The 121,413-nt window shown below is 44.1% G+C and overlaps 5 protein-coding genes across 11 annotated transcripts in view; 1 reads left to right on the top strand and 4 right to left on the bottom strand.

The window, feature by feature from the left end:
- Window positions 1-13,537: 13,537 nt before the first annotated feature.
- Window positions 13,538-32,670, bottom strand: KPNA7 (karyopherin subunit alpha 7). 3 transcript variants are annotated; one of them, XM_069983618.1, is made up of 11 exons: window positions 32,619-32,670; window positions 25,041-25,127; window positions 22,069-22,203; window positions 21,771-21,856; window positions 20,844-21,112; window positions 18,245-18,327; window positions 17,748-18,011; window positions 17,260-17,493; window positions 16,118-16,300; window positions 14,864-15,013; window positions 13,538-13,662 (listed from the first exon to the last, which is right to left on the bottom strand). In XM_069983618.1, exons 2-11 carry the CDS (start codon window positions 25,104-25,106, stop codon window positions 13,567-13,569), a joined length of 1,566 nt encoding a protein of 521 aa, XP_069839719.1. In that variant the 5' UTR covers window positions 25,107-25,127; window positions 32,619-32,670; the 3' UTR covers window positions 13,538-13,566. The 3 variants fall into 3 exon arrangements, with proteins under 3 accessions (XP_069839719.1, XP_069839718.1, XP_069839717.1); XM_069983617.1 differs by lacking the exon at window positions 32,619-32,670 and adding an exon at window positions 26,750-26,774; XM_069983616.1 differs by lacking the exon at window positions 32,619-32,670 and adding an exon at window positions 26,455-26,527.
- A 70-nt stretch (window positions 32,671-32,740) lies between these two features.
- On the top strand, window positions 32,741-47,415 carry ARPC1A (actin related protein 2/3 complex subunit 1A). Its single transcript, XM_069983622.1, has 10 exons — window positions 32,741-32,850; window positions 40,359-40,456; window positions 41,804-41,908; window positions 42,390-42,612; window positions 42,878-42,985; window positions 43,316-43,528; window positions 43,648-43,723; window positions 44,072-44,265; window positions 44,715-44,805; window positions 47,156-47,415. The coding sequence occupies exons 2-10, from the start codon at window positions 40,393-40,395 to the stop codon at window positions 47,192-47,194; spliced, it is 1,113 nt and encodes a 370-aa protein (XP_069839723.1). The 5' UTR covers window positions 32,741-32,850; window positions 40,359-40,392; the 3' UTR covers window positions 47,195-47,415.
- A 16,246-nt stretch (window positions 47,416-63,661) lies between these two features.
- On the bottom strand, window positions 63,662-77,343 carry LOC138802177 (acyl-coenzyme A amino acid N-acyltransferase 1-like). The gene is made up of 4 exons (XM_069985352.1): window positions 77,269-77,343; window positions 70,389-70,883; window positions 69,023-69,228; window positions 63,662-64,449 (listed from the first exon to the last, which is right to left on the bottom strand). The coding sequence occupies exons 2-4, from the start codon at window positions 70,849-70,851 to the stop codon at window positions 63,871-63,873; spliced, it is 1,248 nt and encodes a 415-aa protein (XP_069841453.1). The 5' UTR covers window positions 70,852-70,883; window positions 77,269-77,343; the 3' UTR covers window positions 63,662-63,870.
- A 2,593-nt stretch (window positions 77,344-79,936) lies between these two features.
- On the bottom strand, window positions 79,937-82,635 carry LOC138801791 (zinc finger MYM-type protein 1-like). Its single transcript, XM_069984890.1, has 2 exons — window positions 82,023-82,635; window positions 79,937-81,951 (listed from the first exon to the last, which is right to left on the bottom strand). The coding sequence occupies exons 1-2, from the start codon at window positions 82,633-82,635 to the stop codon at window positions 79,937-79,939; spliced, it is 2,628 nt and encodes an 875-aa protein (XP_069840991.1).
- Window positions 82,636-119,756: 37,121 nt separating this feature from the next.
- Window positions 119,757-121,413, bottom strand: part of USP22 (ubiquitin specific peptidase 22) — a 50,721-nt gene continuing 49,064 nt past the window's right edge. For all 5 annotated transcript variants that reach the window (XM_069983624.1, XM_069983627.1, XM_069983623.1 and 2 more), the window contains one exon: window positions 119,757-120,333. In XM_069983624.1, coding sequence (XP_069839725.1) covers window positions 120,291-120,333 — 43 coding nt within the window. In that variant the 3' untranslated portion in view covers window positions 119,757-120,290. The remainder of the gene's footprint in view (window positions 120,334-121,413) is intronic.

Consider the following 121,413-nt stretch of genomic DNA (forward strand, 5'->3'; position numbering starts at 1 on the left):
ATCCTGAGAAGGTTTTATTTCCAAGGAGCCTTAAAACAATAAAATCATTTTGGTCTATTATAGTAAATTTATTTTGCCCGGTAAAAACTCTTTCAGTACATTCCTGTGGTTTATTCTTTTATTTATGTAATGCCAGAGCTGACTAGCACAAGTAAAATACCCAGCGCAGTAGAATATGCTGACGCTACCTCAACACAGAATAATATATACATTAACCCTTTCATGACCAAGGATTTGTGGGGCCTTTGTTACAACAAGAAAATGTTACCTTTTGGAATACTGCATACCAAGCATATGGAATGGTGAACTAAAAAATACCTTCTTTAGGAGAGTTACGTTTTCATTTTAAAACTTATTTACACAAACATAACACATGTGTATGATGCCCCATATCCTATCATCGTAGAACACCACAATAGAAGCCATTGCTGTCCATAAAAACTATTGTGGCTCATCTCAAGTTTGAGAGTCCCTGGATATTCCACAATGCTTCTGGGAAAATGATTTATTGAAAAAGAACACTGCAGGCCAATACCAAAAGTGGCCAACCAATGAATTGCTAAGTAAGGGCCCTATTACACGGAAACATTAGCATGCGAAAAATTGTTATATTGTTCAAATTTAGGCAATTTAGACAATCTTTCCATGTGTATGCAGGCAACAATCAAACAAGTTAACAATTTTGAGCTGACTATAGAATCATTGTTAATCGTTCAATAATTGTTCACAAACATTTTGGTGTAAGTACACATCGTTCATTCGTAATTACGATTGTTCGTATATTGGAGTATATAAATGAACACAATTGCGATCGTAACTAACGATTATCGTTTCATGTATTATGGTCGTTCCCAAAAGCGCTAGCTTTTAATGGTTTATCATAATCAGTGGAAATGAAAAATTGCCTCATCTAATAGGACCCTTAGAGTCTTAACCTAAACTGTATAGAGATGCTACAGCATGACCCAAAGAGAGCTGGGTTGCAAGGAATATTAAAAATATCAAAGAGATTTGCATTTCCAGGGAAATACATAGTGCTTGAAAAGAACGCCCCTTTAACAGTAACTTCCCTTTAAGAGAAACTTTAACCCTTGATACCCTACCTTTAAGAGCGACTTTGGTACAGTCCCTTTAAGAGCGACTTGGGTACCGTCCCTTTAAGAGAGATTTGCTACACGGCTGCCTCGACTCTGCTACGTAGTGCAGGTGTTGGCTCTGCTACACGGCTGGCTCAGCTCTGCTACGTAGTGCGAGTATCGGCTCTGCTACATGGCTGGCTCAGCTCCGCTACTTTACTGACTGAACTCTGCTCATAATGGTAAAGATCATTGCTTGGTTACCATGGCAATCTTACTCATGTCAGTGAGACAAAATAGTTAAGGACCTTCCATCTTCTACATCTTCTATTGGCCAATAGTGGACATGTGACTGTGTGGATGTTGTAAGGCATTGGCTGACAAGACCTTAGAATTTCTATTGGCTGCTATATTTCAGCTATTTGCATATGTGCTGTGATTGGCTGTTAGCGTTTACAGTGTGGCCATTATTTCCAATGAGCCATTATTTCCTATGGGAAATTAGGGGTCTTTAAATGATAGCCACCTGTCACCGCCGAGGGCTTCGAAATGCAGTTTGAACGGAGTCAGTGTGCAAAGCTGTTCAGACTGTATTGATCGCAGAAGAATGTCTTGAAGAAGCGGAAGAAGAAGAATACGGATTACAATATCGTGATTTTTCAAGCACTATAATGAAGTGAAACACTGTCACATTAATTAACTGTCAAATGATCAAAACCAGAAAGACAGACAGAATACCAGGTCCGGCAGGCTGGGTCATAACCAGGAGGTCTGCGTCAGGTGATAATCGTTAGACAAGGCAAAGGTCAGAACATAGGCTGGAAATAAGAGGCAATTGTGGCCTGCAAGTGGCCTGATTTGATACGCACGAGCTATGGAGGCACGTAATGCAAGCACAGACCTGATTGGTGAGACACTCTTGCCTCCACACACTCTTTCCCCTGATAACTTGGGGAAGCATTGCGTCTTTCTTAAGCATTGGCACAGGGTCAGGAAAGTTTCTACCCCTTCTACAAAGAGCCTCAAGACCCTGAATACTATGAGTCCTCTCCTCAGGACTATAACCTCCAATGGGACCAGACACTGCAGAGCTGCCTAAGTTTTTTTGACGTCAATGATCCAATATACTTCATACTCAAGTTCCCCAAAATGATTACTGGAGCAAGAGATCTCCTGGTAGACACAATACATGAAATATATGTATTTAACAATAAAAAATGAATTGCACGTATGGCAGTAATAAGGCAACGTAAGACGATAAGAAACAAGATTAATGCATGATTTTTATGCTCTTATCTCTATCAGGACTTTTAAGGCCCTATTACACATACAGATATCGGACAGATTGACAGATTTTGAGACTAAAGCCAAGAATGGATTTTAAAAAAGGACAAATCAAGTCTTTCTTTTGTGACATGTTTCCTGTTTATAATCCGTTCCTGGCTTTGGCTTTAATGAGCTGTCAGATAAATCTGTGTATAATAGGGCCCCCTGCCCACTAGAGATAGTAGTGGGCAGAGAAAAAAACCTAGGGTAATATCGATAATTACAGAAAAATTACAGAGAAAGTATCTGAAGATCTTCTTCTGTTATAGTTGATTGCAAATTGTACCAGAGACAAATACAACGTCTAATCAAATTGTTTATCAGAGATAAATATGGTTCCACAGACTGATTCAAATAATATGTCTGGCAATTCATTTTGGGCAGAAATGCAGATGAAAAAAAATAAAAAAATCTTCCAATTTTTAAAAAGGAATTTCCAAAATTTCTTGTCAGGTTTGACAATATAATCAGTAAATAACATAATTAACATCTAAGTGTTAGGCAAACCGTTCAAGGGAATAAAGTGGCACATCTTGCTAAACCTGCCAATAACCACTCAAACCACAGATTTTCCATTGGATATAGGTGGACTCCATAGTGCATAACTCCTTTGCTAGATGTACTCTAGGGGTGGTCTCACATCACACATGCCGAGATATAGGCTTTGACATCTCTACCCAAGGTAGGCCACCAGAATTATCTAGAATTTGAGTACCAAAAAAAAAAAGAAATGTATAGTATAGTAAGTATAGTAAGCAGTATGGAGTGATATCATATATTTTGCCTGTATGTACATATATGATAACAATGTTACATATTATGCAATGCAGTACTGGCTGCACTCACTAATGCGCATGGTCAATGTTTATCGTACCACTATCTATTGTGCAGTTTATTTGTCATATATATATATTCCTGATGGTATACATATATGTTATTGCATGGCTATTTATTTCATGGCACTGTTTGTTCTTTTATATTCTTTTCTTTCTCATTGCGCTTAGATGTGTTGAACTAAATATTTAGAGGAATCTGTGATGAGTGACATATTGGCAGCATATTTCTACATATGAATATTATTAGATTTTAGATATTTTGTTATTAAACCTTTTATCTGTATAAGATCCATATATAATCAGATGCAGATGTACAACAGCAGAGCCATATTCTGTTCTGGGTTTAGGGGTCTTCCATATGAGTACCTCCCTCTCATGTCTTATATTGGATAACACTTTAGAATCTACATATATAAAGACGCAATGGCTCAGAATCAGATACATTTAGCATTTAGCTAATGGAAGGCGTAGGGCAGGGTCTGGTGCAGGGACCGCTCTTCTTTTCCGTCCCAGTATACTGGTATAATTATCTCTCTTAGGCATGTTGCTAATAGTGTAATATTACTAAAATATTAAAAGTAATTAAATTATATTTTTATGTTCATACATATTGGTTTATTGTGCACATAGTACATCTATATACAATACAATCTATATATACATGGTTTGGGTTATAGAGAATAGCTATATGTTACAGTTGTGCGGTGGTTTTCCCGGCATAGAAGTGTGGCTTATCATGGTTTCTCCCCTTTGAACACTTCTGTATACATCTGTGTTTTAAACCCCTTAAGGACAGAGCCAATTTCGATTTTTGTGTTTTCGGTTTTTCCTCCTTGTGCTTAAAAGGCCATAGCACTTGCATTTTTCCACCTAGAGACCCACATGAGCCCTTATTTTTTGCGTCACTAAGTGTACTTTGCAATGACAGGCTGAATTTTTGCATAAAGTACACTGCGAAACCAGAAAAAAATTCAAAGTGTGGTGAAATTGAAAAAAAAACGCATTTTGTTTATTTGGGGGAAATGTGTTTTTACGCCATTCGCCCTGGGGTAAAACTGACTTGTTATATATGTTCCTCAAGTCGTTACGATTAAAACGATATATAACATGTATAACTTATATTGTATCTGATGGCCTGTAAAAAATTTAAACCATTGTCAACAAATATACGTCACTTAAAACCGCTCCATTCCCAGGCTTATAACGCTTTTATCCTTTGGTCTATGGGGATATGTGAGGTGTCATTTTTTGCGCCATGATATGTTCTTTCTATCGGTACCTTGATTGCGCATATACAACTTTTTGATCGCTTTTTATTACAATTTTTCTGGATTTGATGCAACCAAAAATGCGCAATTTTGCACTTTGCGATTTTTTTGCGCTGACGCCGTTTACCGTGCGAGATCAGGAATGTGAGTAATTAATAGTTCGGGCGATTACGCATGCTACGATAGCAAACATGTTTATTTATTTATTTACTTTTATTTATAACCTGGGAAAAGGGGGTGATTCAGACTTTTATTAGGGGAGGGGGCTTTTTACTAATAATGACACTTTTTTTTTACTTTTATACTTATACTAGAAGCCCCCCTGGGGGACTTCTAGTATAAGTGCTTTAATCTCTCATTGAGATCTCTGCAGCATAGATATGCTGCAGAGATCCATGAGATCGTCACTCGTTTGCTTTCGGCTGCTGCAGCCGGAAACAAACGAGTGCCGAGCCGGGGACGGCGCCATCTTGGAGCGGTCCCCGGCCGGCTTCAGTTACGGAGATCGCTCCTCGAGCGATCTCCCCACTAGACACCAGGGATGACGCTGCGTCCGGTAATCAGATGCAGCTGCCATGTTTGACAGCTGCATCTGATTACTGTATTAGCGGGCACGGCGATCGGACCGTGCCCGCTAATACCAGCGGTCCCAGGCTACAAGTGGCACCCGGGACCGCCGCGGTTCAGAGCGGGGTCGCCGCGCGGCCCCGCTCTGAACTCCCTTACCGGCATCAGGGCGTAAATTTACGCCCGATGTCGTTAAGGGGTTAAAGTCTTTGGTTCTAATAAAAATTGTTCTTCTTATGCATATATTGTTTAAAGTGTCACTGTCATTTACATTTTTTTAAATAAACTTTTTAAGAAACTTTTCAATTGGGTAGCTGAAAAAAGCATTTTTATCATCAAAAATAAATTTAAAGCTCTCCCCCTGTCTTCATGGTTCTCTTATGGAGAGGGGAGGGGTAAAGGAAGATGAGGCACCAAAACAGGACAACAAAGAGTTAATATACAGCTACATCAACAGGTTATCGCCTCTGAGGTCAGCTCTGACCTCTGAATACCAGCTCTCACACAGCTGTGTAATGCTTTGTTCTCTGCTCTCTGCTGGTGACTAATCTCTCTCCTCCCCTCTCCCCTCTCCATAGAACAGACAGGGCTCGACTGATGTAAAAGAGTGGAGATTTCCTGATAATGAGCAGTGAATGTGGGACAGAGAAGGGGAAGGGGGAACGAGGGAAAGTTTTTTGAATGCAGATAATGGCATATTTGCCTAATAAACCCAACCCTTAAAAACGCCTGGACTAAAAAAACTAAAAAAACACAACATGACAGTGACACATTAAGTGTTGTGCATTTTTTTTTATATACATCACAGGCTTATTTCGTCTTTGGAAATTTCAGAACAATTGTTACTCATTTCAAAAGGCATGACAAAGAAATCAAAATAGTCTTCCAGGGTATTAAATGCTATTTTCCATTCATTTCTATTTCCCTGATCACTAACATTATAAAATCTGTCTCCCATGGGAGAAACTGATGGGTGGATATGTCCTTTTTTCAAACTTTCATATATGTTATTCTTCATAGGCCACCTCAAAGGCCCAAACAGGTTAACATTTCTTCCCTTGGGATACTTGACCATTGGCAACAAAACTTGATTTATCTCCACATTGAGAACAGTGAGTTTTGCAGATCAAACAATTTCCCAATTGTGTTTAAGTAGGACAGAATATACAAAACTCAGGGCTAAACGGTACTAACAAGCAGGGAGCTGCACAGGAAGACATGGAAGAGGCCACTGTTCAGAGGCAGAGAACACTGACTTCTAGATGAGCAGTCGGACCCTGGTTGAACCTTTGTGTTACCCCACAGATTTCTGAACAAATGCAGAATATATTGCATCAAGTACATTCGTCCTCCATCCATACTGTACCTATCCCTTTGGAGCACACAATCATAGATGTTCTGGAAAGTAAAAGAGAATCCTAGGGCTCAGGAATATTACAAATGATTTTCCCATTGCTGCAGTCACTTCTGATAAAGGTATTTTATCATTACACATTTAGGGTAGGTTCATACTGACCGCGCACCTTTCCGCCGGCTCCATAGACACCATTCTATGTCACTTCTTTCGGCGGATAGCGGAATATGCCGGCCCATGGAATGGGGTCTATGGAGCCGGCGGAAAGGCGCGCGGACAGCCGACGGAATTCCTCAGGGTTAATCCACGAAAATTCCTCAGTGTGAACCCACCCAAATAATGAATCTCACCTATAAGACTGACCATAAATATACAATTTCATGCTTCCACACTCATTTTACTTGGAAGGCAGACTAGGAACCAAACGTACCATATTTTGGAGCAATAAAGCGATTGCACAAAGATTTTTGACACAAAAATCCACCACTTCTCTATTGATCCCTAATTCCCTATGTGGGTTTTCCAATGTGTGCTGTCAATTCTGTCTGCACTGGGTTTGACACTAAACAGTGGAAACAGACTTCAACAAATGAAGATAGTTGCCATGGATACAGTAGTTGCCTAGCTACAGGGTTTTTCATATTCACAATGTATAAAAGAACCCTCTGTAGTCCAGAGAAACTCCCAGCTCCAGGTATTCCGCTCCAGAATGTTATAAAGTATCAGGTAGGTATCAGTCTTAACCTCTTAAAAAACTTCTGCAGATTGACCAGTAAATAAGTTTCTCATAGCAACCAACCAGAATATGTCTTTCATTTCAGAAAGGCCTCTAAAAATGAAAGCTGTAATGAAAGTTGGTTACTATGGACAACTGCCCCACCGTTCCTCTGCACAAGGATTTGACCTCCCCACCAGTGCTTACTGACTGCTGTGTACACAGTTTAGCAGGGAGCTATGAGGCTTCATGCTTTTAAACCTTAGAGTGGGTATAAATCAGGCAAAATGAGAAAAAAAACGCATACCCCATAATTATGCTGAAATATCATAGCAGTTTTCAGAAACACTCTACCTTGTCCAAAGTTGTTGTGTTGGGCCAAAAATGCAGAAGGAACTTTTTTTTTTGTAAATCCAAGAAGAAAAAAAAAAGCAGAAGGAACTTTACGGGGAACAGTCCGCAGCAGCAAATCCAAAAGTGAAAAAATGTTCCAGCAAAAAAAAGTCCTTAAAAACACTATTGTAGAAAAAACTTCCATAAAAAACAGCATGTAAACAAGTACGTATAAGCTAGCTTATATGTACTTGTTCACATGCTGTTTTTAAGGAAGTTTTTTCTACAATAAAGTAAGTGTTTGTAGGGACTTTTTTGCTGGAACATTTTTTCACTTTTGGATTTGCTGCTGCGGACTGTTCCCCGTTCCCCTGCTTTAGCTTCAATGGAAGTGAGCTGGAGACAGAAGTGGTGCTGTTTCTAGAAGAAATGTTTTATAAGCCTGGTTAACCCCTTTAAAGTGTACCTGTCATGAAGTACACTGACCCAGTCGGTGTAAAATCTATTCTGCTGTATCCATGGATACGACCATACGGGGCTGTAACTGTGTGCGAGCCCCATTCTGATCCAACAGGGCTTGTGCACGGAACTGACCCAACGCGGTCATATCCATGGATTCCCAAACTTTTGACTGCAGAATGAATTTCACGCTGATCAGGTCAGTGTACATCATGACAGGTACATTTTAATAGATCCAGATTAGCTCTGCAGTAAGTGTCAGAATGCTACATAGAAAAAAAACTTGAAAATATATTAAAGGGAGTCTGACAGGTCCAGAACTGCAGATACAGGTAGATAGCTGTGGCACTTCAACTTTCAAGGAAAAATGCTATTTTTTTTTACTTTGCCATCAGAAAAGACAAAAGCATCACTTGTTTTATTCCCCTCTCATCTATTTCCCTGTGTCTGCAGCTCTGTACCTGGTACAAACCAGCCTGGTTCCCTTTAAGCTTTTTCAAATTCAAATTTTTAATTGAAATAACAATTCAGTCATAAAAATTAAATACAAAGGGTCAGCATATTATAGCATCATCACGGCAATAACAGATCTCCACCGACATCAGGAAAATCCTAAATAACTGACAAGCTGTTTGACCTTCTATACAAACTAAATGGAGTCTACAGCTCACTGCAACAAAGCAGTGCTGTCACAAAAGGAATAATAAAACAAGGGAAAATAGAAGATCCACCGCCTGGGAATCACCCTATGTGCGCCTGTAATGAGATAATGCACTATTTTAGTTGATGCGACATGCATTAGTTGCCTGACATTTTTATTGCTATTTCCCGCTGAGTTTCCATTAATGTGTCTCTATTTGCAGAGATCTAGTAAGGCCTCATTCACACGTTCAGTTATTTTTCTGGACCGCAAAACATCCCGCTATTTTTACTTCGTGGTCCATATAAACTCATCTGTATTTGCATCAGTTTCTGTAAAATGTGAATAGTACTAGTTTGTATAGATTTGATCTGTGTTGTTTTGCGGACGTCGTGGATGTGATATCTGTGACGTTGGTAAAAAAAATACAAAAAACGGATCCCATAGACTTTAATTGGTAATCTGTACCGCAATCACGGTCCATACTAGGACCTTTTTTTTACGGAATAGAATACGAATCAAAATTAAAACGGACTGTGTGAATAGCCCAATATACATCAATGTGCTCTAAGTTGAACTGTGATTACAGATCCGCAATTACAGCCAACTTTACTGAACATGTGAATAAGGCCTAAGTGGAGTCTTATTCTGGGTTTTATGTAAGTGCAGCAAGTAAGATTAATCAGGGACATAGAACTTCTGGCCTAAAGCTTACATTGTAGTAATATTGCTGCAGTCTCCTTTTCTCCCTGACACTATAGCTCACATACACAGAGCAGTGTCGGGCTTCATCACACAGGATATTAGACTATCTCCTCACAGCACATAGAGACAGGCGTATAACCGCAGCTAATCACTGGAGAGATTCACAGACCAACTTTGCTTTTCTCCTTCACACAACCATATACTATTTGTTCATAAGGGATAGTATAGAATCAATTGGTTTCTATGTGGCAATGCACACAGATTTTTTTTTTTTTTTTTTTTGGATATTTGGAGAAAGTCCTGTGGGTAAAATTGTTTGGACCCATTTGTTAAAGAAAAACTCACAATGGTCATTGAAACTACTTGAAACTAACAATATGGATGGCATACAGATTCCATTTGGAGGCAGTCTTTATTTGTGGATTGTTTCTCTGGGTGAGGCTAACCATCGCTGACCAGAATTTCTCAACAAGTAATGCATGGCAGCTGATTGTCACCTTTAGATAGACATCCATCTTGAGAGTACGTTCACACTTACTAAATCCGCAGCATATTTTCCGCTGCAGATTTCATTTAAATAACTGAACACCGCAACAAATCTGCACCATCAAATCTGCTGCAGATCACCTACAGGATCCGCAGCAAATTTGATGGTGCAGATTTGATCCTGTGTTCAGTTATTTAAATGAAATCTGCTGCGGATCCACAGCAGAAAATACGTTGCGGGTCTGGTAAGTGTGAACGTACCCTTAGGAGGATTTTGTGCCAGGTGAGAAACAATGAGGATGGAGTGAGGAGGGGTCTGATAGCTGATAATGTAATCCTGATGTTCTAGAGAAATCAGTAACAAGAGACAGATTAGTATCGTCTCTACACAGTAGTCATACCAGAAATCACATAGCCTAGCAGCAGTTATAAGATACACAGGATATAGCTGAAAAGGAAAAAAGTTAGCTCCACAGGAATACTGGTGGAGAGTTAGTAAAATATGATTTGGGGTGTGTGCTACTTTAATAACTGGAAACTCTGGCTTTATGAAACATAAACAAATTAAAGGAAATTTTTTATTAAAATACTGTTGTCTCCAGTTTGGGTGGAGTTTTGAAACTCAGTTCCATTCAAGTAAATGGAGCTTAATTGCAAACTGCACCTGACCTGAACTGGAGACAAGAGAGGGGAGAAGGTTTTTTTTTTCTTTTTCCAGAACGAGCAATGGAAAGAATTGTAAAGTTACTGAGGAAAATTTCTGCAGCCAAAAGTAGGCCTTACAGACCTTGCCAAGTTGTTGGAATTGGCTTATTGAAAGAAAATACAGCCCCAAGGGAGCAGTCAAATAAAACAATGTAGGGGTATGTGCACACTGAGGAAAAGGCAAGGAATTAGGTGAGGAATTGAAGAGGAATCTTTGGGGATTCTGCTAGAGAAATCCTATAGAAGTCAATGGGGGCTTAAATTCTGCTTGCATTCTGCTTCAATTCCTCGATAATTGCTCAGTGTGCATATACCCTAAAGGATTAGAAAACTTCAAAATAGAACTCCAACATAAAGTGTGGCAAATTGGTTATTTCTTAGCTGTTTTAGTGCACATATAAAAATCATTGGAGGATACACTTAAAAAGGAAAACAAATTGGTAGACCAAGGAAGAAGTCTAAAGTATCAGGATAAAAAAAGAAATGCCTTGAAAATAGAACAGGCACAAAACACATGAAAAACTGGTAGAAAATATCTTTCTAAATAGAATGGTGAAAACCGGAATCAGTGTTTGTGACAAAATACGGTATGAAATCTGAAATTGAGTATACTTTACAAAATCAAACACTTCAAAGATAAGAAAAACATAGCAGATTTCTTCCAAAAGCAGTGCAATACCTGTCCTCAGGTTGTGTGGCAATGGCAAATTTAAGGTTTAAGAGCTCCCTGTACTGGGTGGGAGGGCGAGTGGCATGGTCTGCATAGCGGGGTCTACAGAACTGTACTCTGACCAAGAAAGTCTCCCTTACCTTCCAAACCATATTAGATCCACTTTAGGCTCAGGGGACAGAACTGTGGAGGTAATCTCTTCATAGCTGTAACCCCTCTCTCCCTGGACAGAGTACTGCTATACTGTGTCCACATTTGCCCTGCTCATTACTTCATGCTCCCTGCAGTCCGTCAGCCCTTGTGTTTCCCATACTCTCCATTCCTGCTATAATGTGCCTGCACTTGCACTCAGCCATTCACACTGCTGTATAGAAAAATCTGTCACTGTTCTCCTGCACAGCTATGTGATTCTCACTTCCCGATTGGTCCATGCTGAACACAAACACACACCTGACTACAAGCTCAGTCCCAGTATGAATTATGCTAGTAAACCAGGGCACCACTGTAGATGTAATGTACATTATAGGGTTGAACTGTAAGAATACAAAAAAAAAAAAAAAAAAAAAAAAAAAAAAATCAGTTGCAAACAGTTGTGCAGGTACTCATCTGCTCTGGTTATCACAGTCAAGTCAACCAAATGTGCCTTTTATCTTATAGATCAGTCTTCTATGGGGCTGCAGATGTATTAGGGATACACCATTTGGTAGGGAATACCAATGCAAGTTATTAAAAATAAATAAATAAATAAATAAATCACCCGCAGTACAGAGGATATACAGTATAGAACATAAAGTTATACAACTTACAAAAATTGTTCAGACGACAAGTTTCCCAGCTCATTCTTTTTTTCTAAGCTCTTCTGAAACTTGTCCTGTGCTCTTCACAGATAAGAGCAGGTTCACACTGAGCATTTGTGACAGACATAACCTAGTTTAGAGACACCGTGGAGAATGTTCTGCTGCCTCCAACATGACCAGTTTGGCAGTGGGTAAGGCCACATTCACAAGTTCCGTGTTCTGCACAGAACACAGACTGATTGTATGTAACAATGCTGGGAGCGGGGGAACTGTATTCATATGTGCCGCACTGTAATGACAGCCGATTCGTTACAGCGCGGTACATATGAATACAGTTCCCCTGCTCCCAGCATATAATCACGGATTACAACAAATAATGGGAGTTGTAGTTCTGCAGCAGATTAAGGAATGACAATGCCTGAGGGGGGATATGGTGGCCATGTGGGTACATGTGAGCTATATGGAATACTAGACCATATTTAAACCTTATTTTTCCCTGATCAGGAACTCTTTAAAGCATTTCCTGATGATTTATGGAAGGTAAAAAAAAAAAACAAAAAAAAAACAACACATTACGGACAAGAAGTCCTGATGCTTTCCTGAAGCCTTTTGTGGCCTCTTGATCGGGATTTCCTGACCGTAAAAACTGACAAGGGGTCCTAAATCTGGACCACTGTTTCGATAGTTCATTGGAAATAAGTTTCTCCAACCCAATGATGAATTTGCTAGTCTTTATACATTACATGTATTGTGTTCTATCCACAATTTGGGAGTAGTGTTAAGAACTTAAAAGAAATTCCCTATGGCATATCGGAACATTATTTTTTTTGTGAAATATTCTGATTCAGTGTCATAGTATATAGAAATTCTGGCAGATCCAAAATTATAGTTTGCAGAAACTGGTTATGGCCAAGCTAGTATAAGCCACCCTACAGTACAGAGTGCAAGCAATTTTCAGGATTAAAAAAAGGGGTATACCAGCAAAAAAGTTTTTGTTCAAATCAACTGGTTTTAGAAAGTTATATAGATTTGTAATTTACTTCTATTTAAAAATCTCCAGGCTTCCAGTACTTACCAGCTATTGTATATGTCCTGTAGAAGGGGTGTTTTCTTTCCAGTCTGACAGTGATCTCTGCTGCCACCTCTGTCCAAGGCAGGAACTGTCCAGAGAAGAAGGTTTTCTATGGGGTTTTACAACTACTCTGGACAGTTCCTGTCTCAGACAGAGGTGGCAGCAGAGAGCACTGTCAGCCTGAAGAATATACCACTTCCTGCAGGACATACAACAGCTGATAAGTTTTTGAAGACTCAGATTTTTACATAGATGTAGTTTACAAATCTATAGAGTTTTCTGAAACCAGTTCCTAGGCTTTTTGTAGGAGTACCACTTTAAAGCACTAGAAGTGAGCCCTATACATTCTTACTTGATGTAGGAACATAGGGGTGCAAGGGAGTTGCCAACAGTACTTACCAGGCAACAGAATGCCCAGACGCCTTTAGCTAGAAAATACACAGAACTCTCAAATGCATAAACTGTTATTTTATCAAGAGCAAGCTATAGATACAAATAGCAATTATGATTTAAACAAATTTACATAATACTGTATTTTGTCAACCATTGTATAAAGTTTAGAAATTGAAAGCCTCTTTGTGCACATTTGGTGCTTGGAATGTGTAGGTGTCCTTAGTAGCTTCTGGTTCCAGTATAGCCATGTCATCCACCTCCTAAAATAAAATACAAAACATGAAAAGTAGGTTCAAAAGTAGCCATGTTAAGACAGAAGCATGCATTTTTGGACCTGCAAGGAAATTTTAATATACAGTGGTACCTTGGTTTAAGAGCTCTCCGTTTTTCCAAAATTGTGACTTGGTTTAAGAGTATTGTTTTGATTTAAGAGCTCCATGTATTGGGTGGGAGAGTAGGAGAGGGGCATGGTCTGCTTTGTGGGGTCTACAGCCCTGTACTCTGACCCAGGGAGTCTCCCTCACCTTCCAAATCATAGCAGATCCACTTCAGGCTGGGGCTTGCATCAGGGACAGGACTGTGGAGGTAATCTCTCCATAGCTGTAACCCCTCTCTCCCTGCAGTTTCTATCAGTCCTGATTGAACACACACCCCTTTCCCATTGCAGTCAAGTGACCACACAGACCTCTGACAGCAGCCCTGCTTCTCTCTTCTACCCTGTTGTACTACGCTACTGCATTATGGGGATCTGCAGTTCCATCCTGTATCTACAAACTGCTGCTGTGTTTTAAAGTTCATGCAATTACTAACACCACATGCTGATCGCTATATTGTACAGTAACTTAATATCACATATTCAGCTGTTTCATTGTTTGTTTCATCTGTTCTGCATGTTATTTAGAATATAACAATTATTTTTGGGGTGTGGAACCAATTGACTGCGTATCAGTGATTTCATATGGGAAAAATTTGCTTTGGTTTAAGAGTAAGGATTACAAGCACGGTCCCAAAACGAATTATGCTCGTAATCCAAGGCATCACTGTATATAAATCACACAGATGACATTTGCAAAATGCAGATTTAGAAAACCTACGGACCTCTACCTGAACATCTAAAGGGTCACTGGTTTGTTTACGACTAATAAAATTGGGCCTAAATCCCATCAGCACTATTAGCTCCCCCATTATCTGCCCCAGAACAAAGCCTACAAATCATGTCTGTATGAAAGTCACTCCTAGCACCATCTTCCTGTTGTGTTTGCTAACAATTCAGTACGAAAATGCTATCCTTATAGGCCATATTCAGTGTTCTCACTGCAAACCAAAATGTATGAGTTACTAAATTTCAGATGTGGATTTTGGCTTCACAATCTGAATTACAATTTACTAAGTGAACATAATGGAGTGCAAAAAAATAAATAAATACAATAGGACACAATGAAAAGATGCGACAGACCATACCTCGCCTGAGAAGTATTTCTCTATGAGTGCCAAAGCAGCATTATAAACCATGTGGTTGTCATGTGTCTGTAGAGCTTCAATCTTTTCCAGTCCTCCCAACTCCTCTACAACAAGACATAGTTTTTCCAACTCACCCAGTTTTTCAGCAGCCTGAAAGATATAGCAAATAATTTGTTGGCATAAGCAATGAACATGCTGCACTAGTTTACACATGTCTCAGGGGCTCTCATTAAAGTTACACACAAAAGGTCTGATACATTGAATAAGAGGCATTCCAAGTTTCATCTAGCTCCAGAAGATATAGCAAGGGTTATACACAAATCCATTAGAGTGAAACTTAGAATAGAATATGTTGGGAAACTCGAAAGCTCTTTTAAAAAGGCATAATTAAAGCCCCTATTACATGGGGCGATGTTGAGGAACAAACAAGCGCTGTCAGCGCTCACTTGCTCAACGTTCCCTGTGTTATAACATGCGTCGGCAGTGAGTGGTTGAGAGTCGGGGGCCTCTAGATCGTCCAGGCAGCCCATAGAAGATAGCAGTGGTCTGCTGTCACCACTACTACTTCATGGCCCCCTGACGAAGTGTGTTCTGAAACGTGCGTTGGGTTTTACAGTGAGCCACTCTCCACTTGGTTAAGTATATCATTATGTGTTATTTTTTGTGTTTTGCACTTGCCTTGATTTGTGTGCAGCCTGTATAATAGGTGTACATTTTTTGCACATCCCTCTCTGTGAGGATCTTCCTGTGGCAATAGCATTAGGGATTAGTGCAATTTACGTTATACTATTTTGGCAACTGCGGGTTTTGTGCAATTCACAGGCATTTTGACAGTGCATTCTAAGTGGTTTTATTTATATATGGCTGCTAGTTTATCATTATATTGTCTGTTTATTCCAATTTGTTTGCTAATGAAGTTTGATCATTTTTTTTTTTTGGAGGGGTATATATATTTTTTGTGTGTATATTAATTGATTTGGTACCTCTTTTTTCCCCTCCAATTCTTTGGGTGTGTATGCATGGAGCAATGGCAGCAGATTGTTGCTATATTAGTCATTGTCTTTCAACATGTTAAAAGACAAACAGCAAGGTCAGTCGACATTGTTCATGACGGCTTATCGTTGTCTATCACACAAGACGATTATCTTTTGTAATGGCAGATAATCGTTTCGTGTAAAAGGGCCTTAAGAGTGGGGCAGCCTGGCAACTACCCTTAATTCCACAGTCATGTTTAGTGCTGCAGTTTAAACTTACCAGAAAAATGTTGGAGATAGCATCTAAGATAACCAAGATAGTTTTGCTGTCCTTGACTGTTAGAAGGTTGAGAAGAGGCTCCAGTACTCCATTATGCACCAGCTGTACTACCTGCTCCACAGTGCCCCCACTAGTGTAGTTTGTCACTGCCCAAACAGCTTCCTTCTGTGCTTTAAAGTCACCCTGAGGCAAAAGCAACATGCACGTAGAATTGTAAATACTAGTAATGTACTATAGAAGATGTGCACTATGTGCAGAAAAACAGGATGAAGGGATAAAAACTAGCTTACCTGGTAGGGTTGTGCATAGGGCACTGATAGAAGTATTGGGAGGAGTGGGGTTATAAGGAGCTGCAGCCAAGGTCACAATCCAGTTTGGGGAATTCCTCTGGTTCAGAATCAGTTTGGCACATTGAGAAAAAATGAGGACCACAATCGGCGCTGCTCTTGTGGACGGAATCTTTATTAAGACAGCACAATACAAACTAGAACTTGTTATCCAGCTAGTGTAGTTTTCAAAGTTCAATTGATTCCTCCATCAGATAAGTGTCTGACTTTAAAAGTCATTGATGTCACTCCCTTTGCCATTAAAAAAAGGTATCAAGTACTTTAAAAGTTGGGCACAGTCTTAATGTTGCTGTCTTAATAAAGATTCCGTCCACAAGATCAGCGCTGATCGTGTTCCTCCTTTTTCTCCATGTGCCAAACTTTGTAATGTACACATTACACAGTTTAAATTTTCCATTTTAAAAATAATCCTGAAGTATTGCCATTTTCACATCCAGGCCACTAAACTTACTGGGCTGTTCTAGAGAAAACTTCTCTCCAGTCTTAGCATCACAGGCAGATTTATGGTACAGTGAAGAAGAAACAGGTAAGTTGAGATCAGGCCATTAACGATAGCTGATAGTCACAGCCTCCCTGCCCAGGTCATGCCTACAAAACTCCCCCATACAAGAGACTGAATCCCCTGCCATATCTATGTAGCTGATTAAATCATTGACAACACACGCACAAACATGTTTCAGTATTTGGCTCTTATCAGTTCAAAATAAATAAAGTCTTGGTGACACATTCCCTTTAATCTTGGAATAGGGAGTGGAAGCAGGAGAGAAAAGAGGTCTAGCACAGCATCACCTTTACCTTATTGAGAAGTTCCACTAGTGGTGGTAGGAGGCCACAAGTAATAAGTTGTTGAATCTGTGGAGCTGGGCCTGCTGCAATATTACTAAGCGCCCATGCAGCTTCCCTCTGAACACTTGGCTTTGGATGCCGAAGGAGATGAGGCAGGATAGACAGGACTCCAGCATCTATGGCCACTTGAGTCTGTTTATCTGTTCCAGTGACTATGTTCCCAACAGTACGTAGTGCTGGTGTCTAAAAAAAAAAAAAAAAAAAAAAGATTAGGAATAAGATTATTTTATCTGCATTTGGCACTAAAATATTTCCCCTCGCTCGCTATGTGCATAGCAAGGAATGGAGGCCAAATTTTAGTTCTGGTACATAAGGTTTAGGGAAAAAAAAAAAAAACTGGGCTGGCTGAGCCACAATCCTGTGTTGTGGCTTTAGTCATTTATATAGCTTAGCTAATAAGCATTTGCGGATGTAGTGTTGTTCCATGATTCACTCACCAGAATGCTGAGCTCTTGGTTTAACATTAACTGTACCAGTCTGTCCACAGCCCCAGTTTTAACCACCACATCAATTCTATCATTGGCACCATCCGTGAGATAGGACATAGCCCAACATGTATCTGACAAGATGTCCTTGTCCTCATGGTGTAGGAGCTGTGTCAGAGTTGGCAGGATCTGAAGAACAGCTTGCATAGGTGGATATGGGTTTTTGTTTCGACATAGGTTGGACAGGGTCCATGTAATGTTTCGGAGAAAACCAATCTAGAGATTAAAAAGGAAAAAAAAAAAAAAAAAAAAAAAAAAAAAGACAGGGGGGAGGAAGGGTTAAGTAGGCAATAGACAAGAGCAAAAAGGTGTCAGGCTTTATGTAACTGAAACAAACAGAAACCTTCCCGACAATGTCTGGTAATCCCCATTGTGATGTCTTCCCTATATAAATTTAGAACATACATTTAACACAAGGATATGGGGGGGGGGGGGGGGAGAGAATGTACCGGAGTCTGTGGCGTAACCAAGGCTAGAAGTGGTGGAATCACATTACAGTTGATCAGTGCATCTCGGTACATTGGACCATCACCTAGGGGGGGAAAGAAAAAAAAAATTCAATGATACATTTTTAGCTATAGAGTGTAGAATGGGACCCTTTTCCATGAAGAGATTGTGTCTAAACTGAGTAGTCCAATTAAATGGGACTTGAATTTGAATGAATGGGAACTGGGAGCCTTCCAGGTTTAAGTTATTAGCTAGGTTCTAGTAGCTACAATTCAGTTTTCTTTAGAGGGAACCAATCAGCACATTTGTTCTGATTGGGCTTCCAGAACAGCTGCAAGCACCCAGCAGCAAGCCCTCCAGAGGTGTCAGTGGATCCGGGCTCAGTAGGCTTCATGTGCAACTGCTAACGGCCTCCTTCTTCCCTATCAATCACCCCGCAGAGCGTGCTGACCAGACAGAGCTATGACTAGTCTCTAGTCACAGCCCACATGACTAGTTCACGGATCTCCCCCTGCCTCACTTGTGGTATTAAAATGCATTACCACACGGAGCCCAAATCCCCCTCCACCACCGGAGAGCTGGCTGCCAGGTATGTGCAGGCATTCTGAGAGCCCAATGAGCACAAATGTGCTGATTGGTTCCATTTAAATGGAGCCAAACAAGTTAAAATTCTAATGTTGTGTTATGTTCCCAAAATGCACAGGGCACCAAGGATGAAAGTAATTTTCTTACCTTTATCGTCAGTTTTTGGGAAATCGTAACTTCATTCAATATGAAAATGAGGTGCTTAGGTAGTACTACCCCTCCCAGTGCACCAATCTGCCCCACCCCTCCTAATGAATATTCATTTGGTGCTCTGCAGTGATGAACGCCATAGTGATATCACCACAGTACTGCCCCAATAGTCATTAGAAGGGGTGGGTCGGATCAGTGCACTAACCTACTGTTTCCCTTTAGATAACTTTTTAGCATATTACTGCACATTGAGAAGATAAGTCATGTATGCACTACAATGATGGGTATCCGTTTGTACAGGCCATTTCACTAGATGCTCCTGATAAGCAGGGCCGGATTAAAGAGAGGGCACCTGGGGCACGTGCCCAGGGGCCTCCACCACTTGGGGGCCCCCACCAGCCTAAACCCGGAAGCAGGGTTCCGGGTTCAGGCTGGTGGATCTATAACAACCCCCAGCAGAGCCCAAGCGGTGGGGGTGCGTGGGGGCCATGGGGCTGGAGTTGATCACAGCACCCCACATCCATGCTGTGCCACACAGGAAAGCCCCAGAGATCAGAGCTCCCTCACCTGCTTCTCCAGGATGTGACTGAACTAGTCCCTCCAAAAGAAACCTGCTGTAATGCTTTTGAAGGGATGAGTTCAGCCACATCCAGGAGAATCAGGTGCAGGAGCTCTGATCTCTGGGACTCTCCTGTGTGGCAGGACGGCACACAGTCTCCTGCGGGTCGCGCGATGATGTAATTTCATTGTGCCCCGCCTGAAGGAGAAGACCTGCACATTCCACTAGGGACTGCAGGAAGATGAAGAGGCCAGGCAACATCAGAACACAGGACAGGTGAGTGGGACTTAATATTTTTTAATTAGCACAGACCAGGGGCATTTATTTGGGGGTCCCCTGGAGGGAAGGGGGTAACTACAATACTAGGGGCATTCTCGAAGGGGGGGGGGTTAACTACAGTACTAGGGGCATTCTGGGAGTGGTTACCTACAAAACTAGAGGGCGTCCTGGCAGGAGAGGGGTTAGCTAAAATACTAGGGGGAATCCTGGCAATTGAAAGGTTAACTACAGTACTAGGGGCATCCAGACAGTGGAGTGGGATAACACCCCCCTCCCAGGATGCCCCTAGTATTGTAGTTAACCCCTCCACTGCCAGAATGCCCCCTAGTATTGTAGTTAACCTGTGTCCTGCCAGGATGCCTCTAGTCTTGTAGTTAACCCCTACATGGGCATCCTGGCAGTAGAGGCATTAACTACACTAGTAGGGGCATTATTACTATATGGAGGACACAGCAGGGACATTATTACCATATGGAGGACACAGCGGGGACATTATTACCATATGGAGGACACAGCAGGGACATTATTACCATACGGAGGACACAGCGGGGACATTACTACTATATGGGGGCACAGCAGGGACATTACTATATGGAGGGCACAGCAGGGGACATTATTACTATATGGGGCACTGCACTGACATAATTATTTAGGGACACAGCATGGGACATTATTATTTGGGGACACAATACAGGGGATAACTAACATACCCGTCATCTGAAATCTCTAGGCCTGACATCTTCCTCAAGTGACCATCACATGCACAACAGAGGAGGATGCTGAGCCTTACAGCCAGGAGTGAAGAGGGGTACATGCCAAGTCCCCAACAGTAAGCAGCCATCTGTATAGTTTATTTTCGGAGGGGAAAAAATGGGGGGCCCCAAACAAAATTGTCACCTAGGGCCTCCACCAACCTTAATCCGGCCCTGCTGATAAGTCTATGCAAAGTGCTGCATAATCAGTTGATGCATATATTTTTATCATTATTCCTTTGAAGATTTCAGTAGTAATCTTTGTCCGAGTCTTACCAGCAATGTTTCCTAATGCCCATACTGCTTGTTCGCTGATCTGCATGTGTGGGGAGGATACCAGAGATATGAAAGCAGGAATGGCTCCTCCATCAACCACAGCTTTCGTCTGTTCAGAGGTGCCAGAAGCAATATTTGTAAGTGCCCAAGCGGCTTCAAACTGCAGAGTGCTGTTATCATTGTAGCTCAAAAAATCCACCAGCTTTGGTATTAGTCCAGCTTCAATTATGTCATTTAGTGGAGGATTCCTTTCCCGAGACAGCATTTTCCTGCAAGAGTAAATTTTGACCATAACACCTGATAATTCCACCACCATATCTCAGCTTTTCTACAATGGGAATTTTCTGATAGATAGATTAGATAGATATTTTTTTTATTTTATTTTATTTTTTTATTTCTTTTAAGACACATTGACCCAGACTAAAGCAATAGCCCTCAGATTCCAGTGCATTTTGTATAAAGTAAGTGTTTTGGTGCAAGTTGTCTCTTTACCAGCACTCAATGATGGTTCGTGATCAGTCCCACATGCCCTATATAACTAACGTGTCCCCCAGACATTTTGCATGTTTTTTTTGTTTTGGGTTTTTTTTTTGTTTTTGGGGGGGGGGGGGGGGGGGGGAGGGACCTGGAAAAAACAAACAAAACAAAAAAAATGTCTTGTCGGTATTGCTTTCATTAAACCCACCCCACTCCCCTTTGACTCCCAGCCAACATCTGGCCACAACATTCACGCCAAAAAAAATGCCATTCCTGTTTTTTTTTTTTGTTTTTTTTAACAGCCCAAGTCTGAGTCCTCCCTGACAGTCTTAGAGGGGCCAGTTACTGTGAGCAAGTATTCTAAGGAAAACTCATTTTCCCATGCAAAAAAAAAAAAAAAGGGTTTACTGTCAGTTGGGACAATACGTGGGCTATTGAGTTTTTGGTTACCTTGCAGATTGTGTGCACTTCAGTTCAAGATCTGGGTTTTCAGAATTAATTCCCTCCACTATTTCATCTAGGGAAAGAGAGGGCACCTTAAAAAAAAAAAAAAAAAAAAAAAAAGTTGTGACATATCTGATGCAGATATTCTTAAAGGGAAAATATTAAACAAAAAAAAAAAAAAAAGAAGTCCCTTACAGGCATTCCACGTCTGTTCTTTGCGGAACGTGTGAATGCAGCCTTAATCTACAACTCTGAGATTACCATTTCTAGGTTGCAGTTTAGAAAAATAAAAGGTTAACATCACCTGCTGACATTTCTGTTCCGGGGAGAGGGCCTCATCTTCTGGAAATGAAGTAACATTCCTTCTCTTAAGGATCTGTTCATCTTTCTTTGCTTTTCTGAGCTCCACGCTAACTTCTACTCGACGTCGTCTTAGTTCCTACAATGATTTAAAAGTGTGTTCTGTAAAAAGGTGTATATAAATATAGATTTTTGTAAACTGTAGACAGTCTTCACTGGGGAGTGTGGACAGGTACGTATAAATCTTTATTATGTTCTATACACGCAAGAATACCCTGGCAAGGGCTGCATGGATATTGTCTGTGCTTCCTGATAAAGTGTTAATCGCCTACCCAACACATCGGGCCATGTAATATGGCAGAAACAGATCTTGGTGCGACTTAGGGCCCTATTCCACCGGACGATTATTGTTTGCATAATCGTTAATGATTAACGATCTCAAACGAAAGACCTGAAACCGTTCACTCATTTCCATGGAACGATAATAGTTACTTTTTTTCGCTATTGCTTTCGTATTTATTGCGAATGACCGAACAATGTCTTATTCAATGCGAACGATTTGCGAACGAGCAACAATAAAAATAGTTCCAGGTCTTATAAAGCGATCCAACTATTTCTCGTTCGGTCGTTAACGGCATTTCAACCGAACGATCATCGTTTAGATTAACGATTTAACGATAATTGTCCGGTGGAATAGGGCCCTTATGGTGGTTTTACACGGAAGATTTATCGTTCGAATTTTGCACAAATTTGCATTAGGGCCCTATTCCACCGGACAATTATCGTTCAGATTATCGTTAAATCGTTCGAATCTAAACGATAATCGTTCGGTTGAAATGCAAACGATTTAACGATAATTGTCCGGTGGAATAGGGCCCTAATAGAAATTTGTGCAAAATTCGAACGATAAATCGTTCCGTGTAAAACCACCATAAGGGCCCTATTCCACCAGACGATTACCGTTCAGATTATCGTTAAATCATTCGAATCTAACCGATAATCGTTCGGTTGAAATGCAGTTAACGATTAACGACCGAAAGAGAAATCGTTGATTGCTTTATAGGACCTGCACCTATTTTTATCGTTGCTAGTTCGCAAATCGTTCGCATTGAATAAGACATTGTTCGTTCGTAATAGATACGAACGCAATAGCGAATAAATAGCGAAGAAAAAAAAACTATGCAAACGATAATCGTCCGGTGGAATAGGGCCCTTATGGTGGTTTTACACGGAACGATTTATCGTTCGAATGCGAACGATAATCGTACGTGTAAACACAGCGAACGATGAAGCGACGAGCGAGAAATCGTTCATTTTGATCTTTCAACAACTTCTCAAATCATCGTTGATCGTTCGCAAAAAATTAGATCGTTCCATGTAAACAGTCTTTCAACGATTTCACCTATGTATGAGATAGGCTTAAGCGATCGCAAAACGATTTTTCCGAACGATGTATCGTTCAGTCTAAATGCTGATCGTTATTAAAAAAAAAAAAAAAAAAAAAAAAGGTTCATTCAAAATCATTAATCGGGGGAGTTATCGCTCCGTGTAAAACCACCATTAGAGTCCTATTAGATGGCACAATGTGTCAGGTCAGCACTCACTTGCTCCTTGTTCAATGCTCACTGTCTGTGCTATTACGCACAGACATTGAGCGGAGAGGAGTGGGTGGGCTGCAGGGAGCTGCCTCACGATCTTTAGATCTTCCGGGTAGCCTACAGAAGTCAGCGGCGGTCTGCTGCCTCTGTTCCTATTACACAGCGACAGCAAGCAGACCATCGTGATTATAGGTCAGGTTTTTAATCAACTATCAGCCAACAAGAGTCCAGAACATCTGATAATAGATTGGGGTAATAGGGCCCGTAGGCCTCATACCCTTTACAAACCCAGTGAAAGGGCGTCTAAAACCTCTAACGAAATGTATAGGAAAGAACTGCGAGACACTTTTCGGACAGAATTCTGGCACACATTAGTATCTTTTACCCACTGTGAAAAAAACATAGCAAAACATGAGTTAACAGTCTTTCTGTGTTATACCTGATCTGGTCATGCTGATCACACTCCCTTTTGCATGTAAACAAAAAAAAGTTCAAGCATGGGAACACAAAGGTCGGGAACACAAAATTCCCACATTGTATGAGGGCATAGCCTCTTGCCATGGCTCCTGCCTATCGTGAATGGTGTTGGAGAGCTGACCAAATTTGTCTTTTTGCATAGTCTCTACTTGCACCAGTAACCATGCAGTAGTGGTGGTAATATGTACTTGTCACAGTACTGCATTATTTCAGTAAAAACACTACCCAACCACAGTATTGCAGTAAATCTGCAATATGTGTGAACACCGCTTTAGGCAAAGTTCACACAGCGACAGGGTACGACAAAGGACAAACAGTGCCCTGCATGCTTAGTTGACTCTTCGTGTCTGTTGGGTATCTTGCTTGCATCTGTCATTTTACAGGATAGTAATAGGACAGAGTAATGCTGCATGCAGCTTTTTATCCAGTAATTATGAGCAGACTCTGCAAACTGACTCAGACAGTGTAAACTACAGTAGGCTTCACCAGTGATTGTTCTAATCATCTAATACATGTGGTTTTGTTCGCATTCCCACATTGCAGTCACCAAGTGACCTCAATCCATGCTCCATGCAGTCAGAGCCATGCAGAGTTGCAGGGTTCGATTTATTTCTTTTACAACATGTAATGTCACTCCTAACCAGAGTACAGGAGTTACAACACCTTCATTACTTCAATATCTAAACTGCAATACCACACACAAACTGAGGTAAAAAGGGGCAAAAAAGCTTTGTTTTTCTAATCCTGTACAACAGTGGAAGACTTTTTGCAGCTTCTTAATAAACTTGGTACATCTTTGACCATTAATGCACTACAGGGTGGCATAGATTTTTGCCATCACAGAAGAAAGTTATATATGTATGATTTTTTTTTTCCTCAGTAGCAGAAGATATATACTTACTGCTGTGTCCTTGCCCTTGTTCTTGAATTTTTTCATACGATCATCCGCTTCATTTGCAGGTGGCATTTTTTTCAACACTTAACTGTGCTATAAAGAAAGCATGTACATCACAATCACTAACAAAGACAACTCTTGTAGCAGGTTCTAGAACTTCCAAATATTAATTCCCCCTAAATAGGTAGACCACCGATCACATGGTTACCAGATAATATTGCTAGTATTATCAGTAGCGGACCACAATAGGTCCATTTCGGGCGGTAGCCCGGGGCCCAGAGCTCCTGGGGAGCCCATGGCCACCCAAAAAAGACATACTTTTAGTGGTGTAATGTCTCCTGTCTCCTGGCCACAGTTCTGCCATGATTTGCAAAAAATCTCAGCTTTTTTTTTACAGCAATTTTGCACAATTCAGGGCGTCATGACATTATCTATCCTGTACTATGAACACCACACTAGTGCTGCTATAGTTACTGTGGGTTGGGGGGCCCAAGCTTGGTGAACAGCCCAGGGCCTATGGTAAAGTTAATCCACCCCTGAGTATTATAAATATGTATCTAGTCTGCCTAGCAAGTTCAGTGCACAAGCCTTTTTCAGGTGAAAGTGGCCTTGCCAACCCAATGACCATGGTTTTCACTTAATTCATAATGTGGATGCAGCGCCTTCAGCCCTGTTTACAGACCATAATATGCAGCTGTAATTTGAGGCAAAAGATACAGCCAAGTTGTTATTATAATAGACCCTATTGAACTTAAGAAAATGGTCAGCAGTTCATGCATTGTATAGTACAATGTCTGTCATTAGGACCTTCTAAATTACGGACACTCGTCATTTACCACCTGCTTTCACAAAATAGGATGACCCTAGTTTTATGAACACTCGGGTCTGTTTAACATGAAAAGCTCAACATGGTTGTTAGGTTGGGTTCAAACCGCAGTTTTGCAATCCATTTAACATATATATATATGTTTTGTGGAGAAATCAGAAGCAAAAACGGATGCAGTTTTGTGTCATCCGTTTGGACCCGGTTTTTCCGTTAACTCCATTATTAAGGATGCTTTTTTTTTTAATTATTATTATTACGTTTTTCTGTTTCTTAAAAGTAACCAATCAAAAACAAATCAGTTGAACGGATTGCAAAAACACAAACCTGTACAAAAAAAGCTTGTCTGGCACCTGCTGGAAATAGAATGTGTGGTTTATGCCTGCACTAGGAACAGCACTAAGGGTACAAACACACACAGCAGATACGCAGCAGATTTGATACAGTTATTTAGATCTAATCTGCTGCGTATCTGCTGCGTATCGCAGCAGTAAATGCGCAGCGTATAAGCAGTGTGTGTTTGTACCCTAAAAGTGTTTCTTAAGTTGTACTAGTCTCAAGATTTTGTCATTCCTTTTAAAGTTTATAAAAACTCACCATGTAGTAACACATGAATGACAAGTATTGCAAAAACTAACATCTCATATACACAATGTAAAATAAGTTACTTGATGTGGTTTGCACTTCATTTAGGCCATAGGTAGTATATGCACAGACAGCATAGCCAGGTATCTAGTAGCAATGTAGATTTGTCTTATTTATTTGTAGAAGAGAGAAATGTAGCATTCACATTCCTCTATAGTGTAATGAAAGATACAGGAGCACATAAAGACATATAGAAGGAGCCTCAGATTATTATATCATCCAGAACTTCTAGTGTGACACACCTTACCTACACAGCACACCAGAACTTTGACCAGCAAAACAAAAAAAAAAGTACACCTAGGCACACCTACTAAGGCATGTGTCTTATAAAACTAAGAAGGGTGTGGTTATAACATGATGAGAACACATCACCTGCCAAAGAACTTCGGCCATTATTTCATGCAGTGTATAAAGTTTGTTAGGCTCAAACTGCATTTTTGTGTATATTTCACTGTTTCCATTTAAACATATAAAATAATTATATATATATATTTTTTTTTCGCTGCATAAAAAAGCGTGTTCAACCTTGTATTTTTGTATCCAGTAAAAAAAATAATAGACCCAATGGAAAACGGATCCTGCTCTATGGCATAAAATGTGTATGTTAAATGTACACAAAAACTTAGCGTGAACCTAACTTAATGGTGCATTTACACAGGCAGATTTATCTGACAGATTTTTGAAGCCAAAGCCAGAAACAGACATTAAACTGGGAACGGGTCATAAAGGAAAGACTGAGATTTCTCCCCTTTTCAAATCCATTCCTGGCTTTGGCTTCCAAAATCTGTCATATAAATCTGCCTGTGTAAACGCACCATTAGGCGTGGTCCACACTGCATCAGAGGTGGATTAACTTTACCATAGGCCCCCGGCTGTTCACTAAGTTTGCCCCCCCCCCCCAATCCATTGTAACTATGGCAGCATTAGCGTGGTGTTCATAGTACAGGATAGATAACGTCATGATGCCCTGATTTGTGCAAAATCGAAGTAAAAACGCAGCGATTATTTGCAAACCATGGCAGAATTGTAGCCAGGAGACAATACACTACTGAAAGTATGTTTGGGTGGCTATGGGCCCCCCAGGAGCTTTGGGCCCCAGGCTACTGCCCGAAACGTACCTGTTATAATCCGCTTCTGGGTTCCATCCATTTCAAATTACATGAGTCAAAAACCCAGTTAAAGTAAATGGGGTCTGTTGGTGCAATTCATGTCCACTGGGGCAGCAGTTTGTTTAGCTCCATTTGTTAGTACCAAATAGAGCGTCTGATGCAGTGCAGACCTAGCCTGACGGTATGTGCACACTACGGAATACGCAGAGATTTCTTCTTTGGGCAGATGGCAGAATTCGCTGGAGAATATCATTGAGTCTATGGATTAAGAGGAAATTCAAGTGGAGGCCGCAAGGCGGAATCCGCTTGAAGTCTCCGTGTGTATTCCATAGTGTGCACATACCCTTATTCTAGGACTCCACAAGGGTTTATTTACATGTTGCATTAGAGAGACGTTTTTGCCATCAATTTTAAAAATCTCGGCAATAAAATGGGTGAATAAACCCTGAGGCTTTTTCTATTTTCTTTTCTATATGCTGTATGCAAAAAATGTTGTCAACCATGTTTTAAAGTGTCACTGTCGTTTCATTTTTTTGCAGAAATCAATAGTCCAGGCAATTTAAAAAAAAACTTTGTAATTGGGTTTATTAGGCAAATATGCCATTATCTGCATTCAAAAAGACTTTTCCCAGGTCTCCCCCTCCTCTCCTCTCTTTCATCCACTGCTCATTATCAGGAAATCTCGACTCTTTTACATTAGTCGGGCTCTGTCTGTTCTATGGAGAAGGGAGATTAGTTGGCAGCAGAGAGCAGAGAACAAAGGATTACACAGTGGGAGTATTGATTTCTGCAAAAAAAATTTAAACAACAGTAACACTTTAGGTATCCAGAAAAAAATGTACACATTGCAATCTATTTATCATTATATGGGATGGGAAACGGATCCTGCTGTATGGCATAAGGCAGCATCTTTTTAACGTGCACATTTTATTCTTTTCAACAGTATTAGGCTATGTTCCCACACAGTATTTTTGCACAGTATTTTGGTCAGTATTTTGTAACCAAAACCAGGAATGGATTAAAAACACACCCTGTTAAGGATGGCTGCCATTTAGGACACAGAGCAAAAGTGGCGGAATTCTTCAGCGCGGAGAGAGGAGCCGCGTGAGCCTCCCATAGAGTGCCGATTCTGCCGCATTTGCTCTGTGTGCACGAAGCCTTAAAGGGAACCTTACAGGTCTCTACCAGGTAGAACTGCAGACGGGTGTGGCAATTCAGCTTGCAAGGAAAATGCTACAAGCATTTTGAGGAAAAATGCAATTTTATAACTTTGCAAATGGCCATCAGCAAAGACAAAAGCATCACTTGTTTTACCTCCCTATCACCTATCTGCCAGAGTCTGCACTTCTGTACCTGGTACAGACCTGACAGATTCCGACTGAGCCAATTTTCGTTTTTGCGTTTTTTTTTTTTTTTTTTCTTGTGTTTAAAAGGCCATAGCAGTTGCATTTTTCCACCTAGAGACCCACATGAGCCCTTATTTTTTGCGTCACTAACTGTACTTCGCAATGACAGGCTGAACGTTTGCATAAAGTACACTGCAAAACCAGAAAAAAATTCAATGTGTGATATAATTAAACAAAAAAAACGCATTTTGTTTATTTGGGAGGTATTTGTTTTTATGCCATTCTCCCTGGGGTAAAACTGACTTGTTATGCATGTTCCTCAAGTCGTTACAATTAAAACGATATATAACATGTATAACTTATATATTATCTGATGGCTTGTAAAAAATTCAAACCATTGTTAACAAATATATGTTCCTTAAAATCTCTCTATTCCCAGGCTTATAGCGCTTTTATCCTTTGGTCTATGGGGCTGTGTTGGGTGTCATTTTTTGCGCCATGATGTGTTCTTTCTATCGGCACCTTGATTGCGCATATGCGACTTTTTGATTGCTTTTTATTACATTTTTTCTGAATTTGATGCGACTAAAAATGCGCAATTTTTGCGCTGACGGCGTTTACCGTACGAGATCAGGATTGTCATAAATTAATAGTTTGGGCGATTATGCACGCAGCGATAGCAAACATGTTTGTTTATTTATTTTTATTTATAACATGGGGAAAGGGGGGGTGATTCAAACTTTTATTAGGGGAGGGGGCTTTTTATTAACAACACTTTTTTTTTTTTTTTTTTTTTACACTTATACTTGAAGCCCCCCTGGGGAACTTCTAGTATATAGACTCTGATCTCTCATTGATCTATGCTGTATATAGTTATACAGCATAGATCGATGAGATAGGCACTTGATTGCTTTCAACTGCTGCAGCCGAAAACAACCAAGTGCCGAGCCGGGATCAGCGCCATTTTGGCGAAGACCCCAGCAGGTAACTGACACGAAGATCGCTCCTTTGGGACAAAGTCCCGGGGGGCGATCTCCGCCACTAGACACCAGTGACGGCTGCATACAAGTGATCAGGTGCAGCTGTCAACTTGCTTCAATGGGATTTCTCTTGCGCATTTGCTCTCTGCTTAAAGAATAAACATGTTAATTCTTTGAGTGGAGAACAGAGGCTCACAAGGATTCCCATTGAAGCAATAGGACAGGCAGAATGACAAGCAGAATCTGCAGTGCGGACTCCACTCGTAAATTCTGCCTATTTTACTCAGTGTGCAAGGGCCCTTAAACAGGTTATCCAGGCAAAATTAACTTGTCCCCTATGCACACAATAGGGGACAAGTAAGAGATTACGGGGGACTGACCTCCGTACCCGCCCCCTGCTGATCTCCTTATCAGGGCCCTGGCTTTTTTGTTAATAATACAGCCGTGGGTATGGCATGTGACCCACAGCTCTATTCATTCCTATGGAGCTGTCGGAAAGTGCTTATTCCGCTCTTTCCGGCAGCTCCATAGGAATGAATAGAGGTAAGGGTCATGTGCTGTACTGACAGCTGTATTCATAACAAACAAGCAAGGAGCCTGATATGGGGGGGGGACACAAGTGGTCGGATCCCCTGTGGTCTATTGCTTGTCCTCTATTCTGTGTATGGGAGACAAGCTAATTTTTCCTGGTCAACGTCTTTAAATGTACACAAAAATAAAGTGTGAGCTTAACGCCACATTTACACATCCGTGATATACGGTCCGTAAGCTGACAGTATATAAAAGACTGAACTCTTCAACTCTTATGGAACTCTCTGAATCATAATTTGTTATGATACAATGAGCTCCGAAACTTAAAGGGAATCTGTCAATAAGTTTATGCTGCCTTAAATGAGGGCAGCATAAACTAGTGACAGAAATGATGAACAGATCAGTGTATTACTTACATCATTCTGTTCAGCCGTTCTCCTAATTTGCAGGAGAATAAGATTCGTGCTGCACCACTCCTTCCGTCCTCCAACTGCTGACAGTTGACTGCCTATACACAGCATGGATAGATTAATGCCACTCAGCAGCTGGTGGGTGGAGTTTGCTGGTGCTTATGAATATCCAGGACTACTGAGCACACACATAATGGAGAGGACTACTTATTATCAAAATAGCTCAATTCTGGCAAGTAATATTTAAAGTGAATGTACCCTCAGGTACATTGTTTGTGTTTTTTTACATTAACGGATTAGTGCCAGCATGGGGCTTCTTTGAACCCCTGCCCGGCCCCCAGTGTGACGAAATCCCTTGCCGTGTCACAGAGGGGAGTGGAGATCGTCACACTAGAGGTCGGGGTGCTCGAGGGTGGGCCAGTGCTCCTGAAAAGACCGGCACTGTGCACAGGAATCGGGCAGCAGTTTTAAAAAAAAGGCCGTGCCAGTGGCATCCCTTAATTTAAAAAAACAGAAGCTCTTGTTATTAAGCTCTAATATATTTAGCATATATACTCTGTATTGATAATGTTATTTGTTTTAATGTTTTTCTTGTTGGCCTAAATAAATGGCCTTTGTTTTATTTGTTTAATAGAGTGGAACGCGAGGTTGCTGCCCTCTCTCTCCGGCTATATCTCCTGATCACTGCGGGTCTTAGCCTGATGACATGTCAAAAGCTATTTTTAATGACAGGTATTCTTTAAATACTACATGCAAATGTGAGTAAGCTCTGCATTTTACTATAGGCTAGACCTAGTGCGCTTACAGTTAAAAGCGGTGCTTATGTTCTGGGAAGCAGGAGGTCCTCTTCCTGAGGGATGTATGTGTATGATGATGTCACCCATGTAAAGACTGCATTCTGGGGCGTTCCAGCCTGAGTACCCCTTTAACCTATATGTTTGCAAAATAGTCAGTCACTAGTTGACGACATTGGTCTTTGGACCTGTGATAAGTAGGCTGTGGTATACACTGGTAACCTTTTCTTTGACATGTTGCATTATCATACATTCCCAGGATCACTCATTCACTAGGTAATTGGCTCATGTAATGCTGCGTTTACACGTAACGATTATCGCGCGTTAACGATCGAATTCGAACGATAATCGTACGTGTAAACGCAGCGAACGATCAAACGACGAGCGAGAAATCGTTCATTTTGATCTTTGAACATGTTCTCAATTCGTCGTTGGTCGTTCGCAAAAAATTCGCAGATTGTTCCATGTAAACAGTCTTTCAACGATTTCACCTATGTGTGAGATAGGCTTGAACGATCGCAAAACGATCGCATAGCGAATTTTCTGTACGATGTATCGTTCCGTCTAAATGATGGTCTTTTTAAAAAAAACATAGTTCATTCAAAATCGTTAATCGTGCAATCGGGCGAATTATCGCTCCGTGTAAAAGTACCATAAGTGATAATCAGCCTGTGTAAAAGGGCCTTAAAATGATCATCAGCTGCACATCTGTCTAAATGGGATATGTATTTTAATGGCCGCACAAGTGATCCAGCGATTGTTTGTGCAGCCCGGCTGTGTGATTAATTGATGTGTTATAGGATTCTTATGCTACCAGCATATGACCAAAACGTGATGGGAGCGGAACCTTCAGTTTCCTGCTATTGGCCCATAATAACTTACTATACCGATTGTACACTATTCAGATACTATATTATACTGGCTGACATCACACATAATACCATACACGGTAAGCTGCTTTCCCTTCCAATGAGTTACTACACTCCGCATGTATTACACCACTCCCAGCACCTATACAGCGAGCCCCCTGGCGAGCATGCGCAGATAGGCAGACTGTAGCGGGCAGGGCCCCGCCCGGCTCTGCGCATGCTCAGTGCTTCTCCTCTGTTCTCGGCAGTCTCCATTCCATTGCTTGGTTCGCGTTGACTGACCAGAGTCCGCGAATCACTGTCGCCCGGGTAAGTGGCACAGCGGGCATCATACTGCGGGGTGACAGGGCAGAGCCCGCCGTGAGGGGAGGCCGGGCTACATGTAATAGGCTCCGGTACAGAGAAGTGCGGCCGGGGAGGAGGAAGGGCCGCGGCTCCGCTAATTTCCGGGTTCCAGCAAAATGGACCTGATAGGATTAGGAGGCTGCTCATTCAAACGCAGAATGACGGTACCGCACATAGGTGTGAACTGACTGCTCAGGGGCATGCTGCCACTGTATACATACCAGACGTGGACATCTGTATAGTGCAGTGGTCCCCAACCTGTGGCTACCAGCTAGTGTGGAACTACAACTCCCAGCATGCTGACAGCAGGGGAGGCACAGGTAGAGGAACACTGTAGTAAGGGATGGAACTCAGGAGTACAGCCATATATACCAGGTGCGGCCATATATACCAGGTGCGGCCATATATACCAGGTGCGGCCATATATACCAGGTGCGGCCATATACCAGGTGTGGTCATGTACATGGTGCGGCCATATATACCAGGTGCGGCCATATACCAGGTGTGGTCATGTACATGGTGCGGCCATATACCAGGTGTGGTCATGTACATGGTGCGGCCATATACCAGGTGTGGTCATGTACATGGTGCGGCCATATACCAGGTGTGGTCATGTACATGGTGCGGCCATATACCAGGTGCGGCCATATACCAGGTGTGGTCATGTACATGGTGCGGCCATATACCAGGTGTAGTTGTATACATGGTGCGGCCATATACCAGGTGTAGTTGTATACATGGTGCGGCCATATACCAGGTGTGGTCATGTACATGGTGCGGCCATATATACATGGTGCGGCCATATACGGTCATGTACATGGTGCGGCCATATATACATGGTGCGGCCATATACCAGGTGTAGTTGTATACCAGGTAGGGCTGGGCGATATTGGCCTAAATCAATATCGCGGTTTATCGCATATGTAGCTGCGGTAACGATAAATGGACGATAACTATGACACGCCCCTTTGTAAGCAACACCCCCTTTTACAAGCCACACCCACTTGGCCATACCAAACTGGGAATATTATGTTTTTAAAAAAGTACAGTAACTCAAACTATGTACACACCACAGGTCGTGTATATACAGCATACAGCTATGGACACACCACAGGACATGTATATACAGGTATATAGCTATGTACTATAGGGACTCAGAGTGTATACAGTATGATGTGTATGTAGTATATACAGGTTTATCTATCATCTATCTATCTATCTCCTATCTATCTATCATCTATTTCCTCTGCCTATCTATCTCCTATCTATCTATCCATCTATCTCCTTGATCGATCAATATAGATAGATAGATAGGAGATAGATATAGATAGATAGGAGATAGATATAGATAGGAGAAAGATAGGAGATAGATAGGAGATGATAGATAGATAGATAGATCTCAGATCTATCTATCTATCATCTATTGATCGATCAAGGAGATAGATGGATAGATAGATAGAGATAGATACAGATAGATAGGAGATAGATAGATAGGAGATAGATAGGAGATAGATCTATCTATCTCCTATCTATCTATCTATCTCCTATCTATCTCTATCTATCTATCCATCTATCTCCTTGATCGATCAATAGATGATAGATAGATAGATCTGAGATCTATCTATCTATCTCCTATCTATCTCCTATCTATCTCCTATCTATCTATATCCATCTATCTATCTGTATCCATCTATCTATCTGTATCCATCTATCTATCTGTATCCATCTATCTATCTGTATCTATCTATCTCTGTATCTATCTATCTATCTATCTGTATCTATCTATCTATCTGTATCTATCTATCTATCTGTATCTATCTATCTATCTGTATCTTTCTATCTATCTATCTATCTGTATCTATCTATCTATTATCTATTGATCAATCAAGGAGATAGATGGATAGATAGATAGACAGACAGGAGATAGACAGGAGATAGATAGGAGATAGATAGGAGATAGATAGGAGATAGATAGGAGATAGATAGGAGATAGATAGGAGATAGATAGGAGATAGATAGGAGATAGATAGGAGATAGATAGGAGGTAGATATAGGAGATAGATCTTTCTATCTCTTCTATCTCTATTCATATAGTAGCAGCATTCCAGTTGGACTGTGAATAAATCTCCACCTTTTTACATTTATGTTGAAAACAGTGATGTTTCTGACCACAATCGTGGTCTTTTCTTAAGCCAAATGTTATTTGGCTTGAGAAAAGACCACGGTTGTGGTCAGAAACGTTGCTCTTTTTCTCATGTGTTGCTGAACAGGTTGGAGGATGTCTCGTGTGTTGTGTGTGCAGGGACGCACAGACAGCACATAGAAGACTGGCCGTGATGCTCGTGCAGGTGGCGGGGGGCACTGTGGCGTGCAGGTGGCGGGGGGCACTTGGGCGTGCAGGTGGCGGGGGGCACTGTGCTGTGCCGGGCCGTTGAGAGGCATGTACTTGCCGCAGAAACTGGCTGAGACGAGAAGGGTGGTGTGCCGTGCCGGGCGGGTGACGCGGGGCGCTCTGACACGCCGAGAGGTTGGGAGACGCAGGGGCGGGCGGGTGGCGGCTCCGTTGTGCTGTGCCGGGCGATCTGACACGCCGGGGGGTTGGGGGACGTGGGGACGGGCGGGTGGCGGCTTTGTTGTTGCTGTGCCGGGCGGGTGATGCGGGGCGCTCTGACACACAGTGCCAGTCTCTTATGTGCTGTCTGTGCGTCCCTGCACACACAGCACACGAGACATCCTTCAACCTGTGCAGCTTAGGGCTCAGACGGGTAGATGAAAGTGAAAATACCGCAGATACCGTCCTGGCAAAGTTGAGGTCGGTTAACCGACGCCAGTGACGGTATCGGTATTTTCACGGTATACCGCCCAGCCCTAATACCAGGTGCGGCCATATATACATGGTGCGGCCGTATACTAGGTGTGGTCATGTACATGGTGCGGTCATGTACATGGTGCGGCCATATATACATGGTGCGGCCATATATACATGGTGCGGCCATATATACATGGTGCGGCCATATATACATGGTGCGGCCATATATACATGGTGCGGCCATATATACATGGTGCGGCCATATATACCAGGTGCGGCCATATATACCAGGTGCGGCCATATATACCAGGTGCGGCCATATATACATGGTGCGGCCATATATACATGGTGCGGCCATATATACATGATGCGGCCATATATACATGGTGCGGCCATATATACATGGTTCGGCCATATATACATGGTGCGGCCATATATACATGGTGCGGCCATATATACATGGTGCGGCCATATATACATGGTGCGGCCATATATACATGGTGCGGCCATATATACCTGGTGCGGCCATATATACCAGGTGCGGCCATATATACCAGGTGCGGCCATATATACCAGGTGCGGCCATATATACCAGGTGCGGCCATATATACCAGGTGCGGCCATATATACCAGGTGCGGCCATATATACCAGGTGCGGCCATATATACCAGGTGCGGCCATATATACCAGGTGCGGCCATATATACCAGGTGCGGCCATATATACCAGGTGCGGCCATATATACCAGGTGCGGCCATATATACCAGGTGCGGCCATATATACCAGGTGCGGCCATATATACCAGGTGCGGCCATATATACCAGGTGCGGCCATATATACCAGGTGCGGCCATATATACCAGGTGCGGCCATGTACATGGTTTGGCCGTATACCAGGTGTGGTCATGTACATGGTGCGGCCATATACCAGGTGTAGCCATATATACATGGTGCGGCCATATACCAGGTGTAGCCATATATACATGGTGCGGCCATATACCAGGTGTAGCCATATATACATGGTGCGGCCATATATCAGGTGCAGCCATGTACCAGGTGCGGCCATGTACCAGGTGCGGCCATGTACCAGGTGCGGCCATGTACCAGGTGCGGCCATGTACCAGGTGCGGCCATGTACCAGGTGCGGCCATGTACCAGGTGCGGCCATGTACCAGGTGCGGCCATGTACCAGGTGCGGCCATGTACATGGTGCGGCCATGTACATGGTGCGGCCATGTACATGGTGCGGCCATGTACATGGTGCGGCCATGTACATGGTGCGGCCATGTACATGGTGCGGCCATGTACATGGTGCGGCCATGTACATGGTGCGGTCATGTACATGGTGCGGTCATGTACATGGTGCGGTCATGTACATGGTGCGGTCATGTACATGGTGCGGTCATGTACATGGTGCGGTCATGTACATGGTGCGGTCATGTACATGGTGCGGTCATGTACATGGTGCGGTCATGTACATGGTGCGGTCATGTACATGGTGCGGTCATGTACATGGTGCGGCCATGTACATGGTGCGGCCATGTACATGGTGCGGCCATATACCAGGTGTAGCCATATATACATGGTGCGGCCATATACCAGATGCGGCCATGTACATGGTGCGGCCATATACCAGGTGTGGCCATATATCAGGTGCGGCCATGTACATGGTGCGGCCATATACCAGATGCGGCCATATACCAGGTGTGGTCATGTACATGGTGCGGCCATATACCAGATGCGGCCATATACCAGGTGTGGTCATGTACATGGTGCGGCCATATACCAGGTGTGGCCATATATCAGGTGCGGCCATATACCAGGTGCAGTCATGTGCATGGTGCGGCCATATATCAGGTGCGGCCATGTACCTGGTGTTGTCATGTACATGGTGTGGCTATATACCAGGTGCGGTCATGTACATGGTGTGGCCATGTACATGGTGCGGCCATATACCAGGTGCGGTCATGTATATGGTGCGGCCATATACCAGGTGCGGTCATGTACATGGTGCGGCCATATACCAGGTGCGGTCATGTACATGGTGCGGTCATGTACATGGTGCGGTCATGTACATGGTGCGGTCATGTACATGGTGCGGTCATGTACATGGTGCGGCCATATACCAGGTGCGGTCATGTACATGGTGCGGCCATATACCAGGTTCGGTCATGTACATGGTGTGGACATATACCAGGTGCGGTCATGTACATGGAGCGGCCATATACCAGGTGCGGTCATGTACATGGTGCGGCCATATACCATGTGTGGCCATGTACTTTAGTCTGTTGCAGGCCCATTGTGTATACTGTATGGTATCTTCTGGGATTAAATTATTTGAGGCAGTCGCCATTAACCCTTTGAGGACCAGGCCCAAAATGACCCAGTGGACCGCGCAAATTTTGATCTTAGTGCTTTCGTTTTTCCCTCCTCCCCTTCTAAGAGCTCTAGCACTCTCAGTTTTCTATCTACAAGCCATGTAAGTGCTTGTTTTTTACAGGAATAGTTGTACTTTGTAATGGCGTCATTCATTTTACCATAACATGTATGATGGAATTCCAAATATATTATTTATGAAGATATAAATAGGTGAAATCGTAAGAAAGAATGCAATATGGTAACGTTTGGGGGGTTCCTGTGTCTACGTAATGCACTATATGGTAACAGCGACATGACACTATTATTCTATAGGTCAGTCCGAACACAACCATATACAGGTTACACAGATTCTCTAATGTTATATATATTTTTTTTTATGAAATCCTTTTTTTTGGCAATTAAATATTAATAAAATGGGCCTATTGTGACGCTTATAACGGTTTTATTTTTTCACCTATGGGGCTGTATGGGGTGTCATTTTTTCCGCCATGATCTCTAGTTTTTATTAATACCATATTTGTGAAGATCGGACGTTTTGATCACTTTTTATTGATTTTTTTTAATATATAATGTAACATAAAATCGGTAATCTGCGCACTTTTTCCCTTCTTTTCGTGTACGCCGTTCACCGTTCACAATGACGCTTGTTATATTTTAATAGATCGGACAATTACGCACGCTACGGTATATTATATGTTTATCTATTTATTTATTTTTATATGTTTTATTTATATAATGGGAAAGGGGGGTGATTTAGACTTTTATTGGGGGAGGGGTTTTGGGGTTGTGTGTTAGTGTTTTGAACTTTTTTTTTTTACACTTTTGAAGTCCCTTTGGGGGACTTGTACATACATTAGTTTGATTTATACACTGATGATTGCTATGCCATAGGCATAGCATTGATCAGTGTTATCGGCGCTCTGCTCATTGAGCCTGCCTGTGCAGGCTCAGTGTAGCAGATCGCCGATCGGACCGCATGGAGGCAGGTAAGAGACCTCCAGCAGTCCGTTTCAACGATCGGGACCCCCGCAGTCACACTGCGGGGGTCCCGATCGGTAAGTGACAGGGGACTCCCCCTGTCACTTACACTTAAACGCTGCGGTCGCGCCGCGATCGCGGCGTTTAAGGGGTTAATGACACGCGGCAGCGCGATCGCCGCAGCGTGTCATTACCGGTGAGGTCCCGGCTGCTCACTGCAGCCGGCCCCCACCTCCTATGAAGCGCGCTCCGCTCCGGAGCGCGCTTCATAGCGGGAATACCACCCATGACGTAAGGTTACGTCATGGGTCGTCTGGGGACAGACTTCCATGACGTAACCCTACGTCCAGGGTCGTCTAGGGGTTAATAGAGCTGACTTGCAGTTTTGGACATAGTCACCCCATACAGATGAGCAGATGTGCCTGATAGATGTTGAAAAGGCAATTACACACTACAACCAAGGTGAAGATTTAAAAATATTTTTCAAATTTTATTAACATGATCATTAAAAAATCTCCAACTTAATTAAACAGTGTAAAAGGATCCAGTAGTATAGACAACCACAGGCCACCTATTTCATACATAAGTTCAGATGGTCCCAGTAAGCACATAAGTCATGTTCACTACAGTCATGTAATGTATCTACATGGCCTCCTGAATCAGGAAAGCACAAGTGTGCAGCACATTACCAAGAGCCCATCAATATACAATAGGCTTACCCATAGTAGCAGTGTGGCGTCCGTACCCTGACGCGCATTTGCTTTATTCAATCTACGTTTGAATAAAGCAAACACACGCAAAACACTTAGGAGGCCATGTAGATACATTACATGACTGTAGTGAACATGACTTATGTGCTTACTGGGACCATCTGAACTTATGTATGAAATAGGTGGCATGTGGTTGTCTATACTACTGGATCCTTTTACACTGTTTAATTAAGTTGGAGATTTTTTAATGATCATGTTAATAAAATTTGAAAAATATTTTTACATCTACGCCTTGGTTGTAGTGTGTAATTGTGTTTTGTAAAGGCTAGATAGTAATAGCATTGTGGACAGAAGATATGAGGTTAAGTAATTCTGGGAGATAAAGACCCTGCTATAAATTTGTGTGTCCATTGGAACTATTGTATATAAAATGTTGAAAAGGCAGCAGCCCCTTTCCCCTGCTGATTGGGAAATTGGGGTGTCAGAAGTCAGACCCTCTCTGTTCCAACATCTAAAGGTGGGCTATCAATGTTCTAGGTAATCCCTTTACCACTGCATGCAATAGCTATCTGCTTTACATATATTCTTCTGTTTTTAGTTTTGTAGGTTTCCCAACGAAAAAAGAAACCAGAATGTCTCTTCACCAGTTCTTGCTAGAACCCATCAGCTGCCATGCTTGGAATAAAGATCGTACTCGTAAGCATCCTCCTCCTCTTCTATTTCCAGGGGTCATTCTGGTTCTAGTATGCCTTATTTTGAAAGACTTTCTGAAATAAAGTGTACTTCATTAAATATTTGCAAAGGTAAAAGTTATGGTGCGTTTACACAGACAGATTTATCTGACAGATCTTTGAAGCCAAACCCAGGAACAGACTATAAACAGGGATCAGGTCATAAAGGAAAGACTGGGATCTATCCTCTTTTCAAATCCACTCCTGGCTTTGGCTTCCAAAATCTGTCAGATAAATCTTTCTGTGTAAATGCACCCTTATGGTGCGTTTACACCAAGAGATTAATCTGACAGATTTTTGAAGCCGAAGCCAGGAACAGACTATACACAGAGAACAGGTCATAAAAGGAAAGACTGAAATTTCTCCTCTTTTCAAATCCATTCCTGGCTTTGGCTTCAAAAATCTGTCAGATAAATCTCTTGGTGTAAACACACCATTAGTCACTCACATTATGTCTTGTTGAACATGATGTGAACACCTGTCCTCAGTTTTAAGCAGTGGAAACCATCTATGCCATCACTTGGAAACACTGCAGCATAATCCTGACATGGGGCTTTGAGTCATGGGGGCGGTCCCGGTTAGCTTTTCCCCTCTTTTTTACTTGTGTTGTTTGTAATCTTTGATTTCTACAGGAATCACTGCAGGATTTCAGAATAAATGATAAACGGCTGCAGTAGGAAAGCCTGACCCTGCTACCTGTGGTCTGGGCAGCGTGAAACTAGTAACGGGTTCTTTTATATCTTTAAAGTTTTTTGCAGATAAGAAACAAACTTTCGGCTACACTGAGTAGCATACTGTCACCATCAGATTTCTTAGGATCATATTAGATGGCCCGATCACTATAGTAAACGATCGCCGATCTGATACATCAGCACTGGTTTACTGAGCCTATAACATGGCTCAATTATCGTGCAGCATGGGCTTTAAAATTGAAGTTCATACATTACCTGTATCGGACTGATTTGGCAGATTATCACTCCATGTAAGGGCTAGTTCACAAATCGGCGGAAATCCACACTGCGGAGTCCCACCTGCCTCAATGTCATACAGTCTATGGGACTCTCTTCGGTATGTCTTATTAGTGCATTTGAATGTCAAAGAGTCCTCTAACTGCCTGTGAACCAGAATAAATAGCCATTATGTGGCTAACACGAGTATTACGTTTTAGACATATGTTTGTAGGAGGGTCCCACGTAATTTAGGATAGAGGTGACCTAAATAAGACAACCACTTTTAATGAAGTGCTCTTTCTTCTTGTACTACATGTAATATGTGTAAATGCTTATATGCCTCTATTTATTGATCTCCACAGAAATTGCATTAAGTCCTAATAACCACGAGGTTCATATCTACAAACAAAACGGAAACCAGTGGGTGAAAGTTCATGAGTTAAAAGAGCATAATGGTCACATTACAGGTAAGAGGTTGTTAGCTGTAGTGTCACTGGTCATCGTTTGACAATACAACTCTTAGATATGAGAAAGTAATGGGGCTAAACTATGTTACCATTAACCATAGTAAATCAATAGAAAACAGATCCAAAACAGATAAGTTAAACAGACTGCAAAAACGCAGTGTGAGCCTAGCCTTACTAAGAAAACAGTCGGCCAATGGATTTATTTAGAACCGTCCTTGAGTTTCCTATATACAGCCCTTATTCTAGCCAGTTAAAAAAAAAAAAACTAGTTTGAAAATTTAAAGGGAATGTATCGTCTAAGTTTCCTTTTTCCCCTCATTAGAGCCATATACTAAAACATGTTATTTCTTCTATTTTCTGATTGTGATTTATATTTATTTTATTTCATTTTCTGTACCTAGCTCTGATCAGTCTTTTATGCAATCTGCTACAAGTTAATGTATCCTAAAGAATCTGTTCTTTCACTGCTTTATTGCTCTAGGCATTGACTGGGCTCCTAAAAGTGACCGTATAGTGACCTGTGGAGCAGATCGTAATGCATATGTGTGGAGCCAGAAGGATGGAGTGTGGAAACCGACACTTGTCATCCTACGTATAAACCGGGCAGCAACTTTTGTCAAATGGTCTCCCACGGAGAATAAGTTTGCTGTTGGAAGTGGAGCAAGACTCATATCTGTGTGTTACTTTGAGTCAGAAAATGACTGGTAAGCAATATGATTTGCTTTTGTAGTAATGACAGAATACATAAACTATTGAGTCTGGTGTATTTATGAGTACTCTGTATTCAGTGGGTGACATCACTCAGATGTGAGGAGGGTAGGGAAATAAAGCGGCCATACTTTACCCATGAATATGCCTTACAATAAATCCACTTTACAAAAAGATTTGGTTTAGCCAGTCAACTAACATATTTTCTCCTATTACAAAATGCAACAATCCTTTTCTGAAACGTTTGTGGTTTTACTATAGGTGGGTGAGTAAACACATCAAGAAGCCGATCCGTTCCACTGTGCTGAGCCTTGACTGGCACCCCAATAATGTGCTTCTAGCCGCTGGATCTTGTGACTTTAAGACCAGGTACAGTATTTAGGTAGACTGTAGTGATTCAGATGTTTAAATAGAAGTGCATTACAAATCTGTATAACTTTTTTTTTTTTTTTTACCCCTGTTGATTTAAAAGAAAAGATTTTCTCAGGAGTACCCCTTTAACATAGATATTTGCATGCTGACACTCTAGGGCAGGGACAGAGCTCACTGTTATCTGAAGCTTTGACATGTCTCTCTATGTTAAAAGTTTTCTTTAAATGACAGTAATGCTTTAGTTTTCATGATCTTTTAGCCGTCTGTTCCATTTCCTTAGGGCTGTGACTCCATCTACACTCTAAAATTTACTGTTTTTGTTTACAGGGTGTTTTCTGCATACATCAAGGAGGTGGATGAGAAGCCTGCTAGTACGCCATGGGGTTCAAAAATGCCTTTTGGTCAGCTAATGTCAGAATTTGGAGGAGCTGGCAGTGGTGGCTGGGTTCACAGTGTCAGCTTTTCTGCTAGTGGAAATCGCTTGGCTTGGGTCAGCCATGACAGCATTGTGTCTGTAGTTGATGCATCGAAAAACATGAGGTAGGTTACCTGGTCAAGTCCTTCAAACTTTTAATAAAACCGTATTTTTCTCAAACTTTTGTGAACAAATTTTTTTTTTTTTAATTTTCTGAATTTTAATATTTTATCTTTCTTTCTAGTGTTTCCCAGCTTAAGACTGAGTTCTTACCTCTTCTGAGTGTCACCTTTGTATCAGAGAACAGTGTCATTGCCGCTGTAAGTACCTTTCTTATTTTATGGTTCATTTTATTGCTTAAGTGTCAACTGGGTGGGGCTTCACAGCAGCTGGGCCTCATCTCTGGGGAGAGGGCCAAACTGTCCTGAAGCCCCCCCTAGTCAGCACTGTCCAATGCTGAAATAAATCATTTTTTGAGCAGAAAGAAATTTTATATCGAATGTGCAGCATCTAAGATTGTGGATGGTGTGGAGAACCGCGCATTGAATAAGGGAGGGGGGGGTTACAGTATCACTTTAATACATGAAAGGGCTAAATGCATACAGTCACTGAACTTTCAATATTATTTTATTCTTTTACAAGTGCCTAATCCAGATTTTTTCTTTTAGGGGCATGATTGCTGTCCCATGCTTTTCACCTATGATGACCATGGCTCTTTGACGTTTGTTTCAAAACTGGACATTCCCAAGCAAAGCACTCAGCGAAATATATCGGCTATGGAGCGCTTTAGAAACATGGATAAGAGAGCGACCACAGAAGACCGCAATACTGCCCTGGAGACTCTTCACCAGAACAGCATAACGTAGGTGTAACAGTGCCTATGCACCTTCAATAACTGTTGTCTCTGCTAGCCTCCCCATACATATGAGAACAAAAAGGTCAGACAATAAAAATCCATAGCAAACAACCCTGTCGTTTGGCTGCTTTTAATGAAATAATATGGTCAATTTTTTGCATCTGTGTCCACGAGTTTTGGCCTCACTGTTGGTCTCATTAGACCTGTGATTGGGCTGGAACTTGAAAAGTATTGTGGATGCAAAAATAGTAACTGGATGTAGGGGGGGTGTTGGGGGGGGGGTGTTGGGGGTCAGGCTTGAGGTACTATCAGGGGACTGATCCAGCACCACTGTTATTTTTGTTGTTTGATTTGTGTGACAGCAGAACACTGGAATAACAATGCTGATGTGAACAAGCTCTAAGCTTTATAAGTGGAAGCAATTTAAATAACACATTTCTGCTGTTGTCTTACAGCCAGGTGTCCATTTATGATGGGGATAAATCTGACTGCCGCAAGTTTTGTACCACAGGCATTGATGGTGCTATGACTATTTGGGACTTTAAGGTGAGTTTCAGCAATTGATACAAAAAAATGACTATCAGGGTACAATGTGAATGTTTAATAAGTTACATTGTTACAATTAACCCCTTAATGATGCATGACTAGTATACCCGTCATGCAACCGTTAAGGGTAAACATAGAGGGCTCCCAGCTTGAGCACTCTCTGCAGCTTGCAGTGCCTGGTTTCTATGGGTATTAGATGGCACGGCCGATCACCGCTCCCGGCTAATTAACTATTTAAATGCAGCTGTCAAAGCTGATAGCTTCATTTAAATAGTCCTTGGCCCCCTGTCCCTGGTGTCTAGATGGGGGGATCTCCCCCGCGATGCGATTGCGGAGGGGAGATCCCTTCTATTGAGCCAGCCGGGGCTCAGCGTCAGAATGACTCTGATGCCGGCTTGGCAATTGGTGCATCTGGTGTGCTGCAGACCAGAATAATAGAACACTGATCTGATGGATCAGTGCTCTAATATATACATAGCATTGATCTCAATGGGAGATCAGTGCTGTGTATATAGAGGTCCCCCAGGGAAATTCTATTTTTTTTATTAATAAAAATCCCCTCCCCTAATAAGTTTAAATTACCCCCCTTTTCCAATTTTATAAATAAAAACATATTTCTGATCTTGCACGGTAAACTGCGTAAGCGCAAAAAAAACCGCCAAAGTGCAAAATTGCGCATTTTTGTTTACACCAAATCCAGAATTTTTTTTTATAAAAAGCAATCAAAAGTCGCATATATGCAAACAAGGTACTGAAAGAACAGTTTGTGGTGCAAAAATTACACCTCACACAGCCCCATAGACTAAACAATAAAAGTGTTATAAGATGGGAATAGAGCAATGTTAAACAGTTTTGTTTGTTTTTTTTTTTGTTTGTTTTTTTTAAAGGTTTTTAATTTTTTAAAAGCTAACAAATAAAATAAAAGTTATATAAGTTTCCTATTGTTGTAATCGTACTGACTTGAGGAACATAGCTAACATGTCTGTTTTACCAACATGTCTGTTTTAGCAAACGGCGTAAACACGAAACCCATCAAAATAATAAGGAATTGCACCTTTTTTTCCAATTTCACTGCACTTAGAATTTTTTTCTCGTTTTGCAGCATATTTTATAGAAAAATTTAAGTCTGTAATTGCAAAGTATATTTGGTGTTGCAAAAAATTAGGGCTTACGTGGGTCTGTAGGGGAAAATATGCAAGTGCAGTGGCCTTTTAAACACGAGGAGGAAAAAACGAAAGCTCAAAAATGAAAACTGACTCTGTCCTTAAATGGTTCAAATCCATTCCAAGCACAATAAATATTATACACAAGAAAACATTCACATAAAATAACTTTTCCATGAGATGGATATAAAATATGCTGTCTCCAATTAATAGAACTAATAAGAAGTGTTATCCAAATAGTCTATATCATGTTTTTAAATATTGACTTGACAGCTTGGTCTCTGCTTTCTGCTTCCCACTGTACAGTATATAAAGGAACAGTGATTTGTTGCTGTAAGGGCCCTATTACACGGGACAATTACTGTGGGAAGAATCGTTATATTGTTCAAATTTGAGCGATAATTGTTTTGTGTGAATGAAGGCAGCGATCAAAGAACTAACATATTGTTCTGTGTAATATAGTGATTGATTTCATGTAGTTCTTGTTTGTGATTGTTTATTGTTAAACGCTAAAAATTTGCTTTGTCTAATAGGACCCTTAGTCTGTGCTTGACAACCTCTAAGGATATCTGGTGTAATCTATTGTATCGCTGTTAGGAGGCCACTGATTTGTTTAAATTCGTTGAGCAGAGTCCATGTAAATTATTACGGGTGGACAACTCCTATAATGGATACTAATAACTAGCTAACTGGTAGACATTAATGCCAGTAATTATTTAATTTCTTGTAAAAAAACAAACAAATAATTCATTTGCTGTTTGAGGTGCCATTGTACATGCATTTGCCATATGTGTGGCCTTTAAAAGGGTCATCTCTAAAAAAAAAAAAAAAAAATTCCAAAGGATTGGTAAGAATTGTATAATCAGGGGTGAACGTCCTCACTCTCAGTATTATCATTCCACTTTTCAGTAGGATGTTGACTGCTGACCATGTCAGACTGTGTACAGAGTGCTAGAGACACAGGAGAGGTGACAGGCCTTTATTATTAAAGGGGTTGTCTGACAGAGGATCAAACAAGTGGGTATCCCTTATTTGGTTTTATTTTTAAGACTGCATAAGCCCTTAGTTTTGACCCCTTTTAGTTGGTCATTCGGGTATGTAGAGGTGCCTTGTCATGTACTAAAATTTGCTTCTTATAGATTATTTGTTAAAATGAACTATCTTGTCATTTACTTTCAAAATGATAGACCCTGGAGTCTTACATTCAAGGCCTGAGAATCATGTAACTGAAGAACAACCTTCACTAAAACGACATGAACAAGCTTCAGGATGTCCATCAACCTACAAGAAATGTGAACTTCACTGGCCTATCTAGCAGTGAATGAAAACAGTCTTTCCTATTATTTAAAATCTAACTGGCAAATGTATTTCCCATTACTATATATGTGAAACCTACAGCTTGTCACTGAAAAAGATCTATACAAATTAAAGTGAGACATGTTCTTGATTGCTTGTGATTTATTCATTATGCATAGAAAGTTATGTAAATAGAATGATTATTTTTTTTAAATACCTGGATGGGTGATGATTAGACATGAGCAAACCTCAAGCACATTGCATTTGATTACTGGCTGAAGAAGTTGGATGCCGTCCTAGGGTGTCCTGTATCCATATTTTCTGCAGCCACTGTTCATTAAATGCAGGCTTGAGTTTTGACAAACCTGAGCATGCTTGAGGTTCACTCATCTCCAATGGTAATATAATGATTACATTTGGGTCATTTCCCAGCAGTATATGTTTACAATGCAGGACTCAAGTGTGGTCTGCTGTATATTAAACATACAAGTGGAAATGTATAATGAAATCTAGAAATGTATGCTAGGAAAAACCTAAAAACAAACAAAAACCTCCTGACAGATAATACACATTTCCAGCATAGGACAGAGGTTTAGAGGGGTCTCTGACAGACTCAACATTTGACACAACAACTGATTTACAGGTGACGTCTTCACTGACATTTATTTTCTTCTCCATCCTTGACTTCCTTTATGTCTTATTTCTGCAGAGTTTGATGCCTGGACATCTTCCGCTCCTTACTTTTGCACCACATAACATACTTTAAACTAAGAAAAGCTCCTCTTACTGTCACACACTGCATCCTATGGATATATTACTACTTTATAATATGGATATAATATAATATAATAGGATATAATATGCCCCATTACATTACATCTCTTTATGGTTTTTCACATGAATAGACCGGCGTTAGCACAGGGATGCCTGTGCCTCAGACATTTTTTTTTTTTTTAATTGTACACAGTACCGTTTTATTCCCAAGCACTGGCCCGTCATGATACTTTGGGGGCTGGACCGCCGCCCCCCTGTGGGACGATCTATTCTCCCTTCTGATTCGGCTCCATTGTAATCAATGAAGCCGAGTCACAGAGGAGAGGAGAGATCGTCACAGCCCCCAGTGCTTCATGCCGGGCCAGTGCTTTGGAATAAACAGTCACCGTGCGTGGGAACCGGGCCGCAGTTAAAAAAAAACAAAAAAACCCCAGCATTGGCATCCCCATGCCAGCGCTGGTCTATTCATGTGAAAAACCACAAAGCATTCCTGATGATGAAGAGGGCGGGGAGGAGGGACAGAGAGGAGGTGCAAGTCTAATACACAGACACTCTAGGCCACACCAATTTGACACAGGGCTGCAAGTTTAAAAGTAATCACCTTTCGAATGGACCCCAGGACAGATCTTGGATTAAAAGCAGCTATCTGAAGGTACAAGCGGTTTGGGGAGGGCATATTGTGGGTGCAGAGTTGCTTTAAGTTTCTTCAAAGGAGAAGTCCCATGAAACAAACATCTCAGGTTTTATTTTATAAGTAAAAAAATATATACATGCATAATCACCCAATCTATTAAATAAATCAAAAAGAAATTCGATAGCTAAAAAGAAACACATGTAAAGAAGAAAACACAACTTAGACTCTGCACAAAGAGAGGTGGAAAAGTGTCCATGTTTTTGTAGAGCTGGATACCCCCTTTAATTGGGCACCAACCCCACAGCTTAAGAGGGACATGTTCCCCACATTCTCGTGACCACTGGGACCCCCACTAGTCAGCTGGATATTCCCTATCCTATGGATTTTAGGGGGGTACAGCTACCTAGGCCACACCTGGATGTATGTGTGAGGGGGTGCAATACTTTGTCTTGTTCCTGATGCTGACCACACACACATCCTACTTGCGCTCATTGTGCAGGTGATAGATCTGTGTAGCGGGCAGATGTCCAGCTTTATGAATCTGCACTATGTGATGGATCCCCAACTCCCAAGCACAATAAGATAAACCATATAACACAAAATAAAGACACAACACGTAGTACTCAGGTGTCAAAGGGTCCAAATTTTATTTAAAATTACATGACACCGAAAATGGTAGAACCCCGGCTCACAAAGAGTCACCCTCCAGCACTCAGGCGAGGAAAAAACCCCTGTGGGGGAAACCTCGAGGGAGCCATGGCTGGAGAGTTGCCCCTCCCCTGGGCTTAGAGGGTAATACCATACAATAAATATAATAAACTAGATGTGAGAGAAATCTGGCTGAAATATGTCACCTTATTGATGGTGGATGTATCTCTTCTCCCTCACAGATCCAGGTCCACTTCTCAAGAAGGTGGAGACTTGATGAAGGGGTAGTCTAAAGCAGATCACCCCCCCCTGCTAGAACCTCCAACTTACATCAAGGGTAGGGGGCAGTAAAGTAATCAAGCTCAAGGTCCTCTGGCACATCCAAGATGGCACTGATCAGGGCGCGGTGCATTGCTTTATGGAACCTTCTTTATGACATAAGCGCTTGTCACCACAGTGCATGGTTGCCATGGTAACTGCAGGTAAACACATCTGATGCATTAACCCATTAATGACTGGCGATGCGCTTTACTGCAGAGGTCACTAAACACACGTGACCAAGCAAACAACTTATGGTTAGGCCACATTAAGAACACTAAATAATATGGTTTGATGTTGCCCATAGCAACCAATCACAGTTCTGCTTTCCTTTCTCAAATTACTCTGGTAAAATAAAAGCTGAACTGTGATTGGTTGTCATGCGAAACTTGGACAGTCTAACTTGCCCATAGCAACCAATCAAAGCTCAGCTTTAATTTCATAAGAGCTTGTCAAGATATACAAGGTGAGCTGTGATTGGTTGCTATGGACAAATCAGACTGTGTTTTGTGTCTGGCAGATTGATAATGCTGCTCCATTGCTGTAAAGCTTATGATGATGATGATGTTAATGACTGAAAACACATGACATCAAGCTTCCCCATAATGGTTATATGGTTATATACGGCTAATTTGTTAACATGAAGGAGACTGCTGACAATCTGATTAATTGTATGTTGAAAGGGCGGCCAAAGAGTATGATAAATAAAGCTGTTGAAATGAATAGAGAAGGTAATCCTATAAAGTAAAGACAAGCATTGTGGGTGTCATGTAAAACTAAATTCTTTCCAGTTTGACACCTCTGTTCATGTCAGGAACTGTCCAGAGTGAGTTCCTGACATGGACAGAGGTGGCAGCATAGAGCACTGTCAGACAGGAAATAATATACCACTTTCTGCAGGACATACAGCAGCTTATAAGTACTGGAAAACTGGAGATTTTTAAAGAAGTAAAATACTGTATATATATATATATATATATATATATATATATATATATATATATATATATATATATACACAACTTCCTGACACCACTTGATTTGAAAAAAAAAAAAATCGCTGGATTAAACCTTTCGCCCGACCAGTGTCAAACTGGGGTACTTTGAGCCCGCCTGGGAATTTGATTCTTGGGGCCCTACATATAACAGGCACTAAATCTTTCACATTACCATAGCAACTTTGCACAGCGCTGTGTATGTGACCTGCTGTGCCAGCTCACCACTAGGAACTTGTCAGTCATTCTATGCGAACAGCATTACGTGCCTCTTACGTTTCTTGAAAGGAGTCTCGTGAAACTAACACATCTCAGGTAGGCAAGGGGGTTCAGGAAATAATAAAGAATGTATACTTACCCTTCCCCATGCCCCCATAGCTCTTCCTTAATGATATCCAATAGCCACCAGCCTCGTCACATACTGATGGGTCTATCAGCCAACTATGCCATATTGCAGTTAAAGGAGCTGGGGCCATGACATACAAGGAACCTGGTCGAAAATGACTTCCAGTGGCTGCGGGAGAGAGAGCGACGCAGGGGTACGGGGGCTGGTGAGTATAGTTTCTTTGTTATCTTCCCTTACCACCTGCCTGCCTGTCATTTGTTAGTTTCACAAGACTTCTCCTTTAGGGTGGGTTCACACAGGAATCTGCACGGACAAGTTTCTGCGGATTCCTTAGCTTGCGCCCCCGTGCGCATTTCCGCTCGTCCCATAGACTCCATTTTATGGTCAGGGGAATTTCGCCATCCACTGAAAGAATTGACATGTCAATTCTTTTGCTGGACCGGGGAATCTGCCTGTGCATAGAGGGGGACAAGCGACGGAATTCGCAGGAGCTTCTCTGCGCAGATTCCTCAGTGTGAACCCATCCTTAAAGGGAATTTGTCAGCTGTAATTCATGTTAAACTGCTGACACTGTTAGATGGTGATAGCCAGCAGAAGCCAGCACATGAAGACGCGCCTCCATCAGGCACCCTCTCACAGACGGCAGATGTCTCAGCATCTCTGAGACCTCACAGCAGACTCAGTGCACGCTCCGCAGCCCATCACTCTGCAGGAGAAAAACTATCTGTATCAAACTAACTACATCTGTTTACTAACACCATCTGGGAACTGAGATTGCTGGTTACTTATCTACTACAGTTCGTATTAATACTACACAGTTGACCACACTGTAATGGCAGAAAACAACTAACACACAAGACCAGACACAAATCTGGATAAAGTGACCACAACTTGTCCACCAGACGTATCTTTATACATACAACGGTAATCCCCTACAACCGACTGGATAAACGGAAGAAGGGATTTCAGAACCACGACTAAAAAACATCTACACCTGCCTTTCATATGCTACACACCTTGTATATTACCTTATTACCAAACACAGTGACAACCCTAGCACAGGGTCAGTCCCTCCTGTTGTTTGGGGACGCCTAAACCAGGGGGTCCCATTTCAGCAATAGGCAGGGTTAAACCAGAGGTAACCTATCTCATACCTTTACCCTTTATATCTTTACCTACAATCATCTAATCATAAAACCTGTTTTTCATGTTTGTGTTTAATGTACATATTAATAAATACATGCTATAAGACGTATTATAGCATTTCACCACAGTCCCTCCACTTTGTTTATTTATTTAAAAGCCTAGGACAGGGGTACTCAACAACTTTTAGTGAAGGTCCACTTACCGGGGTCTATTGTCAGGTGAAGGTCCGAGCTGAACATCAGTAGGAAACGTGTTTTGTTACTTTGTCACAAACGTTCAACTTTATATACAGAATTGCTGCTTATTAGCGGGAAAACTGGCATTTTTTTCTCTCTCACCAGGCCTTTGATATTAGGTACAAAGGGGGTGACTGCCCTGGTAGTATATAGCCCCCCTGTTGCTCCCCCAGTAGTGTATAGCCCCCCCTGTGCGCTCTCCTTCAGTAGTATATAGCCCCCCTGTTGCTCCCCCAGTAGTGTATAGCCCCCCCTGTGCGCTCTCCCTCAGTAGTATATAGCCCCCTGTTGCTCCCCCAGTAGTATATAGCCCCCCTGTGCGCTCTCCCCCTGTAGTATATAGCCCCCTGTGAGCTCCCCCCAGTAGTATATAGCCTCCCCGCGCTCTCCCCCTGTAGAATATAGCCCCCTGTGAGCTCCCCCCAGTAGTATATAGCCCCCCTGTGCGCTCTCCCCCTGTAGTATATAGCCCCCTGTGCGCTGTCCCCCAGTAGTATATAGCCCCCTGTGAGCTCCCCCCAGTAGTATATAGCCCCCCTGTGCTCTCCCCCTGTAGTATATAGACCCCTGTGAGCTCCCCCCAGTAGTATATAGCCCCCGTGAGCTCCCCCCAAGTAGTATATAGCCCCCCTGTGAGCTCCCCCCTGTAGTATATAGCCCCCTGTGAGCTCCCCCTGTAGTATATAGCCCCCCGTGCGCTTTCCCCCTGTAGTATATAGCCCCCTGTGAGCTCCCCCCAGTAGTATATAGCGCCCCTGTGCTCTCCCCCCAGTAGTATATAGCCCCCTGTGAGGTCCCCCCCAGTAGTATATAGCCCCCCTTGTGCTTTCCCCCTGTAGTATATAGCCCCTGTGAGGTCCCCCCTGTAGTATATAACCCCCTGTGCGCTCCCCCCAGTAGTATATAGCCCCCTCAGTAGTATATAGCCCCCTGTGAGGTCCCCCCTGTAGTCTATAGCCCCCTGTGCGCTCCCCCCAGTAGTATATAGCCCCCTCAGTAGTATATAGCCCCCTGTGAGGTCCCCCCTGTAGTATATAGTCCACCTGTGCGCTCTCCCCTTGTAGATGCCCCCCAAACAGAAAAAAAAAAATAACAAAAACTCACCTAGCACCTCGTTCCCCGCTGCGGCTGTCTTCTTCTCTTCCCGTCGGTCCGGCCCCGGCTGATACGCGCTCTGTAGGGATGTCCCGGGGATTCCCCAGCAGAGTGCGCATCAGTGACCTCAGCGTACGCCGCCGGCCTGCACTTCCGGGAAGGACAGGCCGGCAGTGTACACTGAGGTCTGTGGTGCGCGCTCTGCTGGGGAATCCCTGGGACATCCCCAGAGCGCGTATCAGCCTGGGGCCGGACCGACACTGCCCCCAGCCCCACAGGCGTACTGACATCTAAGGACAGTACGCCTGTGGGGCGGGAGGCAGTGCGGTGGGGAGCGGGACCTCCTAACCGCCCCGGGACGGACCGGATCCGGGGCGGTTAGGAGGTCTGACCAGGGGTCCGGACAGCTGGCCTCCGCGGTCCGGGTTCGGACCGCGGTCCGACAGTTGAGGACCCCTGGCCTAGGACTATGGGAACTCTTTACCTAAGTTTAATCATTAGGTTCCTCGACCCAACCGCTAAGCTAGATGCTGATAGGTCAAGAAGACACATGGTACCTTAAATATATTTGTCTCCGCTTCCATAGCATAGAATATGTTTTTATTCTCTGGTACAAAGAGTCAGAGAGGTGTCTCCAAGCTCCTGAATAGCTACAAGCTAGAAAGTCTCCTCTCTCCTTCCTCCCTGCTTGTCAGGCTTTATAACTTTCAAAATCAAATCAACAGAAGATGTGATATAAAGCAAGTTTGCAATTTACATTACTTTTTTTTTTAGTTATCATGGAAAACACGACACTTCCTGTTTTTTGACTCTTTTTTTCTCAAAAAGAGGAAACAGTCAGAAAACAGGAAGTCCTGTGTATCCCAGGCCATCTGAGCGCTTACAGAGAGAAGGCAGTCATGTGATTAACAGCAGGTTAAGGTATGGGGGGGGGGGAGTTACAAGTGAGTGCACATAACGTGTACATACATATTACATACAAATATGCACAATATATATACATCATGCACAGATAGAAAGAAATGCACATTACTTATATGCATAGATAGTACACACACACACATTCATAATACATGCACCGTACCCAGATATAAAGAAATTACCTATATGCATACATAGTATGTACGCACGCACACACACTACGCACATCTAAACAAACGCACATTACATATATGCATAGATAATACAGGCACATATGCACCATTCACACAGACTGACATAATATACATACTTCACATCCACACACACAGATTTACCTCTGGTACTGGAAAGCACCAGGTACAGCTCACACAACAGATTTGCAGCTCCAGGGCTACACTGTGCTGGCTGGAGCCCCTCTCCCTCCTCTCCTCCTGTGTCCTGACTGCCAGCTGCAGCACACAGAGCAGATGGAGCCAGTCTTAGAGGAGGAAGCAGCGGAGGGTCCCATGCGAGAGAAATGGGGCTGCGCTAAATCTGCACACTACATGCTGCTGCCTGTCACCCCAGTCACTCCCTGCCTAATATCTAATATGATGAAACCCCAGGTTACTAGATAGAGGCAGTGAGTGACTGGTTGAAAGGCATGTGCAACAGTAGAGGGGGATTATATGTCGTCCTGGAGCTGCTAATCAGGGAGGCCCACCTCCTACTCAGGGGCCCATCGGGGGATTCCTCTGCTCCCCTGTGGGCCAGTCCAAGCCTGTTCAGTAATCACTTCTGTATTGTTTTGAATTTTTTGAGCAGGAGTCTCTTTGTATGAGGCAAAATTTACAGTTGTTTTGCAAAATTCATACATTCATCATTAGAAGCAAGTGCCTTGATACATCTTGCACGATTTATGCCTATTAAGGCTGCAAACAAAAAAAGAAAAAGAAAAAAAAAAAATCAAAACACATCTTTTTTTTTAGTGTATACAAAACTTGGTCAACCACATTTTTTATGTACGCTAAAAAAAGGATGCGCTTTGATCAGATTTTTATTACAGAAGTCAAAAATTATAAAAGTCCTTTTGTTTTTTTTCAAGATTCAGTATATGTGGACTTTTATTATATTTAATTCTCATTTAAAAGTATTGACATACATATTAACCTATTGACATATAACCATATTAACCTTAAGTCAATGAAAAATTCTGGATAATAAATATCATATTACTGCTTGAATATATATAAACAATTCAGAAAATGGTTGGATAATGAACAATACCTAAATTAAAAAAAAACTACATTGTACCAAGTACATCTGAGTTTGAATAAACAGCAGCATTTATTTAATTAAGACTCAATGGATATTGCCTGCTATTCGTTTTTAGAGATTGCTAGAAAGTTTAACATGTTGATTAAAGAACAACTGGATTTCTTTCCAGATGGATCATCTCTCCACCCCATACAAGTGGTATACTGTGGCCCCTTAGATGTGAGGCCCAGCAAAAAGGGAATCCTGGGGGTTCTATTAGATGACCAGCTCCTGGATATAAGATCATTTTTCCATTGTTCCGGCCATGTTTCCTCATTCTAGAAAAAGCCAATTCAGCAAAATGTTTACTGTTGTAGTATTGATCCGCTTCCCCAGCCACAAAGAGCAAATGCCCTTGTGCTCTCTCTACTGGAATAGATGACGCTGGGGACTCCTCATAAAATCCGGCAGTTTTCAGCAGACCTTCTGCAGTAATCAGCATCTTCTCCTGCTTGTAAGGTGTTCCTTTAATGAGAGCTTTACCTTCATGGTAAATTGTGCCACCATATACGTTGCAAGTTCCATTAATGCTGACTGTAGCCCCTACTTGTGGTAAAAAAGAAGCCAGTACGAGAGCAATCTCTGCGCCTTTTGAGACACCTACAACTCCAACTTTTGGCTTAGAAACCTAAAATAAATCAGATCATGGAAATTGAATACATTTTTTGTCGAAAGATTGAAGGAGTAGTCTGGCCAGGAGGACCCTTTTTTTCAGAATTCCTAGAGGAGGGGTGGCTGAAAGTAATAGCATCCACTTACCTTCCTGGTACCTGCGCTTCCACCTGCATTCCACCGCTCTGGTCCCCCAGTGTTCATTCGCTTCCTGGTATTGAGACGTGAAGTTGGCCCACTCAGCCATTTAGCAGCTGTAGTGGTGTCCTGCAGCCCCCTATCCCCCCACAGCATCCCCTGCAGCCCCCCTATCTCCCCCACAGCATCCCCTGCAGCCCCCCTAACCCCCGCCACAGCAGCCCCCCTATCCCCCCACATCATTCCCTGCAGCCCCCTTATCCCCCCCAGAGCAGCCCCCCTATCCCCCCCACACAGCATCCACTTCAGCCCCCCATCCCCCCCACACAGCATCCCCTGCAGCCCCCCAACCTCCCACACACAGCATCTCCTGCAGCCCCCTATACCCCATCACACAGCATCCCCTGCAGCCCCCCTATCCCCCCACAGCATCCCCTGCAATCCCCCCATCCTCCCACACACAAAAGCTCCTGCAGCCCCCCCATCCTCCCACACACAGCAGCTCCTACAGCCACCCCATCCCCCCACAGCAGCTCCTGCAGCCCCCCATCCCCCCACAGCATCCCCTGCAGCCCCCCTATCCCCCACACACAGCAGCTCCTGCAATCCCCCTATCCCCCACACACAGCAGCTCCTGCAATCCCCCTATCCCCCACACACAGCAGCTCCTGCAATCCCCTATCTCCCACACACAGCATCCCCTGCAGCCCCCCTATCTCCCCACATCATCCCCTGCAGCCCCCTTATCCCCCCCCAGAGCATCCCCTGCAGCCCCCCTATCCCCCACACACAGCATCCACTTCAGCCCCCCATCCCCCCCACACAGCATCCCCTGCAGCCCCCCAACCTCCCACACACAGCATCTCCTGCAGCCCCCTATACCCCATCACACAGCATCCCCTGCAGCCCCCCTATCCCCCACACAGCATCCCCTGCAGCCACCCCAACCCCCCACACACATCATCCCCTGCATCCCCTCTATACCCAGGGCCGGCGTTAGGGGGGGCAAAGTAGGCACTTGCCCAGGGCCCCCATCCCCCAGGGGCCCCCTAGCTCCTTCGTTCATTAGTGGAGCAGGAAGCAGAGCAGCACAAGCAGCTCCCCTGCTCCACTAATGAACGAAGGAGCTGAGCTGTGAGGACGGAGCGCCCCTCCTGCAGAGCTGCCTGTGCCCTACAGAAGAGGAGGAACGGCAAGCCCAGGTAAAGAAATAGAGGGAGGGGGGGGGGTGTTGGGGAGGCGCGGGCGGGGGGGGGGGGGGTTAGAGGGTCACGGAGACTGGGGGCGGGACTTGCGGCCAGGGGGCGGTGCTTACGGACGTGGGTGGGCGGAGCCTCGGGTGTCTTTATAAAACAGTAACCCCCTCCCCATATACTAGCCTAGCGAACAGTATACAGGAAGGGGGCAGGGGTTCTTGTATGATGCAGTCCCCCCTTCCACCATATACTGTTCAGGGCCCTCCTCCCTCTGTATCTATGGGCACCAGGCCCTGAGCAGTACATGATGGAGGTGGGTGCTGAATCACACAGTATCCTGTATGATAAAGTACCCCCATATCTCTCCTCTGCTCTACTACTACCCCCAATACTACTCCTAATACTGCTCTACTACTACCCCCAATACTACTCCTAATACTGCCCTACTATTACCCCCAATAGTGCCCTACTACTACCCCAATACTACTCCTAATACTGCCCTACTACTACCCCCAATACTACTCCTAATACTGCCCTACTACTACCCCCAATAGTGCCCTACTACTACCACCATCAATACTACTCCTAATACTGCTCTACTACTACCCCCAATAGTGCCCTACTATTACCCCCAATACTACTCCTAATACTGCCCTACTACTACCCCCAATAGTGCCCTACTATTACCCCCAATACTACTCCTAATACTGCCCTACTACTACCCCCAATAGTGCCCTACTATTACCCCCAATACTACTCCTAATACTGCTCTACTACTCCGAATACTACTCCTAATACTGCTCTACTATTACCCCCAATAGTGCCCTACTACTTCCCCCAATACTACTCCTAATACTGCCCTACTACTACCCCCAATAGTGCCCTACTACTACCACCATCAATACTACTCCTAATACTGCTCTACTACCCCCAATAGTGCCCTACTACTACCACCATCAATACTACTCCTAATACTGCTCTACTACCCCCAATAGTGCCCTACTACTACCACCATCAATACTACTCCTAATACTGCTCTACTACCCCCAATAGTGCCCTCCTACTACCACCATCAATACTACTCCTAATACTGCTCTACTACTACCCCCAATAGTGCCCTACTACTACCACCATCAATACTACTCCTAATACTGCTCTACTACTACCCCCAATAGTGCCCTACTACTACCACCATCAATACTACTCCTAATACTGCTCTACTACTACCCCCAATAGTGCCTTACTACTACCCCAATACTACTCCTAATACTGCCCTACTACTACCCCCAGTAGTGCCCTACTACTACCCCCAATACTACTCCTAATATTGCTCTACTACTACCCCCAATAGTGCCCTACTATTACCCCAATACTACTCCTAATACTGCCCTACTACTACCCCCAATAGTGCCCTACTATTACCCCCAATACTACTCCTAATACTGCTCTACTACTACCCTCAATACTACTCCTAATACTGCCCTACTACTACCCCCAATAGTGCCCTACTACTACCACCATCAATACTACTCCTAATACTGCTCTACTACTACCCCCAATAGTGCCCTACTATTACCCCCAATACTACTCCAAATACTGCTCTACTACCCCCAATACTGCCCTACTACTACCACAAATACTGCCCTACTACTACCCCAATACTACTCCTAATACTGCTCTACTACTACTCCCAATACTGCCCTACTACTACTCCTAATACTGCTCTACTACTACCCCCAATACTGCTCTACTACTACCCCCATACTGCCCTACTACTACCCCCAATACTACTCCTAATACTGCTCTACTACTACCCCCAATACTGCTCTACTACTACCCCTAATACTGCTATACTACTACCCCCATACTGCCCTACTACTACCCCCAATACTACTCCTAATACTGCTCTACTACTACCCCAATACTGCTCTACTACTACCCCCAATACTGCTCTACTACTACTACTCCCAATACTACTCTACTACTACCCCTAATACTGCTCTACTACTACCCCCAATACTGCTCTACTACTACCCCCAATACTGCTCTACTACCATTGCTATTATTACCTCCACTCCTGATACTACTACTACTCCCAAAACTGCTACTCCCCTTATCTACTACTACACCCCTCATCTTATATGCTTCTACTATTGCTACACCCCTTATCCACTATGCCTATACTACTACACCCATCAAAAAATAAATAAAAAAAATCGAGAAAAGAAAAAACAAGATTTTATTTTTTGCCCACATCACCCCAGCCCTAGGAGATGCTATGTGCTGGGGGCGGGGGGGGCATTTAACTATCAGTGGAGATGCTATCTGCTGAGGGGGCAACTATCAGTGGAGATGCTATGTGCTGGGGGGGGGGGGGGAACAGGGGAGATGCTATGTGCTGGGGGGGAGGGGTAACTATCAGGGGAGCTGCTATCTGCTGAGGGGGCAACTATCAGGGGGCTAGCTAACAGGTGTAAAACCTACAGTGAGATGCCTCCTATATTGGTGGATACTACATACTGGGTGGTGGAGGTAACTACCAGAAGAATTACCTACAGAGGGATACCGACTATATGTACTATGGAGGCACAGAGGGACCTACCTACTATATAGGGCACAGAGGGGTCTTATTTAAGGTCACAGAAGATCACCCCACCTCGAGCAGCGCGCCAACCGCTGACAAAAAAGTATCGGGACCTTAAATTGCTGCTACAATGTTTAAGCATTTGGGGCCCCACCTTCAACTTTGCCCAGGGCCACATTTTGTCTAAAACCGGCTCTGTCTATACCCCATCACACAGCATCCCATGCAGCCCCCCTATGCCCCCACACAGCATCCCCTGCAGCCCCCCAACCTCCCACACACAGCATCCCCTGCAGCCCCCCTATCCCCCACACACAGCAGCTCCTGCAATCCCCCTATCCCCCACACACAGCATCCCCTGCAGCCCCCCTATCCCCCCACATCATCCCCTGCAGCCCCCTTATCCCCCCAGAGCATCCCCTGCAGCCCCCTATCCCCCCCACACACAGCATCCCCTTCAGCCCCCCATCCCCCAAACACAGCATCCCCTTTAGCCCCCCCATCCCCCGCACACAGCATCCCCTGCAGCCCCCCCCAGCATCCCCTGCAGCCCCCCTATACCCCATCACACAGCATCCCCTGCAGGCTGCAGCCCCCCTATCCCCCCCACACAACCTCCCACACACAGCATCTCCTGCAGCCCCCCTATCCCCACACACAGCATCCCCTGCAGCCCCCCTATCCCCCACACACAGCATCCCCTGCAGCCCCCCTATCCCCCACACACAGCATCCCTGCAGCCCCCATCCCCCCCAACACAGCATTCCTGTAGCCCCCCCATCCCCCCCCCCCCCCACATGCAGCATCCCCTGCAGCCCCCCCCCCCCCATCCCCACACACACAGCAGCCCCCCCCCCCCATCCCCTCACACACAGCATCCCCTACGGCACCCCTTCATCCCCCCCACACACAAATCATAACCCCCATCTTCCCCATCATCCCCCCCCTTCACAGTATCCCAGGTCCATCCACTCCCTTCCCCCCACCAACCAAGGGCAGCAGCCACACAGGATCAGATCAGAGGAGATTAGAGATTGACACAGTATAGGAGGGGGGAAGCTGTGGAACAGTAGTACTACATACCCCAGCATGGTGTATAGGGTAGGCTGTAGAACTACATCTCCCAGCATGATCCTGTGTGGCTGTGGTAGAACAACAACTCCCAGCATGATCATCTGATGCTTTGGTAGAACTACAGTATGTGTGTATGTTGTTTTGTTTACTATTATTTTTACTAATAGGGGGTGTGCACATGAGGGGAAGGAGAATTGAACTATGGGTTACGGATTGCTCATACCCACAGGGGGGGATTGCTTGGGGGAGGGGGGCGGGGGCATTTTGGCAGCAAAAGTGATCATGTGAAGGGAAAAGTGAAGTATGGTTTTCCCACCATCTTATACTCAGTATGATATGGTCACCCAGCTTTCCCACCATCTTATACTCCTTATGATGAAGGTCACCCAGCTTTCCCACCATCTTATACTCAGTATGATATGGTAACCCAGCTTTCTTACCATCTTATACTCAGTATGATATGGTCACCCAGCTTTCCCACCATCTTATACTCAGTATGATGGAGGTCATCAGCTTTCCCACCATCCTATACTCAGTATGATGAAGGTCACCCAGCTTTTCCACCACTATACTCAGTATGATGTGGTCACCCAGCTTTCCCACCATCCTATACTCAGTATGATGTGGCCACCCAGCTTTCCCACCATCCTATACTCAGTATGATGTGGTCACCCAGCTTTCCAGCATCTTATACTAAGTATGATGTGGTAACCCAGCTTTCCCACCATCCTATACTCAGTATGATGTGGTCACCCAGCTTTCCAGCATCTTATTCTCAGTATGATGTGGTCACCCAGCTTTCCCACAATCCTATACTCAGTATGATGTGGTCACCTAGCTTTCCAGCATCTTATACTAAGTATGATGTGGTAACCCAGCTTTCCCACCATCCTATACTCAGTATGATGTGGTCACCCAGCTTTCCAGCATATTATTCTCAGTATGATGTGGTCACCCTGCTTTCCCACAATCCTATACTCAGTATGATGTGGTCACCTAGCTTTCCAGCATCTTATACTCAGTATGATGTGGTCACCCAGCTTTCCCACCATCCTATACTCAGTATGATGTGGTCACCCAGCTTTCCCACCATCCTATACTCAGTATGATGTGGTCACCCAGCTTTCCAGCATCTTATTCTCAGTATGATGTGGTCACCCAGCTTTCCCACCATCCTATACTCAGTATGATGTGGTCACCCGGCTTTCCCACTATCTTATACTCAGTATAATGGAGGTCACCCAGCTTTCCAGCATCTTATACTTAGTGACTGGTAGCCTCGGGTAGCTGCACAGTAAATCTATACTGTGCAGCTGGAAACCACATCAGCACAATTGTGCTAATTGGTTCCTTATAAAGGAGCACTCCAGCCCTTACCTATTATTACCCTCCCCATATCAGTGCAGGGATGGTAGATGGAATCCCGGACCTGTACTTCTGCAAGCGGCGATGTTCCAACAGTTCGGATAATGTCTCCAGCCCTTCTGGTCATTTCTGATAGGGATTTTCTACTGCTTTGCGTGAAGGGGCCAGAAGTCACTTTCTCAATGTAAGTCTATGGGACTATGGTTCTGTGTCAGCGCTGAGCCGTTCCATATACTTATTGTATACAGGAAAGTGACTTCCGACCCCTTCACAGGGAGCAAAAGGAATTCCCTGTTTACAAATGACTGGAAGGGCCAAATGTGTTATCCGAACTGTCAGAACATTGCTGCTGGAGGAAGTACAGGTCCGGGTGGCATCTACCTTCCCTGCACTGATGTGGGGAGCGTAATAATAGGTAATGGCCAGAGTGGTCCTTGAAGGATGGGCCATTGGGCGGCTACTCATGGGCTAGTGCTGTGTGCTTGCCCCCCAGGCTAAAATTTGCCAGCCAGCCCCTGCCTGCAGCTGATACAGCAGTATCATCTGCCAGAATGTCCTGGCGGCCAGCAGTGTAACACCGTCCGTTGCTATGCGACGGACGGTGTTATATGTAGTGAGAACATAGCCTTAAGGTGACATTTTCAGCCTCAGAGTATGTGGTATAGAAAGAGCAGGAGTCTCTTTGTATGAGGTAAAATTTACACTTGTTTTGCAAAATTCATTCATTATTAGAAGCAAGTGCCTTGATACATCTTGCACAATTTATGCCTATTGAGGCTGCAAACAAAAAAAGAAAAAAAAAGTCCAAACCTTTTTTTTTTAGTGTATACAAAACTTGGTCAACCACATTTTTTTTGTACGCTAAAAAAAGGATGCGCTTTGATCTGATTTTTATTACAGAAGTCAAAAATTATAAAAGTCCTTCTGTTTTTTTTCAAGATTCAGTATATGTGGACTTTTATTATATTGAATTCTCATTTAAAAGTATTGACATACATATTAACCTATTGACATATAACCATATTAACCTTAAGTCAATGAAAAATTTTGCATAATAAATATCACATTACTGCTTGAACATATATGAACAATTCAGAAAATGGTTCGATAATGAACAATACCTAAATTTAAAAAAATTACATTGTACCAAGTACATCTGAGTTTTACTGAAGAATAACAGCAGCATTTATTTTATTAAGACTCAATGGATAATGCCTGCTATTCGTTTTTAGAGCTTGCTAGAAAGATTAAGATGTTGATTAAAGAACAACTGGATTTCTTTCCAGATGGATTCCTCTGCTTCACAATGAGGTATCATCTCTCCACCCCATACAAGTGGTATACTGTGGCCCCTTAGATGTGAGGCCCAGCAAAAAGGGAATCCTGGGGGTTCTATTAGATGACCAGCTCCTGGATAGGAGATCATTTTTCCATTGTTCCGGCCATGTTTCCTCATTCTAGAAAAAGCCAATTCAGCAAAATGTTTACTGTTGTAGTATTGATCCGCCTCCCCAGCCAAAAAGAGCAAATGCCCTTGTGCTCTCTCTACTGGAATAGATGACGCTGGGGACTCCTCATAAAATCCGGCAGTTTTCAGCAGACCTTCTGCAGTAATCAGCATCTTCTCCTGCTTGTAAGGTGTTCCTTTAATGAGAGCTTTACCTTCATGGTAAATTGTGCCACCATATACGTTGCAAGTTCCATTAATGCTGACTGTAGCCCCTACTTGTGGTAAAAAAGAAGCCAGTACGAGAGCAATCTCTGCGCCTTTTGAGACACCTACAACTCCAACTTTTGGCTTAGAAACCTAAAATAAATCAGATCATGGAAATTTAATAAAATTTTTTGTCGAAAGGTTGAAGGAGTAGTCTGGCCAGGAGGACCCTTTTATTCCAGAATTCCCAGAGAAGGGGTTGGTGAAAATAATAGCATCCACTTACGTTCCTGGTACCTGCGCTTCCACCTGCATTCCACCGCTCTGGTCCCCCAGTGTTCATTCGCTTCCTGGTATTAAGACGTGAAGTTGGCCCACTCAGCCATTTAGCAGCTGTAGTGGTGTCCCGCCTCTGCCATTGAATGGATGACTGATCCTGTCATGCCACGTCTCAAGTCACGTCTTAATACCAGGTAGTGGCTGCACATCGGAGGACCAGAGAGGTGGAATTAAGTAGAACAAAGACTATTGTATTGCAAGTCTTGGGTTCTGGGTTTAAAGGTTGTATGTTGTAAGAAAATAACCTAAAGTATGTTATGTTAAACGTATCTTTTTTAAAATTTTTGCTTTTTTTTTCCCATGTGGTAAAATAAACGTTGGTCACACTTGTATACATAACACAGGATGGGATCATACCCTTCACAATAGGTGATGATAACAACTTTCCTTACCTCTCCCTCCACAGTGAGATCTGTCATCTTCAGCTGTAAACCAGGTAAGTAATGAACCCGGCTCACCTAGCTGCAAGTTCAAGGCCTGGCTAAGTGATTGCCCGCTCAGCCAGTCATCAACCAGCGGGCAATCACTCAGCCGGGTATGTGACGTTGCAGCTAGGAGAGTTGTCAACGGGACCCCGGAGCAGCACTACCAGGCATGAGGATAGGTAAGTTTGCGTTATTTTTCCCCCCAACCCTTGCCCCCCTTCCGTTTTTTAGTTTGGTGGGACTTCTCCTTTGTTCAGTCGCCACCTATATTCTAAACTTTTGTTTGTAATAGGTTTCTGTTACAAGAATTTGTCTGTTTGTCTGCAGCACATCCTGACTACTGGAAACTTGCCATAGTGGTGGCTGAGAGACTAAACATTTTTCTCGGTCTTTCAACTTGCATGACTGAAATACCTGGCATACTACAGCAGTTGCAACAGCGACCCGGCTCCCCTTGCCACCTCACTGTGTCTAACTTTTTTTTTTTAGAAAACTGCTTGCATTCATGGGTCAAACAGAACCATGGATGCAGACAGTTGCTAAACAGTAGGCGGTATAGCCGAGTAGGGGCCCCTCCTTCATCTCATCCATTCCCCGTCTCACCTATTTCCCGCCCATGTGTGTGTGTCTCCATGTGGTGCTGTGTGTAGTGCTGTGTGCGTCTGTGTGAGTGTGTGGTGGGCCGGTTTGTTTGTGTTTGTGTGCTGCCGTCAGCTACCGTCCTCTCCTTAGCCCTCTTATCCTCCTCTCGGCCCTCTTAGATTGTGGTACTCTAGTGCATAGTGGCTTGGCTGGCTCCGCCTTCCAATGCCACATGCGGCCCCACTTCAGTACAGTCACTAGGGAGGAAGAAAAAAAATGCTAAGAGATTGCAGAGCCAGGTGAGTATGTTTTTTGGTTTTTTTTTAATATTACAAATTGGGATACTTCCAGGTGGTGGGAATGTTTGCTTGAGGGGGCATACCCATGGGGCTAGCAAATTGGGGTGGACTATTACAGGGCAGAGGAGGTACAGGAGGTAGGGGGGCAAGATTACCTTTAGGATAGATTTCCTACATGGAGGATACCAATTTACGGGGGGGGGGGCAACTACTTGAGGGACTACCTACAGAGGGATGAACAGAAGGAACCTACCCACTATATAGTGGACAAAGACGCGCCTAACTACTTGGAAATAATAAGGTCTAACTGCTACATGAGTGCACAGAGGGGGCCGAAGCACTGCACTGTATGGGGGCATAAAGGGGACAGTATTATACAAATGCATAGAGAAAAACTGTGCTATATGAAAGCACAGTAGGGGCCTAATACTATATGTAGGTACAGAATGGCCTGAATACTATTTGGAGGCACATATTGAGTGTTACTGCTTATATGGGGGCACTGATATTGTGTAAAGCAATACATATGCAGAGTTTGTGTAGAGATTAGGATGATAGTGAAGTGCGGGGCCTAAAATATTTGTCTGGTAGATGCTGTGGAAATGAGTTATGGCCGGTGAAGTTTTTATGAAGGCCAGGCCAGATGGAGAAGGAATGGAAGAGTGAGGAACTTTGATAAGCAAAAATGTCACCAACAGATAATAAGCCCCCTGCGAGTCACTGGATGTAACTGTACTACCACTTAAAAAGTCTGCAGAACGCAGCTGGATCTACCTTTCTATTGTCACTGCTGAGAGAGAATATTGGCCTTTATATAGTGGATTTTATCCAGTAACAATAAAGTTGTATTATGCAGTGGAAGCGTGGGATGAGGTGGTTGGGGAGTATGCAGGTCTGGGGTGGTGTGGGATTGCTTGGTCAAGTGGGAGGGCCCAAGTTGCACCAGGACCCATGAAAAGTTAGCTACACCCCTGCCTCCAGCTATTGCAAAACTACAATTCTCATCACATATGGACATCCAAGACTTTGGTTTTGGCTTTCCAGGCATGGGAATTGTAGTTTTAAAACAGCTGGAGGGCCACAGGTTCCCTATTGCTACTGTAAAGAGGTGAAAATGTTTTATACAGATATGTAAATTCTTCTATTTAAAGATCTCAAGTCTTCCAGTACTTATGAGCTGCTGTATGTCCTGCCTAAAGTGATATATTATTGCATGTTTGACATGGTGCTGTCTACTGCCAGCTCTGTCAATGATAGCAACTGTCCAGAGCAGTAGCAACTTCCTAAAGAAAACATCTCTTGCTTTAGATAGACAGTTTCTTTTAGGTACAGAGGTGGCAGCAGAGAGCACTGTGTCAGATTGGAAAGAATACACCATTTCCTGTAGGGCAAATAGCAGCTGATAAGTACTGGAAGACTGGAGATTTTTTTTTTTAAATAGAAGTGAATTACATATCTGTATCAAGCCAGAAATGGATTTGAAAAGAGGAGAAATCTCAGGCTTTCCTTTATGACTAGAGATGAGCGAACCTCGAGCATGCTCGAGTCCATCCGAACCCGAACTTTCGGTATTTGATTAGCAGGGGCTGCTGAAGTTGGATAAAGCCCTAAGGCTATGTGGAAAACATGGATATAGTCATTGGCTGTATCCATGTTTTCTAGACAACCTTAGAGCTTTATCCAAGTTCAGCAGCCCCAGCTAATCAAATACCGAACGTTCAGGTTCGGATCGACTCAAACCCGAACGGGGTTTGCTCATCTCTATTTATGACCTGATCTCTGTTTATAGTCTGTTTCTGGCTTTGGCTTCAAATCTTTGGCAGATAATCTGTCAGATAATCTTTCTGTGTAAATGGACCCTTACTTTCTGACACCAGTTGATTTTAATCCCCTTTAATTACTAAACAGAACCTGATAGGGAAAACAACAAAGATTTATCTAAAGCTGCTGTATCATCTGTTCTTCAAATTCTATATGGCAGTCTGAGCTGTCCTTGGTAAGGTAATAAAGATTCTGATTGTAAGGTTGCCATTTATGGGTAGACAAAGATCAACTAATTGAAGCACAGCTGGATCCACATTCCTGAAACAGATGACGGGTGCTTTGGGAACTTGCATAATGAGGCCAGAAAGTGGTTGCTATTGCTACATACATCCATACATACATAACTGAAAGCTAGATAACAAAAAAAACCCTTGGTTATCTAGCTTTCAGTTAAAGGAGAAGTCTGGAGAAAATTTTTATTAAAGTATTGTATTGCCCCCCAAAAGTTATACAAATCAGCAATATACACTTATTACGGGAAATGCTTATAAAGTGCTTTTTTCCCTGCACTTACTACTGCATCAAGGCTTTACTTCCTGGATAACATGGTGATGTCACGACCCGACTCCCAGAGCTGGGCGGGCTGTGGCTGCTGGAGAGGATGATGGCAGAGGGATGCTCAGTGTCCTTCCAGTGCCCTGTGTCCCTCAGTGTCCCCCTGCCATCATCCTCTCCAGCAGCCACAGCCCGCACAGCTCTGGGAGTCGGGTCATAACATCACCATCAGTTTTAACATCATAGTGCAAGTTAACTTGAAGCACACCTTTGGTTTTCTGGTGAAATTCTCTACCAGTTTAATATGTCACACATCTACCTTACCATTTAAAAAGCATGTACCATCTCATAACTGAATTTTTTATCCTGCTAACGTGCCCAGTGGCACAGTCCATTTTTCAAAATGCCACCCGATTCCTGCATTTGGTGCCTGTATTCTTCCTGTGTACCAGCCCACTGTATGCACTGGAGGCGCCAGGCCCGCTCCAGTGCATAGAGCAGGCTGGTACACATGAAGAACACCGGCTCTGAGCACAGGAACCGGGCGGCCACTGGGATCCCCACGTCAGCGACGACAAGTTAGTAATAAAAAAAATTGTAGTTATGGGATGGTACATTGGCTTTAAATCAAAGATGGTGACATTCAAGTTGACCACATGTGGAGAGGGAAGACTAAAAATTTTTGGAGAGTCTCTCTTTTCAGAACCCTTCCATTAACCTAAACCTTGACTATATTTAGTGATAGTAAGTGACACTTTGTACCTTTGGATGTCTCAGAAGTAGATCTGCAGCCTCTCCAAAATATTCCAACTGTAATTTTTGAAATGATCTTGGTAAATCAGAAAATCCAAAATATGCCAGAGCGAGAACCGCAAATCCACGGCTCGCAAGGAGACTAGCTCGATACTCTGCAAGGCCTCCAGCTCCACCATACAAGTCAATGATACCGGGGTATGATCCTTTTCCCTCTGCAATTTAAGATAATATGGCATGGCAATCGTTTTTTCTTTTCATATATTTTGTCGCTAAGATAAAATAATAGATCAGCAAACATTAACTCTGATGGCAAAAATTGGCAGACAAATAAAAAAGAAGCTTATTTATTCAATATCATTAGCTAAGCAATACCTCAAATCCCCTTCACACTACCGAAAAATCCATCCGTCCTCTTCCCCCACCTCAGCAGTGATGAGAGGTTGAGTGAGCAAGAAGAGGAGAGAAACAGCCTGTGTATCGGAGCTAAAACAGCACAACTTCCTGCAATCTTACCTCACCAAGTTCCCAGACCAGCACTGAGCAGTCTGACGTGTAAATCCAGCATTTTATGTGCCCAGACAGTCTCCAAACTTCAGGGGCTGTTTGTCTCCTCTTCCTGCTAACTCATCCCCTTCGGCCCCTCCCACTCCATAGATTATAATTTACATAGCAAACCCATCTTCACTTTGCTTCTCTGTAATGTAGACGACTTTGCCTTGATAATAAACAGATAAGAAGTGTGGAGGGGGGAGATTTTGCCTAATGAAACCTATAAGTTTCTCAAAACTTCTTAAAATCACTTGTACTATTGATTACTATTACTATTAATGTTTTAAAACACAGCTACTCTTTAAAGTATAAACTGAAAACTGACATTAATTCCTTTAAGCCTTTATTTTCTAATGTTACAGATTAAGGCTATGTTCACACTACGTATATTTGAGGCTGTATATTTGAGGCTGTATAGCAACCAAAACAAGGAGTGGATTGAAAACACAGAAAGCCTCTGTTCACATAATGTTGTAATTGAGTGGATGGCCGTCATTTAATGGCAAATATGTGCTGTTATTTTAAAACAACGGCTGTTGTATTGAAATAATGGAAGTTATTTACCGTTATATGGCGGCCATCCACTCAATTTCAACATTGTGTGGACAGAGCCTTTCTGTGTTTTCAATCCACTCCTGGTTTTGGTTGCTATGAGGACCTGATATGAGGACCAAATACAGGCTCAAATATACATAGTGTGAACCCAGCCTGAACATGAGATGTCACTCAGTTGGGGGGGGGGGGGGGGGAGGTCTGAGAGGGGATCGTTTTTCCTGTGATTGTATATAGAAAGATAAAATTCAGCCTTTGATACTTAAATTACCTGTGGGATAAAATAAAGTGCCTCGAATCCTTCCTTCTTGGATCTGGGTTCTTTGTATTCCTGGAGCCATATGCCATCTCGTACATGTCTTGGTTAGAGCAGGCTGTGGATCAGCTGACAATCCAAGTGACAAACTATCAAACAGATCCACAGTGTACTGGAATGGGCAGTTTTCAACATCTTTTTTCATAGGACTTTGAAATGGTTTTAACGGTTTCAAGGACCAAACCAGACCCATGGGATGTGTGCCTTGGTAGGTTCCTCCTAATGCAGCCGTTTTGTCTAAGCTAACTTCTCCTACACTGTTAGCCTCATAGAAAGCTCGTGATTGGAAGAGTTGACCTCTGTCATCCTTGAGTGTTAAGCGAATAGTCACTTTTTGGGAAGGTTGGAGTCCTGTGACTTTGATATTCATAGGCTCATCAGCCAAACCCTTCTCAGGAACCACAACAAGGGTGGCCATTTGTGGAAGATTAGCAATAATTCTAATAAGACCTTTAAAAAAAAGACACAAAGTTTAAGATATATACACACCATAATACCCACATGGTCCATATTCCTAATTCAGCAATTAAAGGTGTTTAAAGGTGTAGTTTAGTTAAAAGAAAAAAACAACACCACATTTTCATTTACTCTATTGGGAAATTCTTAGGTAATAGAGAGGTGCTCTCTGTTTAGGGTCTCCCTTTGCCACAGTGGAGGGCAGTTACAAAGAGTATCGGTCACTCTATAGGACGATTTGTGTTAACACATAACTTTTTTGTATTTAAGGATAATTTTTATTTGCAGACGCGCGGCACGGCCATGGGGGCCGCCTGTGCGCCTTCATATGCCAACCTCTTCTTAGGATTCTGGGAGAGGGGGGTTTTTCAGTGTGGGGGTGCCCAGGCTGCACCCCATGTCCAGTGCTGGCTGCGCTATATAGATGATGTACTTTTTGTTTGGCAGGGGTCGGAGTCCGAATTAAAGGGCTTTATGGAAGAATTAAATAGAAATGATGTCAATATAAAACTTACTTACAAAAGTGACCCAAAAAGGATAGAATTCTTGGACATCCAAATTGAGTGCGGTGAAGATGGCATGCTGCAGACTGATGTCTTCCGAAAATCTACAGCGACAAACTCCCTGCTGCATGCCACATCCGCACACACTCCAGCCACCATCAGCTGTACCGACAGGTCAGTTTCTTCGCATGAGACGGATATGTTCCTCTGAAAAAAAGTTCAGAGCCCAGGCAGAGGATCTTAAGGGTCGCTTTAGGGAAAGGGGCTACAGCAACCGAATAATAGAGAAGGGTTTTAGACGAGCAAAAAACACCAGAAGAGAAGATATATTACAAACGGGAGAAAGGATCAAAAATAAAAGTAATGATGGTATAGTCAGATTTGTCTCAACATTTAATTGTAAGTGGGAAACAATGAGGGGGATGCTATGACGGCGAGAAGGGGGAACAATTTAAAAGATATCCTTGTTAAAAGCCACTATGTGGCAAAACCAGAAAACCCGTTTGGGCGGACACATGTAAGAACTAGATGTTACCCGTGTGGTAACTGTGTTGCCTGCCCTAACATATTAAGAACAGACTCCTTCTCCTCGGCTGATGGAGAACGAGAGTATAAAATTAGAGACTACAAATCTTGCAGCAGCACACGTGGTGTATTACGCCACGTGTGGGTGTGGCAAGATATATGTGGGACTTACCTCACGTGAGCTTAAGACCAGAGTGAGGGAACATGTTAGGGGAATTGTGGCGGCAAAAAATATCGATGAAATTGAAACCTTAAAAACAATTCCCAAACAAGGTTATATACCATTTACAATAATCTAAGCAAACGTAAGGAGTGATAGGCATAAATATAATTTTCTTAAGACAGATCAGAAGGTGATGATGGGGACATCAGGTTTAATTGCCCCACATCAGTGCACAACATTTTTTCTAAATGAATGCAGTCTACAGTAGTATCAGCAATGGAAATGCAATTCATGTTGACCTTTACAGCCTCTCCTGGCAGCCAAGAGAAGTATTATAGAGACAAACTATTGGACACATTCACATATAAAAAAAGACCCTGGCAAACAGTATAATGGGGAAATAAGAATCCTATGCAACAGGGGCGTAGCTAGGATTCACGGGGCCCCATAGAAAAAAATTTTCAGGGGCTCCCCTCCTCTACACAAAACATAAAGCACTGCACACACATATATGTATATATATATATATTGTAACACCTGGAGTAGTGGATCCACTGGACCGTCACCAGCGATGGCACTAACCTCACCAGGGAGCGGAGTCTAAGGGGCCGCTGGTTTTTACCAGAGCCCGCCGCCGTGACAGTACCCCCCCCCCTTTTGGCCTCACCCTCTTTCTTGCCTGCAGATGGAGGCATCAGGCAAGTCTTGGTATTCCGCCGGTAGGCCGGACAAAGGCCTGGCGGGCTCGGGTGACAACATAGAGTACTTGGGCTGAGGTGACCTCAGACACTGGTTGGAACAGTCCTGACCCCAACTGAGAATCTTCCCGGTTCTCCAGTCCAGCTTAGGGGCATGTAATTGCAGCCAAGGGAGTCCCAGGAGGATGGTGGAAGAAGAATGGGGCAGGACGTAGAAGGAGATCTTTTCCAGATGTGAAGTGCCCACCTGGAGGACTAGAGGTGCGGTCTGGTAGTGCACATGATCGGTAAGAATCTCGCCCGTGACCGAGGAGATAGTCAGGGGTCTGGCTAGTGGGGTCACGGGTAGCCGCCATCTCTGGACCAATGTAGCTGCAATAAAATTGCCTGCTGACCCAGAATCGAGAAAGGCAGTAGTCTGGAGAGTTTGTCCTGAGGGTGTCTGGATGGAAACTGGCACTGACAACTTTGGAGAGGTGGCAACTCAGGGAGACCTCTCCCACCGGACCTAGGTGCTGGAGTTTCCCGGACGCTTGAGGACGTTGGGGACATCTCAGCCGAAAGTGATCCGAACCACCGCAGTAGAGGCAGAGATTCAGCTCCAGACGACGAATTCTTTCATCAGGCGTCAGGTGAGCCCGTTCCACCTGCATAGGAATCTCAGGAGTCGACTGGGACTCCGGAACGTCAGGATTCTGGAAGACCGGCGCCAGCTGGTGATGGCGACGGGACAGGCCTAGTCGCCGTTCATGCCAGGCCTCCTCCTCTCTCTCAGAAAAACGAGTATCGACCCTGGTGGCCAGTAGGATGAGTTCGTTCAGGGAGGTAGGTAGGTCTCGGGCGGAAAGCACGTCTCTCACCCGACTGGACAGGCCCTTCTTGAAGGTGGCTATTAGAGCGGCCTCATTCCAGTCTAATTCTGCCGCCAGGGTGCGGAACTGGATGGCGTAGTCACCAACAGAGGAAGTTCCTTGGGAGAGGTTGAGGAGAGCAGTCTCAGCCGAAGACGCATGGGCAGGTTCCTCAAAGACAGAGCGGAACTCGGCCAGGAAAATTCGGAGATTAGCAGCCACAGGATCATCACGGTCCCACAGTGGTGTGGCCCAGGCCAGAGCTCTACCTTCCAATAGGCTGATGATGAAAGCCACTTTAGAGCGTTCGGTGGCAAACTGACTGCTTAGAAGTTCGATATGCATGGTGCATTGGGTCAGGAATCCTCTGCACAACTTGGAGTCACCAGAGTATTTACTTGGGAGAGCCAGTCGAAGTGTAGAAAAAGCAGCAGGAGGTGGTGAGCGCTGGGCTGTAGTATGCTGCTGTAAGGCGGCAGTGAGTTGCTGGATCTGCTGCGACTGTTGCTGGATTTGTTGCGCCTGTTGGGCGACCACTCGGGCTATGTCACGGATATCAGGCACCTCGCCGGGATCCATGGTTGGAGCCTACTATAACACCTGGAGTAGTGGATCCACTGGACCGTCACCAGCGATGGCACTAACCTCACCAGGGAGCGGAGTCTAAGGGGCCGCTGGTTATCACCAGAGCCCGCCGCAAGGCGGGATGGACTTGCTGCGGCAGGCGACCCCCAGGTCGCTACCCCTGGCTTGGTTGCTAGTGACGGCAGGCGAGGCGTGGCAGGAGCAGTAGGCAGGAGATGGTGCTGGCAGAGGTCTGTAGGCGTAACCGCAGGTGACAGGCTGAACACAGGAGCAATGGAGTGACAGGGGAGCAGGAACAAGGACTTGGGACCAGGTAGCGGATAGGAATCAGGAACAACAGGGGGCTGGGCCAAACGCTAAGGGAAGCATGTAGAGGCTCCAACACCTGTAGTGGGGCAGGGCTGGAACTTATAGGGAGCGATTGGTGCAACTAACCAATTAAGGGCGGACTGGCCCTTTAAATCCGAGACAGCCGGCGCGCGCGCGCCCTAGGAGGTGGGGACGCGCGCGCCAGCCGGCACAGACGGAGACAGGAGCAGAGGAGAGGTGAGGCGCCCCCAGGGGCCGAACTAGCAGCAGCGCCGGGTCCATGCACAAGGACCCCGGCGGCTGCATGGGGCAGGAGGAGGTCGCGGCGGCGGCCCGGAACACGGGACGCCGCCGCGGCCGTGACATATATATATATATATATATATATATGCGCTTTACTGCTGGTGCACTGATAACCCCTGACCTCAGCACGAAGCTCTGCACATTTTCCTTTGCAGCTGGAGAACAGAGGTCTGAGGTTATCAGTGCAGTGAAGGAGAGATCTTTGTCTTCTGCTTGTTAACCCTTTTTTGTGTTGCAGCATGTAAGTAAACACTTACACACTGCAGTACATAAGGAGTTAGGCAGAAAGACACACGCTCTTACCTTTTCCCCCCGGGCCCCCCTCTTGCACGGGCCCCATAGCAACTACCTACCCTGCCTCTATGGTAGCTACGCTACTGATATGCAATAATGTAATGCTCGGATGCCTAATTCTACCAGATTTGCAGACAGCGTGGAAATAATAAAAGTAGGTTTGTGGGGTATAGTAGGCAGGGTCACAGAGAATAGATATATGTTTGGCGAGGTAGGTTAATAATAGCCTATGCGGCTATGCACACTTGTTCTGAGGAAGGGAGAATCTGCTCCCGAAAGATGATAACTCAATTGTGCAATTAACTTTATTGTGCAATTGACAATAAAGTGTTTTTATACTTTTTTCATACATCTCAAGAATTTGGCCTGCTTCAGTGGTTTACTAACACCTCTGCTTTTTTCCTTTCATGGTCTAATACACGGCCCCCCCAATTGGGAGTATCCCGTTTGTGAGGTTCTTCCAGCTTCTGCTATCTCTGGACACCGGTTGACGAGTGGGGTGCCAACCCAGGATTTTTACCCTGTTTAGGGTTATATGCAACCAGCCCAAATGGCTACAAGGTGAGCTTACTACTGGATTCTAATCTATTTTCTACTCTATGGTATCACACGAGGCGCCTGTGTCGTTGTTTTCCCCTTGTGCTTACTACTGATTGGATGCCTGGCTGCTGCCTGATTTGGCCAGGCATCCCTGACAGCAGAGATCCGCATCCGGTACTGTGGGGGGCAAGAAGGACAGTGCAGAAGCTTGGACAGGTAAGTTTGTAACAGTTGCCGTCTTTATCATAGAATATACTATCACTAAATATGTGATTAGAGTTTGCATTGTATACAACTGCGCCGCTGGAAGAATAGGGAGCGTGGCAGCAGGATTTTGACAGCTTATCCTGCCGCTATTGAAAACTGATAGTTACACTTTAAGGGCCAGTTCACACTGAGAAAAATTCTTTGAGCGGAGAGCCATGGAAATGGAGGCACGTGAGCCGTCTCATTGAAACAGAGGGCAGTCGGAATTCTGTGGCAGAGAGCTCCGCCGCGGAATTCCTCCGATTTCACTCTGTGTGAACTGGCCCTGAGGTTTGCCAACTCAGCATTAAAGGGAACCTGTCACCTCCGGGCTTTGGGCGCTGAAATCTCCGTCACCGGACCATCTCAAGAAGCGGGACCCGGCGCTATCAGGTAAGTATAAGGTGCTCTAGTGGGGGGTCGGGAGCCTGTCACCCCGGCACAGGGGGGGGGGGGGGGGGTGACAGGTCCTCTTCAAGTCTTTGAGTGCAACGTTGACGTATATTAGACAACAACCCAGAAGTAGCTTTGCACAGCCGTTATATTGGGCAGCATGGAAAGCACAATATGCCCTCTTGTTGCAAGCCTCAGTGTAACCATTTATATAACTGCAGAACAGCATTTTATCTTTTCACACTATTTCCTTGTACTGCTCTATTAAAGATCAAAGCTAAAGAGTCTCTAACCCTCCTCTTTTCACTCATGTTTGCATTACACATAAAGAAAGTGTAAAGGTCAAAGACTACCTGCTGTTTGTACTTATAGACAGGACAGTTTGAAGGGAACTTGATTGCTAAAAGCAAAAACACCTAAAAATACCTATGGGAAGTGGCTTCTTGCTTGTTTAATAATAATAATATAAAATATCAGATGGTGACATAATAGTAACAGATTTTATTTCACAGAATATTTAAGGCATATTCTAGCCTGTAATATGTGTGGATTTCACTCCAAAATAAGTAAAAGCCCCCTTCAACATGTTAAAAGATAGTCTGCTGCCGGCCACACATAGTATCATCCGGCGGCCACATGCTTACTACTATTTGTCCCTAACTTTGTGCAAACACACATTTGGTATCTCAGATAGAAGGGATACCTGCTGGGTCAGAGTATAGTTTTAATAGTTGCAAAGGAATACAAAATAATCACCATAATAAACAATGAGGTAATAATACTGCCCCTTTAAAGGTTAACTTTGCTGGGCTTTTCTCCATAGTAGTACAAAAATGGCTCCCTGCAGAACAGAAACTCTGCATACTGTATAATAAGAACAAGCTGTCACGCATGTAAATCGAAGGCATAATCACCACACAGAAATAATGAAATACACAAGCATTGATTGTGCGATTGCTCACTACTCACAAGCAGAGTCCTGACCAAACCTCAACTTTGATCTCTTGTCAAAATGAAGAAGCCAAAGATGAAATGCATACACAAGTTACCACCCACTCTAGATAAAAGAGATCATGGTACAACAGTACGCTCAGCCTGTGTAATTAGCTATATTAGGCTACAGTAAATGTAGATTTTCATATTTCAAGTAAAGCTGATGCACATGTACAGTTATTTAATACAGGTGCTAATTATTGCAGCTGAGTCATTTTGAGCCACTAAAACTAGGCTGTTGCACCATTGCTATAGAGCCAGAATTGCAGTATATGCAAATGTATTTTTATTGATTAATAATATATTATAAAAGTACTGATGAGTTAAACTATTAAAATATTAGGGTATTTACAAAGAGGAGAATAGATGAGATCAGAAGACCGAGGAGCAAGGTGGTGGCTACAGACAGGGACAAAAAAAATTATATATGTGTGTGTGTGTGCAAAGTCTACAAAAACATAACACAATACTTAATAGTTATGCACTGTTTGCCAATTTTGAGGCAACAGTGCCATCTACTAGGACCAGATGGAATTTCTATGACTGCAATGCATATATCGTTAGCAGACGCAGCTTCATCATATGAGTAATAATGATATATATAGGCTATATGTCAAGAAAAAGGGCAGTACACAAGCAAGGGCCACGATGGACTATGCACAAAGATGGTAAATTTAAAATTTAGATGTGCGACCAACACCACTGCTACATCGGCAGCCCAACTCACATTTGAAGCATTGAAGTGCTTCATTAGGAGATAATGAAAACTAAATATCTGGGCTGTATATATACCAATCATATACAGAACATATCCAATATTTTAACAGAAAAGATGAATATAATGTATGTTTACCCGGGTGTGTGCTGTAGTATGGCATCTCTAGATCACAACCGGAAATATTAATAAGGAGGCAATAGTGTACGAGGGGCTGCTGATAAGTCTTTGGCTTTGTGTTCTTTTTTTGTTTTTATGGTAACGATTGTTTGTCTAATATATGTTTTCCAAATTTTGTGTATGTAGCTTATGGCAACAGTGATCTAGGCATGCAGGAAAACAAAATGGTGGAGTCTAAGGCAATATTCACAGCAAATGAGAGCAGAGGAGTGATACAGTTCTTGTTTCTGCAAGGAAAGTCTGCGAAAGATATTCATGGTGATATGTCGCTGATATTTGGGGATCACTGCCCTTCATATTCTACAGGTAAGAGCTGGGTTTCCAAATTTAAAACAGGCCGCTTCAGCACCAACGATGATAAACATCCTGGATGACAGAGATTGGTTGTTGTTCCGGAGATCATCGATGGTGTGCACAACCTTAGGCCATGTTCACATGGCGTAAGAGACCGGCCGTCTCTAAGGGAACGGCCAGTCTCTAAAAAGATCATCCCAGCCGGTACTGCAGTACTGGGTTTTCTGCGGCCGCTATTTAATGAATAGTGGCCGCAGATAACTGACATGTCAGTTGTTTGTAGCGCCACGAGGGATCCCTGCCAGAGCGTATACTATGTGTATACGCTCCGGCTGGGATACCATAGACAGAAAGGTAACGTATATTTTCGTAATTATCACGGCTGTTGTATATACGTTGCCAGGGCCGATTCTAGCTTTTCTGCTGCCTGAGGCGAAAATTTAAATGCCCCCCCCCCCCCCCACACACACACACACATACACATACTTCCCCGCACCAGAAACAAATCTGTTGCAACTATTCCCACGTTACCCTTTGAACTGCTTACTTACCAGGCAAAGTGTATTCAACTTTTTCAGTAAACTTCAGCAAATCTTTGTAACCATATTCCAAACACAGAACGATACGCAACTATAAAAAAAGAGAGAAATATTGATCTTAAAACAGTTATTTGACATGTTTGAGACATTCTAAATAACTGCATGTAAAATGAGTAAAATAAAATCCATAAATTACCAGGGCAAAGTGTATTCAACTTCTTCAGTCAAACTTCTTGACATCAAATCTTCATAGTAATCTTTAACACCTGGAACCCCATTGAACTGTAATAAAAACAAAAGTACAAACATGGATAAACAGTTGAGATTTTCATCTTGAAAAATCAATTGCTCAGACTAATAAAGCATCAAAAAAATATTGGCCCAGATTAGATTAGATTAATCTGTGTTAGGCAAAAATTGTTCTGATATGCCCATAGCAACCAATCACAGTTAAGGATTCATATCCTAATAAGCTTTGGTAAAATAAACCCTGAGCTATGATTGGTTACTAGGGGCAAATGTATTGGTGTCACACAGATTGATAAACCTAGGCCGCAGTTATTAGTGTCCATAGCAACCAGTCACAGAGCAGCTTTCATTTTTCAAGAGCAGAATATAAAATAGAAGCAGATCCCTGACTGGTTGCTCTGAAGAACAAATACTCTGTATTGTATAAAGTTATATAAAGCTCTCCACATTGACATTGATTACACTATAACTATAAAGGTATAACACATGTCTGTGAATTACAAGTACAGAGAAGTGTATGTCCCTCTTGTAGTTATTTTTGCATGACTTGACTTACCACTTAACAGTTAATCTCCTTCAGATTCGCAAATCTTCAACGGCAACAAAAACTTCATAACTGCTTAACTTTTACAACTTTGAAATCATAACTTGAAGTCTGAAGAGAATTTTATGTAAAAGCTGCTCGTCTTGCTTTCTGAGATGCAAATGTCGCTATGACATCATTCACATTCAATTCTTGGGCAAGTTCTTGCTCAATTGATATTGTAGCAAGGGCAACAAGTCTTTCTTGTGTCATTGTTGACCGTAGATATGACTTAATAAGCTTCAACTTGGAAAAGCTTCGCTCACCACTTGCAACTGTTACTGGAAGTGTAAGCAATATGCGAAGTGCAATGCAGACATTAGGAAAGATGCTGGTCGTTTTTGTTTTGCAGATGTACTCTAACACACTCCTAGGTGTAGCACAGTCAGCAGGAATGGATCTAGAGACTGACTTTAGTTCATGACATAGGTCTGCTGCATCAATATCCCGTTGACTGTCATGTGTGAGCACTCTTTCTAACGTTGTACAGTGGAGGCAGAGTTCTTCCTCAGTCCAATCTTTAATTTGAGCTATTTTATAAAGTACCCCAAACACATTGTTGTGTTCCCTAATTTGGGAAAATCGTTCTTCTACAGACTGGATAGCACAATCTAATATTTCATAGAAGAAATGCACCTTGAAACCTTCTTTTGGATCAGTGAGCTGCTCATCCTCTCCCTCGTAGTCAAATAACTTTTTTCTCCTGCGCTTCCTTCCTGGTTGGACAGTTGGAAAATCTCCATCAACGTTTAGTTCTTCTGCCAATTTCTTTGCAGCCTTCAATATATTCTCAAATTCTGCCTCACATCGAAGTTTTTGCAGGTACAATTTTGTTTTCTTCAATTGTTCGATGGCCCCAGAAATGTCAATTTCCACAGCTTGGAGTCTCTTACTAGTTAAATTAATTTCAAATAAAATGTCATGCCATAAGACCAGGCCACACAAAAATTTGTACTCTGTTAGATTTTTCTGGATGCCTCTAGCTTCTGCTATAGTTTTCGAACGAGTTGCTCCAGTTAAAGCAGGATCCTCCGCAACTGCTGTCAGGGCATCATCTATCTTTGATATTTGGTTCCGTACAGCCTTTACTGCGTCTATCCTGCTTTCCCAGCGTGTGGTACTTAACGGCTTCAGGGTTAAGCTTTGCGGTGAAGCTGCCAGATTTTGTTTTAGAATGTTCCAACGTTGAGTGGATGCAGAAAAAAACGTATAAATGTTCTGAATGGCATTAAAGAATTCCACTGCATCTATGCAGGTGGATGCAGCATCACTAACTACAAGGTTCAAAGAATGGGAGCTGCATGGTACAAAAAAGGCCCGATGATTTAGTTCCCGCACACGGGCTTGGACACCGTTGATTTTGCCTTTCATATTTGAGCCGTTGTCATAACCTTGACCTCGCATATCTTTAAAGTCTATTACTAGTTTTTCCAGATGCTGAATGAGCATATTCGTCATTAGGGCACCAGTTGTATTTTCCATTTCAATAAAACACAAAAAGTGCTCTTTGATAGACACCAAGGCAGTATTATTTCTCTCATCTTCCTGCATCCGAACAAACCGCACCATTAATGTCATCTGTTCTCTGTGGCTAATGTCAGGAGTGTTTTCTAAGATGACAGAGTAGTATTTTGCTAAATGCAGTTGTGCTAATATCTTCTGCCTCACCTGCTGCGCCAGTAACTGAATCATTTCATTCTGAATTGAACTTCCTAAATAATGATTGTGGGTTTCTTGATTGGTTACTCTTCTAACATGTTTTTTCATGATCTCATCAAATTCACTGATTGCCTCCACAAACTTCAAGAAGTTTCCATTATTTCTTTCAAATAATTTGTTAGCTGTCCCGCGGAAAGCTAGGTTTTGTATAGCCAGTGTTCTGACAAGCACAATCAGTCTTGTTAAAACATTCCGCCAGTGCTGAGTTTCTGCCTCTATAACTTCTTTATTTTGGTCTTCAATTGTTAGGTTCAGCCGCAACCTTGTTTCTAGCTCTTTCCATTTCTGGAATGCTCTCTCATGGTACTCAGCTTTTTCATGAGTAGCCAAATTTCGCACTAGGTTCTTCCAATCATTTGTTCCAGTTGAACATATGGCAGCTACAACAAAGGTAGGCAGGCAGGAAAGGCAGGAAAGATTTTGCAGCAAAAGCAAAACACTGCATCCTTACTCACTGAATAGACGAGCCATTGCCTTTCTGTTACTTCCTTGTTAGGTAGTTCACGATGGTAATGCCTGCGATCAAAGCTCCGTTTACCATCATCCTTAGGATAGCTAAATCGCTTCACTTGCTGCGGACCATGTAATACAAGGAAATCCCTCAGCTTTTTGCTCATATCCATCCACAGACCTGGATCTTGCAATAGTAACGGGTCAAAATCCAAGCTTGCTTCCGGCTGTGCCTCTGTCTCCATCTCAGCTGCACTACCTTCAATTTGTAGTTCAGCTTCTTCTTGAAGCACTACTACATCCAAATTTGACACCGACATTGCTGCAGACATGTCTTCTGAACTTTGTTCTAGAGGAACGTGTGAAACTTCAGAAGATGGCAGTAAAGAACTCCTTAATTCTGCTGGTGCAAGGCTGCTTGAAGAAGCACTTGTGCCAGGATCAGCGCTGCCAGAAATGCCAACATTTTCACTGTCCTCAGAAGAGGGTTCACGTTGTGGTTCTGATGACAAAAACTTTAACATAGACCCCTTCTGTTTTGCGAGGGCAGCAATTGTGGCTTCCGGCTTCTTTTTGTGAGCTGCTCCAGAGAGGCGCTTTCTTCCATCAGACATTTTTTCCTGTAAACATATTAAGTTTTAATTAAGTAATAATGAACCACTATATATTTTTAACAAATTTTTAAGTTAGCTATACCGGTGACAAATGTTGACATGCCAGCAGTCAATATTGCACAGGCATACAGATATACCAGCATTGAATATACTGAAATCATATATATATATATACACACACACACATATATATATATATATATATATATATATATATATATATATATATAGTGGTGCCTTGGATTACGAACATAGTTCGTTCCAGCACTTTGCTTGTAATCCAAATCTACTCTTATACCAAAGCAAATTTTCCCATAAGAAATCATAGAAATACAGACAATTGGTTCCACACCCCAAAAATAATGATTTATTATTCTGAATAACATGTAACACAAATGAAACAAACATTCAGAAACAGCAGAATCTGTGATAATATAAGTTACTGTACAGTAATGGAGAGGATGGGAAAGACAAGGGCGGGCAGAGACTGCAGGGAGCAGGAAGGAATGAGCAGGGCAGATGTGGGCACATACATGCAGCACTCTCTGTCCTGGGAGAGAGGGGTTACAGCTATGGAGAGATTACCTCCACCGTCCTGTCCCCTGATGTAAGCCCCAGCCTTAAGTGAATCTGCTATAATTTGGAAAGTGAGGGAGACTTCCTGGGTCAGAGTACAGTGCTATAGACCCCGCTATGCAGACCATGCCCCTCCCCCACTCCCCCTCCCACCCAGTACAGGGAGCTCTTACACCAAAACACTCTTAAAACCAAGTTACTCTTAAACCAAGGTACCACTGTATATATATATATATATATATATATATATATATATATATATATATATATCTCTATATCAGCAGTAAATATACCAAATGCATAACCACACCACAGCAGTGAATATAACCATGTGGTACATGGTTATATTCACCAGGTGCAAATTAGTTGCGCTGGCTACAGGGCACAGCTCTATGAGGTTTGCTGTACTTCTGCTGAATGTCTCAAGCAAAGAGCAAAAGGTGGCACCAGATTTTGACACACAGCCTGGATTGTCTGGCAAAATCTACTGGTGTTGCAAATCGTCACATTTGTCCATTTACACAGAAAGATTATCTGACAGATTATCTGCCAAAGATTTGAAGCCAAAGCCTGGAATGGATTTAAAAAGAGGAGAAATCTCAGGTTTTCCTATATGACCTGACTTCTACTTATAGTCTGTTTGTGGCTTTGGCTTCAAATCTTTGGCAGATAGTCTTTCTGTGTAAATGACCCCTTAGGGTCCATTTACACAGAAAGATTATCTGACAAAGATTTGAAGCCAAAGCCAGAAACAGACTATAAACAGGGAACAGGTAATAAAGGAAAGCTTGCGATTTTTTTCCTCTTTTCAAATCCATTCCTGGCTTTGGCTTCAAATCTTTGGCAGATAATCTGTCAGATAATCTTTCTGTGTAAATGGACCCTTAGGGACTGATAAAGGTGGACCAAGGGCAGGTAAGTATCATTTTATTTTGTTTACATTTTTTAATACTTTCATTCTGCACTACTTCAGATAGAAGATTCTTACTTTTAATGAAAAAGGGTCAACAAGGGTTCTTGGGGGTATTTTATTTCAATAAAGAGCTTTGCTAAATTGTTTTTCTTCTTACTTATTTTTGGCTTAGTAGTGGAAGCCGCCTAATAGATGGCATCCATTAGTAAGCTAGGGCTTTGTGTTGGCTATTATAAGCGCTGACACTAACCCCCATGCTTATTACCTTTACTACCTACTGTCACCAGGGGTACTTGGAAGAACCAGATACTGTCTGGCCTGGAACGCCAGAAAATGATGATCCAGGACTAGGCAGCAACAGGCTGGCGTTATTAGGCTGGCAATAACTAAAATAAATGGCGCTTGCCTCTGATAGTGTCAGGCTGCTGCTGCTTGGTTTTGTATCTGTCTGGTTATGGAAAATAGGGGAGACCCTATCCATTAGTTTATTAAATAAATAAAATGTGTGGGGTCACCCTCATTTTCCATAACCAACCAAGCTGCAGCAGCCTGACACTATCAGGAAGGCAGGGGCCATTTATGTTTGGACACTGCTACCCTGATAGTGTCAGGATGCTGTTGGCTGGTTCTGTATCTGACTGGTTATGGAAACTGAAGGGGCAAAAGCATGCATTAGTTTATCAAATAAGTAAATAAAAATACATAGGGTCCCCTTCATTTTCCATAACCAGCCAGATACAAAACCAAGCAACAGCAGCCTGACGCTATCAGTGTGGCAGGGGCCATTTATTTTGGCCATTGTCACCATGATAGTGTCAGGCTACTGTTGCTTGGTTCTGTATCTGACTGGTTATAGAAAATAAGGGGGCCCATGAATGTTTTATTAAATAAATAAATAAATAAATGAAAAAAAAATGCGTGGGGTCCCCCTCATTTTCCATAACCAGCCAGATACAAAACCAAGCAACAGCAGCCTGACGCTATCAGTGTGGCAGGGGCCATTTATTTTGGCCATTGTCACCATGATAGTGTCAGGCTACTGTTGCTTGGTTCTGTATCTGACTGGTTATAGAAAATAAGGGGGCCCATGAATGTTTTATTAAATAAATAAATAAATAAATAAATAAATGAAGAAAAAAAATGTGTGGGGTCCCCCTTATTTTCCATAACCAGCCAGATACAAAACCAAGCAACAGCAGCCTGACGCTATCAGGGTGGCAGGGGCCATTTATTTTGGCCACTGCCAACCTAATAACACCAGCCTGCTGCCGCCCAGTCCAGGAGCGCCATTTTCTGGTGCTCCAGGCCTGACGGTATCTGGCTCTTCCCGGTACCCCTGGTGGCGGTGGGTACCGAGGTAATAAGCGTGGGGGGTTAGTGTTAGCCCTTCTACTGGCTAACGCTAAGCCTGGCTTAGTAATGGACGCCATCTATTAGATGGCTTCCACTACCAAGCCAAAAATAAGTAAAAAAAAAAAAAACAATTTCAAAAAGCTCTTTATTGAAATAAAACTCCCCAGAGACACCTCGTTGACCCTTTTATTAAATAAAAAATGTAAAAGTCTTCTTTCGAAGTAGTCCAGTCTGTACCTGTTAAAAAAAAAAAAAGTGAAAAAGCAGCAAACAAAGGCCCTGGCAGCATTAAGTCTATTGTCATTATGAGGAGGTCTCTGCAGAGGCCCTGACCACCTCAATGCAGAGACCTCCTCATAATGACAATAGACTGCCAACCCGGAAAAAACTAACAGATCCCCCCACAACCCACCCCCGCAAGCCGCCCGCCACCCATCCAAACCCCTTCCCACCCCAGGAACTTACCAAGTCACACGGCAACCTCTCCTCCGCAGACGAAGACCCGAACTGCACTTCTTCTTCCTGGACACGTCTCGTGACCTCAGCTGCGTAGCGCCGCGGCGGACGTCCGTGGCGCACGCACTTAACCAATCAGAAGAAGGAAGCCGGGTCACGTGACGGGTGACGTCGGAATGGCCGGCCCGGCGGTACGACGAGGAGACGCCGGTGGTGACCGTGAGCAGCGCGACTCGCGAGGTCTGGTGAGCCTGTGCTGTGGCTGTCATTTTAGCTAAGTTAAACTTAGCTAAAATGACAGCGGCGGGGAAAATCTTGCCGCCCCCTGCAGGGGCGCAAAATCTGCCGCCTGAGGCGGAATACTCATTCCGCCTCATGGCAGAAGCGGGCCTGTACGTTGCGTGAACCTAGCCTTATACTGGAGAATCATGAATTTCAGCTAAAGGAATAGCAGACATCATGGGGATTTCTCAAGAATGTGTATGTGTCATTATCTATGAACATTTGAACATGAAGACACTATCTGCAAAGTGGGTCCTCAAATGTTTGACAACAGATCAGAAAAGCATGTGAGTGAAAACTTCTTTGTCCATTTGTCAGCGTTTCCACATTGATAAGAACTTCCTGGATGGACTGGTCACTATGGATGAGACCTGGATTTATTTGTATGACCCTGAAACAAAGGAGCAGTCAGAAGAGTGGAAGCAAATTGATCCAAAGAAGTTCAGGGTGCAAAAATCAGCCACTAAGGTGATGGCTTCTGTGTTCTGGGATAAGGAAGGTGTGCTGCTGGTGGACTACCTTCAAAATGGTTCCACCATCAATGCAAGGTATTACATTGAACTTTTGGACTAATTGAAGGCAACTCTGAAGGTCAAAAGGCATGGCAAGCTGTCTAAAGGAATCTTGTTCCTGGAAGACAGCGCCTCCCGCTCACACTGCACAAGCAACCATGGCAAAACTAATGGAGCTAGGCTTTCAGCTGGTTGACCACCCACCTTATTTCCCAAATCTAGCTCCCTCCGACTATCATGTTACCAAACCTGAAGAAACACCTCAAGGGTACCAAATCTTACGCCATTTCTGATGCCATGGCTGCTACTAATGACTGGTTTGGGGCGCAACCGAAAACCTTCTTTTTGCAAGGCTTACAGAACTTGAAATACTGATGTAAGAAATGTGTTGACATCAGTGGAGAGTATGTGGAATACATGTAAAGTTTCATCTTCCTATCTAGTTTATTTCTGGGTAAATCCAAAGACTTATCAACACCCCCTTGTATAATTATATAAAAATGGACACTACTGTGAGCTACAACAATAAAAACCCAGAAAGCAAATGCTCATATCTGAAACTTCTTTTACGGAGTGGACAAATAAAAGATATTCATTATGCTATCTGTAGTATTACACAACACAGTCGGTCCAGTGTCATCACGCAGATTTAGGCTACAAACCCACTTGGCGGGTCTGCAGCGAGTCCCCTCGCTGCGTATTTGTAGCGAGACTCGCTGCAGATCCCGGCCCTATACTTTTAATGGCAGACAAACACGCACCAGGGATGTACATCCCTGCTGCGAGTTTGTCTGCAGCCCACCCCATTAACCCCCCGGCCGCCGGAGCTGATACTTCACCTGATCCCGGCTCCGGCGGTTCCCGATGTCTTCAGCAAGCCGGAGCGGGGACCAGGTGAAGTATATGCTCCAGCCAGCCGCCTGCAGCCCCGGCCGCCCGATCGCCCCCCCCGCAGCACCGATCGCACGCCCCCCCCCCCCGCAGCACCGATCGCTTGCACGCCCCCCCCCCCAATCGCGCCCCCGCAGCTCGATCGCCCCCTGGCAGCACCGATCACCTCCCTGCAGCCCCGGCCGCCCGATCGCCCCCCCCCCCCGCAACACCGATCGCACGCCCCCCCCAATCGCCCCCTGCAGCCCCGGCCGCCCGATCGCCCCCCACGATGGGGGCTGCAGGGGGGCGATCGGTGCTGCTGGGGGGCGTGCGATCGGTGCTGCAGGGGGGTGATCGGGTGGCCGGAGCTGCGGGCGGCTGGCTGGAGCATATACTTCACCTGGTCCCCGCTCCAGCTTGCTGAAGACATCGGGAACCGCCAGAGTCGGGATCAGGTGAAGTATCAGCTCCGGCGGCCGGGGGGTTAATGGGGTGGGCTGCAGACAAACTCGCAGCAGGGATGTACATCCCTGCTGCGTGTTTGTCTGCCATTAAAAGTATAGGGCCGGGATCTGCAGCGAGTCTCGCTGCAAATACGCAGCGAGGGGACTCGCTGCAGACCCGCAAAGTGGGTTTGTAGCCTTAGGGTCATTTACACATGCATAGATGTTGGTGCCATAGTGCACATACATATATTACGCATATATTACTAAGTATGTGACTTCATAAGCCACATTTTTATAAGCCTCTTACGAGAAATATCAGGCGCCTCAAAAGGCTATCCTCACGTCCATAGGTGTAAGTTATACATTACATGTGAGCAAGTGCCGCATACATATATGACAATAAAGAAGACGCGAGCGGAAGGCACTAACCGGAGTAAATGCAAAATGACTTCTTTATTTTTCATGCGGTTCAAACAGCACAGCATCACAGCTCGGGCAGGGACACCGGCCTGTGATTGGCTGAGTGGCCTATCAGCTGACAGGCCGATGTGAAGCTAGAGCGCGCGCGGGACCCAGGGAGAAGCGGACGGCAGGAGCAGCCCTGGAACATGGATGGGTAATATATGCCAGTTTAGCAAGGGCTGTAAGGACATCGGTAACGATGTCCTTGCAGCTCTTGCTAAACGATTATCGGGCTGTGTAATAGGCCCAGTAAACGAGCGACGATCTATCAGATCGGCGCTCGTTTACAGGTATTATCGGGCCCTGCTCGGCCCATGTAATACCACCCTTAGTCTCCTTGCTAGGCCCTTTGATGTGTCTGATGTGTTTACAGCTCGTTGTCTAGGTTCCTGGGCTGGTGACATCACTCCCTCACTGCTCTGGAGCGAGGGGTTGTCGGGATCTCGGGAGTGCGCATTAGTGAAGACATGTGAACAGGTTTCCCCTGCCGGACACTTTATCTGCAATAATCCATCAGACTCACAGCTCCTACCACTGTTTGGATCCATAGTAGTCAGTAGTAACCACATATAGTAGACAAGCCTCCTCTGTGCCCTTATATAGTATAAGGCCCCCTATATGCCCACATAGAATACAGGCCCGCTCTTTCCATACGTGTAGTAATGGTTGTCTCTGTGTTTCCATTAAGTATAGGTCCCTTTCATCTTGTCATACTTTAAAAGCACATCATACTTATATTATATGAGCTTTTTTTTAACAACACATAGATAGTTTTAACTAATTATATTAGTAAAAAAAAATTTAAGGAGAAGTCCAGCTAAATTTTTTATTAAAGTATTGTAATGTCCCCCAAAAGTTATACAAATCACCAATATATTGTATATTATTATGGGAAATGCTTATGAAGTGCTTTTCTCTTTGCACCTACTATTGCATCAAGGCTTCACTTCCTGCAGCCACAGCCCTCCCAGAGCTGTGTGGGCTGTGGCTGCTGGAGAGGATGATGGCAGGAGGACACTGAGGGACACAGGGCACTGGAGGGACACTGAGCATCCCCCTGCCATCATTCTCTCCAGCAGCCACAGCCCGCACAGCTCTGGGAGTCGGGTCGTGACATCACCATATTATCCGGAAGTGAAGCCTTGATGCAGTAGTAAGTGCAGGGAAAAAGGCACTTCATAAGCATTTCTCATAATAAATGTATATTGGTGATTTGTATAACTTTTGAGGGACAGTACAAAAATTTTGCTGGACTTCTCCTTTAATGTAGTCTTGGAATCGGAACCATTTTATATTTTCAAAAGATGTTCAAACACTTAGAAAAACAAGGATCCAAATTTAATGCACAGTTTTGTGGTCATCTGTAATCCCTGACATTGAATGATAATATTCAGCTAATAAGTTGTGTTTATATACAGTGGTACCCTGGTTTAAGAGTAACTTAGATTGAGAGCGTTTTGGTTAAAGAGCTCACAGTTTTTCAAAATTGTTTAAGAGCATTGCTTTGGTTTAAGAGCTCCCTGTACTGGGTGGGAGGCGGAGTGGGGGAGGGGCATGGTCTGCATAGCGTGGTCTACAGCACTGTAATCTGACCCAGGAAGTCTCCCTCAACTTCCAAATCATAGCAGATCCACTTTAGGCTGGGGCTTACATCAGGGGACAGGACTGTGGAGGTAATCTCTTCATAGCTGTAACCCCTCTCTCCCCAGACAGAGAGTGCTGCATGTATGTGCCCACATCTGTCTTGCTCATTCCTTCCAGCAGTCTCTTTCAGCCCTTGTGTTTCCGATCCTCTCCATTACTTGTATAATGTGCCTGCACCTACACTCGGCTATACAAACTGCTGCTATAATGTGCCTGCACTCAAACTCAGCTATACACACACCTGCTATAACGTGCATGCACTTACCCTCAGCCATTTAAACTGCTGTATATAAAGTTTCTGTCTCTGTCCTCCTGCACAGCTCTGTGATTCTCACTTCCTGATTGGTCTAAGCTGAACACACACACCCTCCCCCATTTCTGTCATGTGACCACATAGACCTCTGACAGCAGCCCTGCTTCTCTATTCTAGCCTGTTATACTACACTACTGCATAATCGGCATCTGCATCTCCATTCTGTATCTACAAACTGCTGCTGTTTTTCAGGTTTATGCACTTACTATACATTATACTCCACATGCTGATCGCTATACTGTACAGTAACTTATAATATCGCATATTCAGCTATTTCTTATTGTTTGTTTCATCTGTTCTACAAGTTATTTAGAATAATAAATCATTATTTTTGGGGTTGTGGAACCAATTGTCTGCATTTCAATGATTTCTTATGGGAAAATTTGCTTTGGTTTACGAGTGAATTTGGATTACAAGCAGGGTCCCGGAACGAATTATGCTCGTAATCCAAGGCACCACTGTATTACACTTGGGTATTTATTACAACTTCTTTTTTGTCCTTTTTCTTTGAATATTTCACTTTTTGCATTGTATGCACTTCAATGTTTTATTATACACTTATATAGTATTTTCACATGACTATGTAAAAAGTCTACTTTTCATAATTGAAGAGTTGAGGAACACTATTATTGAGGTGTATTTTGGCGTTAAGTCAATAATTGTACCTCTTAGTACCACAGTATGGTTTGTATGCTTTTTGTGTGTGTGTGTGCATAAATATATATATATATATATATATATGCAAAAGTCTGTTTGTTGGTCAGCTCACCTGCTGTGGTATAGCCGTCGGTGCACGGTAAGACCCGGAGCCAGGGTCACAGCATACCAGAGAAAAAAGTCCAGCACCAGGTCGGCATATACCATTAAAATTCCATACTTTATTAGACAATCTTCACATAGGACAGTAATAAAAGTTTACGCGTTTCAGCGCTTCTCGCGCCTTGTTCACAACTGAAGCATGATACATACAAGCTCATATTGCTATATAAAGGGTAGTGCTGTACATCACATGACTAACCCCCAATTAAGAACCATATAACACATGTTAAAAACTTCACAGGCTTGGAAAGCAGGTTAACCCTTAAGGAGTAAGTTCAAAGTGGAAAGTGAATATAACCAATTTTTCTCATACATCATATAGGTTATTGAAAGCATGGCTAGAAGGTTGCTTACATTAAATGTAGTATATAAAGCACCAGACAATATATTTATAGACCTTAATATGTCAGGATCAGATCATGTCTAGAATTCAGACCTTCTGGGACTCTCGTTCCTAGTCTAAATATCCAGAAGGATTCTCTACTTAATAGTTTACGTCTCAGAGAACCTCCTCTTTTTGGTGGACAGATTTTCTCAATGCCCATAACTTTTAGGGACTGTACCTTTCCAGCATGGGTTTCCCTGAAATGTCTGGTTAGGGATGACACATTCACCACCTCATTGCGCACATCTGATATGTGTTTCCTAATTCTCATTTTGAGGCTGGTGGATGTACACCCCACATACTGTACATTGCAGAGTGTACAGGTAGCAACATAAACTACATGGGTTGTATTGCAGTTTATGTAACTTTGGATTTTATATGTATTATTATTAGAACATGATGTTACTTCTTTGGAAATCGCAACATGTGAACATGTTATACATCGCTGATGTCCGCACTTATATGACCCTTTCACATCTAGCCAGGTTTGTTCCCTGGGTTTCTCTCTGTAGCCATTGGCTACATCGTGTCACCCACCACACGTCATCCAGAATATGCCCTATGGGGAGTGTCTAAGGCTCAAAAGAAACTGCAGCAAGCAAGATACATATGAATTGGAGTTGGAAAAACTAAAAGACAGATTTAAGGAAAGGAAATTTCCGCAAGAAATTTTGGATTCAGCAATAGAGAGGGCAGCATTAGTGAGTAGAGAAGATCTGCTGAGTGAGGAATTGTCTAATAGGAAAAAGAAATCTAAGGACAGATCGGACAATAAACAGGTAGTCTTCGTCACCACCTACAGTAAACAATTTTCTAAAATAAGCAAAATAATAAAAAAATATTTACCACTGTTGTGGCAAGATGACAAACTGCAGGTGATGACGAAAGGAGGAGTCAAAGTAGTGTCTCGCAGAGCCCCCACCATAAGAATGACTCTATCCCCCTCACTTTATGTTAGAGAGAAACCCAGGGAACAAACCTGGCTAGATGTGAAAGGGTCATATAAGTGCGGACATCAGCGATGTATAACATGTTCACATGTTGCGATTTCCAAAGAAGTAACATCATGTTCTAATAATAATACATATAAAATCCAAAGTTACATAAACTGCAATACAACCCATGTAGTTTATGTTGCTACCTGTACACTCTGCAATGTACAGTACGTGGGGTGTACATCCACCAGCCTCAAAATGAGAATTAGGAAACACATATCAGATGTGCGCAATGAGGTGGTGAATGTGTCATCCCTAACCAGACATTTCAGGGAAACCCATGCTGGAAAGGTACAGTCCCTAAAAGTTATGGGCATTGAGAAAATCTGTCCACCAAAAAGAGGAGGTTCTCTGAGACGTAAACTATTAAGTAGAGAATCCTTCTGGATATTTAGACTAGGAACGAGAGTCCCAGAGGGTCTGAATTCTAGACATGATCTGATCCTGACATATTAAGGTCTATAAATATATTGTCTGGTGCTTTATATACTACATTTAATGTAAGCAACCTTCTAGCCATGCTTTCAATAACCTATATGATGTATGAGAAAAATTGGTTATATTCACTTTCCACTTTGAACTTACTCCTTAAGGGTTAACCTGCTTTCCAAGCCTGTGAAGTTTTTAACATGTGTTATATGGTTCTTAATTGGGGGTTAGTCATGTGATGTACAGCACTACCCTTTATATAGCAATATGAGCTTGTATGTATCATGCTTCAGTTGTGAACAAGGCGCGAGAAGCGCTGAAACGCGCAAACTTTTATTACTGTCCTATGTGAAGATTGTCTAATAAAGTATGGAATTTTAATGGTATATGCCGACCTGGTGCTGGACTTTTTTCTCTGATATATATATATATATATATATATATATATATATATGTATATATATTTCATTTCAACATACAACATTATAGCAACATGTTTGTTATAATCACATAACTTACTCACTAGTCCATAGTTCTGTCCACAGTCGCAGACACTCAATTTCAGACAGAACATAAGACCAATGTATTTCAATGGTGTTTCAAAATTAAGGTGTTTTTTTATGTGTGGGAAAAGATCTACGCATATTCAGGTGATCATTGCTATTTGCTACTTCTGTAATGATCACCTGATAATGAGTAAATCTGTTCACAAAGAAAAAACACCTTAATTTGTCTTATCTTACCTCAGAGCCTTGTCCTAACATTGTGTAGGAAAAGATGCAGAGATTTCCTACTAACACAGCCCTATGGCCCTCCGATGCGATCTCCTTCTTCTCCTGTGTAATCCTCCTGTTCTCTCTCTCTCTGCCATGTTCATGGATATGTAATAGGACCGAAAATAAATAGTAAGGAAGGTTAAAAAAAAGGTTAAAAATAGTTCATATCAGTTAATAGCAGTTCATAGGTTTTTATCACATTCATCCGATATGCATAATTGTGTATTTATAAGATCATTAGCAGCATTAGATTATTAGCATTATTGGACAATTAGCAGCAACAGATGATTAGCATCATTGGTTAACTAGCAGCATTAGATGATTAGCATTGTTGGGTACTCAGCAGCATTAGGTGATGATCGGCATTAGATACTTAACAATAATAGCTGATTGGCAGCTTTGGAAACTGTTTGGTAATTGGCAGCATTTGGTGATGAATTATGTTTGGATAACAGCTTAATTTGTGTTTAGATAACAGTTTAGTTTGTGACAGCACTGTATTCTTTATTTATATCTCAATGGTCGATACAGTGCATGTAATTTGAGAAAAACGCTGTAGCTCTCTGTGCTGTGAGAGATCGTCAGCAATTTCCAAGTAACAGGGATTCACTGAGCAGCATGCATATTAGACACCGCTCACCCTTCTGAAGTCCGTGCGGTGGATTAGGTCTGGTCCGGCAACGGATGCAATACGGATGTCCAACCCGTAATTTTTAGCGGGTTGATTCAGGACCAGAAAAAATTACTGAATTACTGTGCATAAGGCCTTACTTTTCATTCTGAATCATAATGTTATGATGGTGATTTGTCTAGAATGTGGAACACATTTGTTTCGCTAAAGAAATCCTATCAGGACATATTGCACGGTTTTATTCTGTAAAAACATAAAACACTACTACTCTCCACGTGACCATAATACATTATTATTAGGCTATGTTCACATTACGTGAACGACCGGCTGTTCCGTAACCCCGGCCGAGTCACAGAACGGCCGGTCTCTGCACAGATCATCCCGAATGGTTCTTAAGTACCGGCCAGATGATCTTTCCGGCCACAGGGTTCTGATGCGGGCGCATCAGCGCGCGCCCGCATCAGAACTTCCCATAGCGCACAATGAAGCAAGCGGACGGAGCCGCTCACTTCATTGTGTGAACTGACAAGGTTTCCTACGGCCATGTCAGTTATTTGCGGCACTGCACGGGATCCCGGCCGGAGCGTATACGATGTGTATACAGTCCGGCCGGGATCCCATACATCAATAGGCAGTGTTCACAGGTGTACAAAGTAGCCGATGGCTACATAGTGTGAACATAGCCTTATGCTGCATACATAGAAGACCACAACCCCCAATATCACCATAATCTATTTCTATTATACTCTCTGCATAGAACACCACAACTCCCAACATGACCATAATCTATTTCTATTATACCCTCTGCATAAAACACCACAACCCCCAACATAGCCTGACCACTGGATGAGAGCATAATACAAATTCTATAATACTGTCTAACCTACAACACTACAACCCCCACTATGAACATAATCTATTTCTATTACACCTTCTGCTTAGAACACCACAACCCCCAATATAGCTGGACAACTGGACAATACCATAATACAATTCTTTTATTGGCTATACATAAAGCACTACAACCTCCAACATGACCATAATGAGCCTGCTCCATAGGACCCTACTGCATTACCCCCATGTATGTACATAGGAAGGCGGGAAGAAGGTCTAGGTTCACAGCAACCTGGCTGCCTTCTTTCAAAAACAGCATCACACCTGTCCACAAGCTGCAGGTGGAGTCCTATTTAATTCAATGGAGCCGGCTGCAATAGCAAATACAACCCTACAGACGGGAGTGGAGCTGTTTCTGGGAGAAGGCTGTGTTTACACAATGCGTATATCTGTTGAGTTTTTAATGTGCATTTTGATTGGTGAACTTATTGAGAGACTTGGGAGTTCACCAACCAAATCTCATTATAAACGCACAGTGTGATCCCAGCCGAAAGCTGCCAAGTCTAATCATGTACAGTCCCTGACAAGAGTTCTGTCACTTCTCCATGTTGTGGAAACCAAACCTTATAACCTGACCTAAAATTCATCCATTGGTTTTAGAAATGACTCATATGAAAGCTGAAACCCTCTCAAATGAGGTTTTTTTGTTTTTTTTTTAACAAAAATAAATTTTCTTTACTGCTGAAATATTGATCAATTAATGAACACAGAAAGGTGAGATTTTGGCAAGACAAAAGTTTTGTTGCCCACAAAAAGTAATGTGAAAATCAAACAAATAATTCACTTCAAATACAAAGGTATGTTATAAAAAGAACCTTCACTTGAACTGCAACTTGACCTCTGACAACATGCCAAACATCCACCCTGCGACCAAAGCCTTGATTATCAAGAGGCTGAAGCCCAGAACCACTTGAGAGGTGGCTGCCCCCTCTAATGTGTCTCAGCGTCAAGTACAAAGAATTAAAAAAAGATTTAAAGAGACTGGAGATGTTTTTGACAAGCCCCGGTCAGGCAGACCTCGCAAGACAACTGCTCATGAGGAACATTTGTTGGTTCAAAAATCAAAAGCCAGACCCTCTTTCACTGCAGCCCAGCTCTAACAAGCCTGGCCACCTCATGTCCGTGTGTCAGCAAGAACAGTTTGTAGGATTCTGTCTGGAAATGGCCTCCATGGTGGAATCAGTGCCTAGAAGCACTAAACAAAAAGCAAGTAAAAAAACGTGTGGCATTGGCCAAAGCCCACAGCCTGCTAAATATATGGATGCTGGAAAAGTGGCAGAAGGTGGATTTCTCAGATGAATTTTCAGTTGAATTACACCACAGCTGCCACAAATACTGCAGGAGAGCTACTGGAGTCCGTATGGATCCAACATACACCCAGTTACGTTTGGTGGTGGAAAGATCATGGTCTGGGGTTACATTCAGTATGGGGTGTGCAAAACATTTGCAAGGTGGAAGGTAATATTAATAGGCTAAAATATCAAGAAGTATTAGCTACCTCTTACATTCCCAATCATAAAATGGGTCAGATTTTGCAGCAGGATGGTGCCCCATCTCATACATCCATCTCTACATAAAAGTTCCTCATGGCAAAGAAGATGAAGGGGCCCCAGGACTGGTCGGCCCGGTCACCAGACATGAACATCATTGAGCAGGTTTGGGCTAGGATGAAAGAGGAAGCTTGGAAGACAAAACCAAGGAATCTAGATGACCACTGTGAGGCATGGAAGACGGCATTCTCTACTATTCCTGATGTCTTCATCAATAAATTGAATGAATCATTGTGGAAGCGCATGGATGTAGTCCTTCAAGCTCATAGAAGTCACACAAAATATTAAATATGGCTCTAATAGCAGCACAACTTCATTCACCAATGTTAGGAAACATAGCTTTCTATTTGTAGTGAATTATTTGTTTGATTTTCACATTAATTTCTGTGGGCGACAGAACTTTTGTCTTGCCAAAATCTGACCTTTCTGTGTTCTTCTAGGCAAGTGTTTCCCAACCTTTTCTACCTCGGGGAACTCCTACCAGAACCCTCGGGGAACTTCTACCAGAAACCTCATTCAGTGACTCACAGGTGACATCTTCTTTGATCTGAGATGTTCTCTTTCCCTTTTCCTCTCCATCAGGCCCAGACCACCATGATGATTTCTTTCAGCTACACTTCATCTCTTCAGAACCTACCAGACAAACATATTAGGCTCCGCACTTTTCCTTCAACTTCCTTCCCTTTCCCCTCCTATAGGCTCCCATACAGTAATAATTCCACTGATTGGTGTCAGTGATTAGGTAGGTAATGTGTTGCCCCCTGTATGTAGGATCCTCTGCTGTGCCCCCAAATAGTAATAATGTCCAGTGTTGTGCCCCATAGTAATAATGCCTCCTAATGTGTTACCCCACATTGTAAAATGTCCCCTACTGTGCACCCTCATATAGTAATAATGCCCCTGCTGTGCCCCATATAGTAATAATGCCTCCTGCTGTGCCCCATATAGATAAAATGCCCCTGCTGTGCCCCATATAGTAATAATATCCCTGCTGTGCCTCATATAGTAATAATGCCTCCTGCTGTGCCCAATCTAGTAATAACATCTGCTGTGCCCTCCATATAGTAATAACGTCTTCTACTGTGCCTTTCATATAGTAATAATGCGCCTGCTGTGCCTCCATATAGTAAAAATGCCCCCTGCTGTGCCCCTATATAGTAATTATGCTCCTGCTGTGACCCCATATAGTAATAATGTCTCCTGCCGTGCCTCCCCATAGTAATAATAGTCTCTTTCTGTGCCCCCTCTGTTGTTATTATATGCCTGCTCTACCCACCATAGTAATAAAGTCCCCCCACACACACACTACCCCAACTGACCCCCACCACACACATACACTACCCCACCTGACCCCCACCACACATGCACACACACACTACCCCACCTGACTTCCTCAACACATACACTACCCTATATGACCCCCACCACACAGAAACATACTACACCGTGTGACCCCCCCACGCACCTGACCCTCATCCCCCACCACCACCACCACACACACCTCACCAGACCCCCTCCACACACACACATACCACCCCACCTGACCCCCCACACTACCTTGGCTAAGCCCCATCTTAACCCCCCCAGCACACACACTACCTCACCTGACCCCCTACACACACACATTACCCCACCTGGGCCCCATCTTAAACCCCCCCCTCCCTCCAACACACACACTCACTTGAGCCCCCGCCTCCCCAGGTTACAATACTCACCAATGCCGAAGAAGTGTGGCAGGGCAGGAGTTTGCCACCTATAGAACCGCCGGGTGACTTTCTGAAGCACATGTCTAGTGGCAGGTGAGAGGCTTGCAGCAGCGTAGCACGCATTCAATGCACAGGTCTGATGCAGCGTCTGAGCGGTATGTGAGGGCCAGTAAGGGCAGGAGAGAGGTTGCGCAGAAGCGTAGTGCCGCTGAGGCCAATGCACAAGTGATGTCTCTGATGCAGCGTCTGAGTGGTACATGAGGGCGGGCAAGGTACTGACCCGCACCTTCCCCGCCCTCACGTACCGCTCAGACACTGCATCAGTGGCCAGGGATGAGAGGCCGCGGCTCCTGTAATTAGGCGCTGGCAGAGTCGGGACCAAATACTTTTTGGGGCTAGGCATAATTTATTCGGGGCTTGGGCCCCGAATGACTATGCCTAGCAATGCCACTGCTTACCAGTCCCTGTGCCCCCGTAGCACTGCTCTTGGGTCTCTCTCACATTCACCAGAAGTCATTTTTACCCTGGCTCCTCCAGCTGCAATGGCATGGAGTGGCTAATGGATTGCCTGCTCATCCAGTCAGTGACTGCAGTGGTGTCCCGTCCCAGTCACTAATGGTTGAATGGGTGATCCACTGGCCTAGTATGTAATGTTGCTGGTGGAGGAGCTGCAGGAGGCCGTTGTCTGTCGGATATCGTTCAGGAAGAGCTATGAAGGCACAGGAACGAGTAAGTATACTTTTGTTATTATATTCCTGCACCCCCCCCCCCTGCCTGCCTGAGATGTGTTAGTTTCATGGGACTTCTCCTTTCAAGAAACTTAAAGTAAACCAATCATGGAGGAAAATCAAATTTTTTTCCCCCTAATAATATGTAAAATATAATTTTATTAAAATTTGTAAATATATTTAATTATTTTTTTTGCTGCGTTTTTGATGTATTCACTTTTTACTTTCCTGTCTCGCGCCGGCTCTTTTCAAAAGAGCCGGCGCGAGACAGGAAGCTCCCGTCTTGCACAGCGGCAGCAAGGCCGGGGGGGGAGGGGCGCCATCTTGATTACGTCATTTGCGTTCCAGTGGTGGAACGCAAGTAACGTAATCAAGATGGCGGCGCCCGGCCCAAACAAGAGGATCAGGTAAAGTATAAGATACAGACTGCAAAGGCAGTCTGTATCCTCATAAATAGACAAAATCAAGATACAGACTGCCTTTCTGTATACTTTACCTGATCCTCTTGTCCGCTGCAGCAAGGCCGGCGCCGCCCTCTTGGTGACATCACTTTGCATTCCACGCTGGAACGCAAGTAATGTAATCAAGATGGCGGCGCCGGCCTTGCTGCAGCGGACAAGAGGATCAGGTAAAGTATAGGATACAGACTGCAAAGGCAGTCTGTATCTTCGTATATAGACAAAATGAAGATACAGACTGCCTTTGCAGTCTGTATATTATACTTTACCTGATCCTCTTGTCCGCTGCACGAAGGCCGGGCGCTGCCATCTTGATGACTTCACTTGCGTTCCACTGGTGGAACGCAAATTGACGTCATCAAGGTGGTGGCGCCCGGCCTTCGTGCCTGGAAAAAGAGAATTGGGTAAAGTATAAGATACAGACTGCAAAGGCAGTCTGTATCTTCATAGATAGACTTAGGGAGAGATGCACATTGATAATAGGGACAGTGAGTTTTAGGTGATAGGTTCTCTTTAAGTGGTATGTTATGCTGTTTGCATAGAGTGACTGACAAGTTACTAGTAGTGAGCTAGCATCGCTGGTCACATACACAGCTCTGTGCAAAGTTGCTATAGTAATGTGAAAAGTTTGGCTCTGGGTATATCTAGGGTGGGCCCAAGGTACACCAGTCTGACCATGTTGCGCTATATACATAGCAGTCATGACAATTTGGCATGTTCCCAGTAGATAACACTATTGCCTCTATTGAGTGAGGTTTTGTCGGTTATGCGAAATGTTTTAAATAAAGTAAATAACATACAAGCAGCTTCTGATACTGCTTGTAAGGTCCCTATAGCGGTGGAACTCCCGCCGGCTGAAACGGCTTCTACTGGTATTTTATTAAAAGATTCATATTTTTATGGGGTTGCGCCCTTGGGCGCACATTTGTCAAGTGAAATCCGGACAAAAATTTGGTCCAACGAATACGTGGATATATGGTCCCTGCTCTCAGTGGATCATCTCAGAGTGGACAAAGAAAAAAGATTTGAAAAAACAGAAGACAAAAAAGCGAAAGTCGCAAAAACATTTGGTAACTGGTTACAGGCATTTGAGGTATGGTATGGAGGTATGAAGAGGATTTCAGACGGCGGTTGGCTCTGCAACCTGAGGTTGGTTGGGTTACTAAGGCTACAGATGTGTGGATCCAAATGATCCACACCAGAATCCGACCCAGCAGAAACCGTCGTTTCACTCCTTGGCTGCCTCAGGCGGAACCCCGGCAGGGACAGCCAATAAGAGAACCGGGGCCTGTTGGATGTTCAATGAGGGCCACTGCAGGTTCTTTGCCTCGCGTCGATTTAAGCACTAGTGCTTCATCTGCGGTGGGGCTCATTCAGCACTCCGTTGCTTCAAACGGGGAAAGGTTGCTGGAGCTAGGTAGTCTGGCGGTGGTAAACCCGAGGACTCCAGTGAGCGTGGTAAGGATGCTCCCCTGGCTAGAGCTGTACCCCCGGAGACAGGAGGCAGACCTCCTCATTAAAGGGTTTTCAGAGGGATTTTATATCCCTCATACGAACAGTTCCAGTTTGCAATTAGTTAGTAATTTGCGTTCGATACATGACAACCCTGGTGTGGCACAGGACAAATTGGACAAAGAAGTGGCCATGGGCAGGATGGCCGGACCCTTTTTTGGAGCCGCCCATGGAAAACTTACGTTTTTCCCCGTTGGGTTTAGTTCCGAAAAAGGAAATTGGTAGGTTCAGGTTGATTCAGCATTTGTCCTTTCCACCAGGTGAGTCAGTGAACGACGGCATTAGCAGTGAGGAGGCGGCGGTCCCATACGTGTCTTTTGACAAGGCCATCCGTATGGTCGAATCTAAGTCTGATATCGAGTTTGCATTCCGCCTCCTCCCTGTTCATGCTGATTGTTTCCATTTGCTCGGTTGTCAGTTAAATGGGCACATATATGTGGACATGTGTTTACCGATGGGGTGCTCGATTTCATGCAAATATTTTGAAATGTTTTCCACTTTCTTAGAGTGGGTTGTTCGGTACAAGTCTAGCACCTCATCGTTATTACACTATCTTGACGACTTTTTGTTCGTCGGACCAGCGAACTCGTTAGCGTGTGCTCAGTTGATGGATAAGTTTGGCGTTCTGATTTCCGAAGAAAAGACAGAGGGTCCCACTACATGCTTGTCCTTTTTGGGCGTCAAGATCGATACACAGCGCATGGTAGTCGGGTTGCCGCCAAAAAAGTTAGCAAGATTGCTGTCCACCATTGACGAATGCTTGCAAGCCAAGAAGATTAGATTGCGTCAACTGCAATCTTTGCTTGGGCTTCTCGTATTCGCCTGCAGGGTAATGCCTATGGGTTGGGTGTTCTCCCGCCGCCTGTACATGGCGACCTCGGGCGGGAGGCATCCTTCCCACTATATAAGATTAACGGCCCCCTTGAAGGCGGATCTGAGAATCTGGCGTTCCCTTTTGCAGGATTACGACAGTACTTCCTGTTTCAGGGAACCCGAGTTGGACAACAGAGATCTACAGTTGTTCACAGATGAGGCCGTCAGCCACAGTTTTGGAGCTGTCTTCAGACAGCGGTGGTCCGCAGGGTGCTGGCCGCTGCAGTGGGCGGCTGAGGGCCTTACAAGGAACCTGACTCTGCTAGAATTATTTCCAATAGTAGTCGCCATCGAATTGTGGGCCCCCATCATGGCAAATAAAAGGATTCGTTTTTGGTCTGACAATATGAGCGAAGTACATGCTGTGAATAATCTAACTTCATCCTCATTGTCGGTTCTGGCGCTACTTCGCCATTTAGTTTTGCAATGCTTAAAGTTTAACATCGTTTGCAGAGCTAAGCATGTCCCGGGTAAAAGTAACTCTGTAGCTGATTCTCTCTCCCGTTTTCAGTGGAATCCTTTCAGGGATCTGAATCCACAGGCACAGCTAGAGGGAGATCAGTGCCCGGCTTTCCTCTGGGAGCTGGTGAAGAACTGCTGAGACCGCTAATACAGTCTTCGTTATCCGGAGCGACTTGGTCTAGTCACGGTAAGGCGTGGGAGGAATGGCTGCAATGTGCAGCAGGAAAAGGATGGTCAGAACCCCTCATCAGCAGCCAGGTTACTTGGGCGTACCTGGCTAGACTTCGCTCATCTCTGCCCTGGTAGCTAAGAAGCGCCTGGCCGGGGTTTCCTTTATGCTACGCCTCTGGGGAGTTAGGGATCCCACCAAGGACTTGGCGTTTTCTTTAGTCCTCCGGGGTTGGAAAAAAAGAGGTGAAAAAACGGGATACCAGAAGGCCGGTCTCCTTTACATTGTTAAAACACTTGTTTAGAACTTCACTAGTTACTTGTTCTTCCCGTTATGAGGTAAGTGTATTCAGGGCCGCCTTTAGTTTAGCCTTTTTTGGTGCGCTCAGAATAAGCGAGTTAGTGGCCGCTTCGAAAACAAAATTAACTGGCCTCTGGGTTGGGGACGTGGTGGTTCTGAACGATTCCTTGCGGGTATTCATAAGTAAGCCAATGTATACGCAGATGTATACGCTGCAAGTACATGGCTTTCTATCTTCCGTTTGGAGAAAGAGCACTGCCCGGTTTCTATAGTGCGGGAGTATGTTAACCTCAGACCCCCCTCTGCTGTTACTGACCCCCTAGCCCAGTTCCTGGTACATGAGGATGATTCTCCGGTCACAAAGTTCCAATTTTTGTTTCCATGTTTAAAAAATGTTTGTTACATGTGGGAGTTAATCCTAAGGATTACGATACGCATTCGTAACGGATAGGGGCGGCGACGGTCGCTGATGCTTTAGGCATGCCGGGCGAATCAGTAAAACGTTTGTACAGATGGGCGTCCGACTGCTACAAACGCTATGTTCGCCCAAATTTGATATTGATCCTTCTTTGTTATTCTAGGTCAGCATCGTCCGGCCGTGTGGATCATGGGCCACTCCTATATTCATTGAGTGGCGCAGCAAGCTTCTTGCAGACCTGGTGGCCTAGACCTAGGATTCTCTCAAGCTGACGTGTCGTAGCGAGGTGTTGGGGGTTGGAAGTGGTTACGTGTTTTATCTGAAGTCGTTGCCATCAGCAAATTGATCCATGGCCCAGCTGTACTGGTCATACATGCCGGCGGCAACGACCTTTGTTCAGTTCGTTTAGCAGAAATCATTTCAGTGATTAGATCCGACCTAATTAGGATGTCGCAGTTCTTCTGGGATGTTATCCTAGTATGGTCAGAAGTGGTGCCCAGGGTTGTGTGGAACGGGGCCAGGAACCCGGGGGCCATTGAGAGGGCCAGAAGAATTTTAAACACACGTGTTTTACACTTTGTTCGATCCAGAGGTGGCATTGTGGTACTCCACAGGCAGCTGGAAGGCGGCAGCAGGCGCCTGATGCTCCAAGACGGCGTTCATCTAAATGACATTGGCTTGGATATTTTTCTATCAGGCATCCAGGATGCCATTGAAAGAGCCCCGTTCACCTTAGCCAGTGGGGGTAGGTGCGCAGTGTAGGCATACACCTGCTCACCTAAGGCGATGGGAATGACCTTGTCAAGTGGGATGTGAGGAGGCGGCGAGGCCACCCTACTTAACAACGACATGCCCACCGCAGGAGCAGTGGCCTGGCATGCTGGTGACCTCGCCCGGAAGACGCCATACAAGGTCATCCCCTTCCCTTTGGTTTAAAATGTTAACAAGGGGGGCGTGTCTAGCCATGCTGCTGTGAGGACGTGTCCTGCAGAGCTCCTCCGGACCCATCCTCAATCCACAGGCATCCTGCACCTTAATCATGGGGAAAACCTCCAGAAAACCCAGGGGAGGCTCCTCCACCCGTGCCTGCTCACCCCAGGGGGAAATTGGCCATTATTTCCTCCGGCCGGAGGCTTCATCCACACAGCAGATGACGGAGCTGCAGGGGAAGGAAGATGGCCGCCGCCATGAGGACCCTGTGCCCATCACTCCCTCACAAGCCCGCCTACGGTCAGTCACCCCATCGACCGCGGCCTGTGCTCCGGAGGATCCGGCTGCCCGCACCCGGCCGCAGCACTGTCACGGGGATCCGACGCAGGCCTCCCGCCCTTCCCCCTCACCTTCTTCTCCATGCTCCGGCGGCCATCTTGCCCGGACGCAGGGCGCGGGAGCCGCGGCGCGGGAGCCGCCTGCACCGCCATCAGCCTTGGAGGAGCTGCACCCGGGGCCCCATCAGGTACCTACAAACTGTGCCCAGTGCCCGGCTCTCCCCTCCTCCTGCCCCTCTCCTCACAACAGCCCCCGGCAGGTTAAGGCCCAGGTCCAAGATGGCGCCCCCCTCACTGCCCCAGAAGCGGCTGTCACTCCACCACCTGCTGCAGCACTGAACCCATCGGCACCCTCATGGGTGCAATCAGCCCAGGACTTGGCATGGTTCTGTCCCCCCACCTCTTCCCCCCTCCAGCAGGGAGCCCCCGCACCCCCACTTGCCCTGGCTTCAGTGGGCACACAAGGCGGCCTATCCCCGGCATGGTCTTCAGGATCCTCTTGGGGGGGCCCTCCTGCACGCAGCCAGGCCGCACCTGGTCAAACAGTGGCCCTCGTACATGCCCCGGCATGCTCCTCTCCATCCATGGGACTGTTGCTGGACATTCATTCCTCCATTCCTCCTTCTCTGGCTGGCACACCACCGATATTCAGACAAGCCACACAGCATCCTTCTCTCTGTACCCAGGAATTACCATTGCATTTGTCCTCCTCCTGCACTTCTGGCCTTGATGATAGTAGACCTGCATCCTTGGCGGATCTTAAGATCCTCACTCAATCTTTACCCACTAGGAGTGACATCTCCATTTTAGCTAAACAATTGGTGGACGAATGCAAGCAAGAGTTTGCGCAGTTTCGCAGTGAACTAACGGCGGTCTCCACCAGAGTGGATAACTTGGAGGTATCTCAGGAGACCACATCCACCTCCCTGTCTGCCTTACAGTCCACTGTGAATTTGCATGCTGACCAACTGTTTGTCCTCCAGCAACACATGGACGATATAGAGAACCGCAACCGGAGGAACAACTTGCGTATCGTAGCGAGTCGATTGCTTCATCAGACCTGTTTGCTGTTCTCTCCAATATTTTCAACGATCTCCTAGAGCAGCCACCTAACACACATATTGAACTGGATAGGGCGCACAGGGCGCTACGCCCCCCCAGTCGAGATGATCAGAACCCCAGGGATGTCATCTGTCGGGTTCATTTCTACTCTACTAAGGAAGAAATTCTCCTGAGGGCCCGTAAACGACGTGCTGTGGTGTATAGGGGGGCTCATCTCCGTATTCTGCCTGATCTTTCCCGACACACACTTGCTCAGAGAGCAGCCCTGCGCCCCCTGCTGGACATCCTCAGAGACCCCAATATACCCTTCCGCTGGGGTTATCCTTTTGCACTGATTGTCCGCCTGAATGGCCGCACCCTTACCCTACGGGCCCCTGCTGATGTTCCGGATTTCCTCAGAGACCTCAACATTACTGGCCTCACTCTCCCGGACTGGCCCTCCCTCCTCTCCTCAGCCCGGGGTGCCAAGAGACCCCTCTCACCGAGGGCCCCAGCATCTTCTACTCAGGGACTCCCTCCGAGGCCGCCACGTCACCACGGACCCCGCGGATCTCCGCCTCCTGCACCTCGACCCTCAGAATCATCACGGAATCGAGACGGAACCACCTGAGGTGGAACGCTGCAGAGGCTTCCCTTGGGAGGGCTCTCCGGCGCTCTTATTTCTGACCTAGGGACTGCTGCTGATTGCCATTCTGTTCGTATTGCCCCCTATACATGTCTACATTGCATCCTTCCCCCCTTTTCCTTTTTGTTGTTTGGCCTTCCCTGGGCAGGTTCTGCTTCATGCCTGATACATTCCTCATAATTCTATTCATGTTTCATCATTAGCCATAGTTTTGCCTGTTTGCCTTGACATATTTTCCTCAAGGTCTGCGAGGAGCCTTCTGCACCGCGTATACGGTACTTGTCTGCCTCTCTCCCCCCATAGGCGGGACACTGGACCCGAGTTTCCTCTGGTCTGGTAGCCCTTTAGCTGTGTTTTTTGTTGAGAATACGCTGCAGTTTTACTCCTTACTGCTTGTATATTTGTACTTGTGTTGTGTTTCCCTACTCTCTCACCCCATCCCCTGTTTGTCCCTTTACTAATTGTCTCTACTTTTTTCCAGAGCTGGTTGCCCCTGACGGCCTTTTCTTTAGGGACCCCGCGGTCCTCTCAGTAACGCCCTTAGCCCGCGCGCCATGGCGGACCTTCATGTTGCCTCTTTTAACACGCAGGGACTGAACACACCCGAGAAGCGGTCGCAGATCCTACATCACTTTCACCGTAGAAAGGTACATGTTCTCTGTTTACAGGAGACACATTTCAAGGTCAACCATGCCCCCGCTATCCGTCATAGACATTACACTCAGTGGTTTTTCGCTAACAACCCCGAGGCCAGAACCAAGGGAGTGGCTATTGCCATACATAAGAATTTGCCATGCCAGATCCTTCACTGCATTACCGACCCGGCGGCTAGGTACATTATCATCTCCTTATCCATTAGTGGTCACGTTTTCACTATTATTAATGCCTATGCCCCGAATCACGACCAGGTTTCCTTCCTCACCCGTTTGATTGAGTTGTCATTGCCTGTGGTCAAGGGGACTGTGATCCTATGCGGTGACCTTAACTTAACTTTGGACCCCTCTATGGATAACTCCTCGGGTCGATCATCTATTTCCTATGCAGCCATAAAGAGGGTCAAACGAGCCTTTTTGTTGCTGCAACTTTATGATGCCTGGAGGCTGTCGCACTCGGCTGACCGGGACTATAGTTTCTATTCTAACCCCCATGGGACTTATAGTCGCATTGACCACATTCTCATACAGCATAGTGCCCTGGCGTGGCTCTCCTCCACCTCTATTGGCAACATTTTATGGTCAGACCATGCCCCTGTCTTCTGCTCCCTCACGCTCCCTTTCCTGTCCAAGCCTCATTGGACCTGGCGTTTGAATGAGTCCCTCCTCTTGGCCATTGTTTGTGTTGCTGACCTTAAACAATCGGTCACACACTTTTGTTCTGATCATGCTGGGGATACTACCTCCCCTGTTATTCAGTGGGAAGCTCTCAAATGTGTCCTCCGAGGTGTCCTCATTAAACACGGTTCCAGACTCAAGAGAGAAAAGGCGGTTTCACTGACAAAAGCGCTTGCTAAGGTTTCCTCCCTTGAGCTCGCCCACAAACATGCTCTGTCTCTCCCGATTCTGAGGGACTTACAAACTGCACGCTCTGAGGTTAAACGTCTCTTAGAGGCATCGTGGGGCCGTCTACTGCAGTCTTGTCGTAGTAAATTTTACGAAAATGGCAATAAGTGTGGCCGCATGTTGGCAAGGGCTTTAAGGGACAAATTGACGCAATCGCATATCCCCTGTATTCGGACCACTGCGAATGTAACTACCCATGTCACGCCGGAAATAGCATCCACATTTCATTCCTACTACACTACCCTTTATAATCTTCCTAAACCCCCGGCCCCGGTGCCCGAGCCCTTCTCTCCCCCTCCTATTGCTACTCGGATCTCCGGCGACGCGGCGGCGACCCTGGAGGAGCCGTTCACACTGCACGAACTAAACTGTGCCATTGCACAACTCCCGGGAGGGAAGAGCCCGGGCCCAGATGGCCTGACGGCCCAATTCTACGAAGTGCTTCAGGAATCCTTAGGCCCCATTATGCTCTCGGCCTTCAACTCCATATCTGACACCGTCCATTTTCCGCAACACACTACTATGGCCCATGTCGCCCTTATTCCTAAACCGGGGAAGGATCCACAGTCCTGTGGGAGCTACAGGCCCATTTCCCTCCTTAATGTGGACCTGAAACTTTATGCCAAGCTACTTGCCAACAGGCTGAACCCACACTTGCCGGCTCTCATCCATGCGGACCAAGTGGGTTTTGTACCAGGGAGGGAAGCCCGCGATAATACTCTCAAAACATTAGACATCATACATTACGCTCAATCTAACAACATACCCCTGATGGTCCTCTCTTTAGATGCCGAGAAGGCTTTTGATCGAGTCTCATGGTCCTCCCTGGTACAAACCCTACAACGTGTGGGTATTGGCCCGTTTTTCCTTTCAAAAATTTTAGCCCTTTACAACGCCCCTTCTGCTCAGTTAAAAATCAATGGCACCTTGTCGGCACCCTTTTCTATTTCCAATGGAACGAGACAGGGGTGCCCTCTGTCCCCCCTCCTTTATGTCCTTATCATGGAAACTTTAATGTCCACCATCCTCTCTGACCCAGACATAAGGGGGGTCACCATTGGATCCCACGAGTATAAATGCTCCGCTTTTGCGGATGACCTCTTGCTCTATGTCACAAATCCACGTCTTTCCCTCCCTTCCCTTATGTCTCGGTTGGACCGGTTTGGTGGGTGGTCTAATTTTAAAATTAACCTTACTAAATCTGAAGCCCTTAATGTCTCCTTGGACAGCGCCACAGTGCGCTCTCTTCAGGAGAATTTCCCATTTGCATGGCCCCCAGCAGGCATAACATACTTGGGCATACGCATCCCTCCTAAATTGTCCCAACTCTTTGATGTTAATTTTCTCCCTCTCTTAGGACGTTTCCGAACGGACCTGACAGCCTGGACCAAGAAAGATTTTTCTTGGTTCGGGAGGATTAATATCCTGAAAATGACCCTTCTTCCTCGATTGCTCTATCTCTTGCAGACCATCCCAGTCCGCATCCCTGTTTCCTTTTGGAAACAAGTGCAGCATTGCTTTTCTTCCTTCGTCTGGTCCCCTGGCCGTCCCAGAGTCAGACGTGAGGTTCTTTCTCGTCCCAAGGATGCGGGGGGGGGGTTGGTCTGCCAGACTGTCGCCTTTATTATTTAGCTTGTGTCCACGTGAGGGTTTTGGACATGTGCCATCATTCTACCTCCAAGCTTTGGGTACAGCTGGCACAAGCCCAGTGCCCTCGGCCTTTGTCTACGCTCCCATGGACATGGTCCCCTACCTTGGCAGACCGTACACCCCTGTCCTACACCACTCGCCATACCCTTGCCTCTTTGCCAGTCGCCGGGTCTCCTTGTGCTCTGTTGGATAGTCGTGGTCCTATGACCCCCGTCACAGATAACCCTGATTTTCAACCAGGTATGTCCCGGACTTTCTTGGGCTTGCCTAGGGACACCCCTCTCCGCTTTTATCACATAGTCAAGCGGGGAGCACTGTTACCCCTTTCCGACATCCTCTCCTCCACACCCCCCTCGTCCAGACACCTGTTTGAGTATGTCCAATTACGGCACTTCTACACAACTACCTCGCGTACCCACGCTCTCCACGCTTCGTTGTCAGATTTTGAGAAGCTGTGTGTGTTGCCTTCCTGCCCCCCACATGCCGTTTCTCTCTCTTATCAATTGTTGCTCTCCTCTAGATTGAATCATTTGCCCTCCTTTTGCTCAGCATGGGAGACAGAATTGGGGAAAACTTTTACGCCACAACAATGGTCAAAGGCTTTTTATCTTTCTCACAAAGCCACTATGGCATGTAAGACACAGGAGACCAGTTATAAAATTTTGTCCCGTTGGTACCGGGTTCCGGCTGCCGTTCATAACTGGTATCCCCTGGTCCCTGATACTTGCTGGCGTTGTGGGGGCATGGGAGGCACCATGACACACATCTGGTGGGGTTGCCCCAAATTGCGGACATTTTGGCACACGGTCTTGCGCCTCATTAAGGAAATTACCGGTATCACTATCCCTAATACCCCTGAAGCGACACTGCTTTTCATGTTCCCCACAGCTCAGTCGCGCTTTAAAAAATCTCTGGCACGCCATCTGCTCCAAGCTGCCAAGTCAGTCCTCCCTCGGAAATGGAAATCTGTTGACCCCCCGACCATTGACGAATGGTTTGCGGAAATAGCCCAGACGCATCATATGGAGGACCTCATTGCTATTACCCCGGCGGCGGTGAAGAGGTATACGGCCACTTGGGGTCAATGGCTTGCGTTTATAGATTCTGATTCTTATAGAACCGCCACGGCTTGAACCCCCCTCTTGTATCTAGACTCCTGGAGGGTGCCCCCTCCCCCCCTCTCTCGCCACCAGGGACAACCGCTCTTTTGTGATCCCTCTGTTGTCTTGTTCTATTTTGTCTGGTTTGTCTTGTTTGTTGTTTTCTTACTTCTGTCTCTCTTACTTCTGCAGTGCAATTCACATACAATAGTATACTGTTCTTTGCATTGACTTACACTGAGATCGACCGGAATGCTGCTCCTGTTTTTCTGGTCCGGTTACGGATGTTGATATTTCTACTGTTTTTTGTTACAGTTCACGATTACGATAGCATTCTGTGCATTTACATTATTCTTTGTGTTTACCCCTTTCCCCCCAGAGGGACTTGCCGTCCCGAGTTCCCATTTGTATTGTAAACCTTCTCTTTTTGTCTTTGAAAATAAAAACCTTAAATATAAAAAAAAAAAAATGTTAACAAATTTTTGGCTAAAAATAAACAAGCTGTGGCCTACCCCCACGCATAAAAGGTTAAAATTGTCTTGAGCCTTATTTTTGGGTCTTATATTTACAGGGTTAGACGGGAAGCAAAAGAACGTGAGTCCTGCCCCGTGGATGTTCAGTCTTTCCAAAATCGGGTCTAATTAGGAGTTTCTCTGCAAACCTGAAATTGTATCTGCAATATTTCTTAAAGGGGTACTTTACTTTTTCTGCTTAATTAACACACATGGGGCTCCAGCCAATGAAAAGGCTGCTGGTGCGCATGCGCACTAGCAGCCTTTTCTCTCCCATTCACTGCACCCAGACCCGGAAGTGAGAACGGCGGACGAACACGGCCATTGGAAAATTTGAAAGGCGAACGGCACAGGAGGGGTGGTAAGTGGGTGGCTTTGTCAAGGGTTAATCAATTAACCCTTGACAAAGCCATGCGAAACGCGCGTAGGGTGAGTAGGTGAGTGGGACTGGGGTCAATACATGCATCCTCCTTGGCTAATCTATTGGTAGTATTTGTTGGTGATTTCACCTTTTTTCACCGTTTGTGCGGTATTTACCTTAGCACTAGGGATGGTCCGAACCCGAACGCTCGGCATCGGATTCCCGCTGTCTGCCCGCTCCATGCAGCGGGCGGATACAGCGGGAGGAATGCCTGGAAAACTATGGCTGTATCCCAGTTTTCCAGGCGTTCCTCCTGCTGCACGGAGCGGGCAGACAGCGGTAATCATTGCGGAGGGTTCGGGTTCGTACGAACCCTGTCCGAATCAGGTTCGGACCATCCCTACTTAGTACTTATCTGGCAATTCATTTGGCACTGTGCCGGTTTACATTTTTCTTCTGCCACTTATATTTAAACTACTTGTAAAACTTCTATTCTGGCATCTAGAGGAGGTTGCCTGTATTGTAATACCTATCTATTTTCTATTCAGCAATCTTGTAGCATGTGCAATATATGACTTTATGAAATACATATATATGTCCCCTCACTAATTTCTTTTCTGTATGGTTCTGTTTCATGTCCCTTCTTGTTTTAATGAACTTTTATTAAATTAAAGTACTTGAATAAAGAATATAATAATATTTACTCAGGATTGTCCTGCATTTTTTGTGATTCCTTTGTCGATCAGTTTGTTCTTTCGTTAAAAATTGCGACTTGGTTTAAGAGCATTGCTTTGGTTTAACCTCTTAAGGACATATGACGTACCCGTACGTCATATGTCCCCAGGAGGTGTTCAGAGCAGGGCCGCGCGGCGACCCCGCTCTGAACCACCGTGATCCCGGGTGCCACGTGTAGCCCGGGATCGCGGCTATAAGCGGGCAAGGTCTGATCGCCGTGCCCGCTAATCAAGTAATCAGAGGCCGCCGTCAAAGTTGCCAGCTGCCTCCGATTACCGGAGACAACTGTTCCCTGGTGTCTAGTGGGGGAGATCGCAGCAGCCGAAAGCAAACGAGTGCCGATCTCATTTATCTTTGCTGTATAAGTATACAGCAAAGATCTCAATGAGAGATCAAAGTGTATATACTAGAAGTCCCTCATGGGGGCTTCTAGTATATGTGTAAAAAAAAAAAAAAAAGCCCCCTCCCCTAATAAAAGTTTGAATCACCCCCCTTTTCCCATGACTTGAATAAAAGTAAATAAATAAACATGTTTGCTATCGCCGCGTGCGTAATCGCCCGAACTATTAATTAATCACATTACTGATCTCGCAGGGTAAACGGCGTAAGCGCAAAAAAATCCCAAAGTGCAAAATTGCTCATTTTGGTCACATCAAATCCAGAAAAAATGTAATAAAAAGCGATCAAAAAGTCGTATATGCGCAAAAAATGACACCTGACACAGCCCCATAGACCAAAGGATAAAAGCGTTATAAGCCTGGGAATAAAGCGATTTTAAGGAACGTATATTTGTTAACAATAGTTTGAATTTTTTACAGGCCATCAGATAGTTATACATGTTATATATCGTTTTAATCGTAATGACTTGAGGAACATGCATAACAAGTCAGTTTTACCCCAGGGCGAATGGCGTAATAACAGTCCCCCCAAATAAAAGAAATGTGTTTTTTTTTGTTCAATTTCACCACACATTGAATTTTTTTCTGGTTTCGCAGTATACTTTATGCAAAAATTCAGCCTGTCATTGCAAAGTACAATTAGTGACGCAAAGAATAAGGGCTCATGTGGGTTTCTAGGTGGAAAAATGTAAGTGCTATGGCCTTTTAAACACAAGGAGGAAAAAACGAAAACGCAAAAACGAAAATTGACCCCGTCCTTAAAGGGTTAAGAGCTCCCTGTACTGGGTGGGAGGGGGAGGGGCATGGTCTGCATAGCGGGGTCTACAGCACTGTACTCTGACCCAGGAAGTCTCCCTCACCTTCCAAATCATAGCAGATCCACTTCAGGCTGGGGCTTGCATCAGGGGACAGGACTGTGGAGGTAATCTCTCCATAGCTGTAACCTCTCTCTCACCGGACAGAGAGCGCTGCATGTATGTGCCCACATCTACCCTGCTTATTCCTTCATGCTCCCTGCAGTCTCTGTCAGCCCTTGTGTTTCCCATCCTCTCCATTACTATACAGTAACTTATAATATCACATATTCTGCTGTTTCTGAATGTTTGTTTCATCTGTTGTGCATGTTATTCAGAATAATAAATTATTTTTGGCGTGTGGAACCAATTGGCTGCATTTCTATAATTTCTTATGGAAAAATTTACTTTGGTTTAAGAGTGGATTTGGATTACAAGTGCGGACCCGTAACAAATTATGCTCGTAATCCAAGGCACCACTGGGGCAGCGCCAGAGTACTCCTTTAAGAAAAAAAGGCTCTAAAATGCACTAGGTGCTCGTTCATGTCCGAGGCCTGTGGTTCCAAAAGATCTGATGGTGGGATTTGAGATTTATCTTTAACCTCTTTAGGACAAGAATCCCTATTGGAGATTTTTTTGTAATCTCAGATTGTGTCTTCTAAACTGCCTCCTTCTGAAAGGACCCACTATGATTTACTTGTTTCACTTGAGAGGGAAACCCCCTAGTCCTTATTTTTAAAAGAGATGTGTTTTTTCAGGATGCACTATATCTATCTAGATAGAGGATCAGGACTATATCTGGTCATTATATCACTAGTATATGACCTACCATTTTTTTACGGGGGGTGCACAAGGGACCAGTAGTGCACTTGAAACTCCTTACTCTGAATCACTTAGTACTCATCCTTAGGTCCAGTAGAGCACTCACCAACCACATATTTTTATTTGTCCCTGGTGGAGTTAGATCTGGGTGTATTCATAGGTCAACGGTTACAGAACAGTATGCAATGCTAATCAGCTGCTTCTATGGCCTGCAGGATCTTGTCATATTAACCTATTCCCGATCACAGATGTAACTGTACAACCCTTTTTGCGGTGCATTTGCGCTCAGGGAAGTACAGTTATGTCCTGATATTAAACAGGCTTAGGAGCTGTGCCAATGCTATCCGCACTGGGTCCTGGCTGTCAGCAATAGCTAAGCACCCGCTGCATCTGAGGAGCCCGAATCGCAACAATTAACCCTATAGGGTCTGTGATCAGTGCAAACAGCACCTATACTGCTGAATAGAAGGAAAATTGTCCTTCAGTTCACATCAGGCCTGTGAGAAGCAAACATACAACCCAGATACTTGCTGTGAAAGCAGGCAGCTTCCCTGAGGCTTCCTGTGTAGAGATGAGTAAACCTCGCGCATGCTCGAGTCCATCCGAACCCAATCGTTCAGCATTTGATTAGCGGTGGATGCTGAAGTTGAATAAAGCCCGAAGGCTATGTGGAAATCATGGATATAGTCATTGGCTGTATCTATGTTTTCCAGACAACCTTAGAGCTTTATCCAAGTTCAGTAGCCCCAGCTAATCAAATGCCAAACGATGGGGATGCACTCGAGCATGCTTGATGTTCACTCATCTCTATTCCTGTGTCACAGCTAAGGTGATCAGGCTCATCATGCAATCAGATACTGAAGTTCCCATAGTTAGACAATATAAAGTGTAATATGTCAAGAGTAAACGATCTTAGAATCACATTGGATAAGTTATAGCACCACAGAGCTATAACCACATAAAGTGAGACTATAGCTCTGATACTTAAAGTGACACTGTCACCCTCTTTGGGCATTCTGACATCTCTACACAGGTGTAATGGGTATATTTAACAGTTTTCATACCTTATTTTATATCATACTTCATGGTGCTTGTTTAAGTAAAAAGTCATCTTTTATCAACTGCAGATTATGTTAAGGGGACGTGACCTCACGGCATTAGCACAACTTAGCCCCGCCCCCAACACCACCATTGGCCCCGCCCCCTCACCAACCATTGGAACAGGCTGGCCTAAAGGTCTAGGCCCCACCCCCTCTAGGTTGGCCCACCAATGGCCGTCAAGGGGGCGGAGTCAGTGGTGTTGTGGGCAGGGCTATGTGGTGCTACTGCCGCAAGGCCCCACCCACTTAACACAATCTGCAGTTGATAAAAAATTACTTTTTACTTAAACAAGCACCATGACGTATGATATAAAATAAGGTGTGAAAACTGCTAAAATTTACCCATTACCACTGTGTAGAGATGTCAGAATGCCCAAAAGGGGGTGACTGTCACTTTAAGGCACTCTCTGGACCGGTCTTGGAGGGATAAAAAGCAATCGACTTGCAGGACAGGGACATAATATAACCTGTTTATAAAGCTTTGATGCGGTCTCATTTAGAGTATGCTGTTCAGTAGAGCAAGTTATTAATGCATGTGTAGAAGCACAGAATCAAATTCCCTCAGCTTTACTCACCCACATACCCTTTCCTATCATTCATCTTCTCCTTTCCTTGGTTGGACCTGATTGACACAGATCCTTTTTTTTTCAAACACACAAAGTATGTAACTTAAAAGGTTAAAGGGGTTATCTAGCGCTACAAAAACATGGCCACTTTCTGTAATAGACAACATGACTCGTTTCCAGTTCAGGTACGGTTTGCAATTAGGCTCCATTCACTTCAATGGAACTGAGCAGCAAAACCCCGCCCCAGTTGGAGACAAGAGTGGGGCTGTCTCTGGGAGAAAGTGGCCATATTTTTGTAGTGCTCAATTGCAGTGCTTTTAAAAGTCACGATTAATAGTGCAGCCATTTAAAGAGAATGTCAGCTCCCGTGCCCTACATGAGGTGCTGACAGTGTGTTGAAGTTGGCAATGCCCTTGAGAGTACCTTTTGGTAATTTGTCCATGTTGTGGATTATGCAAATCGCACACCTCACCACTCCTTCCTCCCTCATGAATAATCAATGCTGCCCGGCCTCCTGCTGGCTCAGCTGTCAATTCTTTGGGCAGATGGCAGAATCCACCCAGGCATAGAATGGAGTCTATGAGACGGGCAAAGATCCAAGCGGAAGCGCACAGGGGCGAGTGGCAGACTCCATGGGAAATGCTTGGCACAGGTTCCGTAGTCTGAAAGCGCCCATATAGTTGAATCTCTGAACCCAAACATGTTGCCACTTTGGTCTAGGGGTAACTCACGAGTCTAGAGACCTTCTAGCAGTTTATTCTTTGGTTAAAAATTCCCTGATGGAAACTAAATAGTTTTTCTTCTCATTATTGTATCATTTTTAAGGCTATGTTCACACAAAGTATTTTTGCAACCAAAACCAGGAGTTGATTGGAAACACAGAATAGCTCTGTTCACACACTGTTGAAATTGAATGGATGGCCGTCATTTAATGGCAAATAATTGCTGTTACTTTAAAATAATGGCAGTTATTCGCCATTACAGTTATTTGTCATTACAGTGCAATGGCGATTCAAAGAGTTTCCCCGCTGCCGGCATGATTTTCATACATCATGCCGTCTGGGGAAACAGTCGAGGACTTGCATTAAAGAGGTAGTACACCGAAATTTTTTTTCTTTCAAATCAACTGCTGCCATGAAGTGCCAGAGATTTGTAATTTACTTCTATTAAAAAATCTCAAGCCTTCCAGTATTTATCAGCTGCTGTGTGTCCAGCAGGAAGTGGTGTTTTCTTTCCTGTCTGACACAGTGCTCTCTGTTGCCTCCTCTGTCCATGTCAGGAACTGTCCAGAGAAGGAGCAAATCCCCATAGAAAACCTCTCCTGCTCTCCAGCCTGGAAATAATACCACTTCCTGTTGGGCATACAGCAGCTGATAAGTACTGGAAGGCTTGAGATTTTTTTATAGAAGTAAATTACAAATCTCTGGCACTTCATGGCAGCAGTTGATTTGAAAGAAAAAATTTTTTGGTGCACTACCCCTTTAAATATCAGTGTTTCACACACAGAACACGAGATGGGTGAATGCAACCTCAATGTTTCTTTCGGACAAACTTCCTATAGAGGACTGATCTGCAATCAAACACACTGGCTGACAAGGTAAATGAGCAGGAGGCTGGGCAGCATTGATTATTCAAGAAGAAGAGGGAGGAGGAAGGAGTGGTGAGGTGAGCCAGAGTGTCACACAAACAACTCCTCTTTGACTCTTCATTGCAATAGGAGACCTGAGATTATCTGCACAGAAAATTACCAAAAAGGCACCATGCTCACTAGGGGACTGCCAGCACCTTAGGTAGGGCTCAGGAACTGACAGACATGTGTGGCTGATAATGTTTACAGCTACACAAAAGATCTAATCGGCCAATTATCAGCTGAATGATGGTTCGCTTGTTTTAATTTGCCTGTTTAATGGTGCGTTTACACGTAACGATTATCGTACGAATTTGCACGATAATGATCGAATTCGAACGATAATCGTACGTGTAAACGCAGCGAACGATCATACGACGAACGATACATCGTGCATTTTGATCTTTCAACATGTTATCAAATCGTCATTCGCAAAAAATTCGCAAATCCTTCCGTTTGAACAGTCGTTTGCCGATTTAACCAATGTGTGAGATAGGCTTAAGCGTTCGCAAAACGATCGCACAAAGAATTTTCCGTACGACATATCGTACAGTCTAAACGCTGCTCGTTATGAAAAAAAGTTACTCCAACATCGTTAATCGTACGATCGGGCCAATTATCGTTACGTGTAAACGCAGCATTAGGGTATAAACCCACACACCGTATATGCAGCGTATTTACTGCTGCGATACGCAGCAAATACGCAGCAAACACGCAGCAAAAACGCAGCAGATTAGATCTAAATAACTGAACACAGCATCAAATCTGTACCAACAAATCTGCTGCGTATTTGTTGCGTATCTGCTGTGTATACGGTGTGTGGGTTTGTACCCTCAGGGTCCATTTACACAGAAAGATTATCTGACAGATTATCTGCCAAAGATTTGAAGCCAAAGCCAGGAATGGACTATAAACAGAGATCAGGTCATAAAGAAAAGCCTGAGATTTCTCCTAGTTTCAAATCCATTCCTGGCTTTGGTTTCAAATCTTTGGCAGATAATCTGTGTAAATGGACCCTTAAAGTGCCTTAGAGGCTTTCCCAACCATTGGCAGCTTGCATCCTGAGAGGTAGTTTCATGGGCTTCCCTTACAATCAAGCCAAGTTAGACAGGGAAAAGGGACAGCAAGGGAGATAAAGGGATAAAGATATCCTGTGTAATATAGAGATGCTCATGATTATAAATGAGAAGAAGTCATAGGTAGTGTAGAAATAACCTCTGTTCTCAATGTTGTGTTTCTGTGGAATAAAACTACATTTTTTTTTTCTTCTGTCTGCCATGGCTGCAGCAGGAGCTGTGTGTTTGAGAGAGAAAAAAATGGAAGGAGTATTCTGGGAAACAGTGAAAAATTTAGGGGAGGCGCAGTGGGATCATAATAAAGAAGTCCTGCAACGCAGCGTTAGGGTATTTTCACCCTTTGGAAATGTGACAGAAAAATCCATTGCGGAACATCTTCGCCCGTGTCATAGACTCCATTCTATGCACAGGCAGATTCCTTCATCTGTCCGTTCATTCTTTGGGCAGACGATGGAATCCGCCCGTGTATATAGTACAACGGGATTGCAATGATACTGCAATGTGAACACAGCCGTACACTGCCCATAACTATACAAACCCCAATCATTCGATACAATGCTTTTTAAATATTGTAGACACTGATCAAGACTACACACCATAACCATAAGATGCAATGCATAACAATCCAAGCTTTCGACGACTGCAGACCGTACATACATTAAAAGACATGTCAATGTATTTGCTGCCTTTTTTCTTTTACTGATGACTGCATTGATGAAATAAAATTTCATGAAAAAAAAGACAATATATTGCAAGTCAATGCAAAACAAAAACATCCATGATGGGGAAATAAACAACAAAAATAATGATTCCTGAGTTTTCAGGAGCAGTCCACAATATAACATATACAGGAAAGTAGTCCCCTGTAACTGCTGAATCTGTCCAGAATCCAGGATTTCTTAATGCTGGCTGAGAAAGACAGATCGCTTAGTAGTTTCATACTGTATTTATTTCATAACTAAAATCACAAATAGAGATACTTGCAAAATACTCTTATGTCTTTGCAACCTTGATTTGTAGATACCAACCTGGTTGTTCTTCTTAAACTTTCAGTCCAACGTGCATCAACAGATGGCCTTTGCTTTCCTCTATCGTAACTGCCATGTTTGGTCAGATGCAACTCAAGCACCAAATGGAGAGGATGTTTTAGTGATGGTATCTGGAGATGTCTCCTCCCCCCTCCCCTCCCCAGCCTTCCCATACATATTCCCAGAAGCACGATGAGAGATGTTTAGTACCAGACTTTAATTATCCCTCTGCCCCTTTTCCGGTTTAGATCTCCCATTTTGTGTGCTGCAACTTTGAAGTTCTTCCACCCGTTCAAGAGTCAATGGGCAGATGCGACACCGGCATTGCTCCCGTCTAATGGCGGCTTTGTCTGAAAAATTCAGGTAGGTCTGTGTGTCGTTGGAGAAGTCTTGCTTGAAAATTTTTTTATTCACATTTCAGACAAACGCAGATAAAATTACTCATACTCCAGAAACTGCTTGTGATAAAAAAGCAAATACCTGAAACAAAGAAGGATCAAATACTTTAATTAGAATTACAGGGTAGGGTGATGCTAGTGCTTGTATAATAAATCCAAGTACCAGTGGAAAGGCCCTAGTACACAAAACAATCAATTGGCCATACTTGGCCCATTAGTGGCCGATCGTTTGGTGTAACAGCGCCTGTTAAAAAGACCACAATCAGCCGACATGCACAATGTTGGCTGATAATGGTCTAGCAACAGGTTGTAAAATCACAACAGTGGTGGTCTGCTGCACTTCGCTCTGTGCAATAGAAGTGGTGGCAGCAGAATGCCGCTGACTACAGTTGGCCACTATAAGGGTAGCTTCACACATACTGACTCCTAGGTCCTGGCAGATCACTTTCACTACATACACACAGCGGTCTGAACGACCACTGCGTGTATGTAATTCTGCCGGCCGCTTAACCCCTTCTGTTGCCGCCCGGCTCCCACTCTGTATATATTACCTGTCCTTGCTGCACGGGGTCCCAGCGTACTGCTCTCCCGCCCGGCCAATCAGTGTGTTGCCCTGACGCAGCCACTGATTGGCCGGGCGGGAGAGAAGTACGCCGGGACCCAGTGCAGCGAGGACAGGTAATATATACAGAGCGGGAGTCGGGCAGCAGCTGAAGGGGTTAAGCGTCCGGCAGAATTACATACACGCAGCGGTCGTTCAGACCGCTGCGTGTATGTAGTGAAAGTGATCTGCCATGACCTAGCCGACTCGCAGTGTTATTAACGCTGTGAGTCGGTACGTGTGAAGCTACCCTTAGATTGTCCTGGCAGGCCCTCCCGGAGCTCCCGTTTGTTATCTGTGCATTAAATAGTACAGACAGCAAGCGGGGAATAAGGAGGAAGCAAGTGCTGACCCGACAGGTTGGCGCTCACTTCCTCCTATAGATCGTGCAGTATAATAAGGCTCTTTGGTAGAATGCAGCTACCAAAAATCTGGAACTATTCATTAGTTTAAGTACTTAGCACCTTACAATATCCTGCTAGACAGGACATCACTTATATGCCATCATATACACTAGTTCTGGATGAGGTTTCAAATCACTTGTCCACTTTATGCTTTACT

This window comes from Dendropsophus ebraccatus, chromosome 9 (genome assembly GCF_027789765.1).
Source record: "Dendropsophus ebraccatus isolate aDenEbr1 chromosome 9, aDenEbr1.pat, whole genome shotgun sequence".
NCBI classification, from domain to species: Eukaryota; Metazoa; Chordata; class Amphibia; order Anura; family Hylidae; genus Dendropsophus; species Dendropsophus ebraccatus.

Bases quoted from the DNA above. Each gene is read 5' to 3' on its own strand.
- LOC138802177 (XM_069985352.1), bottom strand. From the start codon at position 70,851: ATGGCCACCCTTGTTGTGGTTCCTGAGAAGGGTTTGGCTGATGAGCCT. The intron at 69,229-70,388 runs GTAATTTAAGTA...CTTAAATTGCAG, and splicing joins CACTTTATTTTATCCCACAG to AGGGAAAAGGATCATACCCC. The intron at 64,450-69,022 runs GTACAAAGTGTC...GATTTATTTTAG, and splicing joins TACTTCTGAGACATCCAAAG to GTTTCTAAGCCAAAAGTTGG.
- KPNA7 (XM_069983618.1), bottom strand. From the start codon at position 25,106: ATGCCACCTGCAAATGAAGCGGATGATCGTATGAAAAAATTCAAGAAC. The intron at 22,204-25,040 runs GTAAGTATATAT...AAATCATTGTAG, and splicing joins ACAAGGGCAAGGACACAGCA to GAACTAAGACGACGTCGAGT. The intron at 17,494-17,747 runs GTGAGTGAATCA...TTTTTTTTTTAG, and splicing joins ACCAAGAGCTCAGCATTCTG to ACACCAGCACTACGTACTGT.
- LOC138801791 (XM_069984890.1), bottom strand. From the start codon at position 82,635: ATGTCTGATGGAAGAAAGCGCCTCTCTGGAGCAGCTCACAAAAAGAAG. The intron at 81,952-82,022 runs GTAAGGATGCAG...CCTTTGTTGTAG, and splicing joins ATGGCTCGTCTATTCAGTGA to CTGCCATATGTTCAACTGGA.
- ARPC1A (XM_069983622.1), top strand. From the start codon at position 40,393: ATGTCTCTTCACCAGTTCTTGCTAGAACCCATCAGCTGCCATGCTTGG. The intron at 42,986-43,315 runs GTACAGTATTTA...TTTTGTTTACAG, and splicing joins TCTTGTGACTTTAAGACCAG to GGTGTTTTCTGCATACATCA. The intron at 44,266-44,714 runs GTAGGTGTAACA...GTTGTCTTACAG, and splicing joins CTTCACCAGAACAGCATAAC to CCAGGTGTCCATTTATGATG.